This window comes from Dendropsophus ebraccatus, chromosome 2 (assembly GCF_027789765.1).
Source record: "Dendropsophus ebraccatus isolate aDenEbr1 chromosome 2, aDenEbr1.pat, whole genome shotgun sequence".
NCBI classification, from domain to species: Eukaryota; Metazoa; Chordata; class Amphibia; order Anura; family Hylidae; genus Dendropsophus; species Dendropsophus ebraccatus.
In genome coordinates, this window is record NC_091455.1 from 174172624 (window position 1) to 174316802 (window position 144179).

Consider the following 144179-nt stretch of genomic DNA (forward strand, 5'->3'; position numbering starts at 1 on the left):
CTTGACATGTCTGACATGGGATACAGCAATGCAAAGTTTAACCTCAAGAGGTTTTAGTAAAGTTCCTAAGATTACGACATTGCATTCCTGTACCTGCTGTAAATAAAGTGTGAAAATGTGATCACCTGTGAATGCTGTTGGGCTACTCCATTTGCCTAAAAACGAGATTGAGCTATCCAGCATGCACCCTGCCACTACCTCGTAGCCACAGGAAGTCCTTAGCTGATCTTCATATGGTACTGTCAGACTTCATTTTGGTTGTGTCTGCCACATCAAAAAGTTGTTCCATGACAGTGCCTCCAACTCCAATATTTGTCAGTCTCCATCTTTCACATTTTCCAACTGATTGCTTGACAGCCCAACATTTCCAAAAATCATTAGGACCTTACTATGTAATTATGTGTAAGGAAGGCCCTTTTCCACCAAAAGATCTGGTAACAGATTATCTACCAAATATTTGAAGCCAAACCCAGGAGTGGATTTGAAAAGGAGAAATCCTGTCCTTCCTTTACCACCTGTTCTCTGATTATAGTCTGTTCCTGGGTTTGGCTTTAAATCTTTGGCAGATAATCTGTCATCAGATCTGTTGGTGGAATAGGGCCTTAAGAGCCTTAAGATGTTAAAGGGGTTATCCAGCGCTACAAGAACATGGCCACTTTCCCCCTACTGTTGTCTCCAGTTTGGGTGGGTTTTGAAACTCAGTTCCATTGAAGTAAATAGAGCTTAATTGCAAACAGCACCTGAACTGGAAACAGTAGGGGGAAAAGTGGCCATGTTTTTGTAGCGCTGGATAACCAATTTAAAATGGCAGTGCAACTGTGGGCATACTGGCAAGATGGCACACAGCCCTTGCCAGCAATATCAGGAAGCCGGGCAGCAAAGAGGGAGGAGGAAGCGGTGGTGAGGCATGCCTAAGTGCGGCACGAACTCCTCACCACTACAAGTTACAAGGGTGGGGGCAAGAACTACTAATTCCTGATGGAGAGCGAAACGTGCGTCGAGCTTGTGGGCCGGACGGGGGTAAGATCTCAGTGTGTGTGCGGTGCCTGGATGCTGGAATGTGGTAACATATGAACTGCAACTGTATATGGCGTTTTACTTTTGGCGCTCCTTTGTTAGTTGGTGGCCAGCTGAGGAATTACGTACCTGTTTTCCTCTATAGATTATATAGTACTGGTTTAGCCGTCCACTGCTATGTTGGTGTTCTAGTTCAACATCACTGCCTGTACTTTACTATTAGTGACCACCAGATGGCAGCGTTGTAATTGGCACATATTACACTATAGCATAGCATAATATAAATTATATGACTAGTTGATGGGCTCCGTAGACAAACTGAACATATCTCCTGCAAGGTGACCTACAAACTAAGCCATTTCCATGGTTCAGACTGGGTTCATAGTAATTTGGTTAGTTTAGCTAAATTCAGGAGTGGGTGCAGTTTCTGGCCATAATACATTTTTTGCCACTGCACAGTTATGTTATAAATGTTGCAAATAAAAACTGTTAATTTTTTTTTATAGGAAATCATTGTCAGTAGCACTAATGGTTTTGGTAAGAATGCTGACCAAAGACTCAATACTAGGTGTGGACCCAACCTCATCTTGGAATTTAAAAAAGTCCAGTGTAGGTATACCAGCTTTACCCCTTTAAAAAGGGGTAGTCCAATATCAGAAAACTGCATTTTAAGCCATAACCCAAAACATTTGTCTTAGCAAATTGCTCAGCTTGCTGCCTTCTAACTCACTGCCGCTCCAGGTACTGGGAGAAGTTCCCAGGACTGGATACAGCTTTACCAGTCAGAGGGGGAAAGCACATAGTGGCAGAGAGTTAAAAAGCAGATTGCTGAGATAATGAAGCACTTCATTTATACTGTAAATTCACTCATCTTTAATCACCATTAGAGATGAGCAGATCTCCAGCAGGAACAAAGTGCTTGGTTCCCACCTGCATTTCGCTCATCAGGCTGCGGGGCTTTGAAGTCTGCTCAAAGACTCTCTTCCCCAGGTGCTGGGAAAAGATGGATCCAGTCCCAGGAAATGTCTCCCAGGACTGTCCATCTTTTCCCAGCACCTGGGGAGGGGGCGGCAGGGAGTACAGCAGACTTCAAAGCCCCGCAGCCTTCTGAGCTGAATGCAGATAGGAACAAAGTGCTTTGCTTCATTCCAACGGTAGAGTCACTCATCTTTAGTCACCATCTCTCACTAGACCTTCCAGCCTACATCACCATGTTATATACATATATTTTATGTTAACATTTAGGTAGAGAGTCAAGTGCTCACTCTGCAGCCTGCTGTGAAGTGAAGGTATTCTGGAACAGATAAAATAAAAATATAGGAGTGCTGTGAGAGGGGGAAAAAAGCATGTTAGATGGGTTGTAGTGAGCAGTGTATTCTGGGAATAGTACTGAGCAAATGCACAACCAGAAAGTATAACCATGAAATACACAAGACAAATTTTGGTAGTTTCGAAGCTGTAAACACGTAAGCAATTCAATCTTCAGCACTCATTTACCTAACTTCAAAGTACCCCCTTAAAGATAGAAGATCTTTATGCATACAAAGGTAGAGTCACAATTGAGAATATAAAACTATTTATTGAACACTGCTCACCAGTATTTACATTGAAGTAAACAATATACAGTCAGGTAACATTCACTTACTACAAAGATCTCCAGAGCACTTCCACTGAAGCAAGTCCTGGAGCTAAACTATGATAAAGATAGGGCTAAAGCATTAACATGCACATCAACTGAAGACTACAAAACACTTGCAAGTCTGTATTATAGATGCTCGGACTTCAGTAGATTGAAAAACTCATAAAAAAGCCTGGACAGAGCAAATACGTTTATGTATCAAAGGCTCTGCAGGCCAAGAATGTTTTGATGGGCCACTTTCTGCCAAATCACTGATGTGGTTTATTCAGAAAAAACTAAATACATAATTTTCTGGTTTAGGTGGCCAAAAGAAAATAAAAAAGTCTACCCGTAAATAGAAATGACTTTACTGCGCTTCGTCTTCTGGACAAGAATGCCATGTTAGTCTCTCTTCATAAAATGCAATTACAACTTGAGGACACTTCATATTTGCTTCTTTTGCTGGGACCAAATCTGCTTCGTCTGAGTCTTTCCTGTAATAAAAAAAAAAAAAAAAAAAAAAGTTATAGTTTAACACATGCAATAAAGCATACCTGTAGAGTACAGTCAGTGTTCAAAAAGGCTTCATGAACTCAAAGGAGCCAGCTTATCAAGTCAGATACTGTGCAACACCCAGGGCATATTAGATTCTCAGGATACACTACATTAGTAGAACCACCTTAAATGCCCCCTTAGTGGGCCAGTCTAGCATTCTATAACTGCTCAATATACCTTTTATATATTTGGGCCAGTTTGCTTAAAAGGAAGGTTGATCAGCTCTACTGACTGACACTATCCTTTAGGCATTGCATCATCAAATTACCATCCATAAGGTCACTATTTACTAAACTTTTGGATAGCAGACTCACCGAGTTATGATAAAAATAAAATTTTAATCTGTGGCCTAAGACAAGTTAAGCCTTGACACATTACTCTAAACAATTACATCTCAACTAGAGACTAGTGAAGTTACAGTAACCAAGCAAACCACTTCCTTGTCTCTGCAATCCAGTCAGCCTGCTGCACATTAACTGACGCTCCTCTCAAGCTGCTGGGAAAGCTGGATCCAGTCTTGGGAAAAGTCTCCTGGCTTCCCAAACTGGATCTAGCTTTTCCCAGCACAGAGGTAGGAGTGGCAGTCTGTAAGGCGGCAGCAGACTGAGGAGCAAATGTACAGTAAGTGCAGCACTTTGTTATTTCCGCAATCTGGTAATATCTAGTCCCAACCCGAGGAGTACAACACATACTTACCATTTCATAAGGAACATCAGTTCCCCACTGCTGTCTGTAGCTCCGATTATCCTTTCTGGGTCTAATCCTCTAGAAAACCCTCTCGGCTTGTCAACCTAAACAGAACATTTAAACAAGCATAAGATATACATCTGTGCACAACACTAGGTTGTGAAGGCTAGATTCACACCATTTTGTCACTGTATCCATATTAAAATGTTTAATTTTAACATACAGGGAGATATTACAGCTAAGCAGGATACTAACAAGCACTAAGTGTAGGAAAGTAGCATTATTTAGGAATAGGTGAGATTTTGCTAGTTTTACATGATAGCGCACAACTTGGCTTTTTATGGTACCAAACTTTTAAAGCTTTGTCTTTCTGCACCTATAAACCTTTAGTGCCAGGTTCATATAACTAGTGTTTCCATAGTCAAGACATTACCAAAGATTAGCAGAGAGTTAATAGATCACAGACATACCGATTCTCGTTTCTTCTTCGACTTGCTGTCTTCAGATTCACTGTCTGACACAGATTTCCGCTTGTTGTCTGCTGGTTTTTCTTTGCCAGCCTTCTGAGAATTTAGGAAAGCTTCAATTAACTCTGGACAGTCCAAGTTCTCTTCTGGTTCCCAAGTATTGTCAGCACTGTAAAAAGTAAAACACTATTGAATGGACACTGAATACAGGGTGCTATAGAGCAACAAACTCCTACATAGATTAAAGTGTACCACCAATAAGCATGATAAGAGGCTGTGGTAACAGTTTAGTGTTGTGTCCTCCTTAAAGCTGGGGAAGACTGCCAAAAATAAAAACCTCTTGAAGGTAAAAATCTCAGGCACTTTGCTCTCACCCACCAATGTCAGCCTCCAGATGTCATTCCTGGCCAAAAGCCAGGTACTTCCAGCTGCAGTGTCATGGCCTGGTTGAGGGATTGCCCACTCAGCCAGTGACTGAACTGGTGTGCCACCCCAGTCATTGATTGACTGACCGCTAAGCCTATAAGCGGGGGAACATTATGTAGCAGCTATAGGAGATGCAGGACACCGGTGGCCGGCAGAAATTGGTAAATAAACATTGTGGTGGCATGGGGATGGGCAAGTATGTTCACACACTTTCTTGCAGTTTTTAACTTAAGTGGGACGTTAATGTATCCTTATTCTCAGCGCAATCTTCAAAAAGCTGATCTGTGGGGATGCAATGTGTCAGACCTCATCCTGATTGATGGTCTAACTGGCGCACATGCCAATAGGTTTACACAGATTTGTGACAGATCTGTTTATAGTCAGTTTCTGGCTTCAAAGAACAGGTGATGAAAGGCTGGCATCAATCCTCTTCCTGGCTTTGGCTTAAAAAAAAAAAATCTGTCAGATAAATCTGTGTATACGACCTATGAAGGTGAGAGATTATGGGAATGTTATGAGGCAGAATTCACATCAACTTTAAAGTAGTCCAATGAAATATGTACCCCGATTTCAACACGGTTTGTTGTCACACCAGAGTTCAAGATCAGACTTAAGTGCATAAAGGATAGTCAACTTTACTAATCGTCAGTTGAGAAAAAAACCTTGTAGGTTTTTATGAGTCTATAGGTCCCAATGTAGAAGCTCACCTGACAAACAGTTCTATAGGGATGAAGTCACCACAACCAAACATTGATTGCCTATCCTGCTGCTACACCTAGGCTCAGGTGGTGTAAATACTGAACAGAGGTCACAAATCGGGCCTACAGTGCCCAGGTCTAGAATACCCACCCCACCAATCTGACTAGTGAAAATTGTTAACAGTCAGCCTAAGTGCCCTATTCCACTGGATGATTATCGTTAAAGCGTTCAAATCTAAACGATAATCGTTCGGTTGAAATGCAGTTAATGATTAGCGACCGAACGATAAATCGTTGATCGCTTTATAAGACCTGGACCCATTTTTATCGTTGCTCGTTCGCAAATCATTTGCATTGAATACTACATTGTTCGGTCGTTCGCAATAGATACGAACGCAATAGGGAAGAAATAGTGAAGAAGAAAAACTTTGATCAATTACGATCACAAGTAACGATTATCGTTCCATGGAAATGAGTGAACGTTTTCAGGCCTTCCGCAATATCGGTAGTTTGAGACAGTTAACGATTATGCAAAACGATAATTTCCTGTGGAATAGGGCCCTAAATTGAAGGTCTTTAAAAGGAACTGGAAATCCCCTTCAAGTAGTCAAGAGTGGTCCCCAGCAGGTTTGACAAAGACTTTCCTGTTCGGTTACAAGGAGACATCAAGGCCCATCTGAAGCCCCCAGCAACATGAAAGGTTCCCATTAACACTTTAAAGTGACACTGTCACCCCCTTAGTGCATTCTGACATCTCTACACAGGTGTAAAGGGTAAATTTAGTGTTTTTCATATCTTATTTCATATCATACGTCATGGTGCTTGTTCAAGTAAAAAGTGTCCTTTTATCAACTGCAGATTGTATTAAGTGGGCGTGGCCTCGCGGCACTAGCGCCACATAACCCCGCCCACAACGGCACGGTTGGCCCCGCCCCCTTGACGCCCATTGGTTGTCCAACGTAAAGGGGGTGGAGTCTAGACCTTTCGGCCAGCCTGTTCCAATGGCCGGCGAGGGGGCGGGGCCAATTGTGCCGTTGTGGGCGGGGTTATGTGGCGCTAGTGCCGCGAGGCCACGCCCACTTAATACAATCTGCAGATGATAAAAGGACACTTTTTACTTGAACAAGCACCATGACGTATGATATGAAATAAGATATGAAAAACACTAAATTTACCCTTTACACCTGTGTAGAGATGTCAAAATGAACAAAGGGGGTGACAGTGTCACTTTAAGGACCAAGCCAATCACCACTTTTGTTCTTCCTTCCTTATGTTTAAAGTCCATAAAACTTGCACACCTACAGACCAAAAAAGTCCTTATTTTTGTGCCACTAATTTTATGGGGGTGGGGGGGAATTACGCTGTTTGCCCTATGGTAAAACTGACTTATCCATGTTACTCAAGTCGGTACGATCACAATAGTATGTAACTTTTGTAAAAAAAATTTATTGGACAGCTTTTAAAAAATTTAAACGTAAAAAAAACAAAGCTATATTACCATCCTTATTATGCTTTTATCCTTTGGCCTATGGGGCTATGTGAGGTGTCTCTTGCCCCATGATCTATCGGTACTATGCAACCCAAAAAATGTAGCACTTTGGCTTTTTTTGCACTTACACCATTTACTGGGCATGATCAGAAATGTTATAATAGTTCGGAAGATTACAAGATCACACAAGCAGCAATACCATATATATAACCCCCCCCCCCGGTGACTTCTAGTACAACTGCACTGATCTGCTGCAGCCCAGACCTGCAGAGCTTGGGGGGGGGGGGGAACAGTACCCCCACTAGACACCAGGAATGGGCTATGAGGCAATTAAATGCAGCCGACAATTAAGACAGCTGTATTTAACAGTCTTCGTGGGTGCAGCAATCAGACAGTGACCGCAGCGGGATTTAGAGCAGGGTCACTGTGCAACCTCTCTAAATCCCCATAGCAGACATGACATACAGGTAAAGTCATGTGTCCTTAAAGGTGTTAAGGAGATATGCCAAAACAAAAATGGCCTATCCCTATGGTGTGTTTAGACTGACTTATTGGATAGTTTTTTAAAGCCAAACCCACAAAAAACTAAAACTGGGAACAGGTAAGTAGAAACTTCTCCTCTTCTCAAATCCATCCCTGGCTTTAGCATCAAATATCCATCAGATAAATCTGTGTAAACACACCATCAATATCTAACTGATGGTGTTCCAAGACAATCAGCTGAATCAAGGGGCTTTAGCAGCAGAAAATTGTGGTACTAAACTATAGTGTCAGACACACCCATCTATACACCACTGTGCCTGGAGTAGACAGTGTAGGGAACACAGAAGCCCCTTTGTTCAATGATTGTGGCAGGAATCTGACGTCAACATTATGGGTCCTGAAAACTGTCAAGAAGAAGTTTGTTTTTTAGTCAAAGCCTGGATTTTAAACTTGCTGGATCCACTTCCACCTCAAAAAACTTCAATGGCAGTTCTTAAAAAAATAAAAATGACACCAGCATTAAAAATTGGTCAGTATTAAAGGCAAAAGAACAGAGCCTAAAAAGGTATGTTAGTGACAAGTCACTTTTTACACCAGTGATGTGTTGCATAAGCCCTTTCTAACTGAACAGGAGACGGTATAAAAAGAGTAAAGACACTTATCTTTGAGGTGGAAAACTTCACTCAAAGCGACACTAAATCATGCAAAGATACCTGAATAGGCAAGAAACTGGGGAGGGGAGAATGATATGGTGGGTGCGCAATACCAGAAAAGAAACCTTTTAAGAAGCCAAAGCCTTATTGTTTCAGAAGAAAACCCCCAGAGGAAAGCGAACAATGGGTTAATGCCAATGATACAGAGGAGCCCACTTACACTTTACATCTCCTGCCAGAACAGTTTTGTCATTCACAGAGTTAATGGGAATTTTAAAAAGAGGATGGGTGCATTTTACAGGTTTTTTCAGATACATCTAACCTGTTGATAGATTGCCTTTAAAAATATAGGCTATACATAAAAATGTAAGCTGACAATTTAGAGGAAAGAGGCTTTGCACTTTCCCAGCAAGCAGTGGTGGTCACAACAGTTGGACAGCTAGCAACTGGTTCATCAACAGCACATCCTATCTATAAACCATCAACGTCTATACCAAGGACACTCATTAAGGGCTCCAACGCCAGTGTATCAGAAATATATGGCTACAGAATCCAATAGAGCAATTAGTAGTTATATTTCTCAAACAACTTGTATGCAGGACACATGCAAGTTTAAGATGAATCAAGCAACCACAAACTAAATTTGATCCATTAGGATTTATGGTCAGGTCAATCAATAGTGTGACATACATAAGAGCCCCCCAAAATGGTGGGACACAAACGCATCTTGGCACCCACCATAGAAGAGGCAGATTTATGCATAAACACGTTTCCGTGGCATGCACCTCTTAGAAAGGTCTGAAGGGTAAAAATTAATACAAGTAAACAGGTCTTAATATGGGTTACCAATGTGAATAGGTGCCCAAGTTTTAAATTGGCACAGTATGCATCCTTTAAACATACAGAACATTAAAATTGAGGAATACACATCTTATCTACGAGGTGCCTGGCAAAAATGAATCTATATACTTACTCTGTGAAGCCTTTCCACTTTAGATAATATTCAACCTTTCCATTTACAACACGTCTGTCCAGAACCTTTTCTACTACAAACTCTTCAGGTTCTGCCTCTTCAACTTTCTTGCCCTTTCCATTCTGCTTCTTCCCCATTTTCTGCCAAAATGACAAAATACAAGGATTATAAATATTGGTACAAAACTGATTAAACATGTATCATATATACAAATACTGTTAATTACATGTCTTTCATGCATTTAACAAACAAATGATTGTCTAAGGGGTTTACCAGCTGATACGTAAATGCCCGTGCAGTGCCCCAACGCCGCAATATGGTTTGCTAAAGCTCAAGTAGAGCGTAAAAATCCTCCCAAACCCCCTGTATTTTACTATGTATTAATGTCTAAAAGTTTACACCTCCCATGTTTTGCAAAAAAAAACAAAAAAAAAAAAAAACTTCTAGCCAATGCTTAGCCAAAAAGTAAAGTGTGTATGCGTTTATGTGAGGCTTAAATAAGGGCTGCGTTTACATCTGCACCAGATGACATCACAGCAAAACCCAGAGAGTCCCCATTAAAGTTAATAGGGTGTCAGGTCTTTATTATACTGAGACAAAGATGCACAAGTGGACACAGCCGTACACTGATATATAGACCTGATACAAAATGTGCATAACGCTTAACAGTATTAAAACCAACTGTGGCAAAGCCTATAGAAAGGTTACCAGCAAGCACTGCAGGGGGCATGTATTGGTTACATTGTAGTCATGTTAGCACATATCTTATAGCATAGTTACTATTGGAGTACATCCAGTCTACAGAATTCAATAGATCCCACAAGTGCACACCATTCTGCTGACATACTACTATATAGAGCAGAGATGGGGAACCTTAGGCCCTCAGGCTGGTGCAAAACTACAAATCTGTCCAAAAGAAGAGTATGTGGAGCCTCATTGAAGAGTCTCGAGAGACAGGACTAGCCAGATATCCCTCCGGGAAGGACACAGCCAAGGGGTGGCTCCTGTAGGGAAACCACCATATTAAAGGAAACCTGTCACCCCCGGCTGCCGGGATGAAGGAAACCCGACCCCCCCCCCCCTGCTGTAGCCCCTTATACTTGCCCCTTCCTCGAAGTCCTGGTCCCGCCGCAGATACATTGCCGATGGAAGCTGTGTGCGCGCTCACCAGAGATGAGTCCGATGCCCATAGCGTCGGACTCATCTCTGGTGAGCTTGCACACGGCTTCCGACAGCGATATCTCGGCGGCGGCAGAGAGACCAGGACTTCGAGGAAGGGGCAAGTATAAGGGGCTTTCACCCCAGCAGCCAGGGATGACAGGTTTCCTTTAAAGGGGTTGTCCGGCGCTAAAAAATTATTCACAGAATAACACACATTACAAAGTTATACAACTTTGTAATGTATGTTATGTCTGTGAATGTCCCCCTTCCCCGTGTCCCACCACCCCCACCCGTGCACCCGGAAGTGTGGTGCGCTATACTCACATGTCACGTGCCGACCACGGTCTCCGATGCTCAGCAGTGACGTCTTCTTCGGGCGGCCAGCGGATCTTCCCGAGTGCCGGCCGCCCTCTGCAGAGTCATCCGAAGCTCACCCGCGATTGGCTGAGCATAACTGTGCTCAGCCAATCGCAGCTGATGACGTGGCCGCGTCATCAGCCGCTCAGCCGCGATTGGCTGAGCACAGTTATGCTCAGCCAATCGCGGGTGAGCTTCGGATGACGCTGCAGAGGGCGGCCGGCACTCGGGAAGATCCGCCGGCCGCCCGAAGAAGACGTCACTGCTGAGGATCGAAGACCGTGGTCGGCACGTGACATGTGAGTATAGCGCACCACACTTCCGGGTACACGGGTGGGGAAGGGGGCCATTCACAGACTTAACATACATTACAAAGTTGTATAACTTTGTAATGTGTGTTATTCTGTGAATAATTTTTTTGCGCCGGACAACCCCTTTAAGTGGCCCTATAAGTCAATGTAATGACAAAAAAAAACAAAAAAACAAGACCAGGTATTGATCCACATACAGCTGTTTCGGGGTGTTGCCCCTCAGTGTGGAACAGGATTCTGGCTAGGCGGGAGCAATCCCTAGTAGAGCCATAAGAGAAACAGATCACTGTCCTCAGGGAGACCAGCCAAAGGACAAAACCGCCAGCTGCTAGTGGAAGTACTCAATGCAGTGAAGTCCTAGGTGCATTGCCCACTGGGAGACATGAATATGCAAGAGCCTGTGGAGCCCCTTCAGAGTTTCGAAACACAGGACTAGCCAGATATCCCTCCGGGAAGGACCCAGCCATGGGGTAGCTCCTGTAAGGAAACCACCACCACCAGAGGGCAATGCACTGAGCACTTACTAGCAGCCGGCAGTGTTGTCGCTTGGCTGCTCTCCCTGAGATCAGTGATCTGTTTCTCTTATAAGTCTGTGCGGGCATGATGGGAACTGGTTTTGCACAGGCTGGAGGGGCCAAAGGTTCCCCATACTGGATATAGGGCCTCAGTTATAAAAACTTTCTAGAAAAAAAAAAAAAAAGTTCTATTGCCCACAGCAATCACTGCACAGCTCTTGTTTCAGAAAGCTGCATTGTGACTGGATGCTGTGGGCAACCAAGGTTTACTTTCAGTTTTGATAAGTGCGCCCCTATCAGGGGGTTACAAGGCAGATGTAAATAGAAGTTATCCTTGACAAATATACAAAAAAAGCAGCCAGATGGGAAAAGCCAAAAATGAATGGTGCATTAGACATCAAGAGCTAAAACAAAGCAGATGTAAAGGGCTAGGACTATCTCTATGCATCCGTCTCTCCCCACCATACACGGCCAGGTACTCTATATACACAGGATGGAGGTGCTGCCTGGAGACTGGCTCTGGCTGGACACATTCTAGCATTACACATAGTAAGATGTTCACAGGACTGATGTGCTGCAGATGTTACCAATGGAAGAGTCACAATCTGCAACAAACTGTGTGAACATGGCCTGATAGACAATAAACGCTGCACTATGCGATGACATGTCCTCGGCTCCGTCCATGTACTATGATGGCTGCATAACGGGAAGGAATAACGCAGCATCCCGCCCCCCGCCTCTTCCCGGCTTACCGAGCAGCGCAGCGACAACGCTCTCCTCTTCCCCCTAGGCCTGATGGAGGCCCCGCCCCGCGCATGCGCACCGCCGCCCCAGCCGCCACCGCGCGCGCCCTGCCGCCTGATGAGATGCCGCTACCGTGTGCGCACAGCCCCCCAGCATGATGCCTGGCGATGGCGGGCCCCGCATCCCCCCGTAGACATATACAGAAGTGTAACACAATAGAATCAGAGGTTACTACCTGAGTCTCCAGACTGGCCTGCATCTAATACCTATTATCTGGTCACCTGGTCCTGGGGGTGAAATACATACAATAGCTTTTAGTACATGCAGGTGACTAGAGGAAACACAGATACACGGCGAGGACCGGCAGGCACCCAATGGCGGCGACATCCTTACTATATACCTCACCGGTATACTTCCAATACTACAACTCCCATCATGCACCCTGCCTCTGCACAGTAGTCCTGCTGCTGCTGCTGGAGAGCCAGGGCTCGGGGAACAATGCTACTGGTGCAGCACGCTGAGGGTGTGGGCTGCCAGCAGTATACAGCACGCTGAGGGTATGGGCTGCCAGCAGTATACAGCACGCTGAGGGTATGGGCTGCCAGCAGTATACAGCACGCTATGTATGGGGGCAGCAGTATACAGCACGCTATGTATGGGGGCAGCAGTATACAGCACACTATGTATGGGGGCAGATCCCGAGGCGCTCTGCATTGGCATGAATAGGTTTCTCCAATGTAGGGGCCCTACAGGGGGGCTCCAGGCTGCAGACCCTGGCGGACCCCTAGCGCTCATACATAGGGCCGTAACAAACCTCCTTTAAAAGGGACAGTACCCCTAAAGTCTCCAGATAAGAGCACAGCGCGCATGCGCAGTCATAGTGAAGTAATTTCATTGAAGACAACATCCCATTGTGCGGAGACTTCAGGTTACTGTCCCTTTAAAGCCGCACAGGCCATCTCCGAGCAGCAGCCTGCAGGAGCTCGTACCCCGTCCCCAGGGGGCGCTCGTCCACATGAGCGGTGCCCAGCAGAGAGGAGCTCACGTGTAGCAGAGAATAGCCATGCCTCACATGCTCGGGATTTCCCGCCAGCACCGCACACACACTAGTGAGGGAAGAGAGAAGCTACCGGAGCCTGCACAGCACCGTCACCCACCCGTCTCCGCCATCTTGCCCGCCACTGCAGTCCCGCACATTCGGTACACCGGTCCCCGCACTCATCCCCACCTATAGACAAAGGACCGTGAGGTCTAGTAACGAGGCCCCGGCCCAGCTCCCCAGCATGAAGCACCTCCGTGCCGGGCTGAGCTCCTTACCTGCCGCTGACTTCGCTCTGCGCCCGGTGCTGCTGCTCCGTCAGTTCTCACCGACAACCGCCTTCTAGTGGCGCGCACTACGTCACCGCGCACACGGGAGGGGGCGGGGCGTGCTGATGACGCGACAGAACAATGGGCTCTCCTAGCGTTCTGGCGGGTATTTTACTGGCGCCAAAGGTTAACCACTTCACTGCTGCGGGCTCACAGGCTTCTCCTATGACCATTGGGGTCTGGCGCATGCACGGGCTCTATAGGGTTAATCATCCGCGCAGCCTCAGTTGCTCTAAACCGCGGCTGCCAATCTCCTTCACATTCAAGTCTGCATGAAGCCTGCACGCTCTGGGGTTGCCCATAGCAACCAATCACAGCTCAGGTTACATAGCTTAAAGGGGTATTCCCATTTCAACTAATATAGCTATACATGTAGGGCTTGTCAGGTTAAATATTTTTGTAAATACCTTCATTTAGCAACTTGTCTCCTCCTGATATGCTGCTTTTTTCCTCCAGTTGTCCGCTCGTTGTCTAGGTTACCGACCACCACTCGGCTCTAAAACCAGTGGTCAGGTATTACAGTAAGGGTCCTATTACACGGAGCGATTTTTAACGATTAACGATAAACGATCGCAAACAAGATTGTTAATCGTTAACCTGAAATCGTTCACCATATTACATAGAACGATGGTTGTTAGATACGATCGTTATTGCGATCGTTTATTCCTTCTGATCTCAATGGGCAATGTGCTATTACACTGAACAATTAGTGAAAAAATTTGGAACTTGATCAAACGAACGTGGAATTACAGCGAACGATTAGTGAACGATTAACAATAATTTTAAGTTCAGATCTAAAGGTGCTTTTACACGGAGCGATAATTCGCCCGATCGCATGATTAATTTTGTATGAACAATGTTTTTTTAATAACAATAAGCAGTTAAACGGAACAATATATCGTACGGAAAAATCATTTTCCGATCGTTTTGCGATCACTTAAGCCTATCTCACACATAGGTGAAATCGATGAAATACTGTTTATTTTACATGGAAGGATCTGCAAATTTTTTGCAAATGATCAACGACGATTTGAGAACATGTTGAAAGATCAAAATAAACAATTTCTCGCTCGTCGCTTGATCTTTCGCTGCGTTTACACAAACGATTATCGTCCGAATTCGATCGTTATCGTGCAAATTTGAACGATATATCGTCCTGTGTAAAACCACCATAAATCAACGATCAACGACATCCGAACAATTTTTTGCTCGTTGCCTGCAATTACACAGAACGATTATCATTTAAATTCGAACGATATAACGATTTTTCACATGATAATCGTCCCGTGTAATAGGGCCCTAAGGATCCTATTATATGGAGCGATTTTTAATGATTAAAGACCAACGATCGCAAACGATCACCATATTACACAGAACAATGGTCGTTAGTTATGATCGTTACTATGATCGTTCCTTCTGATCCCAGCGAAACAATGAACAATGTGCAATTACACTGAACGATTAGTGAAAAAATGGGGAACTTGAGTGACCGAATGTGGAATTACTGCGAACGATTAGCGATAATTTTAGCTTCAGATCTAAATCAATGACACACGAACATTTTTTTGATCATTGCCTGCAATTACACAGAATGATTATCGTTTAAATTAGAATGATATAACGATTTTTCGAACGATAAGGTAGTAATATGCTAATTATTGGGAGCATTACTTTGACAATACCTGTAACAATACCTCCACTTGCATATTCATCCGCCTCCCAGCAGTGGCGTCATTCAGATTCAAACCCATGCAATCAGCCGACCCCACAAGCCTTCCCTCATTCATCAGCTGATCAGGGGGATTATTAGCCTATTAGTCTCTGTGTAATAGGGTCTATTTGATGGATTTTTTTAACCATATCAGCAATGTAACTGATGTAAGTGGAGGCCGGCTGCCATACAGACACAAGGGATGCACAGCGTATCTCGCTTAGTATACAGCCTGTCCTCCAATTTCAAACGTAACTTTCCATAGGTTGCTGCCCATAGTGAGACAAATAATTCATTTCATACTTGTTATTATATCTTCAAGTCTCCTTCTCCCAGTTCTCAGCTGCTGCTTTCTGCTGAAAACACAAAGATCTATGTGTAAATTTGAAGGGCTGCACAAACGGCCCATCCACACAGCTAATCGTGTCTTGTAAAGACTGCCGGCAAACAAGTACTGATCACACATCAATGCATCTTTCCTGCAGCCAGTCGACCTGTCCAAAGCTGCTCTAATGCATTAGGTTAGATTATGTATGAGTGTGTTTAAAGGAGAAGTCCGTTGAAAATTTTTATTAAAGGGGACCTGTCACCCCGGCTACCGGGGTGAAGCCCGCCCGACCCCCCGCTGGAGCCCCTTGTACTTGCCCCTTCCTCAAAGTCCCGGTCCGGGACCCGCTCCCGCCTGGACCAGAGATGAGTCCGACGCTCATAGAGAATGACTGCTCCAGTCAGTCTCTATGGGCATTGGACTCATATCTGGTGAGCGCACGCACGGCTTTCAACGGCGATATATCTGCGGTGGGACCGGGACTTCGAGAAAGGGGCAAGTATAAGGGGCTCCAGCGGGGGGTCGGGCAGCTTTCACCCCGGCAGCTGGAGGTGACAGGTTTCCTTTAATATGGTGGTTTCCCTACAGGAGCCACCCCTTAGCTGGGTCCTTCCCGGAGGGATATCTGACTAGTCCTGTGTCTCGAGACTCTTCAATGAAGCTCCACAGGCTCTTCTTTTGGACAGATATGTAGTTTTGCACCAGCCTGAGGGCCTAAGGTTCCCCATTTCTGCTCTATATAGTAGTATGTAGGCGTGAAATCCCCGTCGGAAGTTGTGCGCGCGCTCGCCAGAGATGAGTCCGACGCCCATAGAGAATGACTGCTCCAGTTATTCTTTATGGCCGTCGGACTAGTCTCTGGTGAGCGCGCACACGACTTCCGACTGGGATTTCTCAGCGGCGGGGCGTGGTCCGGGACCTGGAATTTGAGAGGGAGATAAGTATAAGGGGCTCCACTGGGGGTCGGATGGGCTTCACCCCGATAGCCGGGGTGACAGCTCCGCTTTAAGGTATTGTATTTAAAGAGAACCAATCATGGACGAAAGTTAAAAATTTTTTATTCCTTAATTAGATGCAAATCATAATTTAATTGACATTTGCAAATATAATTAATTATTTTTATTGTCACGTTTTTGAATTATTCCCTTTTTACTTTTCTGTCTCGAGCCGGCTCTTTTCAAAAGAGCCGGCGCGAGACAGGAAACTCCCGTCATGCAGAGTGGCAGGAAAGGTTCCCATGATCCTTTGCCTGCCGCTCTGTTAACACACAGTGATCTCGCGCTATACCTCGCAAGATCGCTGTGTATTATCTAAAGTCCCTCTTCTCTAATCTATTTATGAAGATACAGACTGCCTCTGCAGTCTGTATCTTTATACTTTACCTAATCCTCTTCTTCGGTGCAGCAAGGCCGGCGGCGCCATCTTGATTACGTCACTTGCGTTCCAGCGGTGGAACGCAAGGCCCGTAATCAAGATGGCGGTGCCCGGCCTTGCGGCACTGAAGCAGAGGATAGGTAAAGTATAAAGCTACAGACTGCAAATGCAGTCTGTATCCTCTTGAAGTCTATCTATGAAGATACAGACTGCCTTTGCAGTCTGTATCTTTATACTTTACCAGATCCTCTGTTCCCTGGCTGTTCCGGCGGCGCCGCCATCTTGATGACGTCACTTGCGTTCCAGCTGTGCGTTCCAGCGTGACGTCATCAAGATGGCGGCGCCGCCGGCACAGCCAGGGAACAGAGGATCTGGTAAAGTATAAAGATACAGACTGCAAAGGCAGTCTGTATCTTCATAGATAGACTTCATGAGGATACAGACTGCATTTGCAGTCTGTAGCTTTATACTTTACCAGATCCTCTGTTCCCTGGCTGTTCCGGCGGCGCCGCCATCTTGATGACGTCACGCTGGAACGCACAGCTGGAACGCAAGTGACGTCATCAAGATGGCGGCGCTCACTGGAACAGCCAGGGAACAGAGGATCAGGTAAAGTATAAAGATACAGACTGCAAAGGCAGTCTGTATCTTCATGAATAGACTTAGGGAGAGATGTACTGTCATAATAGGGACAGTTATATTTAGGTGATTGGTTCTCTTTAAGGTATTGTTATACAAATTACTAATATACACTAAGCTTGTGGATAGTGCAGAGAACTGCACCTAGAGTAAGGCTGCATTCACACGTTCAGTGTTTTTCCCCGTCCGTGATTGTGGTCCAGCAGCAACCTCCGTGATCCGTGCAAAACAGTCCGTTTTTTATCCGTTTTGCATCCCTTTTGTATCCGTGTCCGTTTTTTTCATGGATCTGTGTTAAAGCATTTTAAATTACATTGATTACATCACATCCGTGTTTTTCACGGATGAACACGGATGTCACATCCGTGGACATCCGTGAAAAACACGGATCTCATTAATTTCTATGGGGAATCCTTTCCGTGCATCCGTTCCGAGTAATGACATGTCCTATTTTTTAACGGAACGGATCACGGATCCGTGAAATCATGTAACATCTGAATAGCCAAATAGAAAGCAATGAGCTGTAAAATTGTCCGTGCGCACGGATCCGTGAGCACGGACAACTTCCCGTAACGTGTGAATGCAGCCTAAGAGGGGTGACAATTCACTTTAAGTGCTGACATATTCATTCCCCATCAAGTAAGTGTTTAAAATTGCGCCATTATCTGTACTTTCTATCGGTATCTTGCTTGCGTATATGTGATTTTTTTTATAACTTTTTATTAAAATTTTTCTGGATTTGATGTGAACAAAAGTCTACAATTTTGCACTTTAGTGGGTTTTTGCGCTTACACCGTTTACCGTGGAAGATCAGGGATCTAATGATTGAATTGTTTGGGACGCAGCCATAGCAAATATGTTTGTTTGTTTATAAAATAGGAAAAGGTGGGGGGTGGGGGGTGGGGGTTATTAAACTTTCCATATGGGATGGGATTTTTTATTTATCAACATTTTGTTTTCTACAGTAACTTGAAGTCCCCCTAGGGGACTTCTATCTACTGCATTAATATCTGAGATTAGTGCTCAGTTAGGCTGGGTTCACACTGCGTTTTTGCAATCCGTTTTTTGCAAAAAACGGATGCACTTGTGTGCATCTGTTATGATCCGTTTTTCCATTGACTTCCATTGTAAAAAAAAACGGATCAAAACGGATCCGTTTTTTTGACGGACACAAAAATGTAGCTGACACTACTTTTGTGTCCGTAAAAAAAAACGGATCCATTTTGATCTGGTTTTTTTACAATGGAAGTCAATGGAAAAACGCATCAAAATGGATGCACACAAATGCATCCGTTTTTGCAAAAAACGGATTAAAAAACGGAATGCAAAAAAGCAGTGTGAACCCAGCCTTACTATGGGAGCCCATACTGCTCGAGCCCATAGTAATTGGAGGCTATTACGCTGCTGAGTCCGGGCCTGGCAGGTATCACAGATCACCCCTTCGCGATCGTATCACATACGGGTGACATCCAGCCACTTTTCCACCACTGATGCTCTTTTAACAGTTAATTAGCCAGCATGGCGAGCATGCAACGCTGGATCATAGCAGGTGGGACGAGCCCTCTCTGTACATCCCTTAAAGGGGTACTCTGGTAACATAGTAACATAGTAAATAAGGTTGAAAGAAGACAAGAGTCCATCAGGTTCAACCTAGGAAAATCCTACTGCGTTGATCCAGGGAAGGCAAAAACCCCGATGAGGCAGTCGACAATTGCCCCACCACAGGGAGAAAACTCCCTCCCGACTCCAATGGCAACCAGAACAATCCCTGGATCAACGTATCACCGGAAATCTAATGCCCATAACTTGTAATATTATATTGTTCAAGAAAAGCATCCAGGCCTCCCTTGAACTGATTTAATGAATCGGCCATGACAACCTCATGTGGCAGAGAGTTCCACAGTCTTACCGTTCGTACCGTAAAGAACCCGCGTCGATGCTGATGATGAAATCTTCTTTCCTCTAGACGTAGAGGATGCCCCCTTGTCATGGTTACAGACCTAGGAGTAAAAAGACTACTACAAAGACCTCTGACCTGTCCATTCATATATTTGTACAATGTAATCAGATCGCCCCTAAGACGCCTTTTTTCTAGCGTAAATAACCCCAAGCTTGATAACCTGTCCTGGTACTGTAACCCACCCATTCCCTTAATGACCTTTGTTGCCCTCCTCTGCACCCGCTCCAGTTCAGCTGTGTCCTTCTTATATACCGGTGCCCAAAACTGTACACAGTATTCCATGTGTGGTCTGACCAGTGATTTATAAAGAGGCAAAACTATGTTCTCATCTTTAGCATCTATACCTCTTTTGATGCATCCCATTATTTTATTAGCCTTGGCAGCTGCTGCCTGGTACTGATCACTAAAGTTGAGTTTACTGTCCACCAATACCCCCAGGTCCTTTTCGGAAGTAGTTTTACCCAGTGTTTTATTATTTAGCACATAACTGTACTTATTATTTCTACGGCCCAAGTGCATAACCTTACATTTATCCACATTAAACTTCATTTGCCATTTTACTGCCCAAGCCTCTAGCTTCTCCAAATCCCTCTGTAATATGATATTATCCTCCTCTGTGCTGATTACTTTACCCAGTTTAGTATCATCTGCAAAAATTGACATTCTACTCTGTAGCCCCTCAACAAGATCATTAATAAAAATATTAAAAAGAAGTGGACCCAACACTGACCCCTGTGGTACCCCACTAGTCAGTGTCGGACTGGGGTCCCTGGGCCCACCAGGGAAATTGATTCTAGGGGCCCACCCTACATACCTATACTGTACATAACCGGTGCCAAACCCTTCATGTTAGTACAGTGTGCCAATTTTTTTTTACATAAATCTGATAGTACATTTGGATTAAGGAATAATCTGACATTGTACACATGCACACATACTGAGATACACACACACCTTACATACATACATCTAATCATACAAACACACACAGACACATACTACAAGGGCACTACCCGGCTCTTAAGGCCCTATTGCACGAAATGATTATCGGCCGTATGTGTCCAATATCGGTTGTTACGGGCGATAATCGTCTTGTTTAATAGAAGACAACGATCTGCCGACATGAACAATGTCACCTGATGGTTGCAGTCGTTTGTCTTTCAACACGTTAAGGGTACAAACCCACTTGACGTATTTGCTGCGTGAATCAGTCTTAAAAATAAGCAGGCAAAACGCAAGTTGGCTTTATACAATTGTTCTGTGTTAAAATACGCAATTGCGTATTTTTGAAGCGTGAAGCTTGTTGTTAGCAAAGCATCAGTTGTTAACAACCTGTGCGAAAAACGCATGTAGCTTCATGCTTCAAAAATACGCAATTGCGTATTTTAACACAGAACAATTGTATAAAGCCAACCTGCGTTTTGCCTGCTTATTTTTAAGACTGATTCACGCAGCAAATAGGTCAAGTGGGTTTGTACCCTAAAAGACAAACGACAGATATAGCAGCGATTTGCTGCCGTCGCCCCGTGGAATAGGAGCAGCAGCAGCAGACCGATGCTATTTGCTATGGGCTGCCCGGACGATCATCAAGCGATCACCCGGGCAGCCCCCAAGCCCCAACCCCCCCCCCCCCCCCGTACTCACCGTTTCCCTCCACAGTCTATACGCTTATCTGTACAGTCTGGGGCTGCATTCACACTACGTATAGTTCAGTCAGTATATGTATATTTCAGTCAGTATATTTCAGTCAGTATTGCAACCAAAACCAGGAGTGGATTAAAAACACAGAAAGGATCTGCTCACACAATGTTGAAATTGAGTGGATGGCCGCCATTTAATGGCAAATATTTGCTGTTATTTTAGAACAACGGCTGTTATGTCGAAATAATGGCCGTTATTTACTGTTATATGGCGGCCATCCACTCAATTTCAACATTGTGTGAACAGAGCCTTTCTGTGTTTTTTTTAATCCACTCCTGGTTTTGGTTGTAATACTGACTGAAATATACGTAGTGTGAACGCAGCCTAAATGCACACTGCATACATTTAGAATAAAATCTATGGAAAACTTCTAGAGAGTCTGCCATTTCTGTCTCTCTATAAACATCCATAGAACTACATTACATATATACCCTATGGGAGAGATTTATTAAACATGGTGTAAAGTGAAACTGGCTCAGTTGCCCCTAGCAACCAATCAGATTCCACCTTTCATCCCTCACAGACTCTTTGTAAAATGAAAGGTGGAATCTGATTGGTTGCTAGGGCGACTGAGGCGGACTACACTACACAGACACACACACACAGATAGCCACACTACACAGACACACACACACACAGATAGCCACACTACACAGAAAGGCAGACACACACACACACAGATAGCCACACTACACACACAGATAGCCACACTACACAGACACAAATACACATAGCCACACTACACACACAGATAGCCGCACTACACAGACACACACACACACACACACAGATAGCCACACTACACAGACCCACACACACACAGATAACCACACTACACACAAAGATAGCCACACTACACAGACAGATAGCCACACTACACACAGATAGCCGCACTACACAGACACACACACAGATAGCTGCACTACACACACAGATAGCCGCACTACACAGACACACACACACACACAGATAGCCACACTACACAGACAGACACACACACACACAGATAGCCACACTACACAAACAGATAGCCACACTACACAGACACAAACACACATAGCCACACTACACACACAGATAGCCGCACTACACAGACACACACACAGATAGCTGCACTACACACACAGATAGCTGCACTACACAGACACACACACACACACACAGATAGCCACACTACACAGACACACACACACACACAGATAACCACACTACACACAAAGATAGCCACACTACACAGACAGATAGCCACACTACACACAGACACACACAGATAGCCACACTACACACACAGACAGCCACACTACACAGACACACACACAGATAGCCGCACTACACAGACACACACACAGATAGCCACAGTACACAGACACACAGATACTGTAGCCACACTACACAGACACACAGATAGCCATACTACACACACAGACAGACAGCCACACTACAGCCACACACACACAGATAGCTACACCACACACACAGATAGCCACACTACACACACAGATAGCCGCACTACACAGACACACACACAGATAGCCGCACTACACAGACACACACACACAGATAGCCACACTACACAGACACAGATAACCACACTACACACAAAGATAGCCACACTACACAGACAGACACAGATAGCCACACTACACACACACAGACACACACACAGAGATAGCCACACTACACACACAGACACACACACACAGATAGCCACACTACACAGACAGCCACACTACACAGACACACACACAGATAGCTGCACTACACAGACACACACACAGATAGCCACAGTACACAGACACACACATAGCCACACTACACACACAGATAGCCGCACTACACACACACACACAGATAGCCACACTACACAGACAAACACACAGATAGCCACACTACACACACAGATAGCCGCACTACACAGACACACACACAGCTTCACTACACACACAGATAGCCGCACTACACAGACACACAAACACACAGATAGCCACACTACACAGACACACACACACAGATAACCACACCACACAAAGATAGCCACACTACACAGACACACACAAATAGCCACACTACACACACAGACACACACACACAGATAGCCACACTACACACACAGATAGCCGCACTACACAGACACACACACAGATAGCCACAGTACAGATACTGTAGCCACACTACAGACACACAGATAGCTACACTACACAGACACACACATAGCCACACTACACACACAGATAGCGGCACTACACACACACACAGATAGCCACAATACACAGACACACACACAGATAGCCACACTACACAGACACACACACAGATAGCCACACTACACAGACACAAACATAGCCACACTACACACACAGATAGCCGCACTACACACACACACAGATAGCCACACTACACACACAGATAGCCACAGTACACACACACACACACACAGATAGCCACACTACACACACACACAGATAGCCACACTACACACACACACACACACAGATAGCCACACTACACACACACACAGATAGCCACACTACACACACAGATAGCCGCACTACACACACAGATAGCCACACTACACAGACACACACACAGATAGCCACACTACACAGACACAAACATGCAAACACACACACACACAGATGACAAGGATACACAAATTTACAGACACTCACACTTACTGCTTTATGCAGGAAGCTCCAGGGCCTCCAGTAGTCACCCTCTCCACCATCTTCTTCTGTGCAGCCTGCAGCCTCTCCCTCTTCTCCTCGCACCGACAGCACAAAGCAGCAGGAGGAGGGAGACATGACTGCAGGGGGGGGGATGGAGGGGGGAGACATGACTGCAGGGGGGGGGATGGAGGGGGGAGACATGACTGCAGGGGGAGGGGGGGGTGGAGGGGGCTGCTGCTGTGGCTTCTCTGTGCAGGTATTTGCATGTCCCTGCTGCCACATGAGGGTTTGTTTACTGCTAGGAGGGAGGAAGCCTCTAGTGACAGGCAGGAAGAGAGCCAATCAGGAGCTGTTTAGGATGAACTGTACCACTTACAGTGCAGGGGGAGGAGGGCCCATAGCTTTACAGTGGTGGAGTAAAAGAAGGGGCCCTGCTGCCGTTCTTTAATCATTAGAGCACCATGGAAGGCAGCTGAGGGCCCCCTGATCTCCTGATCATAGGGAGAGGCTGAACAGGGGCCCACCTCCAGCACAGGGCCCTTCAAAGGGGGGCGGGCCCACTGGGGGATCCCCCGTCCCCCCGGTGGTCCAGTCCGACCCTGCCACTAGTAACTTAAACCCAATCTGAATATGTGCCATCAATGACCACCCTCTGTTTTCTATCACACAACCAGTTACTTACCCATTTGCATACGTTTTCCCCGAGTCCCAGCATCTTCATTGTGTAGACCAACCTTTCATGCGGCACAGTATCAAATGCCTTTGAAAAGTCCAGATACACAACATCCACAGCCTCCCCCCTGTCCAGTCTATAACTTACCTCTTCATAGAAGCCGATCAGATTAGTCTGACAGGATCGATCCCTCATAAATCCATGCTGGTGCTGCGCCATAAGATTATTTTTATTAAGATACTCCAGTATAGCATCTCTTACAAACCCCTCAAATACTTTACCTACTATAGATGTTAGAATTACTGGCCTGTAGTTTGCAGGATCACTCCTTGACCCCTTCTTGAATATTGGTACCACATTAGCTATGCGCCAGTCCTGTGGAACAATCCCTGTCGTAATAGAATCTTTAAATATTAGGAATATCGGTCTGTCTAACACAGTATTTAATTCTTGCAAAACTCTAGGATGGATACCTTCTGGGCCTAGTGACTTATGGATTTTAATGTTTAAGGCGTCTCCCCACTTCTTGTTGTGTTAGGCAGGTGAGATTTATGGGAGGATTTATATTATCCCTAGTCATGTCCTCTGTTATGGGATTCCCCTCTGTGATTACAGTAGAGAAGTGTAACGCCTGGAGTCGTGGATCCACTGAACCGTCACTAGCGATGGCACAAACCTCACCAGGGAGCGGAGTTTAAGGGGCCGCTGGTTTGCACCAGAGCCCGCCGCAAGGCGGGATGGACTTGCTGCGGCAGGCGACCCCCAGGTCGCTACCCCTGGCTTGGTTGCTAGTGACGGCAGGTGAGGCGTGGCAGGAACAGTAGGCAGGAGATAGTGCAGGCAGAGGTCTGTCGGCGTAATGGCAGACAGTACTCAGGAACAGCGGCTAAAGCAGCGGACAGGGACTAGGGACCGGGACAGCGGACAGGAACTTGGAACAAGGACTGAGGTCAGGAACAACAGGGAGCTGGGCCAAACGCTATGGGAAGCATGTAGAGGCTCCAACACGAGGGACAGGGCATGCTGAGATTTATAGGAGGTGATTAGTGCAACTACCAATTAGGGACGGTCTGGCCCTTTAAATCTGAGACAGCCGGCGCGCGCGCCCTAGGGGACGGGGACGCGCGCGCCGGCCGGCACAGACGGAGACAGGAGCGGGGCAAGGTAAGGCGCCCCCCCGGGGCCGAACAGATAGCAGCGCTGGGTCCCTGCACATGGACCCCGGCGGCTGCATGGGGCAGAGAGAGAACGCCGCCGTGGCCCGGAGCACGGGACACCGCCGCGGCCGTGACAAGAAGAATGTATTTAGACTTAAAACATTTTCGGTTTTAAGTCTTTTGTTGTTTATATAGGTGAAGAACATTTTGGGATTCGTTTTACTTTCTGGGGCTATCCTTCTTTCTGTTGCAATTTTTGCTTCTTTTATTTGCTTTTTACACATTCTATTCTTCTGTCTATAGTTGCTCGATGCTTCCCCACTACCTTCTTGTTTTAGTAGTCTGAATGCTTGTTTCTGATCATTTATTGCACCCCTTACAGCTGAAGTTAACCACATTGGATTTCTCTTATTTCTACTACTTTTATTCCCATATGTGTCGTTCACACAATTTACCCAGGATGCTCTTAAATATGTCCCATTTCTCTTGTGTACTCCCCCCCCCCCCCCCTCTTGTTCGTTCCTGTCCTAGTTTGGAAAGGTAATTATCTTTTACTATTTCCAAAAACCCGCTTCCCTTCCTGGAGCTGCAGGTTTCTGCTTTCCAGTTTATATTTGGGTAGTTAAAGTCCCCCATAATAATGACTTCCCCCTGCTTCGCTGCTGCATCTATTTGTCTTATAAGAAGATTTTCTGATTCTTCCACTATACTTGGAGGTTTATAACTCACTCCTATAAGAATTTTATTATTCTTCGTCCCTGCCCTTATTTCTACCCAAAGAGATTCCACATTATCATCACTTATATCCTCCCATAGAATGGGTTTAAGGCAGGATTTAACATATAGACAGACCCCTCCCCCTTTCTTATTTTTACGGTCATTTCTGAATAGACTATAACCCTGGATATTAACAGCCCATTCATAACTGTCATCCAGCCATGTCTCGCTTATCCCCACTATATCATATTTCTCTTCAACCATTATGAGTTCTAATTCCTCAGCTTTATTAGTGCTGATAAAAAAAAAATAAATCATAAACATAGTTTTCCCACTTACGATCCCTCCTGAGTCTGTCCCTGTTTGAATTTCCCCCTGTTTGCAGGTCCCTGAAGCTCCAGTTGGTGTCTTAATTTTTTCTTCACTTTCTGGTTTTGGCTTTCCCATGATGCACTTTGTCTCCTGTGATGTCTAACTGACTCTGTAAAACTGTTAGATGGCTTACAGCTTGCTCAGCCAATCAGAGCTGAGCAACCTGTGTCATCTGACAAAGAGAGGCTGGCTTAACAGGGCTTAGACCCGCCTCTCTCTCGATGATGTCATTATTACAAAATGGCTGCCACAGAAAAGCCTGGGATCAACAGTCATTAGGTAAGAATGAGTTTACTTCACTTCCTGGTGGGGGATTGAGGGGGGGGGGGAATAGGGAAGGGAGGCAGATAGGTGATTGAAGTATTTTACAAAGTTATATAACTTTGTAATGTGTTTAAATTACTTAGCTTTTCGCTGGAGTACACCTTTAACCCATGATGACGTCAAAATGGCTTAAGGGGTTAAATCTGATGTCTTTGATGGATAACATACAGTGGCAGCCATCTCTCATAAGGTCCCATCGTAAAAAAAAAAAAGTATAATGTTTTTTTCATTGGACATTCTGGCTTCCATCAGGCTAATGTAACACTATTGACACACATCATACATCAGATACACAACCATGAAGTGAATATAGCCTAATCCAGAACAAATATATTAATAACAGAACAGATGCCTACTCGAGTCCATTCTTGCTGTTCCCTGTGATGTGATGTGCTGTAATGTATCTCAGGTTTTGGGCACAACCCAGCTCCATACAATGGGGTATGTAATGATAGTGGTTGAGGTTTGCACCCTTTCAATGGGGAGGGGTTTTCTACATCAGCTGACTTCTACGTGCTGAAACGGGGAGCATTTCCTACAGCAGCCAGGTGGTGTCTGGAGCACCAGGTGTAAGGGTTCAGCCTCTAATACGGCTACTCTTTTATTTGTTTATTTGTATAGAAGGGATAATGCTTTGATGTTGTAAAGACTAGTTGTATGAGTGCAATATAAGCCACCCTCATCTCTCTGATGTATTTCCACTTCTCAGCATCATATATTTTACTGGCAGGTGAAAAGCAACCAAAAGAGACTTGGCCGACAGCCCCACGTCTCCTATTACACAGGGAGATTACTTATTAACTTGTCGAAGTTAGAGCTCAGACCTGATCACTGGCCTTATTACACAGGGCAATATATGCCTTGTCAGTATTGCTGCCCAGTCTGTCAGCAGCATATCCTAATGTCAAGTAGAAACTTCTGTTAAAGGAGGAAGAAAAGACCAGCAACATTGGAGGTGCCATTTAAGAGATCTAGGCCATGCACAAAACAGTGTACATTTCAGCAGGTTAGGTTATTCAGGGAGTATGGCCATACCTTTATTATATCCGTCCGTTGCCATGTAAATGAGAAATCAAACGCAGGCATTCAGTGCACTGTCCCTTAGGGCCTTACTACATGGGGAGATAATCGGTCGAATCAGGCTGATGTAATAGAGAGAACGATCAGCGGCAAACTTCGGCAGATAGTTTCTTTAGGTCCAATCATCGAGCGTGCATAGTTAAGTGTAATAGCCATGCGCGGCCAACGGCTGGTGATTGTAGTATAAAATAATAAAATATTTACTTTACCTTATCATGTTCCCCGGTGTGCTTGGGCCTTCTCCGGTCTCTGCAGCTGCAGCTCTGCCTTCTGTTCCCTTCTGGTCCAGTCTCTGCCCTGACAGGCTGCTCAGCCAATCACAGGTGGCTGTCCTGACTTGGCCAGTGATTTGCCGCTCAGCCAATCACTGGCCAAGTCAGGACAGCTGCCTGTGATTGGCTGAACAGCCTGTCAGTGCAGAGACTGGAACACAAGGCAGAGCTGCAGCTGCAGAGACCAGGGAAGGTCTAAGGACACTGGAAAATGTGGTAAGTAAATACTTATTGTACACTAAAGGCAAGGGCTGCATGGACATCGCTAACAATGTCTGTGCAGCCCTTTCTGCTGGATAGTTAGCACATGTAATTGCTTAGTAACACTCAGTTATGCTGCGTTTACACGGAACGATTATCGTGCAAATTTGCATGATAACAATTGAATTCGAACGATAATCGTATATGTAACATACTCTGAACATGTTCTTAAATCGTCGTTGGTTGTTCGAAAAAATTTGCAGATCGTTCCGTGTAAACAGTCGTTCACGGATTTAAGCTATGTGCGAGATAGACTTAAGCGATCGCAAAACGATCGCCAAACGATTTTTCCGTACGATATATTGTTTCGTCTAAACGATGATCGTTATAAAAAAAAATTGTTACTTCCAAATCGTACGATCGAGCGAATTATTGTTACGTGTAAACCCAGCATAACACTTGGTGGTCCATAATTGGACCCTTAGCTCTCAAAACACCTGCCAATGAATATTCCAATCCGCCCTCCAGCTCCTACTGAACGCCCATTAAAGGGGAACTCCAGGTAGAGGTTAAAAAAATGAAACTTCTGCAGAAGCATAAAGTATTACTTACCTATCTATTCTAGTTTTGAAACTACCAAAAATCCATTTGTTTTGGGGGGGTTTGTTCTGTTTTGTGTTTCTGCACTTCCTGGTTGAGCAGTTGTACCCAGTACTACAGGCTCCAGAATGCAATGCTGTCCCTCAGCTGTTCATCACAGCCCCTACCCTGCACATTCCTGCCCAAATCTATTGCAGAACATCTAGGCTGTGTTCACACATTGCAGTTTCATTGTGTTACTGAATTATTTGCAGTACTTTATCATTTCATTGTTGTCCCACCTACACAGCACGCTGTATTCTCTACCTGTAACACCAAACAGCACACTATATTCTCTACCTGTAACACCACACAGCACGCTGTATTCTCTACCTGTAACACCACACAGCGTCTGTATTCTCTACCTGTAACACCACACAGCACGCTGTATTCTCTACCTGTAACACCACACAGCACGCTGTATTCTCTACCTGTAACACGACACAGCACGCTGTATTCTCTACCTGTAACACGACACAGCACGCTGTATTCTCTACCTGTAACACCACACAGCGGCTGTATTCTCTACCTGTAACACCACACAGCACGCTGTATTCTCTACCTGTAACACCACACAGCACGATGTATTCTCTACCTACAACACCACACAGCACGCTGTATTCTCTACCTGTAACACCACACAGCACGCTGTATTCTCTACCTGTAACACCACACAGTACACTGTATTCTCTACCTGTAACACCACACAGCACGATGTATTCTCTACCTGTAACATCACACAGCACGTTGTATTCTCTACCTATAACACCACACAGCAAGCTGTATTCTCTACCTGTAACACCACACAGCACGCTGTATTTTCTACCTTTAACACCACACAGCACGCTGTATTCTCTACCTGTAACATCACACAGCACGCTGTATTCTCTACCTGTAACACCACACAGCACGCTGTATTCTCTACCTGTAACACCACACAGCACGCTGTATTCTCTACCTGTAACACCACACAGCACGCTGTATTCTCTACCTGTAACACGACACAGCACGCTGTATTCTCTACCTGTAACATCACACAGCACGCTGTATTCTCTACCTGTAACACCACACAGCACGCTGTATTCTCTACCTGTAACACCACACATCACGCTGTATTCTCTACCTGTAACAGCACACTGTATTCTCTACCTGTAACACCACACAGAACACGGTATTCTCTACCTGTAACACCACACAGCACGCTGTATTCTCTACCTGTAACACCACACATCACGCTGTATTCTCTACCTGTAACAGCACACTGTATTCTCTACCTGTAACACCACACAGCACACTGTATTCTCTACCTGTAACACCACACAGCACACTGTATTCTCTACCTGTAACACCACACAGAACACGGTATTCTCTACCTGTAACACCACACAGCACGCTGTATTCTCTACCTGTAACATCACACAGCACGCTGTATTCTCTACCTGTAACACCACACACACTGTATTCTCTACCTGTAACACCACACAGCACACTGTATTCTCTACCTGTAACACCACACAGCACACGGTATTCTCTACCTGTAACACCACACAGAACACGGTATTCTCTACCTGTAACACCACACAGCATGCTGTATTCTCTACCTGTAACACCACACAGCACACTGTATTCTCTACCTGTAACGCTGATATTGTAATAAAGTAAAGAACTTTTTGAATTTTTTTTTCTTTTCATTTCCACCCACATATTATGATCAAGCATCTTTTATCTTTGAAGTTGAGCCGCACAATAGGGCTCTGATCCTCTCTGCCGTTTAGCATCATTTACTTGTGTTACTGCATCATTTTTGTGAATACTCTGCAGTACTGCAATGACACTCCAACATGTGTGAACAAAGCCCTAATTTTACTGCACACTTCTGCACAATCAGCGAAATCAGTGAAACACCTGCTTCTGGCCGGTCAGAGATGGTGAATCACTCAGGGGATTGGGGGATTCAGCCAAGCCTCCTGGGACATCACACCCTGCCCCCTGTTTGCATCATCAGCCTGATCTCAGCATTTCTCTCCTAAGGTGGGAGAGCAGTGGGAGCAGGAGACAGTGTGGATTGGCACAGGGGCCATTCTTTTCACTTCCTGGATTTCTATCAGCTACCAGTGTGGCAGAACCATACAGATACGGTAATACATTGTATAGACACGTCTATATAACTTTTAATGTACTATTAATAGAAAACAAGTTTTCCTTATCCGGAGTTCCCCTTTAATGAATATTCAGGTTGGTGCACTGAGGCCTAAAGGAAACACCCCCCCTCCCATCCCCTCGGCTGTATCCATGTTTTCCAAGCAGTCTTTGGGCTGCATCCACCTTCTCCAGGCATTAGGATTCAAATGCTGATCGTCCGGGTTCAAATACAAATCAAGTTGGCTTATCTTTTATTATTGCAATTACAGGGGACAACTGCAGGTACAGTATTGGGGGAAACAATAGGATGGTACTAGATAATGGCTTAAGGAGAAGCAGGATGGGAGGTTTGTGTTGAGGGTGGCGAAAAGGTAGGGAGTGTGCTGGCGAAGCAAAAGACAAAGATATCTGTGTGACAAACTACAAAGACAAATCGTGGCTGGAGGAAATCCTTATAGAAGTCTGGCTTGGATGGAGAAGAATAAGGAAAAGGATGGAGAAGAATAAGAAAAACAAACAAGTCCATTTAAAGGTCTGCAGAGAGCTTGTATAGAAGTGATTGGTATGCGTATGTGCATCTGCAGCTGTAAACATGCGTTGTCCGCTTTGGGAGAGCACTCATTTCTCGGATATTTTAATTCCCCCCCATGCTGAATACTGAGCTATGTTTCTGAATCTCACCCACAAAGCTGTCCCTACATCTAGTCCCTCACGTCTGTCACACTACCCATGTTCTACTTCTTGTCAGTGTTCTAAAATTTAATTCCATTATCTGCACCTCTCACTCTCATCCCAAAGGCTTTTCGTGTGCTGCACCAGTTCTCTGGAATGCACTACCCTAGACAGTGGGAATAATCCCCAACATGAACTGGTTCATTCTTTGGGCGGAAGGCATAATCCGCCTGTGCATAGAATGGAGTCTATGGCACAGGCGGAGATGAGTGCGGCCGGGGCGGGTGATCTGCCCGGGTTCCGCAGTGTGCACATACCCTTACACTTTTGGACAATCTGTTATTGGCTAGGTTGAACCAATATACAAGAAAGTCCAAGTAATTACACATATTTTAGAAGACAGAAAACGGATGCGTTTTGATCCGTTTTTTATAATGGAAGTCAATGGAAAAAACTATTGCCCACAAATATATCCACTTTTCAATCCATTTTTTTCATCAGTTTTTTGCAAAAACGCAGTGTGAACCCAGCCTAAGCACTTTATACAGAAGGGCACCTTAAGATAATTTTTCAAGTACTATATATGTTTTTATTAAAAAAAAATGATGTTTTTATTTGTAACCAAAAATTTATCCTAAAATTGGTTTAAAATGTGCAGAATTCATACATTCCATAGGCTGTATCCACGTTTCCCTGGCAGCCCTAGGGCGGCATCTAACTTCTCTAGCCACAGGGAGTCAAATGCTTAGGCTGCATTCACACGTTCCGGGAAGTTGTCCGTGCTCACAGATCCGTGCGCACGGACATTTTTACAGCCCATTGCTTTCTATTGGGCTATTCAGATATTCCGTGATTTCACGGATCTGTGATCCATTCCGTTAAAAAACAGGACATATCATTACTCGGAACGGATGCACGGAAAGGATTCCCCATAGAAGTCAAAGAGATCCGTATTTTTCACGGATGTGACATCCGTGTTCATCCGTGAAAAACACAGATGTGATGTAATCAATGTAATTTAAAATGCTTTAACACAGATCCATAAAAAAAACGGACTCGGATACAAAAAGGATGAAAAACGGACTGTTTTGCACGGATCACGGAGGTAGCTGCCGGACCACAATCACGGACCGGGAAAAACACTGAACGTGTGAATGCAGCCTTAGTGTTCAGCAGGGCCGGACTGGGACTAAAAATCAGCCCTGGCATTTCCAAGCACACAGGCCCACTCGCCGTGCGGTGATAAGTTATGAGACGATGTTGTGAGTGCAGCGCGGCTACATGTTGTATCATCACAGCCATGACTGGAATTACAGATAATAACACAGTAAATGGGGTCAGAAGCTTCGGTCACTGTGCTCAGTTTAACACCACCAACACATACTGACTAATACCACCACACACTGACTAATACCACCACACACTGACTAATACCACCACACACTGACTAATACCACCGCACACTGACTAATACCACCACACACTGACTAATACCACCGCACACTGACTAATACCACCGCACACTGACTAATACCACCGCACACTGGCTAATACCACCGCACACTGACTAATACCACCGCATACTGACTAATACCATCACATACTGACTAACACCACCGCTGCTACTAACTTCCACTGTACACATATCACTATCACCTCATACAGTCTCTTCTCCCCCTCCCTTATAGATGGCCCCCTCTCTTCTCCCCCTCCCTTATAGATGCCCCCCTCTCTTCTCCCCCTCCCTTATAGATGGCCCCCCTCTCTTCTCCCCCCTCCTTTATAGATGTCCCCCTCTCTCTTCTCCCCCCTCCTTTATAGATGGCCCCCTCTCTCTTCTCCCCCCCCTCCTTTATAGATGGCCCCCTCTCTCTTCTCCCCCCTCCTTTATAGATGTCCCCCTCTCTCTTCTCCCCCCTCCTTTATAGATGTCCCCCCTCCTTTATAGATGTCCCCCCTCCTTTATAGATGTACCCCCTCTCTCTTCTCCCCCCTCCTTTATAGATGTGCCCCCTCTCTCTTCTCCCCCCTCCTTTATAGATGTCCCCCCTCTCTCTTCTCCCCCCTCCTTTATAGATGTCCCCCCTCTCTCTTCTCCCCCCTCCTTTATAGATGGCCCCCTCTCTCTCTTCTCCCCCCTCCTTTATAGATGGCCCCCTCTCTCTTCTCCCCCCCTCCTTTATAGATGGCCCCCTCTCTCTTCTCCCCCCTCCTTTATAGATGTCCCCCCTCTCTCTTCTCCCCCCCTCCTTTATAGATGTCCCCCTCTCTCTTCTCCCCCCTCCTTTATAGATGTCCCCCTCTCTCTTCTCCCCCCCTCCTTTATAGATTTCCCCCCTCTCTCTTCTCCCCCCTCCTTTATAGATGTCCCCCCTCCTTTATAGATGTACCCCCTCTCTCTTCTCCCCCCTCCTTTATAGATGTGCCCCCTCTCTCTTCTCCCCCCTCCTTTATAGATGTCCCCCCTCTCTCCTCTCCCCCTCCTTTATAGATGTCCCCCCTCTCTCTTCTCCCCCCTCCTTTATAGATGGCCCCCTCTCTCTCTTCTCCTCCCTCCTTTATAGATGTGCCCCCTCTCTCTTCTCCCCCCTCCTTTATAGATGTGCCCCCTCTCTCTTCTCCCCCCTCCTTTATAGATGGCCCCCTCTCTCTCTTCTCCCCCCTCCTTTATAGATGGCCCCCTCTCTCTTCTCCCCCCCTCCTTTATAGATGGCCCCCTCTCTCTTCTCCCCCCTCCTTTATAGATGTCCCCCTCTCTCTTCTCCCCCCCCCCTCCTTTATAGATGCCCCCCCTCTCTCTTCTCCCCCCTCCTTTATAGATGTCCCCCCTCCTTTATAGATGTACCCCCTCTCTCTTCTCCCCCCTCCTTTATAGATGTGCCCCCTCTCTCTTCTCCCCCCTCCTTTATAGATGTCCCCCTCTCTCTTCTCCCCCCTCCTTTATAGATGTCCCCCCTCTCTCTTCTCCCCCCTCCTTTATAGATGTCCCCCCTCTCTCTTCTCCCCCCTCCTTTATAGATGTCCCCCCTCTCTCTTCTCCCCCCTCCTTTATAGATGTCCCCCCTCCTTTATAGATGTACCCCTTCTCTCTTCTCCCCCCTCCTTTATAGATGTGCCCCCTCTCTCTTCTCCCCCCTCCTTTATAGATGTCCCCCCTCTCTCCTCTCCCCCTCCTTTATAGATGTCCCCCCTCTCTCTTCTCCCCCCTCCTTTATAGATGGCCCCCTCTCTCTCTTCTCCCCCCTCCTTTATAGATGTGCCCCCTCTCTCTTCTCCCCCCTCCTTTATAGATGTCCCCCCTCTCTCTTCTCCCCCCTCCTTTATAGATGGCCCCCTCTCTCTCTTCTCCCCCCTCCTTTATAGATGGCCCCCTCTCTCTTCTCCCCCCCTCCTTTATAGATGGCCCCCTCTCTCTTCTCCCCCCCTCCTTTATAGATGTCCCCCCTCTCTCTTCTCCCCCCTCCTTTATAGATGGCCCCCTCTCTCTCTTCTCCCCCCTCCTTTATAGATGGCCCCCTCTCTCTTCTCCCCCCCTCCTTTATAGATGGCCCCCTCTCTCTTCTCCCCCCTCCTTTATAGATGTCCCCCCTCTCTCTTCTCCCCCCCCTCCTTTATAGATGTCCCCCTCTCTCTTCTCCCCCCTCCTTTATAGATGTCCCCCTCTCTCTTCTCCCCCCCTCCTTTATAGATTTTCCCCCTCTCTCTTCTCCCCCCTCCTTTATAGATGTCCCCCCTCCTTTATAGATGTCCCCCCTCTCTCTTCTCCCCCCTCCTTTATAGATGTGCCCCCTCTCTCTTCTCCCCCCTCCTTTATAGATGTCCCCCCTCTCTCCTCTCCCCCTCCTTTATAGATGTCCCCCCTCTCTCTTCTCCCCCCTCCTTTATAGATGGCCCCCTCTCTCTCTTCTCCTCCCTCCTTTATAGATGTGCCCCCTCTCTCTTCTCCCCCCTCCTTTATAGATGTCCCCCCTCTCTCTTCTCCCCCCTCCTTTATAGATGGCCCCCTCTCTCTCTTCTCCCCCCTCCTTTATAGATGGCCCCCTCTCTCTTCTCCCCCCCTCCTTTATAGATGGCCCCCTCTCTCTTCTCCCCCCTCCTTTATAGATGTCCCCCTCTCTCTTCTCCCCCCCCTCCTTTATAGATGCCCCCCCTCTCTCTTCTCCCCCCTCCTTTATAGATGTCCCCCCTCCTTTATAGATGTACCCCCTCTCTCTTCTCCCCCCTCCTTTATAGATGTGCCCCCTCTCTCTTCTCCCCCCTCCTTTATAGATGTCCCCCTCTCTCTTCTCCCCCCTCCTTTATAGATGTCCCCCCTCTCTCTTCTCCCCCCTCCTTTATAGATGTCCCCCCTCTCTCTTCTCCCCCCTCCTTTATAGATGTCCCCCCTCTCTCTTCTCCCCCCTCCTTTATAGATGTCCCCCCTCCTTTATAGATGTACCCCTTCTCTCTTCTCCCCCCTCCTTTATAGATGTGCCCCCTCTCTCTTCTCCCCCCTCCTTTATAGATGTCCCCCCTCTCTCCTCTCCCCCTCCTTTATAGATGTCCCCCCTCTCTCTTCTCCCCCCTCCTTTATAGATGGCCCCCTCTCTCTCTTCTCCCCCCTCCTTTATAGATGGCCCCCTCTCTCTTCTCCCCCCCTCCTTTATAGATGGCCCCCTCTCTCTTCTCCCCCCTCCTTTATAGATGTCCCCCTCTCTGTTCTCCCCCCCCTCCTTTATAGATGTCCCCCCTCTCTCTTCTCCCCCCTCCTTTATAGATGTCCCCCCTCCTTTATAGATGTACCCCCTCTCTCTTCTCCCCCCTCCTTTATAGATGTGCCCCCTCTCTCTTCTCCCCCCTCCTTTATAGATGTCCCCCCTCTCTCTTCTCCCCCCTCCTTTATAGATGTCCCCCCTCTCTCTTCTCCCCCCTCCTTTATAGATGTGCCCCCTCTCTCTTCTCCCCCCTCCTTTATAGATGTGCCCCCTCTCTCTTCTCCCCCCTCCTTTATAGATGTCCCCCCTCTCTCTTCTCCCCCCTCCTTTATAGATGTCCCCCCTCTCTTTTCTCCCCCCTCCTTTATAGATGTACCCCCTCTCTCTTCTCCCCCCTCCTTTATAGATGTCCCCCCTCTCTCTTCTCCCCCCTCCTTTATAGATGTGCCCCCTCTCTCTTCTCCCCCCTCCTTTATAGATGTCCCCTCTCTCTTCTCCCCCCTCCTTTATAGATGTCCCCCTCTCTCTTTTCCCCCCTCCTTTATAGATGTGCCCCCTCTCTCTTCTCGTCCCTCCTTTATAGATGTCCCCCCTCTCTCTTCTCCCCCCTCCTTTATAGATGTCCCCCCTCCTTTATAGATGTCCCCCCTCTCTCTTCTCCCCCCTCCTTTATAGATGTGCCCCCTCTCTCTTCTCCCCCCTCCTTTATAGATGTCCCCCCTCTCTCTTCTCCCCCCTCCTTTATAGATGTGCCCCCTCTCTCTTCTCCCCCCTCCTTTATAGATATCCCCTCTCTCTTCTCCCCCCTCCTTTATAGATGTCCCCCCTCTCTCTTCTCCCCTCTCCTTTATAGATGGCCCCCTCTCTCTCTTCTCCCCCCTCCTTTATAGATGTCCCCCCTCTCTCTTCTCCCCCTTCCTTTATAGATGTGCCCCCTCTCTCTTCTCTCCCCTCCTTTATAGATGTCCCCCCCTCTCTCTTCTCCCCCCTCCTTTATAGATGTACCCCCTCTCTCTTCTCCCCCCTCCTTTATAGATGGCCCCCTCTCTCTCTTCTCCCCCCTCCTTTATAGATGTGCCCCCTCTCTCTTCTCCCCCCTCCTTTATAGATGTCCCCTCTCTCTTCTCCCCCCTCCTTTATAGATGTCCCCCCTCCTTTATAGATGTCCCCCCTCTCTCTTCTCCCCCCTCCTTTATAGATGGCCCCCTCTCTCTCTTCTCCCCCCTCCTTTATAGATGTCCCCCCTCTCTCTTCTCCCCCCTCCTTTATAGATGTGCCCCCTCTCTCTTCTCGCCCCTCCTTTATAGATGTCCCCCCTCTCTCTTCTCCCCCCTCCTTTATAGATGGCCCCCTCTCTCTTCTCCCCCCTCCTTTATAGATGGCCCCCGGTCACTGCAGCCCGCTCCTGTTACCTCCTATCACCGCAGCTCGCTCCTGTGGCCTCCTGTCACCGGAGCCCGCCTCCTGTCACCGGAGCCCGCCTCTGCCCGCTCCGGTCACCGCTGCCCGCTCGGTCCGCCTCCTGTCACCGGATCACAGCCTCTGCCCGCTCCGGTCACTGCAGCCCGCTCGGCCCGCCCCTGACGTGCGCTAATCCAATCAACGTGGAGCAGCGTGGGGCCGCTGCGGTGCACGTAACGCGCGTTCCACGGCCGGCCGCAGCGGCCACACGCTGCTCCACGTTGATTGGATTAGCGGAGCACGTCAGGGGCGGGCCGAGCGGGCTGCAGTGACCGGAGCGGGCAGAAGCGGACCGGAAAGAGAAACGGGCCGCGGCGGTAATTTTTTTATTTTTTGATGCAGCCCGGGCGGCCCACGGACTGGTAATCTGGCCAGCCCAGCGGGCATTTGCCCGGCTTGCCAGATTACCAGTCCGGGCCTGGTGTTCAGGTTCGGAGAACATTGGCAGTTTGACAAGGCCAATCATTGAGAGAATGAGCATACACTGGCAGATTGCATTTTTTGTACTGCCATTTTAATAATCATATTGGCTCCATATTACTACGTGTAAAAAGGTAATGTGTGGCTGACAGTGATGAAGTGGAACTTCTGAAAAAGTAATAAAAGTTCAAAAGAAAATGCAGTGGATAAAAATACAAAAATGAACAGTGCTCCATAGTGTAGAAATCAGGCAGAAAGTCACACTACATATCCATATTATATCACCTAAACTGTCCCAATGATTAAAACATTCAAAATCCTATAGGGGTTGTACTGGTAAAACAAATGCCCAGACCACCAACTATGAATGCTTCTCCACCTCTCCACTATAAGTCATATCCTATTGCACATATCCCCATGACAATACTTGTGCCGAAACGTAACATATGATCAAAGTGCTAGCACTGAATAATGTGCAACATTGCAAATAACAAATAATTCTGGTAACGGATTTAGTGCAGTTGAATGATAAAGTAATAAAAGGGGAATGTGCATAAATCTCACTAATGTCGGGAGAGGATAGAAGTTGGATTTTCAGTTAAAAGGAAACTAACAGCAGCTTCATACATATGACATATGACTGCGGATTATTCCTTCCCTTTCACACAGAGAACACAGGAACAATCATCCGTCAGTTATTAAAGGTGTATGGTCACCTTTACTTCTATCTTAAAAAAAACTCAATTCTTCCAGTACTTATCAGCTGTTGTACGCCCCGCAGGAAGTAGTGTATTCTTTCCAGTCTGACACAGTACTCTCTCTTTCCATGTCAGAAACTGTCCAGAGCAGTAACAGATCCCCATAGAAAACCGCTCCTGCTCTGAAAACTTCCTGTCATGGACAGAGGTGGCAGCAGGCCTGTATTTAGAGTTCATGCTGCCCTAGGCACTTTGCATGCCGAGGCGCCCCCCCCCCCACCACACCCCACCCCGGCGAATTAGTGCCCCTTCCCCTCGGCACTGGCAGGTTACATGCATGGTGTATACCCTGGCACAGCTGGCAGGCCGGCACTCCAGCACCCAGTACTACTGAGCGGCACCCCCCGACTGTCAGTAGTACTGGGGTGCCCTTTTGCTTGATGCCCGCTCTTCTCATCATCAGACGTGATGGAGGAAGGAAGGAGGGCGGGGAATTAATTTGGGGACCGCTTCTGTCCAGTGTCGGACTGGGGCCCACCAATATAGAACCAGTGAAACGCGACATGCTGACCCGCTCCTTTCCTGGATTTATCTGTATCTGTGACAAATCTCAGAACACCCTCCATTTATACAGCTCTCAGGGTATGCTGGGAGTTGTAGTCTCTGAGAGGACAACCCTGTAATAAATCACTGTGTGCAGAGTCTCCTGGTGGCTGCAATCTGTGGGTGACTACCATCAGCCCTGAGGGTCCAGCAATACATCTGTCTACATTGTACTACAACTCCTAGCATATCCTGAGGGCTGCAGACTGTCACTACATGCTGGGAGTTGTAGTGCATGCAGCTAATGTAGTTAGGTCCTAGGAGGCTTGGTGGAAGACCAGCTGGGGTGACAGGGGGAGGGGGAGAAGCTGGGGAACAGGGGGAGCAGCTGGGGCGACAGGGGGAGGGGGAGCAGCTAGGGGTGGCAGGGGGAGAAGATGGGAGGGCAGCTGGGGTGGCAGGGGGAGAAGCTGGGGTGACAGGGAGAGAACCTGGGGCGACAGGGGGAGAAGCTGGGGAATGGGGAGAAGCTGGGGAACAGGGGGAGCAGCTGGGGCGACAGGGGGGCAGTCGGGTTAACAGGGAGGGGAGAAGCTGGGGAACAGGTGGAGAAGCTGGGGCGACAGGGGGAGGGGGAGCAGCTAGGGGTGGCAGGGAAAGGCGGAGAAGCTGGGTAACAGGGGGAGCAGCTGGGGCGACAGGGGGAGGGGGAGCAACTAGGGGTGGCAGGGAAAGGGGGAGAAGCTGGGTAACAGGGGGAGCAGCTGGGGCGACAGGGGGAGGGGGAGAAGATGGGAGGGCAGCTGGGGTGGCAGGGGAGCAGCCGGGGGGGGGCAGAGGGACCAAGCGGGGGGGGCAGAGGGACCAGCTGGGGGGGGCAGAGGAACCAGCTGGGGGGGAGGCAGAGGGACCAGCGGGGGGGGGGGGAGGGCAGAGGGACCAGCGGGGGGGGAGGGCAGAGGGACCGGCTGGAGGGGAGGCAGAGGGACCGGCTGGGGGGGAGGCAGAGGGACCAGCCGGGGGGGGGCAGAGCGACCAGCGGGGGGGGGGGGCAGAGGGACCAGCCGGAAGCTCACAGTGCAGCCCCGCGATGCCCAAACTTCCCTGCTCAGCAGCCCCCCGCAGGGCGCCGCCCTAGGCACCGGACCACGGGTGCCTAGTGGCAAATACGGCCCTGGGTGGCAGCAGAGAGCATTGTGTCAGTCTGGAAAATATACACCACTTCCTGCAGGACACGCAGCAGCTGACAATTAACTTTAGTTTTTGTTTTCTTTTCTTTAACCCTTAGGGGACACAGCTACTTTTGGTGTTTATGACACGGCCAAATTTTTCAAATAATTATTAATAACTCTGGAATGCTTTTACCGATCCTTGTGGTTCCAAGATTGTTTTTTTGTGACATGTTCCACTTTATGTTAGTGGTACATTTGGGCCGATACTTTTAACTTTTTTTGAGAAAACCTCCAAAATGATGTGAAAAATTAAAAAAAATAGCATTTCTCTAAATCTGAAAGTCTCTGCCAATAAGGAAGATAGTTCTACCACATAAATTATTGATTAATTCATATCTATAACATGTCTACTTTATGTTGGTAGCATTTGGTGAACATGCTTTAACTTTTTAGGATTTTAGAGGCCGTGATTGCTGACTGACGCTTACTAACGAGCGCTGACTGACGCTTACTAATGGACGCTGACTGACGGACACTAACTAAGTTCTCCCTTATTACTGGAAGATCACAGGGGAGAGGGTACTTTTTATCATGCTGCAGCAGGAGGGGGTCACAGCAGAGATCATCTGCTGTGACCCTCCAGCACGGCGGCGGCGGGATGGCCTGGGCGACACATCAGCGGGGGACATAGCAGCGGGGGGGGGGGGGGGTCAGACATGGCAGGGGGGGGGCGGGACATCGGCAGACACGGCCGGGGGTTGCGAGACGGATTGGCAGCAGCTTCCCCTGGATCCCGGAACTCGGCAGAGACCGGGACCCGGGGGTTTACTGCTCACTTCAACGCTATCAGTGGATCGTTACCGATCCACTGATGCCGGTGATTGGCTGTGCTGGACACCTTCAAAGGGTCCAGCGGCAGCTACACTAAACTGTCAGCTATCAGCTGACAGTTTAGTTTCGGCTCCCGGTCACTGTTTGTGTAAACAGTGAGCACCGGGAGGCGGGCAGTTATAGTACGTCCTGGTGCGGAAAGTAACCTCCTGCCAGGACGTACTATAACGTTCTGGTACGTCTATGGGTTAAGTGAAATAATTTACAAATCTATATAATCTGTATAATTTCAAAACATTTATCTTTTTTTCCGGAGTACCCCTTTAAGGTTTCAGTATGGAATATACTACACATATCAATGTAACTTAATAATTGAACACAGCATTAATTCTGCAGCTTCAAATCTGCGACATAAAATCAGCTGTACATGTGAATTGACTCTAAAGGGGGTTGTCAGCACACTGCCGATCTGATATTAATAGGTCATTTAGCTTGTCGGTTTTCTCCATAAACATACATGATCACGTCCATCCCCAAACACATTACATTTTAGGGCAGATTCTCTGGAAAAAGGAAGCCCAAAATCAATAGCTTGGAGATGTAGATATGAACTGTACAAGCCATTCTTGTGTCACAGTGATGATGTGTGTGTAATAAATATTCACCCAAGGATGGGTTCACACTACGTTTTTGCAATCTGTTTTTATTTTTCATCCATTTTTTTGCAACAACAAAAAAAGGATGCATTTGTGTGCATCTGTTTTGATCCGTTTTTCCATTGACTTCCATTTAAAAAAAAAAACTAATCAAAGCGGATCTTTTTTTTTAACGTACACAAAAAGATGTCAACCTCATTTTTTGTGTCCGTTAAAGAAAAAAAACGGATCTTTATTTTTCTTTTAATAATGAAAATCAATGGAAAAACGGATCACAATGGATACACACAAATGCATCTGTTTTTTTCATCCATTTTTTTTTTTTACAAAAAAATAACAGATAAAAAGAACAGATTGCAAAGATGTAGTGTGAATCCAGCCTTACTTTGATTATTATTTGAATATTTGTTAAAATATTATTTTTACATAAAATTTATCCCTAAGGTTGAATTCCAGGAATGGAAAAAAGAAGTAGTGACGTAGACATTGGGACGTATTTTATGCTAATGGTGAGGGGCACAATGTGTTAACATGCAGAAGGAAACCTTAATAACGTCTTAATGAAAAAGAATCAGTATTTTGATTTCCTTAAAAATGTAAGTAAGGTTCACACTTGTCTATGGAGGCTTGAGATGAATATTCCATCAGTATGGTTTACAGAGAATTTACATGAGTGTATCTCACACCCCTAACCAGACCATAGACCCCATTGCTGTAAGCAAATGTTAATGAGCCTTTGTTTGTAAAGGCCCAGGAGTGAAAGCCCAGTATTATTCATATGAGTCTCTTCATTTACACTGGGGCAGACTCAACGCAGCCAAAGGAGATTTCTGTTCCTCCGCAAATGAACCTTTTATGTTTGTGTCGGTAGTGAGCAAAATGCAGAAGTTATATTCACACGTTGGTGGGCTGCCATGGTAACTAATATACAACCCGGTGCCCTCCGCGGCAGGATTTTATTACATGCTGATATATAATTGATTGGAAAAGGAAAGAAAGGGAGATGACGGACGCCTCTTCTTTCATATTAATCTACAGGCAGAAGGCATCTACCCAATGCACATCAATATTTATTTTAATATTTTTGAGGACTGGTATGTTTAGAATTTGTAGTCACTGTGTGCATTGGATGGTGTATTCCAGTTAACCTCAGCCAAATCAGATACAGGTGAGCTGCACGTTAGATCGTTACTGTGCACATCAATATTTAGTCTTGCCTTTGCCCATCAATATTTCATGCACCTACAATATACCCAGATGTTCTACCCCATCATAGTCCTTTCTGGGGTGACAACTGAAACAGCCTTTTGCTATGCTTCCCATGCATCTACAATACCAGACAGACAAGAGTGGCGCTGTTCCTGGGAAAAAGAGAACCCTTGTAAGGCTAGGTTCACACAGTCTTTTTGTAGCCGTTTGACGTCCGTCTTTGTGAATGTCTGTCATTTTATGCCTTATTCACACGTCAGTATATTTTTTCCAATCCGCAAATTTCATTCAGTTACAATCCGCAAATTCAGTCCGTATTGCATCCGTAAAAAAATACGGACCCCATAGAGTTGTATTGGGTGTGTCAGTTACTGTCCGTACTAGGGCCTGTCCTTTTTGCAGCCCAGTACACAACACGGATGTGTGTATGGGTCCATTGAAATACATTGGTCCTATTTTTCTGCGGATTCGCAATTGCGGACAGGAACAGGATGTGTGATTAGGGCGTTAAGGTTAAATAACGTTCTTTATTTTGAAATAGCGTCCGTAATAATGGTTAGTTGACCTCAAAGTGATGGACATCCACAAAGATGGCCGTTGAATGGCCAAAAAAAAGACGTTGTGTGAACCTAGCCTAAGGCACATTACACTATACTTTTTTTTTCTATTTTTAGGACTTCAAGGGGTATTTCCATGCTGACATTTATCCATAGGATACACTCTGAGGCTATGTTCACACTACGTATGAGTCCGGCTGTAGTTCGTACGCAGCCGTACATCTGCGGCTGAAAGTACGGCCGTGGGAAAAATAGACATGCGGCCGGATTGCGAACATGTGAGCGAACCGCGAACATACGCCCATAGTACAGCTATGCTTCCCTAGCTTGTTTCAAAGCGATCTGAAACAGGTCATTTATTGGAAATCTTCGCCCAGCCCAATAAAACTCACAGAACCTTTTGGATCGAAAAATCACGTTCAATTTGGCTGAAATAAGTACTTCGTACGGGACCGCATGGAAATCCACGGCCGTGAGTTGGAACATTTCCGTCCTCAAACAATGGTCTTGTTCATTTTTCACGGCGCCGTATACGATCCGGCCGTAAGCTCATACGTAGTGTGCATTGTGCGGCCGTATATCGTATACTTTCAAGCAAACGCATCAACCTCAAAACTACGTGCGTATATTCGCGGTTCGCACTACGGCCGGAAAGATACGTAGTGTGAACATAGCCTAAGGCTATGTTCACACTACGTAAAACTACGGCCGTAGTTCTCGACGCAGAACTACGGCTGTAGTTTTGCAGGGTGGAACACAACCTTACTTTCAATGGGATCCCGTCCGGAGCGTACACACATCGTATACGCTCCAGCCGGGATCTATGCGGCGCCGCAAATAACTGACAGGTCACTTTTCAGTGAATTCCGGCCGCAGAAAGACCTGTCAGTTCACACAGTGAAGCGAGCGGGTCCGGCCGCTTGCTTCATTGTGTGCTATGGCAAGCTCCGATGCGGGCGCACGCTGATGCGCCCGCATCAGAGCTACGCGGCCGGAAAGATCACCCGGCCGGTACTTAAAGGGATATTCCCCCCAAGAGCTAAAAAAATGAAATGCTCCCAAACCTAGCTGGCCTTACTCACCATGTCCCCCTGAGTATTTTGAGCTGTCTCCCATCTTTCTAGCTGCTGCGGTTCCTGAGTTACAAGTTTTTCTAAAAGCCGATCTATATCCAAGATAGGAAACTACATTTCCCATCATGCAATGCTTCTGCCTGATGATGGCGATGTAGCAGAGCTGAGACAATGAAGGAGATGATGACAGTGTAGCAGAGCTGAGATGGCGGTGTCGGTGTAGCAAAGCTGAGTTGGAAGTGACGGTGTAGCAGAGCTGAGTAGTGGATGACGGTGTAGCAGAGCTGCGTTGGTGGTGACGGCGTAGCAAAGCTGAGTTGGGGTGACGGCGTAGCAGAGCTGAGTTGGGGGGATGGTGTAGCAGAGCTGAGTTGGGGGGACGGTGTAGCAGAGCTGAGTTGGGGGGATGGTGTAGCAGAGCTGAGTTGGGGATGACGGTGTAGCAGAGCTGAGTTGGCGGTAACGGTGTAGCAGAGCTGAGTTGGCGGTGACGGTGTAGCAGAGCTGAGTTGGCGGTGACGGTGTAGCAGAGTTGAGTTGGCGGTGATGGTGTAGCAAAGCTGAGTTGGCGGTGACGGTGTAGCAGAGCTGAGTTGGTGGTGCCGCGGGGGATTGCGGGGGGCGGAGCTTGCCGCGGGCGATTGCGGGGGGGGGGGGGCCGAGCTTGCCGCGGGTGAATGCGGGGGCGGAGCTTGCCACGGGCGATTGCGGGGGCGGAGCTTGCCGCGGGCGATTGCGCGGGGCGGAGCTTGCCGCGGGCGATTGCGGGGGGCGGGGCGGAGCTTGCCGCGGGTGAGTGCGGAGGCTATGCTGCGGGTGAGTGAGGGATGCCACGGGTGATGGGGGGGGCGGTCGGTTGTGGGGCGGGGGGCTGTGTGCTGCGGGTGAGTGCTGGACGGTGCCGGTAGGCTCTGGACACAGCGGGTGAGCTCTGGGCTGGGGGTGACCGGGTGGCTGCTGTTAGAGAGGGATGCAGTCACAGCTGCGCTGATCACTGTCTCCCTCTGTAACAGCAGCCACCCCATCAGTGTTCTCAGTCACTTCACTGTGCTGGGACTGAGGACACGTGATGCCGACACGGAGGGTGGGGGCCAGGAGCAGGGAGCGTGTCAGAGTGGACTGAGGTCTGATGATTCTATGCAATCCGTGGGGGTGAATGCAGCTGGATAACAGCAAAACTGTGCAGAATCCATAATAACTTTATATTGGAAAGATGAAAAGCTACGGGTGGGCAGCGTATTAATGCAAAAATAATTTTGGGGGGAATACCCCTTTAACCCTTAGGCGACCCTGGACGTACCCTTACGTCCAGGGCCGCCTCCCCGCGTTCAGAGCGGGGCCGCGCGGCAGCCGCGCTCTGAACCGCCGCGATCCCGGGTGCCTCATGTAGCCCGGGATCGCGGCTATTAGCGGGCACGGTCCGATCGCCGTGCCCGCTAATCAGGTAATCGGAGGCAGCTGTCAAAGATGACAGCTGCCTCCGATTACCGGCTGCATATGATCGGTGGTGGTATAGTGGGGAGATCGCTTCTCCGGGACGTTGTCCCGGAGGAGCGATCTCCGATACTAAAGCCGGCCGGGGACCGCTCCAAGATGGCGCCGTCCCCGGCTCGGCACTCGTTTGTTTCCGGCTGCAGCAGACGGAAGTAAACGAGTGCTGATCTCATGGATCTCTGCAGCATATCTATGCTGCAGAGATCTCAATGAGAGATCACAGTGTATATACTAGAAGTCCCCTAGGGCGGCTTCTAGTATATGTGTAAAAAAAGAATATAAAGTGTTGTTAATAGTAAAAAGTCCCCTCCCCTAATAAAAGTCTGAATCACCCCCCTTTTCCCAGGTTTTAAATAAAAGTAAACAAATAAATAAATAAACAAACATGTTTGCTATCGCCGCGTGCGTAATCACCCGAACTATTAATTAATCACATTCCTGATCTCGCACGGTAAACGGCGTCAGCGCAAAAAAATCCCAAAGTGCAAAATTGAGCATTTTTGGTCGCATCAAATCCAGAAAAATTGTAATAAAAAGCGATCAAAAAGTCGTATATGCGCAATCAAGGTACCGATAGAAAGAACACATCATGGCGCAAAAAATGCCACCTGACACAGCCCCATAGACCAAAGGATAAAAGTGCTATAAGCCTGGGAATGGAGCGATTTTAGGTGACGTATATTTGTTAACAATGGTTTGAATTTTTTACAGGCCATCAGATACAAGAAAAGTTATACATGTTATATATCGTTTTAATCGTAACAACTTGAGGAACATATATAACAAGCGAATGGCGTAAAAACACATACCCCCCAAATAAAAGAAATGCGTTTTTTAATTTCAATTTCACCACACCTTGAATTTTTTTCTGGTTTTGCAGTGTACTTTATGCAAAAATTCAGCCTGTTATTGCAAAGTACAATTAGTGACGCAAAAAATATGGGCTCATGTGGGTTTCTAGGTGGAAAAATGCAAGTGCTTTGGCCTTTTAAACACAAGGAGGAAAAAACGAAAATGCAAAAATTTAAATTGGCGGGGTCCTCTAAGGGTTGAGGGCTAAGACCTGCCGTTCAGTGACCTGCCCGGGGTCACAGAACGGCCGGATGTTCACGTAATGTGAACATAGCCTAAAAGATTTGTGTCCCACTCCCCCCGACCCCTCCGGCCTGCTTGAAGTTGGTCAGGTAACGGCAGAGCTGGCTGATTAACCTTCTATTTAGGTTAATTGGAGTTGTAGAAACAGTGATCGTGAGCTTTGCTGTTTCCGTACTTCTGAGTTATGGAAACAGCATAGCTTGTGGTGCTTCACTGTTTGCACAGTCCCTAATAACTTAAATGGCAGCTAAAATAATGCATATAGCAAACCGAAGGGGGTAGGGGGGCCCCCGATCTCAAAATCTCAGAAGTTGGATTCCCATTTATCAGACTTTGTGGTGTATCTTGCTGATATGCCATAAATGTCTAGATGGGAATACCACCGTACAATGTTTTTTTAAGCTTTACTGCACCTTTAGGCTATGTTCACACTACGTAAAACTACGGCTGTAGTTCTCGACGCAGAACTACGGTCGTAGTTTTCAGGGGTGGAACATAGCCTTATGTTCAATGGGATCCCGGCCGGAGCGTACACACATCGTATACGCTCCGGCCAGGATCCCATGCGGCTCTGGAAAAAACTGACAGGTCAGTTTTCTGCGGCCGGAAATCAGTGAATTCCGGCCGCAGAAAGACCTGTCAGTGCACACAGTGAAGCAAGCGTCCGCTTGCTTCACTGTGGGCTATGGGAAGCTCTGATGCGGGCGAGTGCTGATGCGTGTGAACATAGCCTTAGGGGTCGTTCACACGTAGCAAAACTAGCGGAAATCCGCGGCGGAGTATTCCAATAATGCTGTTAGCCTCCCTGTCATAATGGGAGTCTATGGGAGGTGCGCACTGCTGTTCTTACAGCGTCTCTCCGTGCTGAAGAAAGAACATGTTCATTCTTCAATGCGGGGAGAGCAGCAGCGCACGCCTCAGCGCAGCGCACGTAGTCTTAGGGTATGTTCAGACTGAGGAATAGGAGAGTATTTAGCAAGGAATTTAAGAGGAAAGTTTTCTGCTTGAAATTCCTTGCCTATTCAGCTCTGTCAGAATAGGAGCAGAATCTGAGCGGAATGCAAGCAGAATTTCAAGCAGAATTTAAGCCCCGTTGACTTCTATAGGATTCCTCTAGCAGAATCCGCCGAAAAAATTGATTGGTCAATTCTTCAGGTGAAAAACTGATCAGTGGCGGAATTTTTGGCACAGAAATTCCACCGTGTGAACAACAGTGTGGAAATCCTATGAAAATCAATGGAACAATGGAATTTGAAGCGGAATTCTCAGTGTGGAATTCTCAGTGTGAACATACCCTTACTGCTGCTTGTCAGGCCACATAATCCATGGCCAACTATTCAGTCCACTGTTTTTGAGCTAACCAGGAAGTGGAACTCCCTGCCTGTTTATGTTTATTTGTTCTGTATTTTCCCCCGATACCTATCTACCCTTACCTCCCCATACATAGGCACGGCCAAGTGTTCAAGTAATAGGTTCAGGCGGTTATAATTCAACATCTGTCCGTGAAGAGTTGGGAGGCCACCATACACCATACCAAAGTTGGCTGGTTCAGCTGATTGTAGTCTAGAGGTATGGGCACCTTTAGGAAAGCATCTGGCATACATGCTAAGGCCATGTTCACGTGGCCATGGTCGCACAACGGCCGGTGCCAGAGAAGATCATCCTGGCCAGTACTGCAGTACCGGCCGGATGATCTTTATTTCTGATGAATTGGGATGTGGGCGCATCCATGGGCACCCGTATCCCAATACGTCAGAGCCGCACACTCCATTGTTTGAACTGACATGTCTTGTGCGGCCGCTTTTGAATACTATGGGGGACATGTATCACTGTGCGGTCCGGGGGTTTTCGGCGGAAATTGCCGATTTGCGCAATATTTTATTCGCAAATGGCCGATTTGCGAATAAAATATTAGGAAATCGGCACTTTCCGACGGGTACACCGGGGGTCGGGAGGGTGGTGTGAAGGGGGCGGAACGGAGGGCGCGGACTCAGAGTCCGCGCGATTCACCATCCTTTCCGCAAAAAGATACGCCGAAAACCTACTCCAGTCCTCAGCTGGCGTAGGTTTTCGGCGGTGCGCTCCAGAGCGCATGGGATTGATGTAGAGGCAGTCCGCCTCTACATAAATCCCTGTAGCGCCGGAGATGCGGGGACATTTATAAGTCCGGCGTAAAAACGCCGCACTAAATAAATGTCCCCCTATGTGTATACGCTCCGACCGTGATAGAATTATCAGCAAAATCATTGGTTATTGGTTAAGAAATGTGGCTGTGGTGGCCATCACACAATGACAGCATATCCCCTATTACACAAGGACATGTGCAGCTGACGAGTGATGATTTTTTGACAGGTCAAAACGACAGACGCTTGTTCATCAGCCCTATTACACAGAGGTGACATTGGCCTGTTTGGCTTCCTGGTTATAGGGGCTTAACTGTAACTAAAAACCATGATGTGATCAGCCCCTTAAAGGGGTAGTGTAACTTTTTTAATAGTCCTGGAAGGTTCTACTTGTATTTATGTTGTTTCTAAATAAAAATGTTCATTGTCCATGGGCAACCATCTGCTGAGCTATTCACCTCTGTAGATAGGGCCGCTCCCTCCCATCTGCCACTACAATTAGGCTTCTTTTGATGTAATAGAACATTGGTTATGCTGTTTGTCTGCAGTAATGATGAAAGTGGAAAGTGCCTAGGCATGTCTGTAAAGTTAATAAAACTTTTAACCAAAAAATTGTTAAAAATGGTTGTTGTATGGAGATAACAAATCTATGCAAACAGTGTGAGTATACCCAGCTATGAGCAGAAAGCCACTTCTATTCAACCAATGTAAAAACCCCATATACACTGGTGCACACATAGGGTGGGTTATCACTGAGGAATTCTCACGGATAAATTCCGTTGAATTCCGTGGGCTGTACGCGCGCACGCCTTTCTGCCGACTCCAAAGACACCATTCTATGTGCTGGCTGATTCCGCAATTCTTTCGGTGGAATGGAATGGTGTCTATGACACGGTGGAGAGGTGCGCGGCCGTGTGCACGTACAGCCAACGGAGTTCCGTGGAATTTATCCACGAGAATTCCTCAGTGTGAACCCACCCATAGGGTGGATTCACACTACGGAATCCACGCTAATAAATTCCGGCGGATTGCGGCGCTAGAATGTGCTCACGACCGCGCGTCTCTCCGCCTATGCCATAGACACCATTCGATGAGCGGCCCGATTCCGCTATCCTCTGAAAGAATTGACATGTCAATTCTTTTGGCGGAATGCGGAATCCGCCCCCGTTTAGAATGGTGTCTATGACATAGGTGGAGAGGTGCGTGGTCGCGAGCGCGTTCTAGCGATGGAATCCGTCGGAATTTATCCGTGCGGATTCCGTAGTGTGAACCCACCTATACTGTAGGTCTGCCAGGATTTTCACTTAACAAAGTGATGTGCCTAGTATTGCTGCTTAGCGTCACAGTCCACCTGCAATACCAAACACACCACCTGGGGTACAGCTGCATTCACACGTCCAGTGTTTTTCCTGGACCGTGATTGTGGTCTGCTAGCTACTTCCGTGATCTGTGCAAAACCGTCCGTGTTGTCATCCGTTATTCATCCTTATCCATGTTTTTCACGGATGTTTAAAACATTTTGAATTACATTCATTACATCACATCCGTGTTTTTCACGGATGAACACGGATGTCACATGTGTGAAGAACACGGATCTCATTGATTTCTATGGGGAATCCATTCCGTGCTTCCGTTCCGAGTTATGACATTTCCTATTTTTAAACAATGGGCTATAAATTTGTCTCTGTTCACAGATCCATGCACATGAACAACTTCACGGAACGTGTGAATACAGCCTAAGGCCTCACTCACACGATCCGTGCCGCGATCTGCTAGCAGTGCTGCCCCCTCCCCGCGCAGCAGCAGAGATGACAGCATAAGGTGAGCTCCTGTCATCTACTCCCCTGTGCTGGTCAGCTTACACATGCTCACCGGAAGTGGCCTGGACTACACTGCCGGGAGAAGAAGGCAGCGCAATCCACGTCACTTCTGATGAGCATGTCAGACGGCCAGCTGAGTAGTCAGATGCGACGATAGGAGTGCACATAATGCTGTTACCTCTGCTGCCAGGCAGCGGGGGGGGGGGGGGGGGGGGCCTATTTTTTGGGGGTGTGAATAATGTGAATTGCTGCATTCACTTGAATGGTTCCTAAAATTAATTTTACGGGACGTGTGAATGCAGCCTTAGGGCCCTATTCCACCGGACGATTATCGTTCAGATTATCGTTAAATCGTTCGAATCTAAACGATAATCGTTCGGTTGAAATGCAGTTAACGATTAACGACCGAACGAGAAATCGTTGATCGCTTTATAAGACCTGGACCTATTTTTATCTTTGCTCGTTCGCAAAATGTTCGCAAATCGTTCGCATTGAATAAGACATCATTCAGTTGTTTGCAATAGATACGAACGCAATAGCGAATAAATAGCGAAGAAAAACGATCGCAATTACGATCATAAGTAATGATTATCGTTCCATGGAAATGAGTGAACGTTTTCAGGTCTTTCGCAATAGCGGTCGTTTGAGATGGTTAATCGTTAACAATTATGCAAACGATAATCGTCCGGTGGAATAGGGCCCTTAAGGCGTTTAGAGGAGCAATATCGTTCGTATTCGGCCGATATCGGCCGCTACGAATGATATTCGTCCCGTGGAATAGAGTGCAACAATCAGCCGACATCGTTCATGTTGGCTGATCGTTGCAGTCGCTTGTTTTTCAACATGTTGAAAAACAAGCGACTGATATAGCAGCGATCTGCTGCCGTCGCTCCGTTGAATAGGAGCATCGGCAGCAGGCGCTGCTGTATCCTATGGGCTGCCCGGACGATCAGCGATCCCCCGGGCAGCCCCCCCAGCAGCTCCCCGCCGCCCCTCCCGCACTCACCCGCTCGCTGACGCCGCGATGAATAGCGGCGGCAGCGAGCGGGGAACGAGGAGCAAACGAGCGCTAATAGCGCTCGTTTGCTCCTCCAAACGACTCGTGGAATAGGGGCATTAGGCTATGTTCACACTACGTATATGTCCGGCCGTAGTTTGTACGCAGCCGTACATGTGCGGCTAAAACTACGGCCGTGGGAAAAATAGACATGCGGCCGGATTGCGAACATGCGGGCGAACCGCGAACATATGCCCGTAGTACAGTTATGCTTCCCTAGCTTGTTTCGAAGCGATCTGAAACAGGTCATTTACTTTTAAATCTTCGCCCAGCCCAATAAACCACACAGAACCTTTTGGATCTAAAAATCAAGTTCAATTTGGCTAAAATAAGTATTCCGTACGGGACCGCATTGAGATCCACGGCCGTGAGTTGGAACAGTTCCGGCTGCAAACAATGGTCTTGGTCATTTTTCACGGCGACGTATACGATCCGGCCGTAAGCTCATACGTAGTGTGCATTGTGTGGGCGTATATCGTATACTTTCAAGCGTACGCATCAACCTCAAAACTACGGGCGTATATTTGTGGTTCGCACTACGGCCGAAAATATACGTAGTGTGAACATAGCCTTATAGTGGTGCTGTTTCTGTACCATACATAGTGAGCTGCGGCCCCTTCATTGGTCTCAGTAATCAGACAAATATATGTCTACTAAAGGGGCTTTGCTGCTATAGATATGATAGATAGATATTGATGACATACGGACAGGTTATTCCCTGAATATATCAGTTAGAAAAATGAAGGTCAGATTGACCAGTGTTGTGCATTTAGGACCCTATTCAGATTGTTTAGCTGCCTACATAAGTGATGGTCTCTTCTATTATACACCATGCAGTGGCTTAGCCCACCATCCCCCACTTGCTGTATAATTTACCATACAGCTCTACATGCAGCAGATACACACTGCTGGGGGATAATGTTGATCAGTCTCAGCTTTGTGTGTCACTTGTTTAGGTCGCCGATACCCGACCATTCTTCCTTTGTGTAATACAAGCTGGCCGTACACATGAAATATTTATCGGCAGATCACTGACAGATCCAGCAAACATCCACTGATCGGACATCACTTTTTCAGCACATCTCAATACATTTGGCTGAATCTGCCAATGGTCTGCAGATGACTATGGCCATACAAATTCTAAATAATGGTTTTCTGATTTTGACCATTTATATTGGCTAACCATATTGTGTAGCATTGATCATGTATGGCGATAATGACTGATATTCATCAGAGGAGATGTGACCAACTATACAGTATATAGGTATAGCTATACCTATTATCCATAGGTTGTGATTGTTTGTCGGGTGTAATTTGGCAGTGGTTTGTTGTCATCTGGATAGAAAACTCCAATCAGTTTGAATTTTTGAATTTACAGTCAAGCTAAAGATCTTATCTGTATAATACATATTTTGCATATGTATTATACAGAGTAGGACCAGTCACATGGCCATATACAATATGTGCGTACCTTAAATAAAAAAACGCAGCATGTGCTACTTTGTAGTCTATGGAATCTAATGAGAGCGATTAAAATGTGTCCGCATCTATATATTATCCAGTATTTCTATTCATTTTATCTGTTTTTCAAAGTGCAATTCCTGTCCAGAAGACCCTCATGTGTAGTTACAGTGCAGGATATAGACGGCATACTGAGGGCACTGTATCCATTATTACAGACGCGTTCCATACGCTTTTGAGAAGCCGGACTGAAACGCGTTGGTTGAGAACGCAATCAATTGTCTATCAGACGCTCCTCCTCTGACGTCCGCACCGTAGGTAATGCGCCACTTATACAACATGAAGCAGATGGCTGCACCGAGTAACCGCAGCTTTTGGAGTTACGACGTGTGTGAACGACGCCCTATATTGGGCACGGTTTCTGGATAAATACGTAAATTCTAATATCAGGGATATTATTTAAATATAAAGCTCTGCTGCCATTATTGCAGCACCCAGCTACACAGATCATACACACGTTATTCATTCTTTACACATTTCACATTTGTCTCCCTCACACAATGGACGACGCTGAAAAGCCATTGCTCGTCGTCCCCTTGCTACCCCCCTCCCGACGTTCCAGCATGGACCGGTCCCTTTCTGTTTTACTTTTTTTTAGGGCGTAGCCTAATTCACAAAGCAGCCAGCGCCAGCGGCCTCCTCCCGCCTCTATTTACCACCCACAGTCTTACGCAAATAGCGTAACTCTCACCGTTCTCACTTTGATAAAACAAAAGCAAGCTCTAGAACTTGAGCGGCTAAACCACGCCCTTTGTCCTCGTCACCTGGGCGGGAATGTCGCTCGCTATTGGCTGTAACCACGCAATTTGGTGACGCAGAAGGGCGGGGTGAACTGGCGGTGAGGGAAAGTTCTAGAAGGAGGCTTGTACGGTCGCCATTAGCGCTGAGCCTTCGCTCGAGTCGCATCGTTTTCCCGTATTATTTATTTTTATTTTCTTATTTATATCCGGCGGTGTGTACGTGACTGAGCAGCATGGAGGTGAGTTACCGCTGCGGTTATTCCCAGTCACTGTGGGGTTGCGCTCTTTGTTATACTCGGTGGCTGTGCGGTACCGGGGGAGCTCGGAGCCGGCGCGGTAGTAGTGGTGCCGGGGGGCAGTGTGTGAGGCCGTGTTCTCCGGTGTAATCTCCGTGCTCGGCTCTGTTTTCTCCCTTTTGGCCGCCATCTTGTTTGTTTCGCCTTGGCCCCGTGATGGCCGCCGCTTCCCTCAGCCATGGCGCTGCTGTGAGAGGTCTGTCCATGTTGTTTATTGTATTTGTGACAGGATTTATTGTTTTTCAAAAAAAAAAAAATTCTAATTTTTTTTATTTTTTTATTTTGTCATGCAGAGGGAAAAGGAACAATTCCGCAAACTCTTCATCGGAGGTCTGAGCTTCGAGACGACAGAAGACAGTCTGCGCAAATACTACGAGCAATGGGGGAAGCTGACCGACTGTGTGGTGAGTGATGGAGACTGGGACGCCCAATGTGTCACTACAACCCCCAGCATGCGCGCACAGCCTCTGTCCCACAGGGAATGATGGTGGTTGTAGATTATACACCGTATCCTGACTATATGGAACCTGCTCCCCCCCTCCTGGAGCCTTGTGTCCGCATTCTGTATTGTGTGTCCGCATTCTGTATTGTGTGTCCGCATTCTGTATTGTGTGTCCGCATCGGCTTCAGTATTTTCTGTAGCTCTGTCCTGTACATACAGTCATGTCTCTGGGCAGGTATCTTACACAGAAAGGATGTTATAGGGATTGATGGGTACATCTGTGTTGTATCTGCTCTCCTTAGACTAGAAAAGATGGTTTCTATCTGCAAAATGAAGAAGCTGGTTCCACTATATTCCTGCTCCATCGTTTGCTGTGTGAAACTGGCCTTATTGTGTACATGGTGTGTAATACATCATGCGTCCTGCAGGGGGTGTTGTGACCGTCATTGCATTCCCCTGTGGCTTACTGTAGTCTCATTAGGCTCCTTTCACGTTGCATTAAGTATTAAACATGTTGGGAATATCTTATAGCCCCAGTGGCATCTGTGACCCTTGGACTTTGTGTATAAATATAGATGTGTGCTGTATGTTTTAAGAAGCAGCGCTCCGTATAATCACCAAGGTAATATTTCTGTCGGTAGGAGCACTGATCAGCTGTTCCATGGCTCCAGCATAAACACAATGCACAAGACCGCAAGCAGATGGTTCAGTTTATTGTGTAATAGTAGTGCTGGGTTACTATTGCATAGCTTTCATCCATGGCAATCGGATATAAGCAGCTGTAACCCAGCACACAAACTACAGCCATTTTTCAGCAGACTGAACATTATGTATATGCTAAAGCCAGGGGGGAATGATCAGACTCTGTCCTAAGCTCTGAGGATAGGACATTAATTCAGAAGTCCCTGAAGAAAACATTTGTGCATGGAAAAATAAAAAAATAAAAAATTATATATATATATATATATATATATATATATATATATATATATATATTATATAATTCCTCAATGCACATGTACAGCTCAGCTGGTTCTCTCCCTATGCTTTCAGAGGAGTCTCAGTAGGTCTCCACACACATTCCAAAGTCCTGCTGGGTGAATTTAGTGTCATTTATCACGCGTATATGACCATATCTCTCAAACACTCTAGTTCTCATCTTTTTCCTAATGTAAACTTGTCTATTGTAGTTCTCCTAAATATTTCTTTTTGCTCTCTCTAGGTTATGAGGGACCCAGCAAGCAAAAGATCCAGAGGCTTTGGGTTTGTCACTTTCTCTTCTATGAATGAGGTTGACGCTGCAATGTCCGCCCGACCACATTCTATTGATGGACGAGTGGTGGAGCCCAAGCGTGCTGTGGCCAGAGAGGTACAGATTTAAGGATACAATATTCTGATTGGGTGAGCCTCTGCTTTTTTGATATGGTTCTCACCAAACCCTTTTTTTCCCCACCCAGGAATCTGCAAAGCCTGGTGCCCATGTTACTGTTAAGAAACTTTTTGTTGGCGGCATCAAGGAAGACACTGAAGAACATCACCTTAGGGAATATTTTGAAGAATATGGAAAAATTGAGACCATTGAAATTATTACAGACAAACAATCCGGCAAAAAGAGAGGCTTCGGCTTTGTGACATTCGATGACCACGATCCTGTGGATAAAATTGTCTGTAAGTGTTCTATACTATTCTGATTTCTCTTAAAAGGTGGCTGTCACTTTCATACACTTCAGACATGTCAGCTTAGAGCGATCTGAACACAAACAATGGAGTAGGATTGTTCAGCCCATACATCTCAGCTTGTCTTTTCATGAAAAAAAGGGGACGGACAGCCAAAACCTTGTTCTAGTGATTGGTATTGTTTATAGTACCCAGACTTCTAATGATCAAACCTGAACAGAATATTATGCCATATATATTTAAAATGCTGTTTTTTCTTTTATAGTGCAAAAGTATCACACCATAAATGGACACAATGCAGAAGTAAGGAAGGCTTTATCTAGACAAGAAATGCATGAAGTACAGAGCACAAGGAGCAGCAGAGGAGGTAGGTTTTCTGGCCCTGTGTATCCTGTCACTCACAAGTAGTCTAAGCTTCAGCTTCCATTTTCTAAATCCTCTTTACTCTTTTAGGTAACTTTGGTTTTGGTGACTCACGGGGTGGAGGAAACTTTGGTCCAGGACCTGGCAGCAATTTTAGAGGAGGTTCAGGTATGTCCCAATCTGTGTTTGTATAAATACGCACACATAAGTTGAGACAAAATCGTGGCTCTCGCTAGACATTAAGAACTGTCAGCCTATTGCTTGCCTAGTGGCCAAGGCTTGTGACCACAGCTGGAAGGAAAGTAGTCATGTGGCAGTAAAATAATTGTGACCACTAGATACCCACTGAAGTGAGGCTAGGTTCACACTGCGCTTTTGCAATCCGTTTTTTTTGCAAAAAACGGATGCCTTTGTGTGCATCCGTTTTTTTCATTGACTTCCATTGTAAAAAACGGATCCGCTTTTTTTTTGTTTTTTTTTTTGACAGACACAAAAACGTAGCTGACACTACTTCTGTGTCCGTTAAAGAAAAGGGATCCTTTTTTTTTTTTTTTTACAATGGAAGTCAATAGAAAAATGGATGCACGCAAATGCATCCGTTTTTTTGCAAAGAAACAGATTGCAAAAACGCAGTGTGAACGTAGCCTGAGATTGGTGCTAGTTTGCAGTACTTTTACAGGGCACTAGAAATCTAGCGATCCTTGTATCATTTGTGTTGCTATGGAAACTGACAGCACAGATACATGTATATCCCTGCTGTCTGTGTTTTTTTTTTTTTTTTTTTTTTTTTTTTTTTTCCCCCCCTCTTTTTAGTCACTGGCCTCCTATATCATCTTTACACAGAAAAATTTGTGGCCGTGATAATAAATTATATCAGCCAAGGTTCGGTTTTGCCCGTCCCCAGCTGATCACGGTCACTTTTACATGGGCCGATTTATTGTCCGAAGGAGCGCTTTTTGCAAGACTTCTGGCTGATCGCCCGATGTAGAAGGCCCTTAGGTGATTTCCTGTATCAGACAACGTGTAACTAACAATAAAAGGTATTAAGCAATTAACAAAGGTTTTAAAAATAACACTTATTTATTTTTTAATAGATGGTTATGGTGGTGGTCGTGGATATGGTGACGGATACAATGGATATGGTGGTGGTCAAGGAGGTAAATTTTCTCTACAGACTTTAAACTTTGGTTTTAGGCCCTATTCACACGTACAGAATCTTTGAGCAGATTTAATGCTGAGTCCACATCTCCCATTGCACCACAGCAAAGCTTATGCATTATAAAGAGAAATGTCCAAGTTGGTTTAATTTTCCTGCAGCCCTTCCTACTACATGTAAAGGGTCTCCTCTCTATAGAAGTTCTGCTGTTATATCTTATGCTTATTTCTAATCTGTAATTTTTTTGTTCATCCAGGTGGAAACTTTGGTGGCGGACCAGGTTATGGTGGTGGACGAGGTGGATATGGCGGTGGCCCAGGCTATGGAAATCAGGGTGGTGGATACAGTGGAGGATATGACAACTACGGTGGAGGTAATGTGACATTCTTAATAAAAGGAAAAAAATGCAACTGCACTTTGAGCTTGTGTTTTAAAATGTACTTGTCTCCTTAGGCAACTATGGGGGTGGTGGAAACTACAATGAGTTTGGGAACTACAACCAACAGTCCTCAAACTACGGTCCAATGAAGAGTGGTGGCAACTTCGGTGGCAGCAGGAGCATGGGAGGACCATATGGTGGCGGTAAGCCATAAACTTACCATTCATGATGTAGTGAGAAGCAAATGAACTCTGACAATGGGGGAGATTTATCAAGCAGTCTTACAGTAAGACTGACTGCTGCCCATAGCAACCAATCCCAGCTCAGGGCTCATGAATTTCTGAAACCTTAGCTCTGATTGGTTGCTATGGGCAACAACAAATTCTTACTGTCGGACTGCTTGATAAATTTCCCCCAGTGTCTTTAATGGTTTTGTGTGTTCTTAATGTAGCCGTTTGCCACTAGGTAAATTTCTAAAATTAAATAAATAAAAAAAACTACCTGTCCATATGCCCATTTGGGCTGTGGAGGTAGCTCTAAGCCAAAAAGGATAACTATCGTGTAAAGCTGGTTTTACACTCTGATTGGCCTCCCTCTAGCCCATCACACCCATTCATATAGTACATGGATGTAACTACTTTAGTGGCCAGACACTGCTATCCGCTTCATATAATTCCAGTGCCAGCTTAATAGTTTTGTCTTGGTGAGACAATCCCTCTACTACAGAACAAATATCTTCATTAGCCTTGCTATTTTGATCCTGCCTACACAATAGTATGGCCTTGAGCATGTTTAGTAAGTTTGCTAATGTCTCTACAGGAAACTATGGTCCAGGAAGTGGAAGTGGGGGCAGTAGTGGCGGATATGGAGGAAGAAATCGATACTAATTTCCAGACACTACCTTCTGGGTGAGTGAGACCTGTGACTGGGGACACTAGCTGTAAACCTTCAAATTTTTTTTTTTTTTTTTTTTTTTAACGTTCTCTCATATACATTCAGTTAGCTTCAGGCTAAGCTTATCAGGATAGTATTGTCTTAAAATTGGTTAGATGGATCATATCATAACCTATTCTTTTTACTCTTTACTTCTGTTGAAACAGGCTTCACTGTATAAATAGGAGAGGATGAGAGCCCAGAGGTAACACAGCGACAGGTTATCGAGATTACAAAGTTTAAGGAGTCATTATCTCAGTCATGCATAGAACATGCAGTGATATGACAGAAGACACCAGAGCAGATGCAGAGAGCCATTTTGTGAATGGATTGGAATATATTTAAGTACATTACCTTACAATGGAGGAAGGACTGTAAAATATGCCTTTTTGAGACAGTTTAATAGGTTTTTAATTGTTTATTTGTAGTGGTCTTTGTAAAGAGTGCAGCAGCATTCCTTTTTGATAATGTTAAATTTTTAAGTTACAGGTAACGTGAACCTTTTTTTTTATAAAAAAAAGAAACAAAACTCTCGAACAGTTAAAAACTAGCCAGGATCATGGTGTAATACGAGACGTTGTTTTTCCTTTAAATTTCAGTGTGTGTATAGTTAAGCTGTTGTACACTTTCATTTAATAAAATAATTCGAAAGGAAAACGTTGTCTCTAGATGTATGTCTTGAAACAAGGAAAGGAATAGCCCTGAGCGTTATGTTACTATTCTGTTGAGTGTTTTGTGTTTTGCAAGTCATAAGGAGAAAAGTATTTAGATAACAAAGGGGATCTCTGCAAAGAGAAGCTCATGTTTAGATCTTTTAGATGCAGCTGCTTCTTCCATGGCAAGTAAAAGGCGATATTTCCAGCGAGGTACTCAACCCAGAGACACAGGTCTAGTACAAGAGATGCCTTGAGAGCGACTTCTAAGTTCAGTCTTTTAACACTGAGCTAAAGTTCTGGAGAAAGGTTGTGCTACTCTAGATTAAGGATGTCTACGAAGGCTGAGGGGGTAGAGCAAAGTAGTACTAAGCTTCAGTTAAACCTCTGTAGGTAAGATCTTATTTTCTTTCATTTAAAACAGATGAATGAGATTACAGTTTAGTTACTGTTATAGCTTTTAACCATAACTTTTCACTCTTTAATAAACTGATCTACTAATATACCATCTGCAAGATTCTCAGTACCATTTTTCTCTTGCTGGAATTCTAGCAGTGGCTTGAAAACGGACCAGCAGTCTGAAACAGACTGAGCTACGTTTCATCCAATGTGAATGTGGTCCAAGTATCTGGAATTCTTACAGGATGTTACAGGTAAATATTGGTTTGGCAGCATGCCTTTTTATTCTGATGGTATAATAAGCCCTTTGGTATTAGTAGCATGTTTAGAAGCTGCCCTAAACTGAACCAAAAACAGCATGACTGGTCAGATGCTATTTTTCTGAAGCTGCTTTACTATCATTGTTCCAAGTCTTAAGCAGGGGAATGTGATGTAAATATTCCTTACACACACCTCCATACAGTGACATATTGATAAGATATGCCATCACTATAATTGGAATGGGATGGTATAACTCCTTTTTGTTATATCGCTTTTTATTCAAATTAGTTTTCTGATAGGTGCCTATAGCTTGGCCATTGTCCAGTAAGGCAAATCTGGCTCTGTTTTAATGAGTGCTATGTAGTGCTTGTTCTGGGAGCTACTTGGGTAGGGATGGGGTGTAAGTCTCATCAAGGGGTTTAAATGCATGCCAGGTTTTTTCACCTATACAGTGAACTCATTACCACTATGCTAGCAGTGCCATCTCATTACTCCAGCTGGATCATGTGACCATAGCTCCACCCACAAATTGCATGGCTTCATGTGAACTTTGGTATTGGCTGCTCTGAGATCCCTCCCCTTTCCATGCAGCTACCATATATGTGTGCCGCTATCTCTATGGGAGCAGGAGAGCATGGCATTTAGTTGCAAAGTCCATTCATTGATTAGGTGCAAAGATCTATCACTAGCCACACTGCCTGTCTCTGCTATGTGCTGTGCATGATTTGCCCTGAGTGTAACGGCTACATTCATACCTAAAGGAACTGTGCTATAGCTGTTGTATACCTCCTAGTGTTAGGGGACAGCCGTTCCCCATTATTGGCCTGTCTAGCTTCCTGCCCTTTGGTAGGATTTAGAGCAGGCTTAGTGATGAATTCTACCCCTTGGGAAATGTAGGCCTAATGCCTAAGGAAACACGGCTAACATCCCATGCATGCCACATCTACTAAAACAGGTATACACAAAGACCCATATGTTGTTGGAATACTCCATGGTGCACTATATTTTCACAATCTGATGCTTAGTATTACACAGATCGGTGTGCTATGTCGTCTCCGCTGTTGGTGTGGAGAGATGCAGCTCATGTTGAAAGTTTGACTTGCTGAGGCAACCATTCCATGCATGAGTCCTATTGAATAGAATAGGTCTCATGCATGCAGCTTGTGGAGCTTGGGATGGTTTCCTTAGAAACCCAATCCCCGGGTGTGAGCCGCGTCTCTCCATGCAGTACTGTGGAGACTGTTAAGTTGACTATTGCCCAATGTGTTAGGGTTTCTCTGTTCTCCCGTCAGTAAGGTGAAAATATTTTTGAGTTTAGGTCTTTCATGCCCTCCAGCAGTACACACCTAAAATGCTTCCCATCTAGACAGCTGAGATGCCTGAGTCACATTACCTGATCTGACTGTCTCTGCTGTAGGAAAGAGTTGTACAGTTTTGAGATTACCTGAGTGGGAGCTGTATGATTTATACATACAGGGGAAGTTTCCAGTAAGATTGCAGGATTGTGAAACATCTGGGTGGTGTAACTGTGTAGCGCCCCATCCACCCACCTAAGTTTGCTAATGTAACACAATGATACAACTGTATTTTGTCCTGACAGGTAACTGGAGCAGGTAACGTTGCAGCTGAAGACATTGAGAACTGGACTGAAATCCCGTAACTGACGCTGGTTTAGTCATTTTATGTGAAAAGAAGTTGATATATATATTTTTATATGTGTACACTGCTAAATAAAGACTTTTATATATTTTTTTAACCTGAACCTTTTATGTGCAGTCATGACCCTTGGTGTAACTGGTATGGAGTGTCAGTGCAGAATCTCTTCTGATCTAATAGCTTTGTGATTTTTTTTTTTTTTTTTTTTTTTTTTTTTTTTTTTGATACCCATAACTACATGCACAGGAATTCTGTAGCATCCACAAAGCTGTCTAAGGTCTCATTCACAGAACATAGGACCAATGCATATGTCCGTATGGGGCCATGATGCTTGCCACAAATAAGGGTCATGTCCTAGTATGGACCTGCAGTTGCGGCATGGATCACTAACTTCTATGCAGTGTTCTGTGAATTGCGGAGCACTACAGATGCACATAGTGTCGGCTGCACCTGTGAATGAGGCCTAAGCTTGAGGATTCTACAAACTGTAGTTATTGGGGTAGCTTCACATGGACCATATGAAGCTTTGAACAAGCTTAAACATTACCTGCCAGCAGTCCAGCCTGCTTCTCTGGCTCTCTGGTCATGGACACCAGCTCAGATAAGCAGTGGCTGTGGCCGTACGGCACATTGGCTGAGCATGCAGTCAGTGATCCAGGAGTCAGAAAAGCAGGCAGGAGCCCGGCCAGGTAATATATATGTATGTGTTTAAAGGAGACCTGTCACCCCCTGTGCCGGGGTGACAGGCTCCCGACCCCCAGCTAGATCCCCTTATACTGACCTCATCCCGCCGAGTCCAGCTCCCGGAGCTGGTCCCGGAACGGAGATATCCTTGTCAGAAGCCGGCGAGCGCTGTGGAGATAGGTCCGGCGTCCATAAGGAATAAATGGAGCCGGACTCGCAGCGTGCGCGGCACCATTTACTCCTTATGGACGCCGAACCTATCTCCACAGCGCGCGCCGGCTTCTGACAAGGATATCTCCGTTCCGGGAGCGGGATGAGGTTAGTATAAGGGGATCTAGCTGGGGGTCGGGAGCCTGTCACCCTGGCACGGGGGGTGACAGGTTCCCTTTAAAGCCTGGCTGCTGCTGGGGTGAGTAGGCAGTGGCTACATTTTCGCAGCTTTACTGGTGGCTTGGTCTGCAGAGGTGTATTTAGAATAATCTTAAGTAGATCTGCCGCTGGTAAAACACACAAAAAATCTGGTATTGTTACATACATTGCAATAAAACCAACCAGAAATAAACCTGTGCAATATGTTAGAATCTCTTTTCCACTAAAATGTCATACTTCTATGGCACATTGTAGTGTCAGTGATTGGTGGAATAAAGAGGTGCACACTTCATGTGTTTATGCTTTCATTGGCATGTATGTAACAGCAACCTTGTGAATGTAGGACAGCTTATATGCCTAAGGGTATGTTCACACTGAGCTAAACAGGTGGAATCCCGCCATGCTTAGTGTGTCTATGGGAGAGCTGGCGCCTTCACTTCCGCTGCTCTCCACCCAAAGAACTGACATGTCAATTGTTTGAGCGGAGAGTAACGGAAGTAGAGGTGTGCAAGCCATCCCATAGAGACACTGTGCTACACTGCCTCCAATCAATGCTCTGTACTCAATTTCAAATTGTTACATTGTTCTTTCCCTGTACACTGGCATTCTGATTGTCCATCACGGTCATATATTCAGGGGCGGAGCTTTTGGTCTGTGTTACGGCAGTGTTAGGTGCCAGTGGTTCTGCACCAGCAGACTGCATGACTAATATGGGGGTAAAAACGGGCTGGGCGCACACATGATGATGAAATGGGTGGGACACACACAATGACAGGGCATAAGAGGACCAGTTTGGAAGAATATTCTATCAGCACAGAGTTGCAGTTTATGGATTAGCAGAATTACCTAGTGGGAGAAAACACATAGGATGAATGCACAGGCTGAGCGGAGACTATGTACCTGAGGAGAGAATTGGGAAGTAACCCAGGCAGCAGGAGTGCGCGAAACACAAATTGGTCTACCATTGAGGTACCATGGTGGATGGAATGAGGCTAATAGATATTATAGGGTATTGCTTACTGTAGGGGGCAAGCATGGAAACAGGAGCTAGAATTGCTGATTTAGGGCTCATTCCCACTGAGCAAAGGCGGCTGAATTTACAAGCGGAGATTCTGCCTGTCCTATTGCTTCAGTGGGATTTCTCAGGAGCCTCTGCTCCCCGCTCAAAGAATGAACCTGTTCATTCTGCAGAGGCTCACGAGAAATCCCATTGAAGCAATTGGACAGGCAGAATATCGTGCAGACTCCGCTTGTATATTCCGCCTCCTTTGCTCAGTTGGAATAGGTCCTTTGGCAGGAAAAAAAGGAGAATCTTATTGTTATGGTCTATACTAATGAATACTTAGTACATTTTAAAGTGATCTTGTAAATTCACTCTGTTTACGATATATTCTAGAAAAATTTCTGTAGGCATTAGCTGTATCCATAGACCCCTATTACTAAAGGGAATGCCATTTTAAGCTCTTTAATATATGTTGGTTATGTATTGCATTTTTACCATGCACTATACTTTTTCCTCCCCTCTTTAACATGAAAGTCTATGGGTGACAGATGTCATACAGGCATCTGTTTAATGGACAGGTCATTAGCTTTTTATGATGGATTTGTAAAACAAAAGATGTTAAAGTGAAAAGAGCCTGGGGCACAGATTGTAAGATGATCCCTTTCTCACAGCGGAGACAGGGCAAGAACCTGCTGCAGCGTCCCTCTCCTCTCCCCCCCCCCCCCCCCCAGTTAGTGAGTCTGTAACTTTTAAAGCCAGAGTCACGTGTCCAGTGGCCTGGAGCGGTCCCGAATGGGATTGTAAATGAGTCAATTGCATTTAGCATCCCATCTGGTGCCTCATAGGGCATGACGCTAAGACCTAAGGACGACCTGTCATGGTTATACCAGATCAAAGAACATTACATGCCGTGTTTTTTTGACCCAGCACAACTACTTATGTTGTAATATGGAAGATACGTGGTTGAATTAAGACTCTAAATCCAAGATTTCCAAAGAAGCAGTTTATTGGTTACCTTTTTTTTTAAAAAAAAACATACCCTTAAAGTAGTACACCAAGAGTTTACAGTAGCAGTCAAGTAACCATGTCTCTCAACACACAGCTCTATAGGCTTTCACTAACTGTAGATAGCATATACACATGGGAGTATCATTCCTGATAGGAGACACCAGCTATCATGTTAGTGAGTGTTCGGGTGGTGTCAGAGACATTAGTGCAGACAAACAAGATTCAGAGTTGGATATTTATTACCTGATCTTTATGTTACTCATCACAAATCAGGTTATGTTTTCTCAGATATCACGTCTGTGTTTTCCCCCAATGCAATCTACTACTTTTAGTGCAGTTCTGTATAATATTTATCTGTGTGGCACAGTGATCTCCATCAACCAGTGGTAGTTTCCATGCAAAAATGCATCAGTTCAAGCCAACAGTAACCCCAAAATAACAAATGTATATATCTCACCATCAATGGAGATCATATATCTCCAGGAAGCTATTCCCAGCATCCCGGTTCTCAGAGTAAAGCAGAAGTATAGTGTAAGAGAATTAGTTAAATGTCCAGCAGCTTCATGGCATTTCACCAAGAATATAATCATATACTAGCAAAGGTGTCTGGACCAGGGGGTTTGGGGTCCCCTCGTAACACTTCCCAGTGGGTGCTATGAGCTTACATAGGGCCCACAATCTTATTGGCTACCACACCCTTTGCAAATAAAAATATTTAGTCTGCCCTTCCTCCTTGAAGCGATGGGAGAAATGATGAATGCTCCCAACATAGAAGAATAGAATCACTATAGGTCATATACGCTTCTGAATACTGAGTCACTGTATATGTAAACTAAACATGCTTGATAATCAGGCTGAAGTCAGGCCCTTGGGATACATTCACATGAACAAAAGACGCACCTATGTGGAAACCTCTAACATGGGGAAGGCCAGCCCCTTTAAAGGGGAACTCCAGGTAGAGGTTAAAAAGATGAAACTTCTGCAGAAGCATATAGCATTACTTACCTGTCTATCCCGGTTTGAAACTACCAAAAATCTGTTTTGTGTTTCTGTCCTTCCTGGTTTAGCATTTCTCAGAATGCAATGCTTTCCCTTGTAATCATCACAGCCCCCACCCATTACAATTAGTAAAATTAGTGCAGCAGCTGCTTCTGGCCGGTCAGAGATGGTGAATCACTCAGGGGATTGGGAGATCCAGCCAAGCCTCCTGTGACATCACACCCTGCCCCCTGTCTGTATTATCAGCAAACACACACAATGTGAGACAGAGGCATGGAAGATTTGTCTCCTAAGGGGGGAGAGCAGAAGGAGCAGGAGACAATGTGGATTGGCACAGGGGCCATTTTTCTTCACTTTCTGCTACCAGTATGGCAGAACTGTACAGATACAGTAATACATTGTATAGACACATCTATATAACTTTTAATAAAAAAACAAGTTTTTCTTATCCGGAGTTCCCCTTTAATAGGTGCCTTCCTGCAGAACTGGCAAGTAACATGCCGCTTCTTCTACACTTGTTTCCCCAGCTTCCCTTGAAGTCGATAGGAGTAGGGTTTTCTAAGGTATCAATGTCCAAAAAAGCCATCTATTGCCTGTGTGAACAATTCCTTAGTGGAATCAGTATAAATAAAAGGGAAGGAGACACATACAATTTATACAGGAGCAAAAAAGATGAGCATATAGGGATCATCTAGGTAAAGCTGGTAAGACATGGGATAATGTGGGCAGAAGCCTACAGTTTTATAGGACTATTCCATGGGCAGTTTTACTATCATGTCTATAGTCAGCTTTATAATAATCTTGGGGGCAATCCTGGACTTAAAAAAAAATAAGAAAAATAGCAAAGCAGGACAATTTTAGAATTTGAGGAGTTGTAGGAAATTATAACTTATTTTATAGCAGAAACAACGCCTCCATGGTCAGTGCTGGTATTGCAGCTCAGCCTTATCCAGTCTTTATGAAAGGAGATGTTCTGTGTTTTCTAAAAGCCAGCAGCCTGCAGGGCAAGGGGGGAAATTGATTTCAGGTAACAACTTACCTGCCCATGGCCGATGGACTGGCCGCTCAGCCAGTAAGTGACTGGGGCAGGATGCCACTACAGTCCAATTGGCTGAGCAGCCAGTCCATGAGTCGTAACCAGCATTTTCCCCCCAGAGTCATGACGTAATCACAACTGGGGTGAAATGAGTTCCAGTGGGGGCTCCGGACGCTTACCACGGGTATGGGGAGATGTAAGTAAGTACTTGAAATGCATTTCCCTTCTCCCCCTTTAACTGGTCTCAGGTCTTTTTGATGCTTGGACAAATGAGAATATTACTTTTAGTGAAATTTACCCCAACATCCAACCAGAATCTTCTATGTTATATTTTTGGTACTATCACCTTAGTGATCAGCTCTTTTGCGTTTTTATTTTATACCACAAATAACATATATATTTTGGACATGTACCTTTTTAGTCTTCCTATTCTCTGTAGAGATATGCTGTGACATTGTAGGCCATGTCCATTATACTAATAGAGATGGCTTTTGTGAACTCTAATCTGGGATTAATAATTGTATATAAAAGAGACATCCATCCCCTTAAACAAAACCATGCAATGAAGAACCCTTATGTATATAGGCTAGTACAGCACCGAGTTATATATATATCTATATATTCCTGTAGCCTATAGAGACTATGCTATAAAAAGTCATTTCTAAATATCTCCATCTTAGAGGAAAAGTTCACTTTCGTTTCTAGTTTTTAGATTGTATCAATTCATACTGATAATTGTGTTTTCCCAGATAAAAGACGAATAGTACCTCGGAATACATACAGGTAGGCAAATCTAATGCTAGTATATGGTGATCTGTGGTTGTATCATACAAAGCAAATAGAACGTACACAGCAATACTGCAGTATTTTCTGGATTAATAATTTAGTCATGTGGATGTTGTAGGTCAACTACTACTGGGTGCCAAACCATTTATGTCAGCAAAACATGCTGATCCTCTATGTATTGGGAAGTCCTGACGGAAGAAGTGGGCATGCTGAATTTCAACTGCCTAATCCTTTTGTTCTGCGAGAGATAAGTCGCCAAGAGAGTATGGGAGTGACTCTCTTCTTCCTACTTACAAAATTTGCAAACTTGCCTGAGTCAAGCAGGCATATAAGGGGATCTTTGGAGACTTGGGACTAGGGGGCAGTCAGAAGGCCTGTAATACAGATGATATCACCCAATCACCAGAACTTTATTTCATGTCTATAACCGGCATTCAAAAGACATGTGTCCTAGACCTGGAATAAGCTATTTTTATCTGGAGCTTTGACCTATAGCACCCTAGTTCTAAGCCATGAAAAAAAACCCCACATAAAATAATCTCAATGCTGTTGTATGATATACTGGCAGAAGTTTATACTGAAATACAAGGGCACTTCAATCTTCACAAGAAAAGGTCATACTTTGGCTAAAATGCGTAGGTGTACTTCAAAATAATACAGAAAAGTCAAATTACTAGCACACAACAATGGCCGATATCTGTAAATATGCCCTGTCGGTGTCTTTTTGGTATATACCCATTGATATATAGTGTTCTTATAAAGTTCTGTGGGCACTGATGAAATGCCATTCAGGCCTGAACTGAAAGACGTCTTCAGACATGCAAGGGCATGAAGAATTCATGAGGTGACCTCATCTCTTACTCCTACACATCCTGTGGTTCTCAAACAAATACTACAGTGTATAGGAGCTTAAAGGGAATCTGTCAGTAGCATTATGATGTTCTGTTGCAGAGCTACAGACCCTAAGTCCAAGGTTGTATTACTTACATCTTTCCAATATAGTCAGGAAACTGCCACTCTGGGACAAGTGGATGAGGAGGGGGGGCACTGCTTATAAATATGCTGCCGACCAAACACATGACTAGTCACTTGTAGGGTGCCACGCAGATGACTAGTTGCCTCCCCTCTCCCATTCTCGCGCAGCAGAATAACACTACTTTTTCCCTGCTGTAAAGCTACCGCTATAGACGTGGCTGGTAGCTTCGGGTAGCTGCACAGCAGAGCTATGCGCTGCAAGCAAGGTACTATATCGGCACAATTGTGCTGATTGGTTCCCTTTAAGTAGCTTTTAGGCTCATGGGGTTTCTGATCATGTTATTAGAATATGAGTTCAGAAATCCAATGCTTAAATCTTGTACAACACCTGTGTTTGTTAGACTTTCCTCCTAATATAAGGCTACCATATTTTAGTGAGACATACCATCTGCATGGATACAGTAGGCTTTGTGTTTCTATATAACCACTTAGTATTGGTTGAAAATTCACATTTAAATGGTGCAAACCTCATTATTATATATATATTATAAGCTTCAGCTATATTTGTCATGTTGGCGTGATATAGGTCTCTCTTTTAAAATTCTATCCTTGCCTATGAAAGAACTGACACTGCAAAATACGCTTAAAGGAGGTGTCCATTTATGAGCAACCCTCCCTGCAATTACCTAAGTGAAACCAAGAGCTTCGAAAACTTCTGGCTTACAAAATTATTAGGATTGAGAAAAAAAACTAAGGCAAACTGGGAAAGAAGAACAATTGGGAGGTTCCCAACTGGATTTCTGGAACACAATTTTTGTGTGTATCATCCCTGTAGTATAAATTGCAAAGTAACATTATCGTAAATTAAAATTTCTTTAGCAAATATTCTCATGGTACAAAAAAATACTCTGTCAGCCAACACGTACACTGGAGAAATCACATATAAAATAATATAAAATAAGCAACTCCAGCTTGCTAGAAATGATAGTCTCAAACACATGACAAAAAAAACATAATCAGCCACCAGGACCTCTTGAAAAAGACAGAGTAGAATAGGAACCAAAGTGTAAAAAAAAAAAAAAAGTACAAGTCATAATTTATAGCTCCTTAACACACCATACATATAAATAAAAACATACATAACATAATAAAAATGTTAAGCCAGAACGTTACATGAACAATGTGCTCCAGTGCGACAGACTAAATCTAAGGTCACTTTGTATTTAAACATTTTTTTTTTCTTTTTCTGGTGGCAAGGTCTATTGATAATATGCCAAATGTCCATATTATATATATTTATATATTAAAAAATCCAATTTTACCAGAAAATTGGCCCCATTTTAACCTATGAATGATCGTTTCTTTCGATAGAGGTCTTACTTTAAGTTAAATCTATACCTATAAATGAAAGAAAGCTGCATATAACGGGTAATATTGTACGACCATGCAGATATTCATTTGTGGCATACTGGGAGGTCTGTACAAGTTTAGTGCCAGTTTAGGAGGGTAAAAGCAGCTTTTTATGTGTTTTTTTTTTTTTTTGTGTGTTCTTCGAAGGACCAGCGATAACATGATATCTTCAAAGTCTGGTCCAAGTTTTTACCGCTCCCAATTTACAGCATTTTTAGTTCATGCCACCATTATTTTAGATTGTTTGTCTTTCGCCAACATTCATTTTTGTTTCTTGTCTTTCTGCGAGTCTTTTTTTTGCTCCGATTTGAACAGTCTCCTTGGGACAACCATGATGCTGCCATCACTATTACAGTGCAGGGCGTACTGGTTTGGGTTGACTGGTCTGCCCTGTTCGTCTCGTAGTCGGGTAAATACATCTCGGTAGAGGTCATTTAGTTTCTGCTTCATGTGGCTCATAGACTTACTACAATGAGCTTGTTCTTTCAGTAGTTTTTCCTTCTGAACTTTGAGCTGATTTACATCATCCTCCAAGTTCAATATGACATCCAGCTTACGCTTACGACAGTTCTGAGCCGCCACCTTGTTCTTACCTCGACGTCGAATATCTCGTATGACAGATACTTGGGTCTCAGTCAGATAATGCTTGGACAACATACTATTAAACATCTCTACAGGCATACTCACAATTTCATCCACCGTGAACGGAATTCTTAAAGATTTTGCTCTCCGTTCATCTCGACTAAGGTTTTTGTCCATTGCACTCATGCTTCTCATCTTGTTGGATTTTACTGTCCAGCTATAATGATGTTCTGGACTTGGCTCCACTTGGTTAGGCAGTTGATTATAGGTATGGTTATGCTGGACATTGTGTAAAGACATCTCATTGTAGTAGTGTGAATCGTCTATCTGACAAAATTTGTTGATTTCTGAACCACTACCACCTACTGCTCCCTCTAAACCATCGTAGGAGGTCGATTCGGAGTCACTGCTGTAACCGGCGGCACCTTCTTCCTCTCCAAAGGTTATAGATGAAGTGTCAGATATGCTGGCGGATGTCGGGCTATGGCTTGAATTTAAGGAAAGTCCAGAATCTGAGTCTGGTTCTTCAAATAACTGAGAGACTTCCAGAGGATCGAACCCTTCTTCCAGGGCTAGAGACATTAAATTGATTTCATCAAATACATTCTCATCAAGACCAGAAAGAAGGTCTTGGTTAGTGGAGTTTCTGGAATTATTGTCAGTGGTTGGAAAAAGATTGGTCAGATTAGTGGCACTTAAGGGATCTTCAGGAATAGCACTTGAGTTTAACTGCAGTAAGTTTTCCGATCTTTGCTCCTCACTGGACCTGGCGGTATTACTTGGTGCAAACATGGCGTCCTGTAGACTTATATCTTGGCTTATTGCCTCATTAAAGGGTACTGAAGTGCTGATGGCATTGTTAGTATTAGAAATGGACTGAATGTCCTCCAATGTGATCTAAACAAGTAAAATAAGTGGAAAGAAAATAGTAAGATACATATCTATACTGTTCCTTATTTCTCTACAAGTAACATAAAATAGAATTTATTTTTTTTGGGATGGAATTACCAGGTGGATAAATAATAATAATAATAATAATAATAATAATAAAGAACAGAAGTATATCTCTGTAATTTTGTAATTTATATATATTTTTTTTTTTTTCGTTTGTTTTCCCCTTTTTTTTTTTTCCTTTTTCTTTCCCCTTCTTCGGGGGTGAAATTCTGCTGAGGGACAATCGAGTCTGCTGGCTAAGAGTTGACTTTATAGTTTTTCAATTAAGCTAGTTTGTTGTGCTCTCCCGGCAGTGTCTGGATTCTTCAGTTAGTATAGTGGTAAGATATAGTGGTGGTGTTAGTAAACTGGGATATAGTGATGGTAAAGGGGAAGATTTTAGATAGTACCTGGTAAAGGGATGGATTGAGCCCCCTGGTGAAATCACCTCTGGAGTATAATGCTGTTTGGTTATGTTTTATAATGGATGCTAATGAACTAGACCGGGTATATTTAGCAAATAGAGATGTATGGGGTAAGATGTAGATAACTGAAGGTTTTAAAATGATTTTGTATTATGGAAAATTAATAAAGAAATAAAAAAAACAAAACCAACAACATAAAATAGAATTTTTTAAATGTATTAATTTGCAGAATTATATTGATGATGCAACCAATCAGCTGTTCAGACTGTTAGAACATGCTAATAGAAGAGTACAGCTGAGCACTTCTCTCCCTGTCTCATTGCAGGAGATGGATTCTATGGTAAATCTATGAAGCCCATGCAAAAAGACAGGGAGAGCTCATGAAAATGATCAAAACATTTGACATGTCTTTAATGCTTTAACTGCCCTGCTTTTTGCTGCATAATGGAATTAAAGAGGTTGTCTTATAAAATATAAAAAGGTTCAAGTGATCAGCTGATTTTTGTGGGGTTGTCATCGGGTGCCCTGTCTCTTTCAGTTTCCTTTAAAGGGGTACTCTGGCAATTAAAAATTTTCATATATTGCTTCCCTTGCATAGAACATAATAAAGGTACTATTCTTACCTAACCACACTTCTCAGTGTCCTCCTTTGGTTTCTTTGGGTCCCCCGCTGAACACTCAGCCCCTACTTCTGAGTTGGGCTTGCCTCAGTGGTGATAGCCCACCCAACCAATCACAGTGTGCTGTCACTTCTGAGACAACTCCATCTTGAAAGTAGGGGCAGGACCGTTCAGTGGGGGACCTAAATACACCACAGCAAGACCCCTGGGGGAATGCAGTTAGGTAAGAATAGAATTTTTATTATATTTCAGGCAAGGTACCCCCTTTAAATCCTATTCATTCCACAGGCTGATAAACATGCAGAATCAAAGTCAATAATACATAAAACATCTTACATTTAAATCGGGCAGGGATAGGAAATCTTGCCACAATTCTCCTACTGAGTTTCCAGGCCTGGAGGAGGGCTGCACACTTTGAAAAGAATTTTCACTTGTTCCCTTTAGGGAAAAAAAAGAAGCAAGATCATTAATTACATTTCCAGCATTAAAGCGACTCTGTACCCACAATCTGACCCCCCAAACCACTTGTACCGTTGGATAGCTGCTTTTAATCCAAGATCTGTCCTGGGGTCTGATCGGCAGGTGATGCAGTTATTGTCATAAAAATAACTTTTAATCCGGCAGCGCTGGACTATTTACTGCACAGCAGTGAGCAAGTGACTGTGTGACAATACCCCGGAGCACAGCGCGCATCTGCTCCTACAGTGACGTCTCTATGTAACAGCAGCACCGGGACAATGGTGATGTCTGACAGATGCTTTAGTAAAGACTTCTCACTTTATATATTTTTACAATGGCCATTTTTGCACTGGAGATACAGTTTTTATTGACAGTTTTCTGCTTCTACTATGGTACATGTGAAATGTATACCCTGTCTACTGTGTGTGTATATACCCAAGTATCCAGGAAAAGTATACAAAAAGCATCTCTAAATGCAAAGCATCTTCACGTCCATTTTTAGCACCGCGCTAAGTGCATTACCTAGACACATATAACAGCGACAGCCATCTACTGTCTGGCTAATAATTCAGTTATCACAATTTCCAAGTCCATTAGCAGCAAGTGGAAGGGATTTACCTCAAGTGCATTTTCGGTCTGTGCCAGCAGCTGAATAAATTCTTCAAAGAACAGAGAGGGCTCCGTTGTGTTCCGGTCAATCTGCAAAATTGGAAAGAGTGACTGTTATTATAAATAGGGACAGGGGCTTTAGGTGGAGAGGAGCCATAGTCCAGACAACTAATCTGGCGGATAACAAACCGGCATAATAAAGAGATTTCCTATTGTTTAAAGTGGTCTTCCAACCGATGAAGATAGAGACATATCAAAGGTTTTGATCCATCCGGGTCTGAGTGTTCAGACCCCTACCAGTCTCTAGAAAGGGCTGGAAGAAGGGGTTTCACAACTTTTAATATACTTCTGCTATCTTATAGAAAACAATAAAGAGCCTATACTTACCTGTCCCCGCTCCTCCAGTGTTCCTCTCTGACTGAAGCGCCGGACAGCCTGCCCAGCCACTGACTGAGATGGGACAACGTCACAGCCAGTGATTGGATCACAGAAGTAGAAGCGATGCAGTTAGCAGGGGACACCAAAGAAGTGTGGACAGGTAAGTATAGAATTTATTGTTTTCTATACAACAAATATATATTATATACACACATAGCAAGTCTATGTAACTGTTACTCTCAAAAACACAGAGAAGGGAGAGAAGACACTGCTTGTTCTAATGATGGCTGGGGTCTTGTTTAGACAACAAGTTAAGAGAAATGCATTGTCTTCAAGCTCTGTGTCATGTGACCAAGTGAGGCTCATAATGCAAGTTTGTCGTATTACTGTGTCCACTAACTGTAAAAGGTCAACCGTGGGATATATACTGCAGTTTAGGGCTGGGCGATATAAACGATATGCCAAAATATCGTCATCAATTCGGTTGACGATATCGTCATATCGCGATATACCACGGAGCGGTAGTGAATAAGCTTCTCACTTACTGCTCCGTGCTACCGCGCTGCAGGGCCTTCCGGCCACGCATCGTCAGCGCGCTAGCTGACAATGCGTGTGACGTCAGGTCTCCCAGTGCATGCTGGGAAGAAGACGCGGCCCGTCTCGCCTCGCGGACTCCATCAGCCAGCCCTGCAGGAAAGGTAAGTAGCAGAGGGGTCGGGGGCGGCAGATGGCTTGGCATGGGGCTGATGATGGCCCTGGCTGGGGGGACATGATGGCTGGCACATAGGGAAAACTGAGAGGGGAGATGACTGGCACTGGGGGGGGGGGGCTGATGACTGGCAACGGGGGGCTGATAACTGGCAACGGGGGGCTGATAACTGGCAAGGCGGGTGATAACTGGCACAAGGGAGGGCTGATGACTGACACAGGGTGGGCTGATGGCACAGGGGAAGGCTGATGACTGGCAAGGGGGGCTGATGACTGGCAAGGGGGGCTGATGACTGGCAAGGGAGGCTGATGACTGGCACAAGGGGGGCTGATGGCACAGGGGAGGGCTGATGACTGGCACAGGGTGGGCTGATGGCAAAGGGGAAGGCTGATGACTGGCAAGGGGGGGTGATAACTGGCACAAAGGGGGCTGAAGGCATAGGGGAGGGCTGATGACTGGCAAGGGGGGGTGATAACTGGCACAAGGGGGGGCTGATGACTGGCACAGGGGAGGGCTGATGACTGGCACAGGGTGGGATGATGGCACAGGGGAAGGCTGATGACTGGCACAGGGTGGGATGATGGCACAGGGGAAGGCTGATGACTGGCACAGGGTGGGCTGATGGCACAGGGGAAGGCTGATGACTGGCACAGGGTGGGCTGATGGCACAGGGGAAGGCTGATGACTGGCAAGGGGGGGTGATAACTGGCACAAAGGGGGCTGAAGGCATAGGGGATGGCTGATGACTGGCAAGGAGGGGGTGATAACTGGCACAAGGGGGGGCTGATGACTGGCACAGGGGAGGGCTGATGATATATCGTGATATATCGTTATATCGTGCATGCATCAAATTATATTGTGATATAAATTTTAGGCCATATTGCCCAGCCCTACTGCAGTTGTGCCTAATTTGCAACAATTCCGTCCACTTTTATCGTTAGAAACGTATCTTAGCAGGCCCTATATCACAACGCAATGAGTGTTCTATTATTGTATATGCAAGTGACATTACTTTGGCATACATCTGGACTGTGTGAATGCTCCTGTGTATACAGTACGTTAACATATAACAAAAATGCAATGTGTAAATAGCCTTATAAAGGGCCTAACTACTTTATATAAAGAAAAGTTTAATAAATACGTCAGCACATTCTAAGTTCTGCAAGACCACTGAGAAACATGGCGTAAACCGATCTTACCTCTGCTCTTAAATCATTGCTGTCACTCGCGCCCGTATTGCTAGGGTCACCTTCTTCACTGTGTTGAGTTACCTCCTCGTCCAGTCCAGCCTTCCCATTGTCATTGTGAAGGTAGCTGTAGCTGATAGATTCCTCACTATATCCCAATTTATCTTCTTGCTTCTGAAATATTAGGAGTAACATGTCATTAATACATTGGTCATATTCAGTTCTTTGTAAGGAACTCACTTATATATTTGTGTGTTCTAAAACATATTTCTAACTATTGTCGTATGATAATCTTAATACAGAAGAAACTCCAGGCTCTTGTTCATCCATTCATCGTGTAGCTGGATACTCCCCAATCCAAGGACACATCAGCACTTAATGCTTCGAGCACAGGACATTATATATAAGGCATCAATATTCATGAACATCCACCTCCTGAAATAGTTCAGGCTTAATAACTTTTTTCCCAAGGCCTATTGTGAGCAGTGCAGGGCTGAAGGAAGATGTGCTAAATGAGACAAAAATCTTAATGCAAAAATAAAAAAATAATATATCAGAACAATAATATATACAGTACAGGGGTCCTTAAACTTACAATGGTCTCAGGTTACAATATTTCAACATACAATGGTCTTTCCTGGACCCAATGTAACTTGAGACCAGACTCCACATACACAACAGTCTGATCTGTAGAACATATCAATGTCTGGAAGTTCTGAGCAGAGGGTAAAACACCTGTAGTGTACGCACTGATGGGCTGTCCCGTTGTGTCCCTCTACAGTACTGTTATCTGTACAGAAAGTCATTCACAGCTTCCAGTGGCTCCCTATGACTTTTATACATAAAGCCCCTATTACATGGGGCGATCAGCGGGAGCAAGTGTGCGCCAACCTGTCAGGTCAGCTCGCACTTGCTCCTCGTTCCCCGTTCGCTGATGGCACTGTTACACGCGCCGACAGCGAGTGGGTGGGAGCGGGAGGGGGCTGCTGAAGGAGCTCCCTGGCCACTCTTTAGATTGTTTGGTGAGCTAATAGGAGACAGCGGTGGTCTACTGACGCTGCTCCTGTTACACGGAGAAACTGCAGCAGATCCTTACCATCGCTCTCGTTACGTCTTTCAACATGTTGAAAGACGTCAAAAGACAACTATCGTCGGCTGATCATTGCCTTTGGTTACACAAAGCGTTTATTAGCTGTAATGCCCGATAATCGTCTAAGTACGGCCAATAAGCGCTTTGTGTAATAGGGCCTTAAGTACCACAAATAGTTAGAAAAGTAATGATTAAAGAAAATAAAAGCCAGTTACTATTACAACTAAAGCAAGTCCTTACTTGCTTTTATATGTAAGGACTTGCTTTGTCGTGAAAGTGATTGGCTTTAACTTACTTTAATCATTACTTTCCAACTATTTTTGGTTGACATTTTTTTTTATGATCTCAACGGTTTCAACTTATAATGTCCGTTATATTGTAACTGAAATGAAGTGCCCAACCTCTCTCCCCCATCACAGCTGCATACTGCTATTTGACTAGATTCAAACAACCTCCAACTCCAGACTACACGGATTATGGGGCGCAGGTCCAACTTGAGATCGAGGCACAGTGAGTAATAAAAATGTTTTATTGTGGAGACTCAACACGTTTCGGAACCGCACCGGTTCCTTTCTCAAGAGTCATCATGACTCTTGAGAAAGGAACCGGTGCGGTTCCGAAACATGTTGAGTCTCCACAATAAAACATTTTTATTACTCACTGTGCCTCGATCTCAAGTTGGACCTGCGCCCCATAATCCGTGTAGTCTGGAGTTGGAGGTTGTTTGTATCTTTGTTTCCTTTTGGATATCGGGAGTGTCTGCGGTCCTTGATCTATACGCTGCAGAGTGTTGTGCCTCCCTTTGCACAACCACATCAGGTGAGGGTTGTCGTGCACCCCTAACCCCTTTGCACCTTGTCCTTCTGATCCTCGCCATGGAGCGCTGTCGCCCTTTGTTTTTTCTATTTGACTAGATTGACAGCAAAGGGGCAACGGCGGGCAGGAAGGTTGTGGTCACTTGTGGCTCATTAGAAAATGATCTACTTTTACGTCATCAAAGGTCATTTGAACCCAAATCCCTAGTTACTAGCATAGTAGGCTCTAGGCTAAAGAAGTTCTTTTAGACCTCATGCACTTAACAGGAACAAGGCACAGATGGACCAGACTGTCATCACACACAAGAGAAGTATAGGAGCCCAGACTACATATCTGGGCTCCAGGCAAATGCACACTCCATAGAGCAGAATATGTCCTATACGAATTACAATTGTGGACCCACAATTGTATATACTATACAAACCACTTTCGAGGCCATGTTCAGGAAACCTTTATATGTAGAAAAGAAGCAGAGGAGGTACATGTCCAGTGACTCAAAGCTCATCTGTGATAAATGTGAGTGAACCTCAGGCACACTCAGATTTGTCTGAATCCTAGCGTGCCGCATCTGATTACTGGTGGCTGAGAAAGCTGGATGCAGCCCTAAAGGCACTATTACACTAAACGATTATCAGCCTTACTTACGATAACATTTTAGTGTATTAGCACATGGCAACCATCATCGTGGTCTTTCAACATGTTAAAAAAATCAGCCATGGTCTGCAGCGCGTTGCTCCGTGTAATAGCAGACTGTTGCTGACTTCAATGGGCTGGCCAAATGATCTAAGTATCATTCAGGTGCCTTTCCCTGCTGCTTCCAGCTTTGCTTCTGTAAAATATCTATAGGTGTAATAGGGCCTTAAGGCTGCCTGGAAAACATGGATACAGCCATAGGCTGGGTTCACACAGCGTAAAACACCAGCAGTTCTGTAAACCAGCCGGGTCACATAATGGCTGGTGTTAGTGGAGATCATCCCAGCCGGTACTGCAGTGATGATCTTCATTTCTGTTGAATTTGGATGCGGACACACTCGTGTGCACCCACATTTCAATTCAAGATTCCACTCTCCATTGTGTGAACTGACATGTCTGTGCGTCCGCTGTTCAATAGCGGCCACACAAAACTGACAAGTCAGTTTTTTGTGTGGCTGGTAGGAATCCCGACCGGAACGTATACTATGTGTATACGCTCTGGCTGGGATTCTATTAATTCAAATACAATGTATGTTTTGCATAAATCATGGCCGTTGTTGCAAATTGCAACAACGGACGTGATTTATGCTAAACATACATTGTGTGCCATAGGCTGTATCCCTGTTTACCAGGACTCCCTAGGGCTGCCTCCAACTTCTTCAGCCACAGATAATAGAAAACTACACGCTCGGGTTCACTCATCTCTAGTGATAGAGACTATGTAATCCTACTACAGTCTACATGCAACCAAAAAAAAAAAATCTAGTGTCAGGAAAACATTCAGTCTGACTGAGGTCAGCGACCTTCTGAGGTAGACATCTTTTTCTTTGCACAAGCTCCTGTGCATCCCCTGTGTGTTATGTACTGGGTCAGGCCTAATTATATAATATAATCTGTCAGTCCACTATGGAGTGCAGCCATAAGCAGGATGTGCAGAACAGGAGGTGGCAATGGGGGTGGTCAGTGTGACTAGCCTGATCTTCAGCAGATGGATCCCTTCCCCCCCCAGCAGCTTATAGGTTTTAACATTTGTTCTCTCTTCCACCCTTCTCTATCTGTTCTCTTGCCAAACACAACCCACCAATTACCCAAACTACAATACAATGACAAACACCACAAGGCTCATAGCCAGGATTCACATGGGGGATTTGGGAGTAGGTTTTTGTCCTAAAAATGTATATATAGTATAGTAAAATATTTGTAAGTGTATATTTTGAATCCCCTTTTGAAAAGGTCAGTGAAAGTGATCCAGTCCATTGTGATCCATTGTTACATGGATCATCACACAAAATAACTACATTAAACATGCTAGAGAATTTCATTTCATGGTATCTACTGATGCATCACAGGTTTTTTTTTGCTAATATATCTATTTAAAGATGACAGTGTACATGAAGCACAGAGCTGTGCACCAGTCTCTTTGTCTGTGTGACCTTTGTAACCTTACTGCAATTCTGCATTGTTCTGGCAGTCATTATAAGCTTGCAGGTATTAAAGAGTCAGCTAGCATAGTTATACTTGTAGGGACCATCAAATTAAATATTTTTGCAAATACAAATATCTAGCAAACTTTCCTCCTTCTACTGATATGCTGCTTCTTCCATCCAATTGTTAACAGCTGGTTGTCTAGGTTACAGACCACCTCTCTGCTCTAAAAACAGTGGTCTGGCAGGCTATTGTATACATATATGGGGTATTATAAAGCTGGTAACCTAGACAACAAACTGTTACCAATGGGGGGGATAGTGCTGCCATATCAGGATTAGGAGGCAAGTTTGTTTAATAATACTATATACTAAATAATATAAATATATATATATAACCCCTTTAAGGAGTAATCTCATCATAGACAACCGCTTTAAACAAAGAACTGTCCTTATTGCAACAGGGATATGTGGCATTATTTGGCGTGAAGCTATGCGGCAGCCTTTATTGCTGAAAAGCTGTGGAGTGGCATGGCCCATAGCTGGAGGGGCTGGATCTGGCAGCAGTGGGGTCGCCTGAATATCGGGCTGCTCCCCCTATAGGTGTCGGTGTTGTAGTGATGGTGATCGCTGAACATCACTAACCCTTTAGGATACTGACACACTTAAGTGATGTCGCCGTAAAGTGGCAAATGGGCTCATGCAAAGTGTATTAACAATGTGTTCGTTTTCTAAATTTTGATGAGAAGCAGAAGATCAATCTATAACCTGTAGATGTGCCGCCATGTCTTTTATTTCTACATTTATGGTGGCATCACATGTGGCATTCCCATTGAATGGCTGCCAATGTAACACCACAGCAGCTGCCTGATGGCGCTTTACTCTGGCATCTAAATAAGTTCATTTAGGCGATGATGGGAAAATTCAGAACTATATTTGGGAAACATAAGGCCTGAACTCGTAACAGAGACGCTCGTGAAAAGACACGAGAGATCACAGGACCAGATTATAACGTTCTCCCCTTCGGTATTACAGGTAACTTAATCTTTATAGGAGGGTAGAAATTTGCAAGACACAAGCCCCCCATGACAAGCACACAGCAGATGTTACGCTGCCTGCTTAAGCCTATTGTTCCTAAGTATCCTGCAGCAGCTGCTCCCTTGTCATTGAGACAGCTGTCCCTCCATCCCTGTCTTCCCTCTTACTAGGGGAGGAGAACTTTTTGTTAAAAGATTCTACAAAGAAAATTTTTTGTCTCATAAAAGAGTGAAAAAAAAAAGAACACACGCCCATCCAGGGGGGCGGCTCAGGTTACTTTTCAGTTACCTACATAGGCAAAGCAGGTGTATGCCTGTAAGGTATACTGACTCGTAACAGTCTGACCTGCAGGTAATGGGACTATAGGTGAGGAGATATATGACACCTGAATAGCTGTACTCACTGCATGTAATGTAGTACCGACACAGGAACTCTAAAGTTTGGGTTATGTACTATAACTAGTAGACTACTGTATAGTTGATTAAATAAACTCAAAGGAAGTTAGAACTTTTAAGATGTTTTTGTACCTTTTTTGGATTTTTTTTTTTTTTACCATATTTGATTTTTTTGTGCTAAAAAAAAAAAAGCCATAGGCCTAAACCCTAACCATTTTCAGGCAAAACAAAATTTTGGCCCTTTTTCCCATATTTTGAAGGAGAAGTCCGTCCATTTGTAAAATCTGGCAGCCGCAGGGGCAAGGGGGGAATTTGATCAGGAAAACAAACTTACCTCTCCCTGTGTCTGCGGTGAGCGGTGGGACCGGCTTTGGGACTGCCGCCGGAAGGCATTCTCTTCCCCAAGTTGTGATGACTTCACGACTCGGGGGGATGCCTGTCCCTGCTGATGGAGCAGCGTCCCGCTCCACAGGCACAGAGAGAGGTAAGTTCGTACTCCTGATCAAATTCCCCCTGCCAGCTTTTACAAATAGCTGGGCTTCCCCTTAAGGTTGCCTCAACACACACCGGATCTGCAGCGGATTTGCAGAAAAATCTGCTGCAGATCCAGTGTCAGTGCAACCCCTTGAGAATACATACTCACAGCGGGATTGACATCCTGCTGTGAGTGTATAAGTTAACCCCCCAGCGGCCGGAACATACATCACCTCCTCCCCTGGCTTGCTTTGGGGGTTCCCTAAAAGAAACAAAATTTAATTCCCGACATCGCACCTATGCCACCATAAGTATTAATGCTTTAATATGGTGGGAAATCATAAAAACATAAATATAAGAGATGAGCGAACCTGGAGCATGCTCGAGTCGATCCGAACCCGAACTTTCGGCATTTGATTAGCGGGGGCTGCTGAAGTTGGATAAAGCCCTAAGGCTATGTGGAAAACATGGATATAGTCATTGGCTGTATCCATGTTTTCCAGACAACCTTAGAGCTTTATTCAAGTTCAGCAGCCACCGCTAATCAAATACCGAACGTTCGAGTTCGGATGGACTCTAGCATGCTCGAGGTTCGCTCATCTCTAATAAATATGTTGTGAGAAAATGATATTAAATGTTCAGGAACAGTTCAGAGCAATAGCAAGCCCCCCCCCAGGGCAAACCTCCTCTACTCTAGGCAGTTCCTGATATGGACAGAGGTGGCAGCAGAGAGCACTGTGTCTGACTGGAAATAACTACAGGACCCCTGCAGGTCATACAGCGACTGGTAAGTACTAGAAGGCTTCAGTTTTTAAAATAGAAGTAATTTATAAATCTACAGTCATTAAAAAGTCTTTTAATGTGAATTCTAATATAAACTAAAATGTTATAAAAGATTAATCTGATTTCCAGCATAGAGCAGGAAGCAGCACTGTGCCATACATTTTCCACAGATGTCATCTGATGACCTAATTGCCAGGCTAAATACCAGTCAATGATCTCATTATGCTTGTGTATTAAATTGTCAACACAGATCAATACTTATCATTGAGATCTACGTCCAAGGAAATAATAAATGGTGCTGGCAAAAAAAACAGGTCACCCCAGATGAGAATATCACTGAGAAAGCACCGACTAAGCTGATAACTGCGGAGAACACTGCTGGATGATGCTGTATACAAATACACCTCCTACTATGCAGAACACTGTCTATAATACAGACAGAAAACACAACTTTCTGAAAATGAATGACGTGACTGAACAAGATGGCAAAAGAGTAAGAAAGACCTGGCACAAGGATGCACAATGGAAGGAAAGCAGTAGGATAGTCTGATTGGAAAGGGTCCTGGCATTAATATGGATGTTGGATTTTGACCCATACTACTACATTGTTGCAGACTAGAGATGAGCGAACCTCAAATGCTATGTATTTGATTACCGGTGACTGAAAAAGTTGGATACAACCCCAAAGCCCCTGTTACACGTTCCCCGCTTGCTGCCGCTGCATGCGTCGGCAGCGATCGGGTGAGTGCAGGGGGGCTGCCCGGGTGATGGCTAGATCATCCGGGCAGCCCATTGCAGATAGCAGCGGTCTGCTGCCGTCGCTCCTATTGAAAGACAAACGACTGCAATGATCAGCTGACATTGCTTATGTCGGCTGATCGTTGTCTTCTATTACACATGACGATTATTGGCCGTAGCGGCCAATAATCGGTTTGTGTAATAGGGCCTTAAGGCTGCCTGAAAAACATTAGGAAAATAACTAAGATTTTTAAAAAAACTGAACTCATGAACACAGTGAGGTTAGTTGGGGGAAAGATCAGAAGCCAAGTGAGAAAATATTACTTTACTGAAAGAGTAGTAGATGCTTGGAAGAAACTTCCAGTAGATGTGGTAGGTAAATCAACAATAACTGAACTGCCTGTAATAAACATATATCTATCCTAAGATAATAAGAAAGGAAATACTAACTACTACTAGATGGACTAGGTGGTCCTTTTTGCCAACAATCTTCTATGTTTCCAAGGTGGTGATTTGGCCTCCAAATTCCCCAGATGTCTATCTGATCGATTATCTGTAGGTTGTGCAGGAAAATAAATGTAATTTATGGAGGCCACACCTCACAACAGGACTAAAGGGGAGTTCATAGGTCAGTGATCAGCACAGTTTGGACGCTTCAAAAACAATCAATGTAGAAATGGCTGAATCTGCATTCTGTTCAATCATTTTCATTGGAGTTCCAGCATTCTATTGTATTCTATTTTTAAGCTAGAAATACAGCTTTATAGGACTTTGTAATGACACATTGTGCCAGATCCTAGCTGTCTTGTAAAGTTTATGCCTTGATGGATCAGATTTGCTGCAGCAGCCTAAGGAGATATATATATATATATATATATATATAGATATACACACATATATATATTAAAGGGGAACTATTATCAGTTAAGTCAATAGTGCTAGGGGCACTGAGGATGAAGGTATGTCTCTTACCTTCATCCTCGGCACTGTTCAGTGCAGTTTGTAGTGTAATCCTGTGGCGGGTAAGGCAGTTTAGAGCATTAAGGGCAGGGCTATTGCCCCCAGAGCACCAATCCATCCTTTCTAATGATTATAAGCGGAGACGGCTGGATCAGTGCTCAGGGGGGCAGTAGTCCCACCCCCAGTGCAAACGGCCTTATCAGGCACAGGATTACACTGCGAACAGCACAGGAATGGTGCTAAAATGGTGGTAGAAGACTTACCTTCATCCTCAGCACCTGTGCACAATAAGGAGCTATCAACAGGCTAGGTTTGTCTAACCTGCTCATAGTTCCCCTACAGGATCCCTACACCACAGCCCGATCCTGTTGACTCCAGTTCTGCTGTCATTAAGATGTTCTGCAGAAGCTGAATAAGCCACAATGATGCAGAACCTCAAGATGTACAGCAGTGTCTGTGATATACAGAATCTGTCAATCACAGGTTTATTTATCTTCAGTTGCTTATCTGGTCCTAGCATACAGACTATAATCACATCAGTCAGTCCCGAGCGGCACAATCTAATTTCCCTATCACACACATACATACATACATACTAGTGCCAATTTCATTGAAATCCAATTAATCTATTAGAGTATGGGAGGAAACCAGAACACCCACGAAAACAATGGCTATGGGGGTATGGGGGGGGGGGGGGGGGAGGAGAACACACATTACCCTGAATAAGGATCCCATTGCTTTTCAAATTGAGATTCTGTACAAATTTATACTATAAGGTATAATGTACATAATAATTTTAAAAGTACCCCATATACATTACATGACCAAAAGCACCAATCTCAGAAAGGCTGGCTGATCATCTATGGTGTTGGGGCACCCGTCTCCCTGAAAGAAGATGTTATCCTCTGGGAGAAAAGCTGCTACCAGGTGTCTTCCATACAATCTGCAGCTTTTTCACCATTGGTAAGGAATCCACATGCCAGTCTGTTGCTAAACCTCCACAACCACGATGATCAGCTGCTACCTACACGCCTGGCTTTTCTTACCCTCTCGATGATCTGGGTGATCAGCTACCATTAAAGGAGTACTCTGGCAAAAATATTTTCTTTTAAATCAACTGGTTTCAGAATGTTATATAAATTTGTAACTTACTTCCATTTAAAAAACTCAAGTCTTCCCATACTTATCAGCTGCTGTATGTCCTGCAGTAAGTGGTGTATTCTTTCCAGTCTGACACAGTGCTCTCTGCTGCCACCTCTGTCCATTTCAGGAACTGTCCAGAGCAGGAGAGGTTTTCTATGGAAATTTTCTGCTGCTCTGGACAGTTCCTGACATGGACAGAGGTGGCAGCAGAGAGCACTGTGTCAGACTGGAAAGAATACACCACTTACTGTAGGAGATACAGCAGCTAATAAGCACTGGAAGACTGGAGATTTTTTAAATAGAAGTAAATTACAAATCTGTATAACTTAAACCAGTTGGCTTAAAAAAAAAAAAAAGATTGTCATTGGAGTACCCCTTTAAGTTTGCGTCGGCTCTTTTCCCTTGCAGTGACCACTACTACAGAAATGTTGCATTACATGGTGGCTAATGCATGGGTGCCCATGTCAGCTATTCTGGCACGTAGAGGGGGGTGAAGGGCAAGCCCCCCCTATGATGTCTATATACGTCCTACCAGAGCGTAGTATGAGCAGTAGATGTCTTCACTAGATAGCCCCTTACACTACAGAGCTCCCACGCTTCCTGCTTTCCAGGCCTGGAGCAGCGTCTACACACTGTAAATATATTAAATAAATGACATTACAGTTTAGATATCCTCCCAGACACATACTTAAATGGTTCTGTATACGCCCGAGGGTTGAATATCTGGACTCTGCTGATCTGACTACATATATGGGAGAGGCGGCCTTAAAGGGGTTTTACAGTTTTAATGAAGCAATAAAGGGTAAATGCGCTCAGACATGCAGTGTCACTAAATTTTTTACATTATAAAATCTATGGAGATCCATAAAACGTGGTTAATATATTATGGAGTAAAGCTAACTAAAGATAGGATTCTCTAGCGCAGGGATGATTTATTCTACAAACCAGTTAATAGCCTTGAAAATATATTTTATGGCCTTGACTTTAATGGGAATGTGACACCAAGTGTATAGGATCAGGTATTAGTATTCCCCAGCAGCCTGACCTACAGTTGTCAATCATCTTTTGTCAGCTACTTAGATTGGTCTATTATAGCAAATACTCTGTATTCTATGACGTCAACTTTTTTTTTTTTTATTTAATGACAGCGACATTTATAACACAGAGAGCCATTGTTTTATTCTAGTACTTCTTTATATAATGTCTCTTTGAGAGTTCACTACTATCCACAGATAAATTTCATATAATATATATTTTATGAAATTTTTGTTGATGATCATATATGTATATACACTATGGGGAAGATTTATCAAACATGGTGTAAAGTGAAACTGTCTCAGTTGCCCCTAGCAACCAATCAGATTCCACCTTTCAGTTTCCAAAGAGTCTGTGAGGAATGAAAGGTGGAATCTGATGCTAGGGGCAACTGAGCCAGTTTCACTTTACACCATGTTTGATAAATAACTCACTCACACTCTCTCTCTTTCTAACTCTCTAAAAAAAAACTCTTTCTAACTTCTAAAAAAAATTAAATGCCTCTAAACCTAGCTGGTCTTACTCACCAAGTCCCCCTGAGTATTTTGAGCAGTCTCCCATCTTTCTAGTTGCTGCCGTTCCAGAGTTACAAGTTTTTCTAAAAGATAGTCTATATCCAAGATAGGAAACTACATTTCCCATCATGCAATGCTTATGGGGTTGGGGGGGGGGCTGCTGTCAGAGAGGCAGACAGCTGCAGCGTCTCACTGTTCTCCCTCTCTTCCGTGGACTGGGTTAGAACCCAGCCCATTGAAGAGATGGAGGACACGTGATGCCGTCTCGGAGGGTCGGGGCCAGGAGCAGGGAGTGTGTTGGGTTGGACTGAGGTCTGATGATTCTATGCAATCCATGGGGGTGAATGCATCTAGATAACAGCAGAACTGTGCAGAATCCATAATAACTTTATATTGGAAAGATGGAAAGCTACGGGTGGGCAATGTATTAATGCAAAAATAATTTTGGGGGGGAATACCCCTTTACAGGGTTACTGTCTCAGAGAGCGCTTTCTCTTCTTTACCCATCTTTATCCTTCTCTTTTTCTTGCACTCTCTTCTCACCCACTGACAGCACGTTACATATGCGTAGGAAGTTGTCACATGGGGAGAGGAAGTGTAGCCACACCTTTGGGAGTCTTAGGGCGGGTTCACACTACGGAATTCTCGCGGACAATGTCCGCGGAATTCCGTCAGCTGTCCGCCCGCACATCTGGGCGCCTTTCCGCTATACGCTGAAAGAAGTGTCATGTCACTTCTTTTAGCGGATCGCGGAATACGCCGGCCCATAGAATGGTGTCTATGGAGCCGGTGGAAAAGCACGTTGTCCGCGAGAATTCCGTAGTGTGAACCCGCCCTTACTCTGGATTCTGTCAAGGAAGGACGCAAGCCAGAACGGTCCTTACAGTGGTCAAGCTGGGCCCTGGCTTATGCCAAGTCCCCTGTTAGAGGACACACAACTAGTCAGTGTCCGGTGTAGTCTGAGGTGTGAGCGAGAGCACGCTCTTCTTGAAAGCAGCCTTTCTATACACTATGCAGTGCTGAACGCACACTTAGAAAGGACAAGTCAGGGATCATCCCAGCCCACGCTGAAAACCAGTCTAAGGCCATGTTCACATGGCGTAAGAGACCGGCCGTTCAGTGACCGTGAAAACACAGACACTGTTCAAATTTTTACATTATAATTTTGTCCTGTCAGTTTCACTCCTGATTTTGGTTGAAAAAATACTGACCAAAAGTCAGATTGAAATACTACGTGTGAATATAGCTTCAGAGTAGCTTCACACGTACTGACTCGCAGAGTCAGCTAGGTCCTGGCAGATCACTTTCACTACATACACGAAGCGGTCTGAACGACCGCTGCGTGTATGTAATTCTGCCGGCCGCTTAACCCCCTTCAGCTGCCGCCCGGCTCCTGCTCTGTATACACAGGGCTCCAGACTAAAAAATTTACCTAGGAGCCATTGGCTCCTAACCTGAAAAATTTAGGCGCCAAATAGAATATTTGGTCGCCAACATTTTAAACCATGTAAAATTAATGTTATGTTAAATGGGACTTACTGTGTGCAGAGGCCGCGGCAGCAGCCTCCTCCTTTAGATCCTTTCTTTTCTTAGTTTGAAAACGTTCAACATGGAAACTTGCAACTTGACAACCATATACAGTCTGACTCAGTACTTCAGCTTCACTTGGCTAGCCTTTTAATGAGGCTTACTCTTCTGAACTTGAACTTAAAGGGAACCTGTCGACCCCCGTGCCGGGGTGACAGGCTCCCAACCCCCCGTTAGAACCCCCTATACTCACCTCATCGCGCCGGGTCCCGCTTCTGAAGATGGTCGGGTCACGGAGATCTCAGCCGCTGCAGCCCGGCGTGCGCTGAGAGATGAGTCCAACGCTCATAGAGAATGATGGGAGAGTCCAGCGCTCCATCATTCTCTATGAGCATTGGACTCATCTCTCAGTGTGCGCGTCAGGCTGCAGCGGCTGAGATCTCCGTGACCCGACCATCTTCAGAAGCGGGGTGAAGATGAGGTGAGTATAGGGGGTTCTAACGGGGGGTTGGGAGCCTGTCACCCCGGCACCGGGGGTGACAGGTTCCCTTTAAAAGCTTGCAACAGTCTATACATACTGAGCTAGACTTCTGACTGCAGCCATAGTGACCCCCCACAAGATGTGTATATAGATAGATATATCTCTCACCTAGTGACTAATGCAAGTGACCCCCTACAATACAGACACCTGAGGGGCCCTGATAATAATAATTGTGCATATATCTATCTCCCAGTGTCTGCAGCCAGTTTGCCCTACACTTATAGATGGCCCCCTCCCCTTATAGATGACCCCCTCTACCCCCATTATAGATGCCCCCTCTTCTCCCCCCCTTATAGATACCCCCTCCCCTTATAGATGCCCCCTCTCCCCCCCATTATAGATGCCCCCTCTTCTCCCCCCCTTATAGATACCCCCTCCCCTTATAGATGGCCCCCTCTCCCCCCCTTGAAGATGGCCCCTCTTCTCCCCCCATTATAGATGGCCCCTTCTCTTCCCCCCATTATAGATGCCCCCCCTTCTCTTCCCCCCATTATAGATCCCCCCCCCCCTTTCCTCTATGCTAAGCAATATTTAAAAAAAACAAACACACAAACTCACCTGACAACCCGCTCCCCTGGCGATCCTCTTCTTCTTCGGACGCTGTCCCCGGCTGATGCGCGGCTGCCGGGGGTGTCCCGTCCTATCCCCGGCAGCGCGGCGCGTCAGTGAGCTCCCTGTACGCCGGGGCTGTGACTTCTGACACAGGAAGCGTCTCTGACGCGCGCTTCCTGTGCCGGAAGTCAGGGCCCCAGGCAGCTCACTGATGCGCCGCGCTGCCGGGGATAGGACGGGACACCCCCGGCAGCCGCGCATCAGCCGCGCATCTTAAAGAGACAGCGCGCCGCCGCCGGGGCCAGTCGCAAATGGTGCCCAGATTAATAAATCTGGGCGCCATTTGCAAAATGTCAGTCGCATTGGCGACCATTTTGGTCGCCATCTGGAGCCCTGATACATTAACTCTCCCCGCTGCACGGGGTCCCGGCGTACTGCTCTCCCGCCCAGCCAATCAGTGGCTGGGCAACACACTGATTGGCCGGGCTGGAGAGCAGTACGCTAGGACCCCGTGCAGCGAGGACAGGTAATGTATACAGAGCGTGAGCCGGGCGGGAGCTGAAGGGGTTAAGCGGCCGGCAGAATTACATACACGCAGCGGTTGTTCAGACCTCTGTGTGTATGTAGTGAAAGTGATCTGCCAGGACCTAGCCGACTTGCAGCGTTATTAACGCTGCGAGTCGGTACGTGTGAAGCTACCCTCAATGTGTATTGCTCACAGGGGTTGAGGTCAGGGCTCTGTGTAAGACACTCAATTTCTTCCATATTAAACTCACCCAACCATGTCTTTATGGACCTCAGATGTGCTGAGGGGCAGTCATGGTGGAACAAGAAAAAAATTTCTCTAAACTGCTGCCACATAATCAGACACTTATAACACAAAGGATTAGATCAAATACTGCTACTTTCTTGCAAAAACAGCACCACCCCTGTCCCCTCGTTGTGTGTGGTATTACACTTCAGCACAATTCACTTCAGTGGAACTGATCTGCAAAATCCACACCCAAACTGAGGACAGGAGAGGTGCTGTTTCTGGAAGAAAGCAGACATGTTTTTCTAAGCCTGGACAACAACTTTAACATTACCTTCACTACAAATAAAACCCCATGATATTGGAGATTTTTCAATGTCACAAGAGTGAAATAGATGCAATAGTGCAACATGCGCCAGTCAATACGGTTCCGCCAGGTGCCTTTGGTATGCACCTTATAACAGATCTACAAAACACAACAATCACTGAGCTCAGGGAGATCAGTGAAAAAAGTCCAGGGGAGTACTCATTTAAGAGTCTCCACTGATTGCCCCCTACAAAATTTTAATATGCAAAGAATGGGTCTGCAGAGCCTCAGTTGCGAGTCTCAAAACATGGTAATAAGCCAGATATTCCTCTCTCAACAGAGTGGGGACCTGAGGGACTACGTATCAAGGTGGTTTGGTTTTCTCCCCACTGGGAGGCACCCCTTAGCAACAGGCTTCCTTCTCTGGAGAGAGGGATATCTGGCTATTCCGTGTTTTGAGACCTGCAACTGAGGCTCCACGGACCCATTCTTTCCATATTTAAATTTTGTAGGGGGCAATCTCACTGATCTCTCTAAGCTCCCTAAGTGGTTCTTGTGTTTTGTTGGTCTAATTTTCATTGCCTCCATTAGCTAGAATCCTGCTCCACACTGACGAGGGGCAAATACCCTGAAACAGCTGTCTGTGGATGGATGCCTAGCCTTGGTAAGCCTTGTCTTATGTCGTTATAGTCGCCACAGAGTTAGACTTTTAGGGGCCACCCTGATGTTTTCCTATTTGTGTCCCAATGCTCGCAACAGAGTGGGGACTTAAGGGGCTACGTTTCATTGTGGTTAAGTGTTCTGGGAGACACCCTTTCGCAACAGGCTTCCTTCTCTGGAGAGAGGAATATCTGGCTATTCCAGTGTTTTGAGACTCGCAACTGAGGCTCCACTGACCCCTTCTTTGCATTATAACAGATCTAGCAGATTGCTGTGGCTTTCATCATAAAAACAAGCTATAATGCAGATGGTTTATGAAAAACTACACTCCCCCTTATAGGTTCCTGCCTCCACTGTGTCTCGGGCAGCATACAGTGCTCTTATATACTCCAAACAATGGTATTTGCACATTACACCAGAATGACACCAGGTTATTTATTGTTCTTTTCTTAAAGAAAACTTTAGCTTTTCTAAGCATGCTACATGAGACAAGATTTTTTTTCCTATGGCAAAAGAAGACTGTTCATTTCCTTCCAGGAAACCAGCCTTTGTAGCGTAACATCTGCTTTACTGAAATAGAAACAAGTAAGTAAAAATATGCTAATTAGTTGAAAGACCTAAGAAGCTCATAAAGTAACTATAATACAATGAAGCACATGTACAAAACGGATCCCAGTTTCCTGGTGTCACATAAGGTGCAAGATTTTCCAGACATACACCAAATCCACAAGATTCTTACATGGATATATATCGCTATTTGGTGTATGAAGTCACCAAAAAAGTTGCATCAACGGTGCACGGCTGGTGTCTGCACTGATTTGTGTTTTTTTCATCCCCACCTTCCTGGGCTTTTGTGACTTCCCCTTTATATATGATGCTTTTGAAGAAAGGGGGCAGTTCGCCAGGCTGATGTATAATGTATGATGGCTGATGTGCTGGCCGTAACATTAGCACAGCCTATCATGTCCTCCTTCATGCAACAAAAACTTCTGACTGCTGCACTAGTGAATAATATAGATGTTCATCTGGAGACAACTCATTGGGGACAATCAGCCCTCCGTACTGTACACAATCAATAAACCGACTGGAAAATGCAAACTGCTTTATAGAAAAGGACTATTAATAACACAACTATGTATGGAAATAACCTGAACCTGCTTTCAATACGGCTAAGATACATATTTGCATCAATACAAGGCAAGCTGCACAGGGAGCACTGTAATAATGTTCAGCATCATTATAAGTCTGTGCATCCCACCCAGCTAATGCTACGAGTACAAACAAGGTAAAGTGCTACTCATGTGTCTGTGGCATAAACATATGCTGGACAGATGAGAAAATGATTTTTCCTACAACTCATATGCCTTAGCCATTTCATGCAGCCAACATATCTTGGTGGTCTCAAGTCATGGTTTAATAGGGGGATATCGGGCTTTCCTTTTTACACTCGGTTAAAAAAAAAAAAAAAGTGTACTCACCTGCCCTGATCCTCCACTGCTGGCATTCTGACAGAGCCCAGTGCAGGAGTGCACTGCTTCTGGTCTGCATACACTTAAAGGGGTAGTCCACCAAAAAATGTTTTCTTTCAAATCAACTGGTGCCATAAAGTGCAAGAGATTTGTAATTAACTTCTATTAAAAAATCTTAAGTCTTCCAGTACTTATCAGCTGCTGTGTGTCCAGCAGGAAGTGGTGTTTTCTTTCCTGTCTGACCCAGTGCTCTCTGTTGCCTCCTCTGTCCATGTCAGGAACTGTCCAAAGCAGGAGCAAATCCCCATAGAAAACCTCTCCTGCTCTCCAGACTGGAAATACAACTTCCTGTTGGTCATACAGCAGCTGATAAGTACTGGAAGGCTTGAGATTTTTTAATAGAAGTAAATTACAAATCTCTGGCACTTCATGGCAGCAGTTGATTTGAAAGAAATTTTTTTTGGGTGAACTACCCCTTTAAGTGCTCACTCCTATACCAATCCTATACCACAGTGGGGATCCGCCTCTGACAATGACTGGCTGAGAAGCTATTTTCTTGTATATAGAATGAGACCAGTAAGTAGGCTACAATGGAATTACAGAGCCAGGTGGATCAGGGTCGGTGAGAACACATTTCTTTTTAGTTTTTACCCAAGTCTAAACCATTTCAGTGTTAGAAGTATTCCCTGAAACAACCCCTTTAAAACTTTGAAACTATTAAGCTTTCTATTCCAATCTGACATGGTTCTAGTTCATCTGAGGTGAGTGGCCCCAAGCTTTTTTACATTTCCCTTTCCTAAAAATTCTACCAGAAATTCATACAGATCACATTTAGACATGCAAATGTGTCAGAACCAGTTGTCTTGTTGGATTTCAGCTGCCTTAGACCTTAGCTGTTGCATCCATCCTATAAAGCCAAGTCTGGAGAATAAAAATGTTTAAAGAAATGGAAGGGCGTTCTATGCCCCTAGCACATATTGGCCAGCATATCCAGCTCCATACCTGCTACAGAGCTGACAGATTCACTTTAATGCAGTAGTTGCTGACTACTAGAAAAAAAACTGTGTAGTCTGATTCATCAGTTGCTGCACTCTTTTGGTTCACGCTCTCCGACTGCGACTACTGCTTTTAAAAAATCTTTCAACATTTTATTATTGAATTTTATAAACGTTCCTTATTAATATGTTTTATGTTCTATCAATCTAAGGCCCTTATTTATGAACACCAGAAAAACACTTTCTCACAATGAAGCACTGGCCCTATTAGATAAGGGTGGTCGGGGAAAATTTATCAGTCACTATTTGGTGGTTTGTTTCTGAGCTGGAAGAGTCCATTGTGTGGGGGGAGATCTGTGCTGTTCTCTTCCTGGATGCTGGATGATTGTATATGAGCAGCAGTGTAATATGAAGATATCATGTGTAATATAGAGGAGGAGGAAAAGACAAAAGTAGTGCAGCAGTAACCTCTGTCCTCATAGTGGTGTTTACACTTTGGGAGAAAATTGTGCGTTTCTTTAGTGTGCTATGGCTGCAGCAGGCTGTGGGTGTGTGCTATGGCTGCAGCAGGCTGTGTGTGCGCGCGCTATGGCTGCAGCAGGCTGTGTGTGTGTGCTCTATGGCTGAAGCAGCTTGTGTGTGTGTGTGTGTGTCTGCATGTGCGCTATAGCTGCATCAGGCTGTGTGTGTGTTAGAGAGAGAAGGGGGTAGAAATTAAAGGGGTATTCTGGGCAACAGTAAAAAATCCAGGGGGCAGGGGGATCATAATAAAGTCGTCCTATTCATGTGTTCTGGTGCCCCTGCAGAGCAGCATCACAGCTCATGGTCCCCCGCCGAGCTCCTGTTACTGTGATGTCATGGACCCAATCAGAAATGCTCACTCAGCCAATCAGTGAGTGAGGCAGGGCACAGCTGCAGTCATTGACTGGCTAAGCGGGTAGTTCCTGTGGGGCCGCGACGATTCAGGAGCACGGAAGCTGGGCCTATGTCTGACCTCTATATCACAGGGATCTGGCAAGGTTAGCAGTGTTTCTTTGTGTATGCTGAATATTTAGTTAGAAACATAGAAGATTGTCAGCAGAAAAGATCACCTGCTCCATCTAGTTTCTTCAGGACATGAAGGCAGGAGACTGGCTGCATCCACTGCGCACGCACACACACACACACACACACACACATAAATATGCAAAAGAGGAGCCCATGGAGCCTCATTGACGAGTCTCAAAACACAGGACTAGCCAGATATCCCTCCGGGAAGGACCAGCCAAGGAGCAGCTCCTGTTAGGAAACCACCAAAACCACCATATTAAGTGGCCCTATAAGTCAATGTAATGACAAGGGATAAACCAAGGCTAGGTAACCATCCACATACAGCTGTTTCGGGGTGTTGCTCCTCATCAGTGTGGAGAAGGATTCTGGCTAGGTGGGAGCAATGCCTAGTAGAGCCATAAGAGAAACAGATCGCTGAACTCAGGGAGACCAGCCAAACGAAAACACTGCCGGCTGCTAGTGAAAGCACTCAATGCAGTGAAGTCCTAGGTGCATTGCCCCCTGGGAAACATGAATATGCAAAAGAGGAGAGCAGGAGCTGCTCCTTGGCTGGGTCCTTCCCGGAGGGATATCTGGCTAGTCCTGTGTTTTGAGACTCGTCAATGAGGCTCCACGGGCTCCTCTTTTGCATATTCATGTTTCCCAGGGGGGCAATGCACCTAGGACTTCACTGCATTGAGCGCTTTCACTAGCAGCCGGCAGTGTTGTCGTTTGGCTGGTCTCCCTGAGTTCAGCGATCTGTTTCTCTTATAACACACACACACACACACACACAAAGGAGAATCTGCTTTATATCTTTGCCTTATTCCCCTTTAGAAGTCGCCCCAGGATCATGTAGGACATTAGGAAAAAGCTGCTGAGCCAGCTCTACTTTACATTAGTTTGATAAATAACTCCCCTGGTGTCTGACTGGCCATTTATGAAGTGGAAGTCGGTCAGCCCTGGGTTTCAGTATATCCCAATGTATAGGCATACACAGTATAAAAATAACATACACAATGAAATATCTACACTATTTAAAAAAGATGTAAAAATTATGTACAGAAGCCTGAAAAGCCAAGATAAACACTAATAGAAACTTCTGCTGAACTCTGAACAGGCAGTGGCCTAAACAGGTTTGTCAGAAACAGCAGTCTTGAAAATAGAAGTACAGTAGTAATAACTAAATGAGATAACTAAGGTGTCTACACACTTAATACACAATGGGCCATACAACATACATACAACGTAACTCATGACTCATAGTGGGGCAATCCCACGATCCGGCAAACCGTAGAGCAAAAGGGGTGGGGTATATACAAACATTCCACAAAGGTGAACGGTTTGAGGGTGCTCCCGTGGGGGGGGGGGGGGGGGGGGGGGGCGGAGGTTTTAAGGTGTCGATTTGACAGTTTAAATGTTGCCAAATATATTTATGTCTTCATATGATTTATACACATCCTGCATGTTAACTCTTACACCCACGGTAGAATACACGTTTGTGTATGCTACTGCTGTCAATCTAACCGGTCTGGTTAAGAGGACTGGAAGCCATCACATCCCCTGCCACATGACTTGATACCAGTCACTGACATTTTGGGTGGTGGTGCTGGTCCTACGTCTAATAAGCAATGAGTATTCTGATGTATGCTGGTGATGGAGGCCCAAAACGATAAACCAATAAACCTACCCAATCAGAATAACCTTTTGGTAGACCTATGCCCATCCTATACACGTACCAGAGCCTCCAGCTGCTGGGAATGGTGTGCCAATGCTTGTAAATGTTTTCACTTTCACTACAAAATGACCTATGTGAGTAGATCATAAAGCAGGCGACCTTCACTTTCATTATTATACACCTTATAAACTAATAAGGAAACTACATTACCCTCTGTGGAAGTTCCCTAGACTTCAGTGTAAGCAGATAAGTCATGTACAGTAACTTTTCCCTTGTAGATATCACAGCTTAAAACTTCAAACAATTTGGGAATTTTTCACCCTAAATGGAGTCTGAACTTCTCCCGTTCTTACACCACCCATAAAACAACAATACTAGAGCAAATTTTCCTAGACCTCTGTGCTGTTCCTGTTATTCCTCATGGAGCCTCAGGGGGCAGTGTGACCAGCTCCAGATGGCAGTGCCGTGTGTGCATGTAACCTACACCGTTCAGGAACCAGTGCACAGCACCTGCAGGGAATTTAAATTCCCATGCAGCTGCAATCTTGTCTATCAGCAGTGAATGGAGAGAGCGGGGGTGGATGCTGTCGGTACGTTACTACAACCACACTCAGGTGCAGTAAGGCTTTGTTCACATCTACCATAACAAGCCACTGCTGGGAATTCCGTTTCAGCGGTTGGACCACAAAACAACACTTATCACCTGTGCACAGGTTAGGTGATGGATGATCATGGTCCAACCAATAGTCACTATTACAGTATGTCAAAACGACAATCCTCAAAGGTGGCCGTTATAAGTCACTGGGGTCTATCGGGCACTGTTCAGGTCTAACATATGGCCGATCCAACACAGAACTGCTGCCTCTGTTTATGTCTGTATTGCAGATGCAAGTCCCAGCAGGGAAGCCAACCAAAGGCAACGGCCCTGCACTGTTTGCTGAATCCTTCTAGGAAAAAGAAGTAATAGACAACTAATAGGGGAGGGCCTAATATATAGATTAAAGGGGCTACAAGCAAAGCTTTATCCAGCTGCTGATCTGTTCAGTAAGTGGAGTATACCACAGTCTCCACCATCAGGGTTGGGCCTGCATACTTGCACAATGTCACAAAGTGACTGGGTCCACTGGAGCTATTTTCCTTCCCTTTTTTCTTTCAGTTCTCCTATGAAATACTGGCCGTCATTATATCCAGGAACCATTTAAAAAAAACTTTGAATAAATCCACACTACTAGCAAATATATGAAACTTTTTGATATATCTTATCAGACAAAAATGCTTCTTAGTCGCCTTATCAGGCTCATTTCAAACACGCTGAAAAATGCCTCAATTCCATCTTGTTTTTACAAGACAGACTAGCAACTCACTAAGAGATCAGGTTATATGCTGCCTGTGCAAGTCTATGGATAGGAAAGGGGTGGGATGAGAGTTGTAATGCAAGAGTAGTGCTGTGTCTAGAAGTAAGCTGCCACGATTTCTCGAACTCTAAGATTGTTTTAACCCCTTTAAAACAATCTCACACCGGTTTCAATACAAAATGTGGAAAAATGACGTACAGTTTTCCTCTAACGCATTATAAAGAATAAGAAGTGATATGCCAGTATTCCTAGGCAGTTCCACAAGGAAGCCTCTATTGAAACCAATGAAAGCTTGAAACATCCACATCAAAACCTGCACTGTAGATTTTAAGGAATTGGCAGCGTGGATTTTGTCTGTGTGAACATGACCTTAAAAACAGGGACGTCTGCATCCCTGGAAGGGTAAAGGGGTACTCCAGCGATTTTTTTTTCTTTCTTTCAGATCAACTGGTGACAAAAAGTGCCAGAGATTAATAATACACCACTTCCTGCAGGACTTACGGCAGCGGATAAGTACCGGAAGGGAAGTAAATTACAAATCTCTGGCATCAGTTGATTTTAAAGAAAACATTTTTTTTGCTGGAGTACCCCTTTAAAGGGGTTGTCCAGCAATTTTTTTTTTCTTTCAAATCAAGTGATATCAGAAATTTACTTCTATTAAAAACTGTCAAGTCTTCCAATACTTATTAGCAGCTGTATGTCCTGCAGGAAATGTTATATTTTCAGTCAGACACAGTGCTCTCCGCTGTCATCTCTGGCCGAGACAGGAACTGTCCAGAGCAGGAAACGTTTTCTATGGGGATTCATAGAAATCCTCTGTCTCGGCCAGAGATGTCAGCAGAGAGCACTGTGTCAGACTGAAAATAAAAACATTTCCTGCAGGACATACAGCAGCTAATAAGTATGGGAAGACTTGAGATTTTTTAATAGAAGTAAATTACAAATCTGTATAACTTTCTGATATCAGTTGATATGAAAGAAAAAGTGTTTCGCTGGACAACCCCTTTAAGCTTATTAGCTCTAAAAATTTTCACTATAAATCCTGGGGAGCAGCGTAGACACCTGCGTTTAGGACTATCCATAGTTGTGGACAGACATGGCTTATCTGGTTTGGGTGACTCTAGAGCCCTGGAGCGGAGGCCTCTGTATACACTGCACCTGTCTCTTATCAGATAAACCCTGACACAGGAGATTATAGTCCTCAGGTTCCAGACAGACTTGGAGTTCGCCCTTAATTCCCCCCCAAGAAATGAAACTGACTTATTGTGAAACAGAAAACTATCAGCAGAAATCTTCATTGCTCTGCCAGAGATCTCTTAAGGTTAGGCTAAAGTTTCCCAAGTGATGCAACACCTTGAAAAACTGAACCTTCTACTTGCCATCAAGCTCTACTACACCCATCGTGGCGGGATGAGCCAACAGCATCCACCCTCAGCCCAGCTACAATGGGAGCAGCCTGCCTCCTGTTTACTAACAAACCCTCCTATTATTAGAAGACAGAACACAAAGAGGAGATGTCAGAGGAGTGGCAGGAGCTCCAATGATTAGAATGAGAAGAATCAGGGCAGGGCGTGGTGCTCCACAAACACACATGATGCCTCCATATTTGTTCTGGGACTATATAAACAGCCGATTCTAGAGGATGAGCCCCGAAACAACGTAACAACGTCCATCAGGTGACATTACATTACAGCGGGTATGGGAGGTCACCTGTAATATCAGCCACATAGGGCGGTGATCTCCAACCTGTGGATCTTCACCTTTCGGAAAACTACAACTCCTATTATGACGCTGTCAGGTACGATGGGAGTTGTAGTCTTTCACCGATTTAACGATCACCAACTTATATGACTTTGTTCATACAATAACACATTCTATGACCTTGTTCAGACAATAGAAAAACTGCCTCAAGACAAAACCGTAAGACCGTATTCACATGGACGCAATACGGCCTCACGACGGAATGGACCGACGGTGAGAAGTGGCGGCCAGCGTTACTAACACGGACGCAAACGTTCACCAATATTGCGCCCATGTGAGACACGCCACACAGGTTTTTCAGCTTCAAAAAAAAAAAAAAAAAAACTGGGCCCTTTTTTTTATGGTTTCTGTTTCTGTTCTTTTTTTTAGGCCCCAAAAACAAACATTTCACATAAAAAAAAATGGACCAAACTGCTGCATGTGAACACAGCCCAAGCAGTGAAGCTGCGATCCCAGGTTAGAGCCATGACTGCTGCCCTAGTTACCTCTTTGGTATAGTCTCCAGGGGAGGAGGTGGCACCGGTGCCAATGTGTGGCTGTGAGGGGGTGGCATGGCTGGCCTGGAGGCTGCTGCTCCTTGCAGGTTGGCTTGGGCCTTGGCTCGGGCTCTCAGTGCTGCCCTCCTCGCTGTGCAGGGCATTGGCAGTGCCAGTCTCAGCAGCATCGTCCGCGGACACGGTGTGCACCAGCCAGGCGCTGAGCTCCGTCCTGGGCACCCGTGTGTCCCCCAGCGCCCTCACCTCGCCCAGCAGCCTCCGGGCAGTGAAGAAGGCGTCCAGGTCCGGGCTCTTGGGGTGCAGGCTGGCGCCCTCCCTCAGGCTGTGGAAGGGGATCTGCGAGTAGGCAGAGCTGGTGCCCAGGATGATCTCCCGGATGGGCGGCAGGTAAGAGTCCAGGTCCACCCGCACCCCGGCCAGGCTCAGCACGATGGCGAACTGCAGCAGACCTTCTGTCATATACTTCTTCAGATCCTTCATTGTATCCCTGCCGGGCCAAGAGGACGAGCGAACTTCCCGGCTCCCGCTGCTGCTGCTGGCGATCAGTCTGCTGCCACCGGGCACAGGACGGCGGGGGCAGCGGGCATACCCGGGCGCCGGGATCAGACGGGCGGCGGGGAGCAGCCGGAGTGGCCCCTAAAACGGGAACAAGACAAAGAGCACGCCGGCTGCTCCGCTGCTGCCAGACACAAAGACATCAATGCACGGTGACAATGCCGGGCATAGCTGCACTCCCCACAGGCAGGCAGGCCGGCAGGCAGGGCGGGGGGCGGAGCCGGGGGCGGGGCCAGGGAGGATGGGGAAGGTGTCAACGCTGCTCTATGGACTGTCTGGTGTCACATGTGACAGGAGAACACTGCACTTACTACTCCCATCATACACAGCACAGCCTGCCCACACTGCTCCCATCATACCCAGCAGAGCATGCCCACACTGCTCCCATCATACATAGCACAGCCTCCCATCATACCCAGAACAGCCTGCCCACACTGCTCCCATCATACACAGCACAGGCTCCCATCATACACAGCACAGCCTGCCCACACTGCTCCCATCATACCCAGCAGAGCATGCCCACACTGCTCCCATCATACACAGCACAGCCTCCCATCATACACAGCACAGCCTGCCCACACTGCTCCCATCATACCCAGCAGAGCATGCCCACACTGCTCCCATCATACACAGCACAGCCTCCCATCATACCCAAAACAGCCTGCCCACACTGCTCCCATCATACACAGCACAGGCTCCCATCATACCCAGCACAGCCTGCCCACACTGCTCTCATCATACCCAGCAGAGCATGCCCACACTGCTCCCATCATACACAGCACAGCCTCCCATCATACCCAGCACAGCCTGCCCACACTGCTCTCATCATACCCAGCAGAGCATGCCCACACTGCTCCCATCATACACAGCACAGCCTCCCATCATACCCAGCACAGCCTGCCCACACTGCTCCCATCATACCCAGCAGAGCATGCCCACACTGCTCCCATCATACACAGCACAGCCTCCCATCATACCCAGAACAGCCTGCCCCCACTGCTCCCATCATACACAGCACAGCCTGCCCACACTGCTCCCATCATACCCAGCACAGCCTGCTTACACTACTCCCATCATACACAGCATAGCCTGCCCACACTACTCCCATCATACCCTGCAGAGCATGCCCCCACTGCCCACACTGCTCCCATCATACACAGCACGGGCTCCCATCATACACAGCACAGCCTGCCCACACTGCTCCCATCATACCCAGCACAGCCTGCTTACACTACTCCCATCATACACAGCAGAGCATGCCCCCACTGCCCACACTGCTCCCATCATACACAGCAGAGCCTGCCCACACTACTCCCATCATACACAGCACAGCCTGCCCACACTACTCCCATCATACACAGCAGAGCATGCCCACACTACTCCCATCATACACAGTATAGCCTGCCCACACTACTCCCATCATACACAGCACAGCCTGCCCACACTACTCCCATCATACACAGCAGAGCATGCCCACACTACTCCCATCATACACAGCACAGCCTGCCCACACTGCTCCCATCATACACCGCAGAATCTGTTGCCACTACCACTCCTCGCACAGCATGGTCTAGGCTTAGGGTCCCACCTTTAATAACTAATTGTTAGGCCATCATATATATCTGCGGCCCATCCTCCTCACATACAGGATCCTTCGGCATGGCCGAGCACTCCTGTGTTCTCTATGGAAAATTGTAAGCAACAGCGCTCTTAGGGCTCAGCTTCTTCTGAACAAAGGGGGCGGGCATGATTTTCCATCACTGCCGACCCCTATTATGACTGACATGATTTGTCGGTGGTGGTTCAGGATGGCCCCATACACGCTAGACTGATTGTCGAATCCACTACAACCTTTATGGAGAACAGAGGCTTTCAACACATTACAGTGAGTCCGCAGCAGAGGTTCTGTTCAGAAAAAAAAATTCTCTTGTGGCCAGAGGCAGAATCCTGCGTGCAGCCACAACAGTGACTGGCAGAGCAGAGAGCCAATGTCTGCTTGTTATGTCCATCCACTGTATTTAACTATAACAGCCTATTAGGAGCCTCATGATTATATACATAGATGCAGGAGCAGACTACCTTTTGCTTAGGCCCTTATGTACTGCAGTGTGTAAGTGACCCAGTGTTCTCTTACATGCTGCAACACAAAAAAGGGTTAATACAGAAGACAATTAGCTCTCTGCTCCACTACTCCTGCACTGATAACCCCTAACCTCTGCAGGAGCTGGAGAACAGAGGTTATCAGCAGCTAATTGTCTTGAGCTTATTAACCCTTTTTGTGTTGCAGCATGTAAGAGAACACTGGGTCACTTACACACTGCAGTACATAAGAGGTTAAGCAAAAGGACACAGGAGGCTCTTATCTTCCCAGTGAATCCCCGGGCCCCCTCCCTCCAAGGGCCCCATAGCAACTGCCTTCCCTGCCTCTATGGTAGTTATGCCACTGGGAACAGCCTACTAATTGCCTGTGTCAAGACAGGGACAGCATCAGGCTATGTTCACACTACGTAAAAGTACGGCTGTTGTTGCTTTTTGTGGAGCGCAACATAACCTTATCTGGTATGGGATCGTACACGCTCCGGTCGGGATCCCATACGGGGCCGCAAATAACTGACATGTCAGTTTTCTGCGGCCGGAATTCAGTGACCAAATAGCCACATGCTGGATTTTTACTTTGATGCTCTTTATGTCATGATACATTGGATTCGTATACGGATGGTGATCCAGTCCGGTGAGGCGCGCATTTACTGGGATTCATTATATTCATCATAAGGTGCTCTTGAACTTTGCTTTGTTGCTAAGAGAGGTATGGTGGCTGCCAATAATATACGTTATTGTAATTTCAGTCAGTTTATTTGATCTTTTCACCAGACAATAACTGGGGAGTAATCAAGTTTGAAGTGAATTATTCAAAAAGAAAAATGGTACCTATGCATCATTCAATGAATTTGACCCCTATTTTTTTTAAAGGGTTTATACAGGACTCTGATAATGAAGGCCGATCAATAGCTCAGGCTATTACAGCCCAGCTCTTGGAAACCTCTTTTGACCATTTTTCTAAGTATAAGTCTTTATAGGTGTCAAAAAGTTATTAGCTTTTATGTGAACCTTGTCCAATGTGTAGACAGATAAAGCTGTTATATCATAAAGGTGATCACTGGGGCACAGCAGCATCTGTTCCTGGTTTTATACTCAGTGCGCTCCCTTTATGGACATTTCCAATACAACTTATATGTTTCAGCAAGAAAACAAATACCTGGCAAATTAGTGCCAGACCCATAAAACCTATTGCTAGGGAATGTAAATGGTTGTTACATAGTCCCCGGCCGTGGATGTATCCCAGCTCCGCACACATTGACTGAGACAGTCATTTCTACACATGGATAAATCTGCCTCTGAGGATGCTATAATAAATGGCTTATGTTCCAATACAATGCAGTTTATATGTGTGGAGTATATTTATTTTGCTAGAGTAATCCGATGCTATAAGATCTCCTGCTGCTGTCTATAAAGAGTCCACACTACTGACCACAGCACACGATATAAACCTGTATTCTTTAAAGCAACTTTGTACCGACAATCTGACCCCCGAACCCCCCCCCCCCCCAACCACTTGTACCTTCGGATAGCTGCTTTTAATCCAAGATCTGTCCTGCGGTCCGTTCGGCAGGTGATGCAATTATTGTCCTAAAAAAACAACTTAAACTTGCAGCCCTGTGCCCGATGGCCGGTGCTTAGATTGTGTATGCATTAGCCTGGTGCAACCTATCTCCCTCCTCCCCGCCCTCCTCACCATTAGGAATGCTCGAGGCAGATTGTCTCCTATTCCTCACCTGTGTCAGCACGGCACATGGGCTGGATCGTTAAGCACCTGTGCAGTGATCAGACAGGAGAAAATGTTCTAAAGGCATTCCTAATGATGAAGAGGGTGGGGAGGAGGGACAGAGGGGTGGTGCAAAGTTAGGGTACAGATACTCCAAGCCACGGCTGTTGGTCACAGGGCTGCAAGTTTAAAAGTTGTTTTTTAGGACAATAACTGCATCACCTGCCGAACGGACCGCAGGACAGATCTTGGATTAAAAGCAGCTATCTGGAGGTACAAGTGGTTTTGGGGGGATAGATTGAGGCTTAAAGGGGAATAAAGGATACGAAATAGTAAACCCTGTTTAATCCCCACTCATAATCTAAGTTTGTCTGTAATAGGTTTGTATAAGGGTCTTATCAGACGAATCGACTTTTAAAGATAAACTATCACAAACAGAATGATAGTCGTTACTATGATCGTTTACTCCATCTGATCCCAGCAAATGAACAAATGATGTGGAATTATGCTACGTTTACACAGAGCGATAATTCGCTCAATCAATTGTTTAACGACTTTGAAGCAACGATTTAGTTTTTATAACGATCAGCGTTTAGACGAAGAGATACTTTGAGAGAATTGTACTTTTTCCATAAAATATGCTGTGAAACTGGTAAAAAATCATTTGCGCTGTCAAATTGAAAAAAAAAGCAATCTGCTTTGATATCAGGGAGTTTTGCGTTTACGCCGTTCGCCCTATGGTAAAACTGACATGTTATATATGTTCCTCACATCAGTACGATTACAACGATATGTAACTTGCATAACTTTTATATGATTTGACGGCTTTTAAAAAATTTAAACCTTTTAAAAAAAACTAAATATGTTTAAAGTTTCTCAATTCCCATCCTTATAACGCTTTTATTTGTTGGTCTGTGGGGCTTTGTGAGGTGTAATTTTTTGCGCCATGATCTGTACTTTCCATCGGTACCTTGTTTACACATATACGAATTTTTGATCACTTTATAATAAAATTTTTCTGGATTGGATGTGACCAAAAATGCGCAATTTTTTTTGCGCTTACGCCGTTTACTGTGTGAGATCAGGAATGTGATAATTTAATAGTTCAGGTGATTATGCATGCGGCAATACCAAATATGTTTGTTTATTTGTTTATTTATTTATATTTATAAAATGAGAAAAGGGGGGTGATTTGGACTTTTATTAGCGGAGGGTATTTTTTATTAATAAAAACACTTTTTTACATTAACTAGAAGTCCCCCTCTCATAGAGATCAATGCTGTGCATATACACAGCAGTGATCAGTTACATCGGTGATGCATCGCTGCCGCCTGCTGCAGGCCAGTGCAATATATTGCCAAGCCAGGCCAGTGCAAAGTATTGCCAAGCCAGGATCAGCGCCAGCCCCGCCAGAAGAACGGACCCCCCCCCCCCTCCGTCCCACTAGAAACCAGGGAGATGAGTTATAAAGCATTTTAATGCAGCTGTCATGTTTGACAGCTGCATTGAAATGCTTAAATAGCCGGCTAATAGAGGCGCTCCCCGGCTACAGATAACAGGCCCTAAGGCTAGGTTCAGACACTGCTGTTGGTTTAACTCATCCATTTTAAATAATTATTTTTACCGTACAGAAAACATTCATTCTTGTGTGTGCTTAATAAAAAAAAAAAATAACTGATCAGTTTAAATGTTTTTTTTTAAATGGAAGTGAGTGGAATTGGGCATGGTGACTGGAACATAAGACCATTGAAACATTTCTTGAGGTCCTTCCCAGAGGCGGTAAGCTTTCCTCGTTCACTTACCTCCCTGTGGAGGTCTTAAATTAGCCCCCCCCCCTTAATCAGGCCGGCCATGCGCCCAATCCTTCCAGCAGGTGTAGACTTAGATCATGATATTTGAGGCGCAGGAGAAGGTCACCCCATCTCACCTGGTAGAGTTGTGCAGCATAGGAATAGGCACAACTCTATTGAACGTATATCTGTACCACCCCAGCCAACCGAGGAACATCCACCGAGAACAGTGAAATGAATAGGAATCCAGGACCCTCACAGGGCCAGAGGGAAATTGCGATCCTCATAGAGGGGCGCAGGTGAACAAGGAGTCAGGGTGATGTGTCTGTCCTTACATATAATCTGGTTACAGCATCAATCACCACCAGAGGAAGCCAGTCCTTGGCATATTAAATTTAATGTGCATAAGAAGCATATAAAACATATATATATAGATAAATGGTGCAACGCGTTTCAGCCTCCTATTACATGGGGGCCTTTCTCAAGCAGTGAGAAAGGTGTCAATTGGTGGGGGATCGGTGAGTACACCTATATGCTTTTTGTGCATTTTATTTTATTTTTTATGAGATCGCTGGAAATGTCCCTTTAAATGTCAAGTCAGATTACTTGTAAGCAGCAGTGCCCCCACATTAGATGCAGGCCATAGTACAGCTAAACAGGTTGCAAAAAAAGTATGGCCATCCCTGAATCTGGGATGAACTAGAAATGGGCAAACCCGAGCATGCGCATTGGATTACTGGAGGCTAAAGAAGCTGGATGCAGTGCTAAGGCTGGCTGAAAAACATTGATACAGCCAGGGTTTGGTTAAGGGTACCATGGGCCTCAGGCACAGTGGCGTAGCTACCATAGAGGCAGGGTAGGCAGTTGCTATGGGGCCCTTGCAGGAGGGGACCAGGGGGAGAAAGTAAGAGCATGTGCTTCTGCTTAACCCCTTATGTACTGCAGTGTGTAAGTGACCCACAAAAAGGGTTAACAAGCAGAAGACAGAGATCTCTGCTTTACTGCACTGATAACCCCTGATCCCTGTTCTCCAGCTGCAATCAAGTGAGAAAGGAAAATGTGCAGAGCTCAGTGCAGAGGTCAGCGCACTAGCAGTAGTGCATATATATATATATATATATATATATATATATACACGCACACACACACACACACACACATGCAGTGCTTTGTGTTGTGCGTAGGGAAGGGGGGCCCCTTACAAATTTTTGCTATGGGGCCTCGCGAATCCTAGCTACGCCCCTGCCCAGGCAGTTCAGAAATTGTGACATCCCCCCCCCCTTTACCACGGGCCTTCTAGCCCTGCCCCCCCCCACTAATCATGCCCCAAGCACCCCTCTCCCCGCGCTTGTTACGCCACTGACAAGGCAGGAAGCCAATGGGCTTTTCTATAAGTTATTATACTGCAGTTACATCAATTGTTGCCCAGATTGCCCTCATTATAATCCACCTATGGATACAGTTTATCCGGGCCGGTACTACAGTATTGAATTTGGATGCATGCGCATCCGTGTGTGCCCATATCCGAATTCACCATTGCACACAATGGAAAGTGCGGCTTGAGCCACACTCTCCATTGTGTGCACTGTCAGGGTTGTGTGGCCGCTACTCAATGAATAGCGGACTCAGAAAACTGACATGTCAGTTATTGTTGCTCCCGCTAGGGATTCCGGCCAGAGCATATACTATGTGTATACACTCTGGCCGTAATTCGATCGGTTGAATCGGTCAAATCGGTTGTGATTAATAGAAAATTTACATTGTGTGAACAGAGCCATAGGTTGTATCCATGGTTGTATCCAGGACTCCCTAGGGCTGCGTCCAACTTTTTCAGCCACCAGTAAACAAGTGTTGCACGCTTGGGTTCAGAGAGTTGTGTATAGAATCACAGCTGTAATTGATTATGACTGTCCAAATAACGAACATTCTTATTATTTATGGCCTGCTTGTGTGAAAAAAAACAAAAAGCCTTTAATTTATTTTAACTCAAAATGGTGACTAGATTTTGGTAGTATTTTACTGTGTGGGAACATGGCCTAAAAATGAATTTTAATGACTACATTTTACCAATGACCCTAGTAATAATTCTATTCTTTTTTCCAGTGACAAATCCTATTTATTGTATGTGTGGTCTCCATAATCCTGGTAGAAAGCACGCTGGTCCCTGGCAGCAGAAAGATGTCCTTGGTGTCCTGGTGGAGGAAGCTCCTCAGGACAGAGGACAGAGACGAATGACTACAGCAAAATCTATGCCATCTAGGGACATGCCGCAGCCAAGAGGATTTTTCATTAATAACTAGTATCTGCTCTAAAATGACAGGAACGGATCTGGATGCAGCTATAGACAGGAGTATCTGCGTGCAAAGGCACAATGACAGATGGTGCAATCCACCCTTCAAAGAATTGATGAAAAAGTGCAAGGATTGACAATGGAATACTGCCTCCTTTAGTCAGGAAAAGGTTCTTCCGAAAGGTGACCGTACACCTTCAATAACTGATGGCCTAACAATCGTTTAACCGTCCGTTATCTCTCCCGTTCTTTACCTGTCCACCCCATACACAGGAATGTCCTGTACGGCAGAGCCTTCCTGTGTTCAGGAGGGATAAGCCACAGCGACAGAGCTTTGGCTGTGGCTTATCTCTCCCAAAACAAAGGGGTTGGGCAGTGATCCTTATCTCCACTGACAACATCTGTCAGTGGATGGTCGGAGGAACCCCATGCACCTTATAATGAAATATTGGTAAATGTAGTTGTTTTTGGTCGGACCCTGATGCAAACAATAATCCATGCCCCCGGCTATGCTTTTGCATAGAGCAGGTAAGATATACCCCTGGACTCCGGGGTCAATAGAGATAGAGAGGCAAAAAGATTCTCTTTAGCTCTAAAACAGTTCCAATACTTTATTCATGTTTCTTTAAAACACTGACGCGTTTCAAACCCAACTGGGTCCTTAGTCATGGTTTCTATACTATAAACACAGAACAAATACATTTGGCAATAGCAAACAATAGCAATCAGGGGCGTAACTAGAAATGGCTGGGCCCCATAGCAAACTTTTGATTGGGCCCCCCCCCCCGACTGACAACTAAACGGTAAATAGAAGTCATAACTACATAGCTGCTAGCTCTGGTCAGGAGTGCTTGCAGTTAAAGGGGCATTTGCAAAACCCAGGAGACCAGCAGGGCCACCCGGTGCTGCAAATGATGACAGCTTAGGGGGCCCAGTGTGTTGCAGGAGCAGGCCATTGGGCCCCCTGATGCGGCGGGCCCCATAGCAGCCGCTATGGCTGCTATCGTGGTAGTTACGCCCCTGATAGCAATATTAATAGAGACCATTAGTAGATAAATGACATAATATGAGTACATCAACAACAGAGTATTTCAGAATTCACCCATAATCAGGTCCCAAGCATGGAACCCCTTCACCATATACACAGCTTCCACCTAAAACAATTGTTTCATAATAGAACTGAACACAAAACATCCAACATCACACACCGGACAACAAAAAGACAGACACACAGGACCAGGGGAGAAAATAAAAAAATTGGAAGGGGTAGGGAAAAGGGGGAAAAAAACAGAAGGTGCAGCAGCAACCCACAGGTGCAAGGGCCTACCGTATATACTTCTCCCAGCGTACACACGGTAAACACCTGCTCTGTAGATATTAAAAAGCGAGGATCTTAGCAAACTATTTGATCAAACAGAGTGTACCATGTCGTTTGATCAGATAGTTTGCTAAGATCCTCGCTTATCCTCGAGTATATGCGGTGAGCCCTTGCACCTGTGGGTTGCTGCTGCACCTTCTGTTTTTTTGTCTGTAGATGTGCAACCACTCCTCTTCATCATTAAGAATAGAATGGAGGCGGTCATTAACCATTGTCCGGTTTAGTTTAGACTTATGGTGCTTTTAGACGTAACGATTATCGTTCGAATTTGCGCAATAACGATCGGATTCGAATGATAATCATACGTGTAAACGCTGCGAACGATCAAACGACGAGCGAGAAATTGTTCATTTTGATCTTTCAACATGTTCTTAAATTGTCGTTTGTCGTTCGCAAAAAAAATTCGCAGATCGTTTCGTGTAAACAGTCGTTCACTGATTTAACCTATGTGTGAGATAGGCTTAAGCGATCGCAAAACGATTTTTTCATACGATGTATCGTTCCGTCTAAACGCTGATCGTTATAAAAACACATTGTTCATTCAAAATCGTTAATCGTGCGATTGGGCGAAATATCGCTCCGTCTTAAAGCACCATTAGACTAAACTTAACCCCTTAGCGACCCATGACGTATCTGATACATCATGGTGCCGCTCGGGGTGTTCAGAGCGGGGTCCCGCCGGGACCGCGCTCTGAACGGCGCTGATCCCGGCTGACACGTGCAGCCGGGCAGTGCCTCTATTAGTGCCTCTAATTAAGCCTCTAAGTGCAGCTGTCAAACCTGACAGCTGCACTTAGAGGCACTGCGCCGCACGTCCCTGGTGTCTAGTGGGACGGATCTCCCCCCCGCGATGCGATCGCGGGGGGGAGATCCGTTCTTCTACCCGTGCCGGGCCTCAGCGTCGGAATGACGCTGATCCCGGCTCGGCAATAGATTGCTATGGCCTGCAGCAGTAAAAAAGTGTTTTTATTAATAAAAAATCCCCTCCCCTAATAAAAGTCCAAATCACCCCCCTTTTCCCATTTTATAAATATAAATTAATAAATAAATAAATAAACATATTTAGTATCGCCGCGCGCGTAATCGCCCGAACTATTAATTAATCACATTCCTGATCTCGCACGGTAAACGGCGTCAGCGCAAAAAAATTCCAAAGTGCAAAATTGCGCATTTTTGGTCGCATCAAATCCAGAAAAAATTTAATAAAAAACGATCAAAAAGTTGTATATGCGCAATCAAGGTACCGATAGAAAGAACACATCATGGCGCAAAAACTGACACCTCATACAGCCCCATAGACCAAAGGATAAAAGCGCTATAAGCCTGGGAATGGAGCGATTTTAAGGAACGTATATTTGTTAACAATGGTTTGAATTTTTTACAGGCCATCCGATACAATATAAGTTATACATGTTATATATCATAGTAATCGTAACGACTTGAGGAACATATGTAACAAGTCAGTTTTACCATAGGACGGACGGCGTAAATGCAAAACTCCCCGAAATCAAAACAAATTCGTTTTTTTTTCAATTTGACAGCGCAAATGATTTTTTTCCGGTTTCGCAGCATATGTTATGGAAAAATAATGTCTGACATTGTAAAGTACAATTGGTTTCGCAAAAAATAAGCGCTCATATACGTCTCTAGGTGAAAAAATGCAAGCGCTATGGACTTTTAAACTTAAAATGGAATAAGCAAAAGCGCAAAAACGAAAATAGGCTTTGACCTTAAGGGGTTAAACACACCATCGCCTTCTTCCAAGAAGCAATTTTAGCGGCCAAAAAATAGTTCATACTGCTTTAAGGACTGGGATATCCTCTGGTCGGGCATTCACCAGGTGAGCTGGATGGACTGCAAGTGTAATAAATCTGGGCCAGTATGTTTAGTTATGGTTAAAAATATAGCAGACATACTTGCATTGCCAGTCATCATAGGACCTGGCTATGTTTGGGCCTTAAAATCACAAAAATATTTTTTTACGCTGAGTATTATGGCTCTATTACATGGAGCGATAACTGGCCAAATCAGGCCAATTCAGCCGATTATCCTAATAGAGACAACGATCAGCCAAGGACAACGATCATCGGCTGATTGTGTCTTTAGGTCAGGCCTGTCAGCTCAGACGGGCTGCTCTGAAGCTACAGCCATAGTGCCGGGAGTGAAAGCAGACAGCTGAAGCATGGAGAGATCATGTATTTAGGCCAAGGGCAACACAAACATCTCTAACGATGTCTGTGCAGCCCTTGCTAAACGATCATCGAGCCTGTGATAGGCTCAGGAAACAAGCGCTGATCTAGCAGATCGTTGCTTGGTTGCATTACTGATCAGCCCGTCTAATAGGACCCTTATTCTGATTCTGTTAACTTTCTTTTTTACTCTGCACATCTGCATGAAATGTATATTTCAGTTACAGGAAAATATTATAAAACTGTGTGCGAGAAATATACTTCTATCCAACAGATGGCTTTATGTATGGCACTTATTCATTCTGTGGTAATTTATTTTGTATATTTATATGTCTACATTCCAAGTTGCCAAAGTGACATTTGGTTTACAGAATAAACTTTATTAAATTCTATGGACACTGTGACATACAAAATGTTTGCAGATATACTAGTGGTTACCTTGACATGGTAACATGGGAAATAAGGTTGAAAAAAGACAAGTATCATTGTAATCTTCATTCATTCATTCATTCATTCATTTCCAGACCTTCTGGCAGTCTGCACCCGCTCCTAGATAGCTATTAGGAGTTTTTGGATAAAAAGGGTTAAAAGAATAACCCCTTATGCAGTGAGCTGGAGGTTGCATGAAAAGCTCAGGAATATCCAGTACTCGCCAAGTTGACACATTATTTAGTCACAATATGGGGAAGCTTTATAGTATACTAAGGAGTATTGTGCATTGTTTTTTATGGGATTTATTGTATGGAGGGTTTGTATTACTGGGGTGTACATGATGTGTCATTGACTATGGGTGACATGGGAGGTTACATGTTCCCTTTAATTAAAAGGGGGTTTCCATCTCCATGCATTTATGGCATAGCCATTGGCCGCATCCAGCCAGGGGCCCCTTGTACTGCAGAGTTAGGACCTGCATCTATAAGCCCTTTTATGGCATAATATGGGAATACCCCTTTAAGAGAATTTGTTGGTGGACATTAGTATGAGGTGTGGTTAGTGGAATCATAGTGGAATTATTCTTTCCATGTAAATATCTGCAGACAAGAATTTACTGTAATTTTCATCAATTTGGCATCTAGTTAATAAATCATTTATCTGCAAAGCCTTTCAGAATCCCCTCCCCCACTGCTATAGTGAAAAGGCTGCATGATGGAGAAATCAATGGCACACTACATACACTTTGTTACATTGCATCTTTTCTCTATGTCCACAATGCGTGTGTTTCAGTACAGACATTTGTAACTTGTAAATGTTATCGATTCTGGATACCGGGACTAAATACCTACTGTACATTATGTTGTTTAAAGAGCAAAATGTAAGAAACTAGCCATGTGTTCGCACATAAGACTGGGATGGGAAATGATAGTATACCAGCTGGATAAAAAAAATAATGTCTGTTCTGAGAAAATACTACGAGGAAACATTTATCCACTATTGCTTCTATAGCAACAACATACGCTACTGTGCTGTACAAAAAAAGGAGAATGTCAGCCTATATGAGCTGCAGGTATCCTTGGACAGCAAGTAATAAAACTAAAGATAGTATTTTATCTGATGTTCATTTGAAAACCTATAAAAACATGTTTTATTTCTAAGCTCAAACTGCAGTATCTCATGTCTTCTTGCTCCTCCAGCCCTCCCAGCCTCAACTGATTGATGTACCTGGTCCAATGCTGGAAGCTGAGCTGTGTATGTGACAGTCAAAGCAGGAAGGGGTGTGGGTTGTGTGATTTTTGGCATGGCACCCCTCCTGGGCACTTGGGCTTGGAAATAAAACATGATTTTATAGGTTTGCAAATTATCAAAAAAGACACAAGTATAATCAGCTAACCACAGATATCTGCAGCTCATAGCAAGATATAGATGATAGATTCCCTTTAAATCCTTGTGCGACAGAGAACCTAGTGAAAATCCCTGTAGACATTTCTGCATACAGATTTTAATCTAGAAAGAACAGCTCTAACCGATAAGCCAAGACTTTGGCATCTATTACCTACATTAATATATATGGACTATAGGCCACAGTAATTCTTATTTCACTGCCCTTCAGGAGGACACTTAAAGGGGTACTCCGGAGAAAATTAAAATTATTTTTAAACTAACTGGCATCAGAAACTTATACAGATTTGTAAATTACTTCTATTTTGAAGTCCTTCAGTACTTATCAGCTGCTGTATGCCCTGCATGAAGTGGTGTTTTCTTTCCAGTCTGACAGTGTTCTCTGTTGCCCCCTCTGTCCATGACAGGAACTGTCCAGAGCAGTAGCAAATCCCCATAGAAAACCTCTCCTGTTATGGACAGAGGTGACAGCAGAGAGCACTGTGCCAGACTGTAAGGAAAACCCACTTCCTGCAGGGCATACAGCAGCTGATAAGTACTGGAAGGCAGGCTTCAGAAGTAATTTACAAATCTGTATTTCTGACACCAGTTTAATGGGATTTTTCTCCAGAGTACCCCTTTAAAAAGCGATTCTTGCCTGACATAAATCACACAGTCAGGATGTTTTTTACTAATAAATAGTGTATGGACAATGATAAGCCTCATTTTTTGCATTCCGTGCTTTCTTATTTTGGTTTCAATGAACACACAAGAAAATTCTGGTACTTTACGCCTAGCAAATGCCTTCTCTTGTTTCAGATGGAGAATGTTATTCCTCCTGGGATTACATAAGTACATACAGTACATATCTCCTACACCTTGTTAGAGCTATGAATCATTGTCACAATCTCTCTTGGCTTGAGTTCAGACTATTCTTTCTTTACCTTTGTCTCCTTTTCTTAACCAGTAAGTTTTAGCTTTAGAAACCAAAATAGTATCATTCATTTTTGCCTCTCTTCATTCTGACAGTCATAGCTTTCTTATTTTTACTCTAGCACAGCAGTGAGAGGCCTTTTACTGTCTTTAGCCGGTGGTTATCCAGGATAAAAAAAAAAAGCAGTTACTTTCTTGCAAAAGCGGCGCCACCCTTGTCCTCAGGTTATGTGTGGTATGACAATTCAGCTCCATTCACTGCAATGGAACTGAGCTGTGAAACCTACACACAAACTAAGGACAAAAGCTGGTCTGTTTCTGGAAGAAAGCAGCCATGTTTTCCTAAGCCTGGACAACCACTTTAACTTTTTAATCCATATTCATTTATATTATGTGGACAAGAAGAAAAAAAAGCACTTGTTTTTATATATATTTTTACACCATTTACTGATCATTATAGTGTTATACATTGATTATAGACTTTTGGTATTGGGATCGTGTGTCATAATAATGAACACACCTATTAGATAAGTAAAGGTATAACTATGGGTTGTAGCATTTGCTCCTGGGTCATGGGAATATTATAGTTTGGTCTGTGTACTATGGTATCCTTGTTATTATGCCAGTGCTGTGACATAACTGTGTGCATTATCTTTCCGTTTTATGAGCATGTTTATTACCTTTATGCAGTGCAAAATCCCCATCCCACTACCTCTACACTGTGAAGTCAGAGTGCACTATCCCAGCTGTAATTTATACCCATTAGATCAGTCATGTCAAACTCTGGCCGGCGGGCCAAATTTGGCCCGCAGTGCCATCATTTTTGGCCCGCTGAGCTTTTCCATTGCTGTATTATATCTGGCCCGCCTGACGTTGCAGCAGATTATAATATGGGTGGTCCAGACAGCCGCTCTGACTTGCTACTATATAACAGACTTTTTGGAGGGATGGCTACTATATAAGACACTATTGGGGAGGGCTGGCTACTATATTAGAGACTATTGGGGAGAGCTGGCTACTTTATAAGACTATTGGAGGGAGCTGGCTAATATATAAAACTATGGGGGAGGGCTGGCTACTATATAAGAGACTATTTTAGGGACTGGCTTCTTTATAAGACACTATTGGGAGGACTGGCTACTATATAAGAGACTATTCGGGAGGGCTGGCTACTATATAAGACACTATTGTGGAGAGCTGGCTACTATATAAGACACTATTGGGGAGGGCTGGCTACTATATAAGACACTATTGGGAAGGGCTGAGTACTTTCTAAGACTATTGGAGAGAGCTGGCTATTATATAAAATTATGGGGGGAGGGGTGGTATTGTATAAGAGACTTTTAGGGACTGACTTCTATATAAGAGACTATGGGGAGGGTTGGCTACTATATAAGAGACTATGGGGAGGGCTGGCTACTATATAAGACCAGGGCTGTATTAACAGCTGCTGCTGCCCTAGGCACTAAACCTGAAGACGCCCCATCTTCACGCACCTATTGGCGATACCAGACCTGACCAATACCACCATACCCCCCACCCCCCTGGAAAAGACACCAGATTTACTGGCAAGTCTGAACGGGAGGAGGGAAACTAAAAAATTAAAAACAAAAAAATGAGTTTTTTCTGTCCCCCTGCTCCCTGGTGCTGCCCCCCTGCAAGGTGCTGCCCTAGGCACCGGACCACGGGTGCCTAGTGGTAAATATGGCCCTGTATAAGACACTATTGGAAGGGCTGGCTACTATATGGGGCTCTAATAGTAGGCCTGGCTAGTATGTGGGGCATTATTGAGGGGGGGGAAGGTAACTACCATGTGGGGATAGTTACTTTTCGATAGGCAGTGCCAGAAACGCTGCATGCACTCTTCATTAAATATCATGGTTGGCCCGCGACTTTCTCCAATTTTTTAATTTGGCCCACTGTGTATTTGAGTTTGACACCCCTGCATTAGATAAACCTTCACTTTGTCAATGACCAATAAGCAACAGCATCCCTGTGTCACAAACAATATCCATAGAGTCTTCTATATGTAACAGACATCCATAACATTTTAAAAAGGGAGTTGGCCAGGACTAGAAAACTGGGTCTGCTGTTTCCTAAAAATGGTTGTCCATGGGCTATGGCTGGTACTACATTCTGGGTAGTTCACGCAGGTGAGAAACAGAATCAGCACTACACAGTTGTCATAATGGGGGAAGCAATTTCTTGTAAAGACACACAGGGTGCGACTCTCAAGAAAGTTGCAGTCTATACATAGTCAAAAAAGAAGAATGACGAGAGGCACTCACCATCTAATGCTGTTTATATATCTTCAGCATAAAACCCATAGTCCATGCTAACAGACCACGAGGACGCCACACACCTCACCGAATATATGGTGAGGTGGTTGGCGTCCTCGTGTTATGCTAGCATGGACTATGGTTTTTATGCTGAAGGTAAATAAACAGCATTAGATGGTTAGTGCCTCTCGTCATTCTTCTTTTTTACATTTCTGGGTAGTGTTGAGCAGACTTGCTGAATTGTTTGGGTTCGGCAACATTCTACGAACCTGAAAACTCTGCATTTGACTCCTGGCACCTGGAGAAGTTGGATGCCATCCTAGGGTGTCCTGGAGCCATTGGCTTTATCCATGTTTTCCTAGCAGATGTTCATCCAACTTCTCCAGCCGCCGGGAGGCAAATGCCAAGCATTAGGGTTCGGAGAACCGCTTAACACTAATCTAGTTTTAATCAATGATAAATGATGAGTGTGAGTACTCCAGTAAAACAATACATCGCATCCTTTGTGAACATGAAGCCTTTGCACATGGACAGTTGTTACTGAATCCTTTTCCGTAACACCAGTAACAATGCATTTCTGGTAACAATAAAGCAATATTCTAAATAACTGTATTTAACAGTGTTCCTGTATTTGGCTGTATCTTTATTATTTTTAGTCACTGGATTTTTATGTTTCATATGCCTGCACAGCCGAGCCATTAACCGTTCTCTTCCCTCTCTTGTCCGGACGGCGTGTTCCACTGTTTTAGGATCTTTGGTGTTTCAGAGTGCTCACTAAATGGCATTTTATTGGTGCTTTTAGCATAGATTCTCTTAAGCTATGAGGTCATCAGAGTGAAACGCATTAATGCTATCAGTCATATGGATGCAGTGACATAATGAATAATGGATGGGAGCAAAAGAGAGAAAAGGAGACACAGGAATGCAGATATATCCATTTAGGCTAAAGCCATGTGATGACTTTTTTTTTTTTTTTTACCAATTTGACATGATGACAAAGTCTATGAGATTCTCTGGGACTCAATGTAACATTATTTTTTTCTCTGTCCAGACATGTCAATGATAAGTATGGGAGACATAAAGGATAGAGCTTCTTTCTAGAGGCATAACTTTCCGCTGGGTTTGACTATGGTCACCTACCATTATAAAAATTCCAGGTCATATACACATCATATATGCCTGATTAAGAGGGGTACCACCTCTGGGATCTATTGGGGGAACAACTATCCTCTTTACGTCTTTGAAGAAAGTGTCCATTGTAAAAGGAAAAACAGGAGTTACAAAACCTCTACTCATCAGAGGCTGAATATCCTGTAGATCATTTGTAGGATAGGATTATGCCTAGAGATCTTAGTAGTATGTATCAAGAAAGCATATGTAAAAAGAGATTAAAGGTATTACCGCCATAGACAATTATCCCCTATCTAAAGAATTCTGGGGGTGGGATAATCACTGGGACCGCACAATGTAATATAGAGGGTTCTTAAATGGGACTTGCAGTCTTGACCATTGCACCATTCATTGTCTAGGGGAATGCTGAAGATAGATGAATACAGAACCTGGCTATCTTTAGCATGTCTATAGATGAAGCAGTCTTTAGACTGCTCTATTTACAGCCTCATTAAGGCAAATGTGGGGTTCAGAGTGATCAGACCCCCAGGATTAGACATGTGTCCCTTATCCTGTGGATAGAGTATAAATGTATATAATAGTAAACCCCCTATAAGCAATATATTGAATCTATTGCCATTTTTATTTTCATTTCTAATTGGATATATCCATGTCTTCTCGACTGTTTCCTATTTGCAAATTGCTGTACACCAATTACAAACTTTTATTATTGCTTCTAATAGAATTCCTGCCTACTAACCACCACTAGTAACTTAGTATTAGTAGTGAATTAGTAGGCAGTAATTCTTTGAGACACATTAAGGAATAAAGTTATAAACGTTTTGAATTGGTGTTGGGTATTATTTTCCTTTAGGGAAGTTGTAAATATAAGTGTTTGCTCGACCATAGACCTTGGCCCCTTATTTATGTATGTGTGCTCTATGGACTGGGCATTGGTGATGACCGCAGAGCCGTCGGCTCCTTCATTTTTTGTTCTCCGACTTGGGCAGAAGATCTCACAATTCTGGGAAAATCTTTATGAAAATGAAAACTGGGTATAAGGTGACATCTGTACGTGTGAATACTGTACAATACTATGTTTCCCTGCTTACAGTAATAAAGTTAAAGAATAAAACTTTGTCCTTTTTTCTTTTCTATAGTAGTCATACACGCTCTGCATAAAGTACTCAGGCAGATATGAAGTGCTGCCTACATATGGATCACACTGACACCTAATAATATTAATTATACATAAGTCATAGTCTAGACAGACTTCTAGACAGCAACAGTGCCACCTCCAGGTGACTAGGAGGTAATATCCAATTCTAAAAAGTTTTCCGTTAACATAGAGTTAACATGACTTGCCATCTTCCTGATTTTTCTATTTTTGCATAAAAATATCATACTTAGTGTCTCTGTAAAAACAAAGGATTACCCAGCATTACTATTACGTAGTTGAAATTATAGGTTGGATTTTCTTTTTTTTTTTAATGATGGCCACAAGGTTAATTGCAGTGTGGGTCTGGGTTCACACTACGTATATATTTCAGTCAGTATTATGGTCCTCATATTGCAACCAAAACCAGGAGTGGATTGAATACACAGAAAGGATCTGTTCACACAATGTTGAAATTGAGTGGATGGCCGTCATTTCATAGCAAATATTTGCTGGTATTTTAAAACAACGGCTGTTATATTGAAATAATGGCCGTTATTTACCGTTATATGGCAGCCATCCACTCAATTTCAACATTGTATGAACAGATCCTTTCTGTGTTTTCAATCCACTCCTGGTTTTGGTTGCAATATGAGGACCACAATACTGACTGAAATATACGTAGTGTGAACCCCCGCCTTATTTCTCATAAAGACGTATTGAAGTGATGGTGCAGTCATGGTAATCCACAATTATATTATACATCTAGGGCGAAATGTAAAATGGTATTCTCACCTTATGGGTCCTCACAAGGGCAAGTGAATGGGTGTCCTGTGACTTGCAACCTATGTAGTAAGTAAGAAGGCCCAATGCCCCTCAGCACCTTCTTACAGATGAGTTATTAAAGCAATATAATAGGATGGTGTTGTGGTGTCCCACCACAGGTGTTGTATATGAACCCCAGTAAGTCGTTCACTCAGGTTAAGGTGGGAGATGAAGTATTCTATTTTCCCCACTAGATGTCTCCACTGTTTTGTGTCTTCTATGCACAGCTGTAGGATAATGGGTTAACTGTTATGTGATGTGTTTTCTCTGCTGACCAGTTACTTGTGCTCTTTCCTTCTGTCCTATCCTCTTCTTCTTCTCTTACACTCAGACCCACCACTCACAGTAGGGTACCAGGAGTTAAACTGGTGGAGGAAGTGAATTAGTTGAGACTTTTAAGACCTTTCAGTGACAGAGTACACACAATAAAACAGTTCCTGCAGAACTTAAGCCAGGGCCTGGCTCCAGCCAGTACCCCTGACAGGGACCAAAGACAGATGCAACTAGAGATTTCCTTTAAACAAACAGTCACTAGAGTTATGCAGTGCTAAGTTCCAAGTATTGGAGAGAAGCAACCTAGGATCACCCCAGCCCACGCCAGGAACCTCTCAAAAACATGCAGAGCGATCCCCTAAGAGTTAGAGGAGTCGAACCCATTAGGACAAAGCTACCGGAATAGGTCTACATATCCTACTGTGCAGTGCAAGACAACCGGGTAACTTTGGAAGTATCACTTATCTTTTTATATATATATATATATATATATATATATATATATATATATATATATACTGTATATATATATATATATATATGTATATATATATATATATATATATATATATATATATATATATATACACTTCAGTTCCGGCAGAGTACAGGATCTTTATTGGGCATGGCTCCTCTGGCAACTCCTCTTCTCTCTACCCTTACAAAGCACTTACTTCTTTAAGCAACTACTTCTAAAAAGCATTGATTCTACTCTATTGTCAGCAACCAAGTTTATCAAGATTTGCACTATCTGCATTGAGTGTACTGTTTCCTGGCGATTCCATTCAGTAAACTGTTCTATTTTTATACCAAACGCACGGGACTCTGTCTTATATTCCTGCACTTGCACCTTTACATACACCACCGTCTACCTTGGTTTTTTCCCCCCTTATCTGTGGGTGGCGGTACTGACATCTCGGGTGGGTCTACTACCACTCCAGGCTGCTGTGATAAGTGCCCAAAGGACCCGCAACAAGCCCGGAGGTTACTGACCATTTGGGGACTTCAACTGGCCAGAAAGCAGGTACCAACATCACACACTTGCACTATTACTATAGTGCTGGCGTCCCAACAAACAACATCTACACTACTAGCGTAGTACCACAGTGTGCTCTATGATGGTCCTCTCTTTGGAGTTACAGAGTTGAGAAAGATGCCCTTAGCTTTTTGTACTGTTCCCATAGACATTTAACACAGAAGGCTGTGTGCAAGCATGAATCAATGAAACATGGCCATGGAACCCCTGTTCCGTCTATAGCTGAGGGTCCAAGCAGGGGCGGAACTACCGCCGTAGCAGCCGCAGCGGCTGCTACGGGGCCCCTAACATCAGGGGGCCCGTGGCCTTGGCCCCCCGAAGATGACCGCTTGCAACACCCGGCGGCCGAGCGGGCCTCCCGGGTGTTCAGTGTTCTGACTGGCAGCGCGAGAAGCCATAGGCTTCCCACCCTGTCAATCATTCTTGTGACCGCAAGCAAGCATTCTGCTTGCGATCACAAGAGTGTCCCACCCAATGAGCAGCTCTTTGGTGAAGTCCTGGCAGCGTCATCGCTGAGCACTCAGTGTGCGCCGCCGCGGCTGGGACTTCCGGTACTAAGAACACAAACCGGTAATCCCAGCCGCCGTGGCGCACACTGAGCGCTCAGCGATGACGCTGCCGGGACTTCACCAGAGGGCTGCTCATCGGGCGGAGGCAGAGAGAAGAGGAGACCGGCGACCGACGGGGGAGCGTGGGGTTAGGTGAGTTATGTGTTTGTTTGTTTTTTTAATCAGAGGGGCAACACTGCGGGCTATGTGGGGAAGGGGATGCACAACACTGCGGGCTATGTGGGGAAGGGGATGCACAACACTGCGGGCTATGTGGGGAAGGGGATGCACAATACTGGGGGCTATGTGGGGAAGGGGATGCACAATACTGGGGGCTATGTGGGGAAGGGGATGCACAATACTGGGGGCTATGTGGGGAAGGGGATGCACAATACTGGGGGCTATGTGGGGAAGGGGATGCACAATACTGGGGGCTATGTGGGGGAGGGGATGCACAATACTGGGGGTTATGTGGGGAAGGGGATGCACAATACTGGGGGCTATGTGGGGGAGGGGATGCACAATACTGGGGGCTATGTGGGGAAGGGGATGCACAATACTGGGGGCTATGTGGGGGAGGGGATGCACAATACTGGGGGCTATGTGGGGAAGGGGATGCACAATACTGGGGGCTATGTGGGGAAGGGGATGCACAACACTGCGGGCTATGTGGGAAAGGGGATGCACAACACTGGGGGCTATGTGGGGAAGGGGATGCACAATACTGGGGGCTATGTGGGGAAGGGGATGCACAATACTGGGGGCTATGTGGGGGCTGAGGATGCACAATACTGGGGGCTATGTGGGGGCTGGGGATGCACAATACTGGGGGCTATGTGTGGACTAGGGGTGCACATTACTGGGGGCTATGTGGGGGAGGGGATGCACAATACTGGGGGCTATGTGGGGAAGGGGATGCACAATACTGGGGGCTATGTGGGGAAGGGGATGCACAATACTGGGGGCTATGTGTGGACTAGGGGTGCACATTACTGGGGGCTATGTGGGGAAGGGGATGCACAATACTGGGGGCTATGTGGGGATGGGGATGCACAATACTGGGGGCTATGTGGGGATGGGGATGCACAATACTGGGGGCTAAGGATAGACAACACTGGGGGCTACATGGGGGATGCACAATACTGGGGGCTATATGGGGGATGCACAATACTGGGGGCTATATGGGGGATGCACAATACTGGGGGCTATATGGGGGGATGCACAATACTGGGGGCTATATGGGGGATGGGAATGCACAACACTGGGGGCTACCTATATGGGGGATGGACAACACTGGGGGCTACCTATATGCGGGACGGGGATGGACAACACTGTTGGCTACCTATATGCGGGACGGGGATGGACAACACTGGGGGCTACTTTTATGGGGAATGTGGGCCATCTAAAAGGGGAACTACACAGAGGGGCCATTTATGAAGGGGACTAGGGGGCATCTATAAGGGGAACTACACTGGGGGGGTTGACACAGAGGGGTCATCTAAGAGGACTACACAGAGGGGACCATATACTGTAGGGCAGGGATAGGGAACCTTGGCTCTCCAGCTATTGCAAAACTACAGCTTTATTTTTGACTGTCCATACATGATGGGAGTTGTAGTTTTGCAGAAGCTGGAGAGCAGAGATTCCCTACCTCTGATATAGGTGATGCACAGAGGGTGTCATCTACTATAAATGGATTACACAGAGGGGGATCTCTACTATAGTAGATGCACATGGGGCCATCTATATGGAGGACTGAACAAGGGGCAATCTATAAGCTGTCTACACAGAGCCTAATTTGTCTGTCTGGCAGATTCTGTGGATTCGTGGCTCGGAGTTCTTATAATGGCCCAGGACAGATGGAGAAGAAAATGAAAAGGAAACAACTCTAATGAGAGAAGGCGTCCCCTGTGAGTCACTTAATATAACTGCAGTGTAATTTATATGGTGTATAGAACCTGTGTAGAGCTGGGTGTGTTGATGGCATAGTGGTTGGTCGAGGAGGGGGGGGCCCCAATCAAAAGTTTGCTGTGGGGCCCAGCCATTTCTAGTTACGCCCCTGGGTCCAAGATATGCCCTAAGCATTTAAGCCATCCAGCCATCAATTACTTGAGAAGGGTGAGGGAAAGAGGGGGCAGGGAGATTAGTGGGGGAGGTGTGTGAGAATGTGGTGGTGGGGGGCATTCCCCTCATGAATACACTAGACTTATAAACTAAGTGTGGTACTGCATAGGGGATGCAAGCTGACTCACTAGATGAGAGTTACTTTTAGTGTGGCTGTAAGCAGTACTTACACAGTCACAGTCACTTTAGTTTCTTGCACATGGGCTTTATGGGGTAGTCTTGTGCTCAGTTGGCTGGCACAGTGCAGGAGGAGGGGGCTGTCCTTGATGTCAGTAGAGCCGAAGACAAGCTGGAACCAAAAATAGAGGAATATAAAACATGGTCTTTACTTAGCAACTTTGGCAAAGAATTTTTCTAGGGTATTAGAAGCACAGTCTTTGGTATAAATATTTCACACTATAGCTGCAGTAGAGGGATCATCCTTAAAGAGGATGAGGTAGGATTAGAGATAAGTGAACCTTAAGCTCGCTCGGGTTTGTGTGAATCCAAGCATGCTGCATTTGAATATTGGTGGCTGAAGAAGTTGGATGCAGCCCTAAGGAGTTCTGGGAGTTAGCATCTAACTTCTTCATCCACTGGTAATCAAATGCTGCACGCTCGGGTTTGGACGATCCTGAGCATGCTTGAGATTTGCTCATCTCTAGGAAGGATGCTTATTTAGAGGTGAAGGTACTTTGTAAATCTGTAGCTTGGCAGCCACAATATCTCTAGGCCAGGCTTAAAGCCCTAAAAGGTCCTAGTAAGTTTTTGGGCTCCTATAAAACTACTCCCTAAAGCCACATTCTTTCTGTAGAAAAACTTTATGTCCTCACTCAGAAATGTGGATTAGGATGATGCTCCAGGACTCACAGGAGCTGGGCACTGAAGCCTAACTATGGAAGGAGCCAGGTAAGGTTCTGCCTACTCTTCTTCACTCTTTTACTAACTGCAACTGTGACTATGCTGTTTCTAAGGGAAGAGAGGCTGGGCTCTCCCACTAACCAGAATGTTCCCCATTCTATATGCCTATGTAAGGGCCCTATTACACGGAGCAATACTTGACGAAACGGCACGATTTGGCTAAATATATCACTCGGCATAATAGAGACCACGATCAGCTGATGAAACGATCATCGGCTGATCGTTTCTTTAGGCCCAGACCTAAAATCATTGGCCGCTGACTGCTAAAATCATCAACTGCTACTTTTAATGGCGATGTGCGGCCGACGACTGACAGTTGCCCAAACAGTTAATACTTTACCTGTCCATGCTTACAGTCGTCTTCTGCACTCTGTATGCACCCTTGCATTGCGTGCTGCAGATTCAAAGTAGCCTGTCTGAGCACTGAAGCTGCAGGGTGCAGTGCCAGGACGCATTTAGAGCGCAGGAGAAGACTGGGAGCATGGACAGGTAAAGCATTAACTGTTTAAGCAAGGGCTGCACGGACATCACTAACAATGTCTGTGTAGCCCTTGCTAATTGATTATGATGCCGTGTAAAAGGACCCTTAATGTATCTACACCCTTCACCCTCAACCAACACAAAGGTACATAGTACATAACAATATGGAAACAGTTCAAATCAGTATAAAGCAATAAGACTACAAAAGTGCAATGTGCAAATCCTCACAATATCAGGAACACACATCTATCACTGCATTAGGGTGCAAATAAATGGCATGAACATTAATTTGACGGCCGCGCCAAATAATGGCTGCTATTCTATACATTGTGTGCACTTAAGGCCGTCATTCCATTTACTTCAATGCAACTGATTGTGATTTCCAAATAGTGGCCATTATTTATTCTGGTGAATACGCCGATTGCCTTTATTAAGCATATGACATTATATTTTTTGTGCCACTTTAGCTAATAGTAGAGCAGGCCATCTCCATACTATGCTGGCCTTAGACAGGACAGCATAGTCTGACACTCTGCTTCATTTATTAAAAAGGCCTGGAATTTCTTTCTCGACTTAGGGTCATAACTCCTTGATAAATCACAGATCCTCCTGCGATCTGACAAAACTTTACTATATCCACTCAAACTATACCATAGGAATTAGGTTGACTTGGAGGTGAGCTCTGAATTATATAACACAAGCCATCCGCTGCTTTAAGTGAGGCAAACAGGGCTCTCCTGACAGTACATAACATATTGAGGTTATGGCCGGGCTTCCCGAGCACCTGCAATGTACTGTGTGCAATCCCACTGTCTGCTCTCTACTCCTACTTCAGAAAGGGAAATTGGGTCAGGCGTTTCCCTAAGCTGCATGAGTGATTTATGGGTTAAATCTTACAAAACACATTTTTATTTTCAATTCCAGTGGGCTTTATCGAAAAGCACCATGGAGAGGAGAGGAAGGGAACAGGGGTAAGTCATTTGTCAAGTGATGTCAAGTGAGGATGAATCATTTTTGGCTTAGTGGTGCATTCAAGTCATAAGAGAAGAGGAAAACTGATTTACTGTAGCTGCTTACTGTTGGCTATGGAGACGTGGACATGAATTAGCATCCTTGGGTTAATGTTTGTCCTAAATAAGATGCAGCCAGCAAAATCCACAACTTCCATGTTTCCTTTATATTTCTTAGCCTTCTAATATTTTAGTGACACTTTGGGCTAGAGTTAAGCCAATCAGGTTTGGGTTCGAGTCCATCCGAACCCGAACGATCGGCATTTGATTAGTGGGGGCTGCTGAAATTAGATAAAGCTCTAAGGTTGTCTGGAAAACATGGATACAGCCAATGACTATATCCATGTTTTCCACATAGCCTTAGGGCTTTATCCAACTTCAGCAGCCCCCCGCTAATCAAATGCCGAAAGTTCGGGTTCGGATCGACTCGAGCATGCTCCAGGTTCGCTCATCTCTAGTTTGGGCCTCTATAAAGACAAGTCACATCACTAGGTAGAATTGTTCACTTTCCATTTACAAAATGCCTTATCCAACATTTATCCAGGTTTTCTAAAATTAGAAAATTATAGCTGTTTTTACCCCAAAACAGTGCCACTTGTCTTCGGTTTGTGTGTGTTATCACAGCTTAGTTATTTTGAAGTGAATGAAGTTTATTGTTATACCACAGGACAGGGGTGGCGCAGAAAAAAAGCAATTATGTATTTCTAATCCTTGATAATTCCTAACATTTTTTTAAATTTGGATATTATATGCCTTAAGGCAGGGATAGGGAGCCTTCAGGCCTCCAGCTGTTGCAAAACTACAAATACCATCATGCCTGGACAGCCAAAGCTAATGGTGCCTTTACACAGACAGATTTATCTGACAGATCTTTAAAGCCAAAGCCGGGAACAGACTATAAACAGAGAACAGGTCATAAAGGAAAGACTGAGATTCCTCCTCTTCTCAAATCCATTCCTGGCTTTGGCTTCAAAAATCAGCGATTAGCTGATTGTCCGGGTGGTTGCTATCTCATAGGGGTTGTTCCTGATAAAACAGCCTTTTAGAAGAAACTTGGTTAAACGCAATGAATATGCAAAAATCTAAGCACAATTATGGCTGCTGGTAGCTATCCTATTTAATGTACTGAAACATTTGTTCTCAATATGACTTACTTACTAGGCCTCTAGGGTTAATATTTCTATTGAATTGAAAGAATTATGCAGAAATGTTTTCATTGTCACACTTGACGTCAGCACTCTCCATGCACATTATCTGGTGCACCACTGAGAGGAGCCACACTGCTGTACATTGTGAAATATGAGCTCTCACTGATGCTTCTTAAGAGCTGGGGAATAATCAGAATGTATATATATATATATATATATATATATATATATATATATATCCAATCTATATCTTACACAGTGTTATGGGGATGGAGATACATCCAGTGTCCACCTCCAGTAATCATGCTTCACTCTATTAGCTATAATGTAAGCTTTCCTATAGTCAGCTACTTCTGGTAAAGAACTGCAGGGCGCTTGGGAATCTCATAAAACCAAGAACAGAATAAGGGCCCTATTCCACCGGACGATTATTGTTCAGATTATCGTTAAATCGTTCGAATCTAAACGATAATCGTTCGGTTAAAATGCAGTTAACGATTAACGACCGAACGAGAAATCGTTGATCGCTTTATAAGACCTGGACCTATTTTTATCGTCGCTCGTTCGCAAAACGTTCGCATTAAATAAGACATTGTTCGGTCGTTCACAATAGATACGAACGCAATAGCGAATAAATAGCGAAGTAAAAATGATCGCAATTACAATCATAAGTAACAATTATCGTTCCATGGAAATGAGTGAACGTTTTCAGGTCTTTCACAATAGCGGTCGTTTGAGATCGTTAACGATTATGCAAACGATAATCGTCCGGTGGAATAGGGCCCTAATACCCCCTAAAGGACCTTTTACACGGAAAGATTATCTGACAGATTATCTGCCAAAGATTTGAAGCCAAAGCCAGCAATGGACAATAAACAGAGATCAGGTAATAAAGGAAAGCCTGAGATTTCTCCTCTTTTCAAATCCATTCCTGGTTTTGGCTTCAAATCTTTGGCAGATAATCTGTCAGATAATCTTTCCATGTAAAAGGGCCCTTAGACACACACGGGGGGAATTTCTTACCATATTTATATTATTTTTCTGGCATATAAAATGCAATTCTGATGCACATTAGTATGGCACAAAAATGTATGACTGTTTGCATTGCTCAAAACATTTAAAAAAAAATGGGTGAGATTAGTGGCAGGGTCTCGTACACCCTGCCACATTTACTATCATTTACTCCAGACATTTGGGTATGTTAGAGTAGAAGCTCACGGCTAGTGCAGTTTCCCAGAGCGGGTGTCCACTGCTGTTGTGTCAGCATGTAGTACTATGTGTTATAGGGTCTGCGGCTGAAGCCTGTAGAATGCTGTTTTCACCAATAGGTGTAACTGCATTGTTTGTTGAAGGTAAAACTATGCTAAAGGGTTAACTGATGTCTCTATTGAGTGTGTGTATTCTATGCCACTGTCTGGTGATTATTGATTAGCCACTCCCAGAATATATTAAAAGTTTTCCTTCACATATTAAAAGTTTTAATTACATCCTTTCCCCATTTTATAAAAATAAATAAATATATTTGGTAATGCTGCATGCAGAATTGCTCGAACTATTAAATTATTAAATTCCTGATTGGTAAATGGTGTAAGCGCAAAATTGCTGATTTTTGGTCACATCAAATCCGGTAAAATGTGATCCAAGAGTTACATATACGCAAGCAAGATACACATTGGACTGAGGACATTGGCTTCAGTCCCACAGTGTGTGCCGCTCCTCTTACGTATATGACCCTAGCCGAAGATGGGAGGTATAGATCGGATGAGATCTTTGCCAGAGCTAGTCTAGTTAGTATACCCCATTTTCCCCAGAGGTTTAACATATAACTTTTAATTGTTAATATTAAAATAACCACAACTACAATTATAACAATAAGTGCTCATATAACCTAAGTGTAAAGTATCACCTTATGAGGTCAGCAAGGTCAGTAAGGTCATAAGGTGATATTTTAATGTGCATTTTTAGTTACAATTGTAGTAGTGGTTATTTTAATATTAACCATTAAAATATATATTTTAAGCCTCTGGGGAAAATGGGGTATACTAACTAGACTAGCTCTGGCAAAGCTCCTCTGGCTTGCAGCACATATGTGTTCAGCAATGTCAGGAGTGCGTGACCCTTGCCAGCACTGGCTCATACGCACACCACAATGACGGCATTATGGAGCAGGAGGCTGGCCAGCAGTAAATATTCATCAAAAAGAGGGAAGATGATGTAGTGGTGAGGTGTGTCAAAGTGCGGCACAATCGCCAAACCACTACTCCTCTTTGACTCTTGATTACAATGGGAGACCCAAGGTAGTATAGAATCTCCTGCACGGACGCATTTACTACAGGTAACATGCTCACAGGGGGCCAGTCACTGTCAGCACCTCAGATCTGGTCGGGGTACTGACAGATTCCCTTTAACAAGACAACTGTATTCTAGTAAAGGCAATTATCATAATAAAGGGAACAGTCATCTTATGCTGTAGTGATAAGTGATCTGAAAACTCCATATACACAAATAAATACACATAAAGATAATTACTTATGTGACATTCGATCAATCTTCTCAAAACCTTAATGATTTGTTTCTGAAAACAGACAGCAATGTGAGACGTGGGCAGGCCATAAATCCTGCATGTGAGGTATAGATGCATCTTAATTATTCTCACCTCCGGAAATTAACATTTCCAAACAATAAAAAATGCAAATCTGCAGAGTTAGGATTTATATGTCAACAAGATTTAAGGCAATGGCAGATGTTTCATGGTAAATTACACCCGGTATATACACATATCATTGCATGCTACCATTGAACAGGGAGAGAAGTGAGATCTCTAATCTGTTCATACTGGAGTTTTTAGTGTTTTTGCGTGCAATAATAATGCAATCTATAGCTTGCTGTAAGATATACCTTGGTGGAAACCTGATGGATCTCATAATACATCAGTGGGACCATCCAATATCCATTTGGAAATAAATCTGGCCAGGGTTGGACACACACAATGTGCAGCCTTTGCAGATGCTCAGGGGCCCAGGGTGAGGTGGAACAGTGTCCAGAGGAGTGCAAACGAGTTATCAGGACCCTTCTGCAGTGTACAGATCTGTATAGATGGAGCCATGACTGTCTGTTGTAAATGGGTGCAACTGAACCAAATTCGCTCAAGTATTGGAGTACCATGTGGTGCTTGAGTAAATATCATAGTCTCCTCCCTGCATGTTTGACGGCGTTAATTGGCCAATAAACATGCAGGGAATGTGCTATGCCAGAGCCATGTTGGTTGCAAGCATAGCAGTGATTGGCCAGCCATATCAGGAGACCTGGGTGTATATAGACCCAGTTGTCCTGATTCTCAATTCACTTGCAGTCTGTTAGAGGAGAACTGCCGGAGCAGGGACAGAGCAGGTGTAGGGCTTAGTGAGGTTAGTTAGGTAGGTGATTAGCTAACAAAAACATCCAACAGTCCTTTTAAAGGGGTAGTTCACCCAAATTTTTTTTCTTTCAAATCAACTGCTGCCATGAAGTGCCAGAGATTTGTAATTTACTTCTATTAAAAAATCTCAAGCCTTCCAGTACTTATCAGCTGCTGTATGCCCAACAGGAAGTTGTATTATTTCTAGTCTGGAGAGCAGGAGAGGTTTTCTATGGGGATTTGCTACTGCTCTGGACAGTTCCTGACATGGACAAAGGAGGCAACAGAGAGCACTTTGTCAGACAGGAAAGAAAACACCACTTCCTGCTGGACACACAGCAGCTGATAAGTACTGGAAGACTTAAGATTTTTTAATAGAAGTGAATTACAAATCTCTGGCACTTCATGGCACCAGTTGATTTGAAAGAAAAATTTTTTTGGTGGACTACCCCTTTAAGGACTAGTAGTCTGTCAGTATGACCGAGAAAGACCAAACGTATTCCATACACTTGTGGTCTGTTAGCTGACAGGGAGAGCTGCTGGAGCAGGGACAGCACAAGTGGAGGGCTTAGCTAGGTACTGGAGATTAGCTTTACAAAAAAAAGAAGAAACATCCAATAGTCATTTTAGGACTAGTAGTCTGTCGGTGTGACTAAGAAAGCAAACAAACAAACATATTCTATACAATATTCCAGTATTATATGGAATAGTGGTACTGGCATATAGCTACTAATAGTCAGTAATCCAGTCCTCTCCTGTGCTTGGCTACAATACTGCATGTATGACTCTAAGCTAATAGACAAGAGTCTAGATCAGGGCCACCCCTCCTGTTTTATAAGGAATAATGGAAAACAGTTGTTCACCCATAGCAGATATATCCGTCAGTATAAAGATGTATTCCAACATAAAGTATGTGCCATGTCTAAGGTTTATAGCAGAAGCCAATGCCAAGAGGAGTTGCAGGAGTAACACCAGGAGGTGTTGCCGAAGTAATGCCAGAAAGTGTTGCAGGAGTAATGCCAGGAGGTGTTGCAGAAGTAATGCCAGAAGGTGTTGCAGGAGTAATGCCAGGAGGTGTTGCAGAAGTAATGCCAGGAGGTGTTGCAGGAGTAATGCCAGGAGGTGTTGCAGAAGTAATGCCAGGAGGTGTTGCAGGAGTAATGCCAGGAGGTGTTGCAGAAGTAATGCCAGGAGGTGTTGCAGGAGTAATGCCAGGAGGTGTTGCAGAAGTAATGCCAGGAGGTGTTGCAGGAGTAATGCCAGGAGGTGTTGCAGAAGTAATGCCAGGAGGTGTTGCAGGAGTAATGCCAGGAGGAGTTGCAGGAGTAATGCCAGGAGGTGTTGCAGAAGTAATGCCAGGAGGTGTTGCAGGAGTAATGCCAGGGGGTGTTGCAGGAGTAATGCCAGGAGGAGTTGCAGGAGTAATGCCAGGAGGAGTTGCAGGAGTAATGCCAGGAGGTGTTGCAGGAGTAATGCCAGGAGGAGTTGCAGGAGTAATGCCAGGAGGTGTTGCAGGAGTAATGCCAGAAGGTGTTGCAGAAGTAATGCCAGGAGGTGTTGCAGGAGTAATGCCAGGAGGTGTTGTGGCCCCTGACCTGGCACTAATAGTTTGATTGGTTCTGGGCACAGCTCATATGTCATTCTGCAGCACAGGCTGGTCTACAATATTGTCCCCTCTCATCCAAAGTCCTTTTAATACAGCGAGCAGGGAGTCTAAGATACATCCATGCATGCTCCCCCTTCTGTGCCAGTTCCATTTCCATGGTGTTTCCATTACTTTCTAAAGGTTTTATCAGGTGCAACAGGCACCCTCCCCTCTGCCGAATAGGAGGCCCCTGAGTTTAATGGGGTTTGTTACTCAAAATGAGCATTTGAAAATACTTGACTTGAGTAACAAGCATTTTAGTACTCGCTCATCTTTAACACTCATGATTCTTCTATTGAAGTTTATTACTGCTAGGCTTGAAATTTTTGCATTGCAACCAGCAGGTATTACCTGTTGTGTACCAAATTGTGCAGATCAGCAAACCACTCCAAGATGTACAATCATTACACCATATGAAACTCTGGAGATTTCATGAGACTTGATCCATTCTATAATACAGATGCTGGGTCATAGTACAAAGTTAGCAGCCTTTAACACAAATTGCATCATTTTTGGCTTTAACTAGGATCACAGTTCTGACAGGTCAAGGTTGTCCTGAATCATCAGAATTTTACAGTGCTACAGATTGCTATGAGGAATCTTGTGGAGATATGAACTGCAGCTATCTACCATCTAAATTGGCTCACTACAGCATATAGTTTACCGAGCTATGCCCTGATGAGACCCAAAATAAAAAGACAGACCTGTCCATAGATGGGATATATCTTGGTCATGTTTAAGATTCCTTAAAGGACAAGTCCAGCCTCAGGATTTTCTTTCTTATAAATGGCAGGGTACGCGGGGGAACATAACAAGCTATACTCACCTCTTGCCGTGCTGGTCATGCTGCTCATTATGGGAATAGGGAGAAGTAAGCTAAGGTGACTTGTTACGTTCTCCCTGCCCTGCCGGCAGGCAAAAACAAAGCAAAAACTGTGTGTCATAGAAAATCGTCTACTAACTTCCCACTAATACTAAATACAACAGAAATTGTTGTGTCACTTGGATAATAACTTATTAAAGCTATTGCCAGCCTCTGGTATACATTATATGCTCACAGTGTCAGATTGGGGTACCTTGGACGCACACCCTTCAGTCCCCCAACTTTGGATATGTTGGCAGGAGAATTAACAACTGGGTAATCTTGGCAAAAAAGCAAAAAACAAACAAAAACACTGTTTAAAAGCAAGCTCCCATTGACTACAATGGGAAACAATGTCCTACTGTGCTCCCATATAGTAAGCCACTTTGTGGCCAACATAGAAATAGGCCCACCTCTTTGTCTCCATGTAGTAGTAGGCCAACCTCTGTGCCCCCATAAAGTGTTAGGCCCTTCTGTTCCTCAAATTGTATTAGACCACCTCTCTGCTGTCATATGGTATTAGGCCCCTAAGTTCCTCCATATAGGCCTCCTCTGTGGCCCCATATATGATTAGGCTCCCCTCTATTCTCCCATATAGTATTAGGCCCCCTCTTTGCCCCAGTATAGTATTAGACTCACCCGTTTGCCCCTATATAGTATGAGGTCCACCTATTTTCTCCTATATATCATTAGACCCACCATCATTAGGCCCACTTCCTTTTCCCTAAATAGTATTAGGCCTCTTGTGTCCCCTTAAAATGTTAGGCCCCTCTGCGCCCCCCAAATGGAGAAATAAAAGAAAAAAACTTACTTGTCACTTTGCTCCACTGGGATTCTGGGGCATTATTCTATGATTCCAGGAACATCGATGCAGCAAAGCATACTGCACAAATGTCACGGCCCATTGGAGAATCTGCCCATCATTCTTTCTTCTGACATATTTTTGTGCATATTTTTGTGCTGTTTCATACAATGAAGCAGGTTGCAGGTGTTGAACAAAATAGCAAGGAATTGAAAGGTGGTGCACGAGCAAAGGAGTATCATCCCAATCGCACAGTTCAATAGTAAATCCCGGCACTCACCAATGTTGTAATCTTCAAAGTTAATTCAATATCCATAGACCATAGAGGTCTGAACAAATAACCGAGAAAGGCGGTTGTCGAAACGCGTCCTGCTATTTGTTCACACCTGTATGGTCTATGGATATTGAATAAACTTTGAAGATTACAATATTGGTGAGTGCCGGGATTTACTATTGAACTGGCCAAAATAGCCAAACACCCCAATTTTTTCATAGTCTACTTGAACTTTTCCTGGCACATCTGCTATCACTGGTAATACCCTTTCTTTCTCATTCAGGTAGCTTCATATTACTGGTGATTTAATTTCACTGTGCAGTAATGTAGTTTTGAATTTTTGGCTCTTCTTTTCTGCACATTAAACTTTAACTTTTTACCACAGCTACTTCTGTCAGCGCATGTTTTGTCAGTCTTTTCATACTGAGATGTGACCAAGGAAACAGTTGGACTCCAGGTACCTATAAATCTTTCCCTGTATACATACATACATCTGTAGTAACTGCATAGTTGTTTCATCTAAGATTTATAGTACACATCCTCCACACATATCTACAAGCAGCAGAGATGGAGTAAAGTTCATTTCAAGATATAATTTGCAGATACATTTGTTACAGCAGCTGCTGCGAGTAGACGAATGTCTGTACCCACCTTGTCGTACTCCCACATAGTTATTCCCAAACTTTATAAATTAAATCATTCTAATGAAATTACAGCACTTCTACCATATGGATTCTTACTTATTTGTCTACATTCTTACATAAACATCCAGTCCTGCGCAAAAGCATTTGCCTCCACTTAATTTCTTTTTTTTTAAATTTTCCATGTGTAAATTTTTTCCAAAAATTATACCACCCATTTGAAAAAGTAATTGCCCCCCAAACTGCTGAAGAATTTTGGCCCCTTCTTCTTTGCAGTGATTATATTAATTTTGCTACATTGGAGGGATTTCAAACATGAACTGCCCCATTTAATGTGCCATAGAATCTCAATGGGACTCAAGTGTGGACTTGAGGAAGCTCCATTTCCAAAGATGCACAGTTTGTTAGTTTGGCAGTCTCGTAAGGCCTTGTCATTGGGTTAAGGGCTCTTTGGCGTTGTAGGAGAAGGGGGTAATACCTGATTAGGAATCTAATTCTTGAAGCAGTCTTTCTATTATATGCAGTGTCGGACTGGCCCACCAGAGGACCGGAGGATCCTCCGGTGGGCCCCCAGCTTTAGAGCCTGCACTAACATTGACTGACATGTCTTTTCTTACTGATTCTTCATTGGTGGGCCCCCAGGATCATTTCCTCTGGTGGGCACCAGATACCCCAGTCCGACACTGATTATATGATATAAAAATGAATCCTCACTTGGACACCTTTTATAAGCATTGACTGGAATTGATTTTTGTACAGCGGTTTATCAAACTGAACAGAACCCCCCTGTTTTACATAACCAATCTGAAGTCTTTCTGACACGTCTGCCATCAGTGACAATGCCCCTTTTTCTGTCAAGCAGTTTATATAATTGTGATTACCTTTATTACTTATTCTATTCTAAAAATCTGTTTATTTGTCTGTGTTACATGTAAGCGGAGTGGCTGCCTCCATCTTGGATTCTTCTACTCCACCCATCCCCCATGGGTGAATTAAGCAAAGACTAGCTGGATACTACATACCCAGTAAGTAGGTTTAGGGCCCTATTCCACGGGACGATTATCGTTCGAATTATCCTTCGGATCTAAACGAAAATTGTTAGGTTGAATAGCAGTTAGCGATTAAACGACGAACGAGAAATCATTGATTGCTTAATAAAACCTGGACCTATTTTTGTCGTTGCTCATTCGCAAATCATTCGCATTGAATAAGACGTCGTTCGTTCGCAGTAGCAACGAAAGCAATAGCGACGACAAGATGACCGCAAGAACGATCATAAATAACGATTATTGTTCCATGTAAATGGGTGAACGATTTCAGGCCATTTGCAATATCGATCGTTTGAAATAGTTTATTGTTAACGATTATGCGAACGATAATCGTTCCGTTGAATAGGGCCCTAAGGCTGCATTTACATGTTATGTATTCTGTCTGTGAAACACGGACGACACGGACGTTGAATGCCTGCCCTGGACGGTTTCCACACACGGCATAATGTATCAATATCATGTCGGGAGCGGGGAAACATTTTGAATCTCTGTGGCAATGTACAGTGTAGGGTCCATTCCTACCTGAGGTCACCTTATCGTGGTAGGATAGTCCACACTATTTGATCAAATGGTAAAATTATAAATATCTATATTAACCACATGTCAAAATATTTGCAGTGGGCCATTGCACTTTCAGTTTTTGTGTCTGTTTTAGAGCTCTAATAGTCAATAACTGTTGTGCACGCCTGGTAGGGCGAACCCTCGGTAATGATTCCAGCTGTCCCACTGTCCCGGATCCAGCGGGAGGACCCGCCATAGGCTGTATCCCAGTTTTCCAGGCATTACTCCCGCTGTATCCGCCCGCTCCATGGAGGGGGCAGACAGTGGGAATCTGCTGCTGAGCGTTCGGGTTCATACGAACCCGAACCTCGGCAGGTTTGGACCATCCCTAACGCCTGGTAAGGGTTTTTGTGTGAATTAATCAACCATCAATCTTCAGGTGTGCGTTGATACCTTATGTTTATTTAGCAATAATTCAGTAAGGTTCTTGTCTGCCCTTTGAGGCAAGCTTTCACTTTTAACCACAGCTGCTTCTGTCTGCAGACATTTTAATGGCCTTTGCATACTGGGATGAGATCAAGGAAACAGTAGACCTCAACACACCCAACTTGGGTCACAGATGCCCCTACCAGGTGCACACCAGCAATCAAATTCCTTTGGAACTTTATTTGTAATGGCAGAATTGCTTTAAACATTGACTGAATATTGGTTAGTACTTTGGCCAGGGTTATCTCCAGTAAAATACATCTAAATTTAGCATTGTCGTGACCCTGACCTATCTTCCAGGTCATTGGCCCTCGGCTTTTAACCATTTTATGTATCTCTAAAACTAGTTTGAGTCTTCACTAACTGATTATATGTAGTGGTTAGAGATGATACATATTATTCTATATTTGTTGTAAAAGCTTCCTGAGCTCTGAACAGATATTCTTCTTCAAGGATTGTAGCATACCTATTTATGAGCATACATACATACACCTTGTAATTTTTGTGCTGGGTTCAGTATAAAGTGTATGGGGTTCTCCTGACTGTCCACCGACAGATGAGATTGTTAGATATGGAGTTAGGAATTATTAAAAACCACTGTCAGACCCCTTTGTTCTATGAGAAATTGGCTGCTGTGTATGGGGAAGGTGGATGTGATAACCGAGGATCGATAATTTGGTAGTCATTAATTGAAGGTGTGCGACCACCTTTAAGGTGGGCATACACTTGTCAACTAAATGATTGTTTGGCTAACATTTATCTCTCCTATCAACCCCATACACAGGAACATTTGTCGTGGCCTGTGCTCTCTATAGGATGGAGGTAAGTTCTGGCAGCAGTTTATCTCTCTGAGAACAAAGGGGTCAGGCAGGGAACTTGCATCACACCCGACCTCTGTCATCTGTTGGTGGAGTCTTGGGAAAGCCCCATAAACTTTATACTGACCACTCGTGGTGGGTTCACCCGACGTACGTATGAATGTTTGAGGACTCTAATGTTAGCTGACTGAAAGGCTAGGCCTTTCTTTGATGGTCCTCTGGTGAGCTCATAGTCTTTGATGTCTGTTTGCTAGTTTCTTGTTTCCTGCTGATATTGTGATATTGCAGATGATGTGATATTCGCCTTTCTTCCAGATAAGAAGGATCTGGGGTCCCCTTAATTTTGAGAAGGTGAAAAGATGAGGACCATTGGACCGTCTCCTGCTATACAGTGGTCCCTCAACATACGATATTAATTGGTTCCAGGACAACCATTGTATGTTGGGACCAAAACTCTATGGAAAATTGTTAATTGGTTCATAAAATGAACATTTTAAGGAAAATAAGCAGCTAACTAATATGGATACAGCAAGTCCTTACAAACAACAGTAAGAAAAAGCCACAAGAGACTCTAAATTTCTTTACATGTAAAGGACTGGAGCATTTTCAGGGTTTTGTACAGATCACACAGGGTTCCAGAAAAATAAAATGAAGCCGCCCTCATCTGGTGCCCAAAGGCGCAACTCATCCTGGTTCAGGTAAAGAGCAGCACAGGACACGTAGTATCACACTATACTGTAGAGAGAAGATACCAGACAGCCAACCAGTGCATGCACTTCACTAATACTGGGGTTTTACCAGTAAAATGGACACTTTTATTGGTCGATTAGCTAGGTTTTTTTTTACATTTTTCGCAGATCCTGTCTGTAGCATTGTATGTTGAGTCTGGTCTCAAGTTAGATGGTCCAGAAAGGAACATTGTATGATGGTAAAAATATTGTATGTTGAGGCCATTGTAAGTTGAGGGATCACTGTATTATCTTACATCAGGTGAGACTATGATGTTGGGTAAAATAGTCCTGGTCCTTTTTTCCAACCCATATTTTTATTGCCGTCTTGGACTGATGGGAGCCGTGGTTTAGAGCTGTCTGCAGGAAAGCAGCCATTACACATTGTGGCTAGACTTTGCTCCCTTGTGTCTCTAATCTTCTGCTCCTTAACAGAGAAAAGTACTCGGTTTGCTCATTTGTGTCATTGTGGTAGATGAGAAAGCTACAATACAATATATACAGTACGTAATATCATTCCTGTGGCCACTATTTGCAAAGCAACCTAGACATTTAAGACCCATGGGACTGTGGTCAGGATCCCGAAATGAGGCCACAAAATGATAACTGACCTACAATTGATGAGAGAGCTTGTTAAACAAATGGAGAAGGTATGTGGGGCTGCTTCAATATAACATGATTTTCAGGTAAGATTTTAGGTGTACGTCATTTACATTTTTCAAATAAAGAAAGGTAGAATACTAATGCCCCCTTCACATATCCGGAAAAACCGTCTGGATTTCCTGAAAGGATTTCCGGACCCATAGACTTTAATTAGTTACGGACACCCTTCCGGATTTTTCCGGAAGGGTGTCCGTTCCGGAAAACAAATCCGGAAAAAATAGTCCTATTTTTGTCTGGAATTCCAGCCCGAACGCTCCTATAGAAGTCTATGGGAGCGCCGGAATCACGGGAACTTTCCTGATGTACATCAGGAAAGTGCCTGAGATTCCGGATGGCCTGCACCCCCCCCACCGCCTGTACCCCTCTCCCCCACAACTCACCGGCCTCCTGGTTCTTGGTGCCGTGCGTCCTGGTGTGCACCGGACGTTGTCCCGCTGCTGCTGCTGTCCCCGTCTGCCCTGGCACCCCCGGCCTTCTGCTGCTACCCCAACCCCCCCCCCCCCTGACCTCAGTTTAGCAGCCCCCGCCCAGGACCCACACCCAGCAGCAATGCCCCCGCCCCCCGAACACCCCCACCCCGGGACTCAGTTTTGCGGCCCCTGCAGCCAGCAGCACCCAACTCCTCCTGGACCTTAGTTTAACCCCCCCACACCGGACCTCTCACCGGCAACAACTCTCAGCGCCGGCCAACCCATACACCCGCCTGCGGCACAACTAAAACTGTCTGTTTCACATGACATTGATGATATATATGTTGATATGGCATGTCTGGGTAATTAGTCCAGGACTTGCATTCAACATCCATGTAGTCTGTGTTTCACAGGCAGAACATGGGATGTGTGAAAGCAGTCTGAGGGGTAGATTTATGAAAGGGTGCAAATATACACCTGGTGTAAACTGCCCACAGCAACCAATCACAGCTCAGATTTCAGCTCTGATAGAATAAAAGAGGAGCTGTGATTGGTTGCTGTGCACAGTTTACACCAGGTGTATATTTAAAATAGCAGATGATATGAATGATATGGATACATTTTGGGGCATGTTTATGCAATGAATTCTTTTACTGATAAATCAGTTGTATATCCACTGCAGAAATAGAAGGCATACCCTCAGATTTCTTCCATGGTTTTCAATTTGTATGCAACAGTTTGAGATGCTGATTAGCCCCTTTGAATTGGGTTAATCTTAAGACCCTATTACACTAAGCAATTAGGCCGTATTTGTCCATTTATCGGCCATTGTGGCTAAAAATTGCTTTGTGCAATAGAAGCCAACTGGACAGTTTCCCTAACAATCTTTGTCAAGGGTTTGTCTAGCTTTGTTTTGTCTAGCTTGTTAGTGAAACGCAGCGTTGGGTGAGTGGTATTGCTTAGCAGTCTCTGTATATGGGTTAGGTGGAGCAGACTCTCTCAGTATTGGGACAAATTATTTTTGAGTTCATTTGCTATGTGTACTATTAACTTGTCCTATACCTGTATTTATCTTGCATAATACGTATTCTTATTGTTCGCTGTTCACTCCCCCAGTTCATTGTTAGTATATACACATATATATATATATATATATAGAATATTTCCTGCTTTGCAAATCATCCAATGATTGTACTGTATTGCTTCCTTTATGTTTTTAAAGTATTTTTAGAGTTTGTGTAAACAATAAAGTGTCATTTGGTCAAATTTATATTTACTGTCCAGCATAGTTTGTTTTGAAGGTTTTATGCACTCATTGTGCTTATGGACATAAATTATTTTGAAGGTCTCTTTGTAGGTATTGCTTTAAGATTTTTACATCATTAGTCCGGCGCTGGAGCAGGGATGGCGGTGCTGTGGTGTTTTTGTTTTTTTTTACCGCGGCCTAGTTCCTACGCACTGGAGGCGGACCCCTCCCCTCTGTGACGCTGCTCTATTGATTCTAATCAATTTTTTGCTTGTCCCTCGGACATGTGAAAAGTTTTTATTTACAGTAAAAAGACAGGTACACTTTAGGTTCAAAATAAATGCTTTTTGGGGATGTCTACTTTGTTAGATTGCAAGTCAATGATGCCACTAATCTGAAGAATGGGAATTTTCCCTAAAAATATGTTAATTGTGGACATATCGAAAACTTTATTTTTAATTTGAGAAGTCTGTCCTTCAATGTGTTTTCTTGGTGAGGTTTATCTCAGATCTAGAACCTTATAGCCATTTACTATACCAAACGTACGCCTCACCTCCTAAAAGCCGTAATAACTGCAGCTCTGAAACAATTCACAATTGCAGCGGTTTTGCTTATACTTGAACTAGAGCTTCACCCACAATCTTCCCACTCTCTGTGAGATCACCTTGTTTACCCATTACGTCTTGTACTAAACATTCTGGTGGCTGCTGAATGGTTCTCATTTACCTTCTTAGAAATACCAATGATCTGATGTCTGCAATATCTGCACAATACCCAGCTTACCTAAATGTTATAATAAACTGCCTTCAATATGTCCTGTATATAGTATGTAACTACAAGAGGATACGTACAGAAAACACAGCGGCAATTTCAGTGTAGTGCGGGCCAATCAACTATTGATTTTATTTTATATTTGTGTGGCCATAAGACTAGGCCCAACAGGAGGAATCCATCATCCATAGGCTAATATGGGAGCTACCTAATGGATGCATTGTGAGCATTTTCATGGCACAGACATAAAATGGATGATTTCATAGCCTATAACAGATAAAACTTTTACATCCATAC

General features: G+C 44.7%; 3 protein-coding genes across 6 annotated transcripts; 1 reads left to right on the plus strand and 2 right to left on the minus strand.

The window, feature by feature from the left end:
- Positions 1 to 2576: 2576 nt before the first annotated feature.
- CBX3 (chromobox 3) lies at positions 2577 to 13579 on the minus strand. 3 transcript variants are annotated; one of them, XM_069960451.1, is made up of 6 exons: positions 13472 to 13578; positions 12390 to 12441; positions 9067 to 9206; positions 4348 to 4513; positions 3887 to 3981; positions 2577 to 3129 (listed from the first exon to the last, which is right to left on the minus strand). In XM_069960451.1, the coding sequence occupies exons 2-6, from the start codon at positions 12411 to 12413 to the stop codon at positions 3003 to 3005; spliced, it is 552 nt and encodes a 183-aa protein (XP_069816552.1). In that variant the 5' UTR covers positions 12414 to 12441; positions 13472 to 13578; the 3' UTR covers positions 2577 to 3002. The 3 variants fall into 3 exon arrangements, with proteins under 3 accessions (XP_069816552.1, XP_069816555.1, XP_069816553.1); XM_069960454.1 differs by lacking the exon at positions 12390 to 12441 and having other exon boundaries at positions 13472 to 13579; XM_069960452.1 differs by lacking the exons at positions 12390 to 12441; positions 13472 to 13578 and adding an exon at positions 12163 to 12241.
- A 41802-nt stretch (positions 13580 to 55381) lies between these two features.
- On the plus strand, positions 55382 to 63629 carry HNRNPA2B1 (heterogeneous nuclear ribonucleoprotein A2/B1). 2 transcript variants are annotated; one of them, XM_069958763.1, is made up of 13 exons: positions 55383 to 55553; positions 55904 to 56014; positions 57275 to 57421; positions 57510 to 57720; positions 57995 to 58096; positions 58183 to 58260; positions 59187 to 59249; positions 59505 to 59621; positions 59702 to 59830; positions 60447 to 60535; positions 60728 to 61606; positions 61766 to 61866; positions 63474 to 63629. In XM_069958763.1, the coding sequence occupies exons 1-10, from the start codon at positions 55548 to 55550 to the stop codon at positions 60512 to 60514; spliced, it is 1032 nt and encodes a 343-aa protein (XP_069814864.1). In that variant the 5' UTR covers positions 55383 to 55547; the 3' UTR covers positions 60515 to 60535; positions 60728 to 61606; positions 61766 to 61866; positions 63474 to 63629. The 2 variants fall into 2 exon arrangements, with proteins under 2 accessions (XP_069814865.1, XP_069814864.1); XM_069958764.1 differs by lacking the exon at positions 60728 to 61606 and having other exon boundaries at positions 55382 to 55553.
- A 2944-nt stretch (positions 63630 to 66573) lies between these two features.
- Positions 66574 to 102677, minus strand: NFE2L3 (NFE2 like bZIP transcription factor 3). Its single transcript, XM_069958765.1, has 5 exons — positions 101916 to 102677; positions 77714 to 77875; positions 75437 to 75517; positions 74696 to 74797; positions 66574 to 73278 (listed from the first exon to the last, which is right to left on the minus strand). The coding sequence occupies exons 1-5, from the start codon at positions 102405 to 102407 to the stop codon at positions 72061 to 72063; spliced, it is 2055 nt and encodes a 684-aa protein (XP_069814866.1). The 5' UTR covers positions 102408 to 102677; the 3' UTR covers positions 66574 to 72060.
- Positions 102678 to 144179: the final 41502 nt, after the last annotated feature.

What these genes read in the sequence shown, in the direction of transcription:
- NFE2L3 (XM_069958765.1), bottom strand. Translation starts at nt 102,407, where the DNA reads ATGAAGGATCTGAAGAAGTATATGACAGAAGGTCTGCTGCAGTTCGCC. An exon ending in CTGGAGACTATACCAAAGAG is followed by an intron (nt 77,876 to 101,915) that starts GTAACTAGGGCA and finishes CTAATATTTCAG; the next exon opens with AAGCAAGAAGATAAATTGGG. An exon ending in AGACCGAAAATGCACTTGAG is followed by an intron (nt 74,798 to 75,436) that starts GTAAATCCCTTC and finishes TTTTCCCTAAAG; the next exon opens with GGAACAAGTGAAAATTCTTT.
- HNRNPA2B1 (XM_069958764.1), top strand. An exon ending in TCCTGTGGATAAAATTGTCT is followed by an intron (nt 57,721 to 57,994) that starts GTAAGTGTTCTA and finishes TTTCTTTTATAG; the next exon opens with TGCAAAAGTATCACACCATA. An exon ending in ATATGACAACTACGGTGGAG is followed by an intron (nt 59,622 to 59,701) that starts GTAATGTGACAT and finishes TTGTCTCCTTAG; the next exon opens with GCAACTATGGGGGTGGTGGA.
- CBX3 (XM_069960451.1), bottom strand. Translation starts at nt 12,413, where the DNA reads ATGCAGGCCAGTCTGGAGACTCAG. An exon ending in AGGCCAGTCTGGAGACTCAG is followed by an intron (nt 9,207 to 12,389) that starts GTAGTAACCTCT and finishes TCATTTTGGCAG; the next exon opens with AAAATGGGGAAGAAGCAGAA. An exon ending in AAGTGGAAAGGCTTCACAGA is followed by an intron (nt 4,514 to 9,066) that starts GTAAGTATATAG and finishes TACTTTTTACAG; the next exon opens with TGCTGACAATACTTGGGAAC.